The following is a 134,668-nucleotide window of genomic DNA, read 5'->3' on the forward strand; positions in this document are numbered from 1 at the left end:
TTCTACCGTACGTGAGCATGGTCGATTTCTTGTCTTTTTTTTCTTGTTATAAGGAAAACAGTACGGACTCGATTCGATCAGAATGTTGCCCCCCACTTCTCTCCGAAACCAAAGTTACAGAAGGACAACCTCGAGTTGCGGTGCTTAATTTACTTAAAAGAAGAATCTTATCGCGAGCCACCTTGTTTGAAGGGGCTCTTTTTCTCCTGATTGTGTACACAAAGTCGGTACTTATTAAGTACTAAGTCGATCTATATCTTACAATAAGATCATTTTTAACACATACTTTAAAATTTATTTTTTAAAATATTATTATAATATCTTCTTCTTTTTTTTATCTCTAGCAGTTAATATATTTACTATCTTCTATTATTCTTCTTCTTTCTTCATGCCTATAATCATCATCTGTGAACAATATTAAAGGGAGGAGATAAGATGCAACAAATTTAAGGTACTCCAGTGCAGCCAGCCGCAATAATGTAGCACTACAAGTTGCATCTGCTGAAGTGTGTTTGGAGGCAACAGAGATGGCAACGGTCGGCGCTATAGTGATAAAGGAGGCAAATGACACCTCTGTTGGAGCTCACCTAAAGGTATACCTAGCCTGGTTGCATGCCAATTCTTTTGCGGTCGTTGGAATTGATATTCCATTATACACAATAGAATTACGGGCACTATAGAAACTCCATCATTATTCCTGCATATAGCAGCAGCTACTCCACTCTGACCTGACCTGTAAATAAGCCTACCATTAGGGAGGGTTTGGACCACCTATGCCCATACCCATTAAGAAACAAGTTGCCCATGGATCAAAATCTGGTAAAGTCATGGAGGAACAGTGTTTCATGAGGAGGTGAACAGTACTTCGACGACATAGCATCTCCAGCGAGGTCAACATCTGCTTCCTCATCTGAATGATAGCAAGAGTGAGTACAGAAGGTACTAAGCAAATCCTATACAACTTCAATGTGTGGATAGATACATAAGGGATAACTCAAGTATAAGGCTTTACAGTTCAATTTCAAGCGTAAAGCAGATTATGTAGGTATCTAGTTATATTCTTTATTGTTAATTTTGAAAACAATGTAAACAAGGTAACAAGGTATATCGAGGAGTTTTCAGTCCTGGGAGGGGCTATATCACGCTCTGCAGTTCATATTATTATGCCCGGTGTATCTCTAGTACTACACAGCTCCTAGCGGATTGAGTTAGCAACCTCTTCACAGTGACATCTAGTCAACACACTCACTCATCAAACATACGCACACCCCGAGTCTAACTAAGTGAGGTCAATATTTTGTATGTCCATGACTATAGACATGTCTATTCAAATAGATTTACATTTTGCAGAGATTGTATAATGTACTCACGTGATATTCTCAACCTCCAACCATTGCAAGCGGATGAGCGAATCATACCGAGACACTTCATTCCCCTTTGCTTTCCGAACTTTTATACGAGATACCCCAAGTGATCTAGGTCTCATATAGAGTGCACTCCCCCACTAACCATCGATGTGGCTGGGTCGGAAACACTTATGTAGAGCACCTGACAGACGCCTGGTTACCCGTTGCCCCCTATGCCTCCTATTATGATGTACAGCTTGATCAAGAGATAGAAAAGTCAAATCCTGCCTATACATGATGAATGGTTACACTGCGATGGCTTAGCATGATGGCCCATAATTCGGTGCTTATACAGCTGGGGCATACATCTTTAATTGGCAATGAGTACCATAGAGCTAACTCAAGCCCTCAAGAGCATCATTGTTCGGAGGACTACTCTACTTGCCCCCGCCAAATAGTTTTCACCTATTATACACACCACCCGTCATATCTCGCATGACATCAAGGATTCTAAAATCACCAAAGATTCATGATATATGAGTTGAATTGATTAAACATTGAAGCGACATCTCCGAAGAGATGTATTCATAGCGATGTCTCTGAAGAGACGTATTCCAACCTAAGCATGGATGTTAATATAGATAACGACAGGTAAAATTCTAGGGTGATATATATTATGTATAATAACATTTAAGACATGTCAATTGTTTGATATGATTTAACTACTATAAGCAATGAAAATAGAACAATACATAGTACATGCGATGATAAGTCAAGTTTTAGGTTGATCCGTTAAATTATTGAAAACATGGGTTCAAAATGATCAAGGAGATAAGGCTTGCCTTCTCCGATGCCTTCTCCGAAGTCTTCTTCTAAGCCTTGGTCGAATTTAGGATCCTCTGGGTTCTCCGCGAAGTCTTCCGGTTCTTCAAACGCGATTACACATCAGACTATACTAGAAAAGAATCAATAACACCAAATGGAAAACCAAATGAGCCTTAATGGATATCACACTAGGATATAAGGATAGATCTCGAATTTAGATGAATTAGGCGAAAGAATCGTCGGAATCGAAGTCAAAACAGAGAAGTTATGACTCTCGAAAGATTTAATCTAAAATTAAATAGAGAAAATATAAAATAATATTATTCATAAGTGGGGCCCACAGGTGGAACCCACTAGACATTACTATGGCCCACTGCACATTGCATGTGGGTTCCACTGACTCGGGTTAGGCTGGACTTAGGCTCAAACTTGTATGGTCCGAGATGACTGCTGTTTGCGGCATCCACCATCATCACCATTGGCAACGGTGAAAGAATATTCTTTTAATGCTCAGCTTGGCACCATGGTCAATGGTCCCAGGACTTTGCGCCGAACATATATCAAAGATCAATAGCGAAAAGCCAATCCTTAAAGGACGCTATCGAGGACGACTCGTGGATACGAAGCATTGTTGGGAGTAGGTGCGAGCACCTCATGGAATTCGTTTGCTTATGGATTGCAACTCGCCAAGTGGAGTTCAAGGATGGTATTCAGGATGATATTGTTTAGAAATTCATCGAGTATGGGGACTACACTGTGGGTTCTGCTATAGAGCATAGTTCCTGGGTTCGACGGAAACTAACTTCCATTTGCTGCTCTGGAAGGCATTGGCCCCACCCAAATGCAAATTCTTCACATGGCTTGCAACACATGGATAGACTGTGGACATTGGACAATTTGATGCGCAGAGGATTGCCTTGCAGCCAGTGTTATGTTCTATGCAGGCATACCATCAAGAGTGGACACCACCTTCTCGCAGAGTGTAGATTTACAAAGCGCATCTGGCATGACATTGCATAATGGTTGGGTCAACTGGATATTCAGCCCAAACGCTGGCTAGCAACTTCAACGGTGCACCACTGGTGGTCATCCATGGCTTCTATGCCGAACACACCAAAGAAAGGGCTCAAATCGCTCATCATCCTTGTGTGCTAGGACATTTGGAAAGAACGCAACACGAGGACCTTCTAGCATGCGAAAAAAATAGCCGGCGGAGTAGTTCAACGGATCAAGGACGAAGCGGCCCTTTGGGCTTTCACGGGTGCGCGATATCTTGGCCACCTATTCAATCGAGAGTAGCCCCAATTCTACGTACAAGAATGTTTCTTCCTCGGGCCTTTCCGGCCTTGTTTTTTTGGCCTGTAAGGCTCTTCCTATTTAATATAACAAATAGCTCTCATGACATTCGTTTAAAAAAAATACAAGATTTGAGACATTGGGTTGAGAGAAAAATGCCAACAAATGGCACACATTTAAAAGTCTCGTACATGATTGAAATAAACTCAATGACACATCCTATTAGTAATCATCCACCCATGTTTGATGAATATCTTCATAATTGTCATCTCCAAGATAGGATATGCCCACTTGATCCTATCTATTGCAACTGAAGTGTATATAAGAGGGGTTGGAGGGCTCCAGCCCCTTACCTTCTGAAACTCTATTGAAGATTAGAGGTGAGGATGAGGAGGAAAGAGAAAAAGAAAAGAAGGAAGAGGAGGTGGAGATGGAGGTAGAGGAGGAAGAAGATAGAGCCTGTCGGTGAATCAGGAATCAGGGGTCCCCGAATCCCGAGGCCATGCCAGCAATTCGCCACATGGCGCCCTCCCGCAGAGGTCATCTCCTCGAGGTAAAAAGACTAAGTCCCGGGAGAGAGCGCTCGGGGCCACAGTCAGTGGTCCCCGAGTACACGGGTTCCCCGATGATCTGCGAAGACTAGGTGAACGGGAAGAAAGTGCTCGGGGAGGGGAATGGCGACCCCCGAGCACCAAAGTCCCCCGGTGACCAGGAGAACCGAGTATCAGGAGAGGTGTGCCCGGGGCTGCGAGCAGTAGCCCCCCGGGCACCCGAGTGCCCCGAGGATTCAACGAAGGAAGTTCCGGGAGAGAGTGCTCGGGGCTGCGAGCAGTGACCCCCGAGCACTCGGTTCCCCGAGGATCCGTACAGTCAAGACCGGGAGAGAGTGCTCGGGCCGCGAATAGTGGCCCCCCGAGCACTCGGTACCCCGATGACCAAGAAAGAGCGTTCTCGGGAGAGAATGCTTGGGGAGGGGAACAGTGACCCCCCGAGCACTCGGTTCCCCGACGACCCAGGAAGCCCCCTGACAGTGGCCCCCACAGTGGTCTAGCGATGAGGTGTTAGCCAGTGAAAGGCCCGATGCCGCATTTAAGAGCGTGCATGACCTGTTACCTCCAACTGCTCCCGCCACGCTCGGTGTCAGTTCCTGCCATATTCTGGCAGAAGGACGTGGGGACATTAAATGCACGGGTCCTATCCCGCGCTATCCGGCGCGCCTCGGGATAGCGTCACGAGGCCTGAGGTGTTCTGTCTGCCGCGCTGCTGTGGCAGGCAAACAAGACGGGGCGGGCACACCGGGCCGCTCTGCGACCGGGCGCGGGGCGCGTTTTCAACCCCCGTCACTTCGTACAGAGGCTATGATGACGTCCTTTCCATTTATGGTGCCTTAGAACTCGTGCCCTCCCATTCGGGGCACGCTACTGCCGGCGGGTATTTAAAGCGACCGGCAGCACGGACAAAGATAAGCTCAAAAAAGCTTGACATGCTCTGAGAGGTTGAAGAAGTTAAGGAAGTAGAGAAGGTCGAGAAGTCCAAGCGCACCCAGAGCCAACCGGCACACACAAATCGAAGAACACCTTTGTACGAGCATAGGAGCCGAATAACAAGGAGCCCCAGGCTCTAGGATAGACAGACATTCTTGTAACTAGCACATCCCTGAGAGACATTCTCAGGGCATTTATAGTATCCACACAGGAGTAGGGTGTTACGCCACCGTGCGGCCCGAACCTGTCTAAACCCCCAGTGCATTTACTTAATTCCGCACTAGATCATTCCACCCCACCAGCCATCACATTTACATCCATTTATTTCTCCAGCAAACTTATTCAGAATCATCCCCCGGCCGAATCTCTAAAAAGGGGTCTCTCAGGATCCCTACGACAGGAGCTAACCCTCCGATAGAGCCCTACCCACTGGTCTGCGTCTACCACTGTGTATATCATTTCTACTCTTAGGATATCTCAAACAGAGGAGGTTTCCAGTGCTACAGGAACCCAAAAAACACTGTTGCGCTGGAATATTGCCTTCAATAGCTACGGTATCAAGGTGAACAGTATTGCAGAGTGAGAATATGCTACTCCAAATTTGCCGGTACCTTATAGTATGTACGTGGGTCCGAGGGAAGAAGTAGAGTAATAGAAGGTGAAAAATAGAGTAGATGTTGGAGATAAAAAAAATAGAGGATGTTGTAATAGTGTTAAGAGATACTGTAATAGTGTTATAAGGGATGAATTTTTAGAGTATCTGTTGGAGATGACTTTATAGTTGTAAAATTTTAGATTACAAATAGTTGTACATAAAATTTAATATAGTATCACCAATACAAGTTTGCTCAAAAGCTTGACGAGCTGGTAACTCGTAAGGCTATTGGCGAACTAGTTGGTGCATAAATCTCGATATATGTTTTTAGAAGAAAAAAAAGTCCTGAGTTTAAAACTTGGCTAGCGCAAATAACTGTTGCCCATTTATAGTCTGACATATGCTAACCTGTGGGAGCTTACACCTATACAACAATATAATTTTTTGAGGTGAACTCGTTGATGCATGAGCAAAATCCAATTTTCTTCCACTCCACCTCCTTACGTAAAGGGATTACTTTCGCGAAAAATATAATTGCATTACAGTGTCACTCTGCATACTCACTTGTATCATGAAACCTATGCATGATTAATTGATTGTTTATCAAAATTTTGGAAGATTTACTCTAAAAAATGCATCAATCTAGATACATAAGAACACGTCCAAAACCTTCGACCCAAAGTCAGACTCATAGACACAAAAATGAGTCCATGTTATATGAAACAAAGAGATATAACAGAGTAGTGAAGTGCACACAGCTAGCTACTAAATTGAGATTTTTCAGAGAAGCAAATGAAATAAGAAATTAACTAAGCATTGGATATATATATATATATATACATTGCAAATTTGCAACCTAAAATTAGGTTACCAACCCCCCCCCCCCTCCTCCCCCCTTTAAATACTTGCACAATGGCGACTTGAAACCTGAAGACCTGAGTCTCCCACTTCCTCGATCCCTCAATTGTCAGTAGCCACACACACACACATTTCACGTAGGAGACATGGTGAACGAAGTCACCAAAGAGCACGGCGGCCACGATGTGACAGTCACGTCGGCCGCAATGACGGTGGCGCCGGCGCTGCCGGTGCAGGAGCACCGCCTGCCGCTGTCTAACCTGGACCTCCTCCTGCCGCCGCTCGACGTCAGCGTCTTCTTCTGCTACCTCCACCCGGCGCCCACCGCGGCCGCGCTCAAGGAGGGGCTGGCCAAGGCGCTGTTGGCGTACTACCCTCTGGCCGGGGAGGTGGTGGCCAACGGCGACGGCGAGCCGGAGCTTCTGTGCAGCGGCCGCGGCGTAGACTTCACGGAGGCGAGCGCGGGTGGCGCCGCGCTGCGGAAGCTCCGGCTGGGCGTCGTGGATGAGGGCGTTGAGAAGCTGGTACCCGCCAAGAAGGCCGGCGTGATGTCAGTTCAGGTATGATCTTCACCTCTGCGTGTAGTTAAGCTGGTATTCTCTGTCACGTTTCACGTCATATAATGCGTTTGGATGGCGAAACATGAGGTAAATTAAAAAGTCTATGGGAGTTGCTAATTTTTAATCGAGTGAAAATAATAGTACATTTCACTTGATAACAATAATTGTTGGATAAAAATTTAACAATTGATAAAAAACTGATTTACGAGTAAACAATATATTTTTCTATAGTAAAGATTTTTTTATGTATATTAGATAAAAATTCTTAACTCAGTACAGATGAAAAAATAGACGTACGACCGCCTATATAACGTAACGTAAATGAATCATGACCGTGCCACTGTATCGCATGCATGGCACATGCACGCAGGTGACCAAATTTAGGTGCGGCGGCGCCGTCGTCGGCTGCACCTTCGACCACCGTGTCTGCGACGCCTACTCCTTCAACATGTTCCTCATCGCGTGGGCCGCAGCCGCCCGTGGCAGTTCCGCACCACCGATCCCGTCCTTCCGCCGCTCCCTCGCGTCTCACCACGTGACCCACCACCATGCGAGCCATCCACCGACGCCCTCATCGACCGCATGTTCTCCCCTCGCAGCGCTGCGCCACCCCGTCCGGTGGCCGCCGCAGTTTCCGTCAACCGGATTTACCGCATAGACGCCGCGGACATCGCCGCACTGAAGGCTTCGGCGGGGCCGGGGCGCACGAAGCTGGAGGCGTTCACCGCCCACCTGTGGCAGCTAGCTCTGCTCCAGAGCGGCTTCCCGGCCCGCTCCAGCGCTCGTGCTACATGGGCGTGATCGTGGACGGGCGCAGCCGCATGTTCCCCGACGGCGCCATGGGGGCCTATTTTGGCAACGTCCTGAGTCCTGACCATACCGTACAGCGTCATCGGCGCCGAAGACTTCCGCTGCATGTCTCTCGCCGACGTGGCGGACGACGTACACCGGTGGGTGGCTGAGGCCACCACCGGCGAGCACTTCCGGGGCCTCGTCGACTGGGTGGAGGCGCTGCGGCCCAAGCCGACCGCGGCGAGGGTGTATCTGGGAGGCACCGGCGGGAACGAGGCGATGGCGTGCATCGTGTCGTCCGGGATGAGCTTCCCAGTGAGCAAGGCGGACTTCGGAACGGGCCTGCCGGCGTTCGCGTCGTACCACTTCCCGTGGCCCGCGGGCACCGGGTACGTGATGCCGATGCCGAGCGCGCGCGGGGGCGGCGACTGGGTGGTGCACGTGCACATGACGCCGGAGATGGCGAAGGTGATGGAGGAGGAGCCCACCGTGTTCCGAACCCTGGAGAGCAGCTACGGCCTACGTGTTTGGGTGATACTGCAAGTTCGTGCATGCGTATGATGTGGGTGTGTGCCATCCGTGTGCAAGCTTGTGCAGCTAATGGAGTCGAGTAAGGCGTGCAGTGCTATAAGTCATGGATGTATGTCTGGAGTTGATGATGTGCATGGAGTACTCTGTAGTGCCACCAACTAAAGATGTCTAAATGGGCCAATCGAGCCGGCTCGGCACGGGTCCAACTCGGCACGGCCCGATTGGCCCATTTACTGTTACGGGCCATGCCGTGCTAGCCCGCGTGCCGAGCCGTCGGCCCACGGTACGGCTCAACTGTCACCGTGCTGTGCCGGGCCGGCCCACGGCACGGTCGGCACGATGGGCCCGGCCGGCACGATGGGTCCGTTCGGCACGATAGGCCCGTTGGGCACGGTGGAGGCACGACAGGCCCGACCGGCACGGTGGAGGCACGACGGGCCAGGTCGGCACGGGAAGGCACAACGGGCCCGGCCGGCACGGTGGAGGCACGTTGGGCCCGTCAGCACTAAAAAAATAGGAAAAAATAAAAAATAATAGCTAAAAAATCCAAAAAAAACAATAAAAATATAGAAAATAAATACATAACATCTTTATTGATTGGTTGCCTCGTTAAAAACCTTTCTACTAGAAGGAAAAAAGAGTACAACCTATGATTATGCTCCGAAAATTACATGGTTTCATTAGAAACCCCAGAATTTTGCTTGCAATTTTTAATATGCTTCCTCAAGTGTTCCGTTCCATTTGGAGATCTGGCACCTATTTCTATGCTGCATATATTACACTTAGCAAATTTTACCTGTTCTCCGTTAATTTCTCTGAAGACCTTTTCAAAATGTTGCCACACCCATGACCATGCACGCGAGTTCTCGGCGTCTTGATCCATTAATTGAAATATGGAATTGGTTTCTTGATGTGAAGTGACTACTGGCTACTTGGCTAGCAAATAGGAAAAGAGAGATGGGTGGACAGGGTGGGCAATGAGAATACATGGAGTTTGAGATGGAGTAGATGGTATTTATAGGCCACGATGAGAGGAGAGGTAGGTGGGGGTGGGGTCGCGGGGGGTATTTTTAAAAAATAAACAAAAAACATGAATAAAATAAAAAAAAACTTAGAAATAATAGGGGCACATGATTAATTATAAAAATGAGCTTTATTGATAGGTTGCCTCATTAAAAACCTTTCTAGCAAAGGAAAAAAGAGTACAACCTAGCTCAGAAAATTTGAAATTACACGTTCTCATCAGCATCTAGATACAAATTTTGGAATGATTCTTCAAGCTCAGTATTTTCTGCAGTGTGTTGCATTCGTGCTTCAGCTTGTTCCCATTCCTTTACTATGGTGAGTATTTCAACCATTTCACTTGACAGATTTGTTCTTCTCTCTTCGATTATCCTTTCTGTAAGACTGAAGGCAGCCTCAGAAGAAACTGTAGATACAGGAACCGTTAACAAATCTCGCGCTAACAGTGAAAGCACTGGATAATTCGTCTTGTGCTCATGCCACCATTGCAGTATGTTGAAGTTTTCTTATTCGTGGCTGATAACGTCACTGTCGATGAAGTTAGTTAGCTCCCCTCCGGATGTTGGAATTCCGGTGCCCGTAGACGATCGTGACGAAGAGTCTGAACTTCTTGATGAAGAACCTGCACCAAATATTTTCCCCCACATTGTCGTCTTCTTACTTGTTGTGGGTGCTAGTGGAGGTCGTTGCAGGCGAATTCCGCCATACTTTGTTTCATATTTACTATAAACTTCGAATAACTTAGAACGAACATTAGTATAATAATTAGAATAATCATGGCCAAGAGCATCACCTAGAATTACAAGAACTCTACAGAAAGCTGCAATTTTAGCTCTAGGATCTAAAATAAAAGCAAAGGCGTATAACAAAGGAATTTCTTTCCAACACTTTAAGAATTTAGATTTCATAGGAACTACACAATCTCTTAGAAGATTGTCATTTTCATAGTTGTTTAAATGAGTAGCAATTTTAATAATATTATGCACTACTAAACAAGATGTTGGATAATAAACTCCTGATAAACTCACAGTTGAATCATAAAAAAAATCAAGAAACTCCAGTATCCTTTCAGCAACATACCAATACGCTTCTGTGAGTAAAGTTTGACCCCCATACTGATGGTAATGTGTATGAATAAACACACAAAATGTGCTCTTATATGGTATAATATTTTTAAGCATCAAGAAAGTAGAGTTCCATCTTACCGGCATGTTCAGAGCAAACTTACGTGGACGCACACCCATTGCAACACAATACTGTTTATATGCTGCAATTCGTTGGTTAGAGGAGTTCACAAAAGATATTGCAATACGAAAATCTTCTAAGTATCGCGACAACCTCTTGAAACCGGATTATCCTCTCTAGCCCTACCTGCCCATATGTCCGAGGTCAAAGCAATTGAAAATGTACATGTTTGCAACATTTCTTTAAGCTTGCTACGACACGCATTGTAGTATTTTACCATATCCATACTAGTTGTCTGTCTAGAAACATGCGTGAACCTAGGATTATGAGCTTGCTTAATGTAATCTTCAAATACAGCAGACTCACCGATATTGAGTGGTAGATCCGCTCTTGCAATGAAGCGACATAGCTCTTTTCGAGCATTGGCAGAGTCGTACTCCCAATGATGAACAGAGCCGTCGGGGTTGTACTGCAACACCGTCTGCTTCATGGCTGCTCCACTCTTTCGCTTGCAACTTATGGCGTGCCTCTTCAAGTGCTCCGTTCCACCCGAGGGCTTTGCAGATAATTCATTTTTACAAATATAACACCTAGCATACCTGATACTTACCCCATCTTCCTCTTTGTAGATCCTTTCAAAGTCTTGCCAAACTTCGGAAGTACCGGCTCTTGATCTTTTAGACCCGCTGCTTGCTAATGTGTGCGCACTTGTAGAGCCTGACGATGGAACTGCTGCTGCATCATCTGGATCTGGATGTGAACCAACCGGAGGTTCACCGTCGGGTCCATCATCACCTGCATCACTGGTATCAAAGGGGTCGTAGTCCCCTGTGAGTCCTTGGAGAAAAAAATCATGATCTATGGATGTATCATGATCACCGGCATCCATGATCAATGTCGAATGACACTACAAAAATTACAAATATTCAGAGTTAGAAATAATCAAGTAATAAAACTAATAATAAAATAAGACTCAACAACGATGCAAAAAAATCACCAAGATTTCTTCAACTTCAAGATAGCAAGTCAGCAGGATGACGATTTTGGAATTGCTCGGATTTTTTTGTAACAATTCAAACTAATTTTGCCAAATTATCGCTAATTCTCAGGAAATTTGAGACAAGAATGAGAGGAGGAAACAAGAGAGAAAATGGTGTTGCTGGTGTGGAATGGAAGGGCAAGGTGCTCCTCTATTTATAGGTGAAAAATGGTGATTTTTGTAATTTTTTTTGAACTTTTTGGAGCTCAAACGGTCACAAAACGGCTATAAAATTCGAAAATATCGGGTTAACGGGTTAAACGAGCCGTTCCCGGCCCGTTTAACCCGTTAACCCGCGTGCCCCCGCCGGCCCATCGTGCCCCCACGTGCCGGCCGGGTCGTGCCCCCCGCGGTGGGCCGTGCCGTGCCGTGCCGTGGGCCGTCGCGTGCCGAGCCGGCACAGTGGGCCGTGCCGTGCCGGGCCGACCGTGCCGTGATGGGCCGACCGTGCCAGGATGGGCCACCGCGTTCTCGGGCCGTGCCGGGATGGGCCACCGTGTTCTCGGGCCGTGTCGTGCCGGCCCGGCCCGACCGTGCCTCCTGGGCCACTCGTGCCTGAGCCGGGCCGTGCCGTGCCGCGCGCTCGGCCCAGGCACGGCCCGTGGTCTCGTGCCGTGTCGGCCCGGCCCATCTCGACTCGGGTCGGGCCGTGCCTACAGTTCCGTGCCTCGGGCCAGCCCAGTAAACACGACCCATTTGGACATCTTTACCACCAACTATCCCGTTGTTAACTGTGTTACTGCAAATAAATAATAGTGCCCCAAGTCATATAATGATGTAATAAAGCCTACTACTAATGGTGTAAAGTTACTATAAACTGTGAGACATATTTCCATCTCCTAGACTTTGTTATTTTGAGTTAAAATCTATTATATTATTATTTGAGTTAAAAGGGATCACATGTTCATTTTTAAGTTACAAAATTACCACGTTAATCAAAAAAGAAAAAAGATCTAGACAACTCATTGTTACGAATATCTAACGGTCTATTCCATATTGATAAATAGTTAAATTTGGAATAAAAAATTAACAATTCAATTTTCATACATTTTCAGAAGAAAATATCTAAATAAAGAATTCAAATAAAATAAAATAAGTAATAAAATAGATTAATTTTTAATCAAATATTATCATCATAAAATATTAGATGAATCTAGTCACACTATTAACATAAACCACTTGCTAGTTAAATTAACATAGGACTCGATTGGTGAAAAATGATAGGCTAATCAGCTCCATGATAAGCAGTCGAATTTGGGCAAGGAAACCAGGGCCCAGTCAGAAGACCCGATCCGGCAACCGCAGGATTTTTTAAAAATAATAATATTTTTTTTGGAAAATTGTAAATATTATTCAAAATGGGAAATTTACAAAAATATGTGTAAGTAAGCACTCCAATTAACAACTGGCCATCTATCGGTAATCGAAGTGCCGACATCCCATTTAGCACACACGCGGAGGCCTTTCGACAAACTGACAAGTGTTATATCCCGCCGACAATATTCAAAGAAAAATTCATAAATTTTTTCATGTGATCTCGAATGAAGATGATCTTTATATAAAAATTACACCTATCAACAATACTTACAACTTTTCAGTTAAATATTTTTACATTTGAATCCCTTTAGATGCTCAAAAAATAGATAGAAATTCCAGATCTAAAATTTATAACTATTTTTTAGACATTTAAACGAATTCAAATAGAAATATGTTCAACTATAAAGTTATAGATATCGTCGATAGGTATAATTTTTTTATGAAGATTATCCCCATCGAGTTCATATGAAAAAATTATAATTTTTTCTTTAAATATTATCTGCGAGACACATAACTTATCGGTAATTAGAGTGCCGATAAGTCCCTACAAAATTACATGTCGACTATCCAGTTGTTAACCAGAGATCGGCATTCCGATTGCTGATAGATGGCTAGCCAAAATTTAAGTGCCGACTAGTATCTATTTCTATAACTTTCCTATTTTGAATATTATTTTGTTCAATTTTTGAATAAAACAATATTATTTTAAAAAAAGCCTGTGGTCTACAGAGATACCACCCATCATACGGCAGTACGTAAGGAGGTACCAACAGTCCGACAGTGGTACTTTTCTAAGAGTACAAATAAGGACGCATATAATCCACTCATATTATATACATTTACTCCCAACATATATACGTGCGCGTTCGCGACACACATATTACATACGAAAACTCTCTAAACGCGAACACGTATAAGTACTGAAAAGAATAGGCCCCCACCCGGTGAGGTTCAGAGTCAATCTCAGGGATCAAACTCCCGACCAGCCCGTTCCTGCTACTGGAACGAAACCATCCGAGCGATCAAGCTATCGCTCGGTCCTCACCGACGGTGGTATTATGAGGCACCGATAGCAAAACTTTTGATACCACCCAAGGACCGTGAAAAAAACAAAGCCATATTAAACTATGAACTTTTGATACCACCCAGTTCATAGCGAAACTGAACTTCTAATATGTTCCATTGAATTCAGAGGTACCTCCCTATTAAATGTGAGCAACAAAAAAAGAAAAAACAAAGCCAAATTAAATCAAGAAGTTCCCATACACAACCTTGCCACCGTTGGTCCATTACCATCGCAGACACACAAGCACTAAGGTAGTAAGGTCTGCATAGACTGCAAGTCCCAGTCAACTGATGCACAGTTTACGCTGGTGTATATATGCATGACCACCCTGCACACACACTCACCACCCAGCTCTGAAGTCTTCTTCATTGTCCTAATTAGTTCCCAAGTATGTTCAAGTCTGTTCACAACTACGATAGATACAGCAGCCACTACAGGAATTCGGCAGACAGAGATGAGCACAGACAAATGTCACAATCGATATCATGACGCAAAGATCGGAGACTAATGCAGCGCGGAGATGGGATTCAGGTTCAGCAGCGAAAACGGATGACGATGCAAGAGATATCGTCCTTGCTCTTCCTTGCAAGTGCTTCGGTCGTCAGTCTCTTCGCTGCTGCCTGGGGGTCCTTGATTGACTTCACGAGATCAACGGCTTCCTGATTCCTCATTACCTGTATTCAGAAACAGAACTGATCTTAGAAACGGATACACAAACAATTTTTCAAAAATGAACAGCTCAAATACAGAAGAATCACCCAAGAGCTCGTCATGATTTTTTTCACAAGGCTAACGAACAAGAAACTACAAACTATACAACGTTAACCAGATAATAATTACAGTTCCTGGGAGAACACGGTGATTTACTAGTGTTCAACCATTTCCTGCCTGCTTATCACAGGGAGAAAGCAGGATGCTGATTATGCAAGAATTAATCAAAAGCTGCCTAAGTTAAAACATTTCAATATAGGTCCATGGAAGTAAAGGACTACACAGAGATGATGTGAATGTACAGACAACCGATACTTAAAAGCTCTGCAGCATGAAAAAGGAACAAGATTCATGAAGGAAACAGTAAGCAAGCAATTCTGGTACAAACCTTCCATAATCCATCGCTGGCAAGAATGACGAACTCGATACTTGAGTTTATTGGTACATGCCTAATGTCAGGTTCTGAACTCAAGTGGGCCTTGAGGCTTTGGTCACCAAATGCCCTAGCAACAGCAAGTTGGCCATTTACCCGAGGAACATCACCTGTCAACGTACCATAGAACATATTAAGGCAATTGCATCTTCTTACTTGCAGCAACGATGAAACAATAACACAACAAAGTTGTACCAGGAAATGTTGTCACAAAGCCACCCTGCTTTTCAATCCTCTGTCTTTCATTAGTTGTATGGGGCTCATGGTCAACAGTGAGCTGATTAGCAGCACCTCTCTCGCAAACAACAGCCCGTGAGTCACCCACGTTTGCTATCCACATATCCTTACCATCAACTACAATTGCGGTAACTGCTGTTGAACCACCTGGTCCAAGTTGTTTGGTATTTTCTAGAATATATTTGTTTGTAGAGCGGTATGCGTTTTTTATTGCTTCTTCAGGGCTAGCCCAGAAGAGAGGCTGCAGCAATCAGAGAAACAGTAAGAAAAGTATATTCACATGATCAAGCTAAAATGGACTGCATGTTCATACGATAAGAGATGATCCTTTGTTCTTCATTTACAGAATATCCAAAAGTAAACTTACCTCTTTTATTATGTTGCTAAAAAGGTTAGTTTTCAGGTAACTTGGCACCTTATCTCCCAAATGCCCATCAAAAATGGCAAACAGACCAAGCTCATGGTTCTTTTCATACTTGTACTCTGCTACATGGTAGTCTTCCATGTCATGGCCAGACTTGCCTTCCACCAGGTGGAATCCATGTGTGACTTTATTGCTTGACAGTTTACTCCTTCCCTTGCCAGTATCAGTAGATGATGAATTAAGACAGGCTGCACTCTGCATAGCCGTGCAAAGAAGGAAAAGGCAAATATAATGTCAGTGTATAAAACTTACTAAAACATTAGCAGTAACTGTGGATAAACAAAATAAGAGATGGGAGTGTAGATCCGATGAAAATGGTAACATAAATGGCATAAATGGCAGTTTCTGAAAATGGCAGTGTAACATCCACATTTTGGGAGTTCAGAAATTAAAAACTGAATCTGTCAGCAAGTGTTCGGCACACGTTGACACAGAAGCCTCATAGTGCTCTGCACACATTGACACAGATGATGTGGCGCGATAGAAGGGAATAAAGGATTTCGGTTTAGGAGATCAGGTTGGTTTAGGAGATAAATATTCGATTAGATCTGGTCTAGAGATAAGATAGAATTAGTTAAAGATAAGTCTTAGATATAAGATTGTTAGGGAGATAAGATTAGTTAGAGATAAGTCTTAGATATAAGATTGTTAGGGAGATAAGGTTTGTTAGTTTAGATTGTTAGGGCCGTTCCTATATAAAGGAGGGCGTAACACACATTCTACAAAACAGGTCCTGTATGGAGTAAGTGATTCTGTGCGGGAAGTGAATCAGTGAAAGCTGTTTTTTTCAGCCCCTCAGCTTCTAGTTTATTTCAAAGAATCACTTCCATAGATTTCACTCAGTGAGCTAAAAACTGAAAGCTATTATTTAGCAGAAATCCCTATGATTCTAACCGGAAAGCTGTCTTGAGAGCTCTGCCAAACAGATTCATAGCTTATTATAGAGAATCATAATAAAATCACTTTCAAACACAAAATCACTTCCTACAGAGAATCACTCTATGCAAAGAATTTGAATCAGAAAAAGTTCCACCAAACAGACCCTAAACATGTGGTGCAAATGCAACTGTCGAGCGCTGCAAGTTACTGACACTTGCACGCCATTTAATCACCACAACAAAATGAAATCACCAGAATTTAATCCGTATCAAGTGGCAGCTTTACCGAGGCAAGAACACGAGTACTTGTTTCTCCTGGCACTTGCTAGCAAACTACACTAATCGATTTGACTTATGCAGATGCAGCTATTACTGCTCCCGATAATATAAGCTCGATAAGAACTCACGATGTTGTCGTTGTGCATCATCAGACTACTAGGAGACGCAGGCAGACCAAGGCTCCAAAAAGGACAAGTTGCTTAAGGCCGGAGTGTGACATGCCCATGCCGCATGCGCACCCAGTCAAAAAGGAGGCCGTTCCGTTGTTGCAAAAGTCCGACTTTGCTTGGAAGTTGCGGCCCCAAACCTTGAAATCTTGCGATTCCGATTACAAGTTGCGCAGGTTTTAATCAATCAATTAACCGCCTCTGGTAAAAACAATACACGGTAAAAAAAATTGTTTTTTTTACTAATCGTGATAATCTCTTGCACCGCGAACTGCCGTCTCCGCAGCACCTGATCGAGCGTTACCGAATGATTCTGATCCGGAATTTTGGAGGAACTTTTATCCACAAGCGGAGTAACAGATGCTTCGATTGATTGACCAAGCTTTGGAGGATTAAAACTGACGCCAGCAACACCACGACGATAGAAACTATGCGCAACGCATAAAAGAATGATTTTTTTTTTCAAACATAACCAGAACCAAGAACGGGGGCGAGTTAGTATTCAGGCGTACCCGGATCATGTTGAGAATATCAGGTCGCTTCTTGCCCCCGCAGGCCGAGGGGGAGGCGGCGGCGGAGGGGGAGCAGGACGCCGACGATGACGCGGTCTGCCGCTCCATCCGGCTGACCATAACAGGGAGAACTCACCGCCGGCCAAGCAGATCACCCCCGACCCACAGCCAGGTGGAGCCGTGGAGGAGGAGAAAGAAACAGCTTGCTCGCGAATACGGGACAGCACACGGGGAGGGAGAGCGAGATCTTTTGCCTTTTTATGCAGGCCTAAGCTGTGGCCGTGTCTCGTCTCTCGTGTGCGATGGAGGGATCCAGCTTTCTCTCGCCCCAGGTTGCTTGGTTTGATCCGATTCTGAGGCCGGACACTTGTGGTATGGCGTGAGAGAGCGAGGGAGGGAGGGAGAGAAAGAGAGAGAGCGAGGGAGCTGGTCTGATGATTGTGGAGGACTGGGGCCCATAGCGGAGGGAGCGGGGAGGTGAAAATCGGAAGCAAATATTATTGGAACATGTTGTTTTACAAAAGACTTTTTACACATATTTATTCTTTTTACTTAACCATTAGATTACAGAATAAATTGTATGGATAAAATCTCATATCATAAGAGTCTTTCTGAACAGAATCTTATAGAATTTGTTTTCATAAAAATCGGCACAACCAAAGAAACAAAGACGAGTATCCACCAGGCAATACAACCATACGGTTTGCATATGCAAGCGGCTTTTGTTATGCAATCTGGAGAAAAACAGAGTGAAAAATATTTTAGAAAATTTGGGAGTCCTCTTAATTTAAGATTGAGATACAGAGGCTATGTAGAAAGTCGTGCACATACTCCTTTCTAGTATGTCGATAAATTATTCCCAAAAATGTTCAATTGGTAGTATCCTGTAAAAAACCATATATGTATACTCGTTTTAGGATGCCGACGAATTATTCACAAAAAGTGTTCAATTGGTAATATTCGACGTCAATGGCTTAACGGTAGAATTCAATTAGATAGTCCATGTGAAATATCGATAAATATTTTGCCTAAAGTATTCAATTAGTTGTGTCTGGTATTAACAGCTAGATTGAATTAGATACTCCCTATAGAATATCGACAAATGGTTCCCTCTAACGTTTAATTGGTCGTTTCCAGAGCTAACATCTTAACAGTTGGATTCAAATAGATACTCTACACAGGACATCGACAAAATGGTTCCAAAAAAATATCCAATTAGTTGGTTACAACATTGACAGCTTAATGATAGTAGGATTCGAGCATGTTTTGTATGTATTTAATTTTATATACAACTACTTGTTTTATTCCATACTAAAACATACATACAAGAGCTATTGACAAATAGTTACTAAACGTCACCGATAGACAAAATAAATCTATTGTGTTTTGTATATCGAATGTGTACGTGTAGTACATTTTGTATACTATATAAAATACTATGTCCTCTCCTTGGAGTCGACAAAAATATTAGCTTACAAATTCACATTAGATTACAAGGTCTATCATCATTAATTTAATCTCAGAGAAAAGACTAATTTAATAGGTTTTCATGTATGTAAGTAAATACTAGTTTTCATTTCTATTTTTTCTTGTTTTAGGTGATTGAGTATAGTGCACTAGTGCAGGGTAAGATCCAGGTTCCCTATTGTGCAAGTCAGAATCACCTTACTCGTGTTTTGTTTTTGTTTTTGTTGTTGCTTTTGCGAGGTTACTCATGTTTTGCTGTTCTATCTAAAGTATGAAAATGTGCTTTAAGTTAGGTCATTTGACATGACTGCAGAAAGTTCAAAATGCTTAACTTAAAAAAGTTACAAAACAACACTTCAAAATCGTGGATTGCCTTGTGGCTTTAATTTTTCCATTTTGTTTCCGTTATCCTTTTTCTTTTCCGAGCTCGGAGGCTTCCACGAAACTTCCTCCTCCTCCCTCCTTGGTGAATTATGCTAGGTGCACACAGCTGTACACTTAAAGCTGCATGCTGGTATATCTTTTTAATCATTCTAAAATCTTGTAGTACTTAACAATCAAATTGAGGAGCTGTGCATGATTTCCATGTGCCTTTTCGTCAGTTGCTTGGTTGCATCTGAGAACCAGCTCAACAACAATATGGGCATGAGGTAATCTTTTTCAAGAGAAGATAAAAGATGTGGAAAAGTAGTGCTTCACTAGCTAATTCAATATGAAAACCATTGTTTTCACATTAATCCATGCCTTCTCTAACAAATTCAAGCAAGTAACGAATAGCTTTAGCTATAAGCATACACTCTATGGCAGCATAGCAACCATTACACTTATATGCATGCAAAGTTGTGCTGGATTTGGAAGGTATGACACATGCAAGTATGATGACTATTTAAGAACTAAGGCTTACTTAATAGTCAGTAGAGATCATTATACCCTACTCATCAAGATCTAATGTTAGGTTTGTTTGTTGCGTGTCTCACTAAGATAAAAAAAAAATTTCAGTGATAGATGACGTATCATTTTATCAATCTTCAAACTTCGTATTTTCGGTTTTGGTGTAAGTATGTATTTACGTGTATAAATTATATTGGTGTTTAAAAAAGTATGGTGACTATTTTTATTGCAATTATGCATATTACTCCCTTCTGTTTTCATAGAAAAAATTATGCAAAATACACAGAGAGCCCTTCTGTTGCCTAGGAACCCTTGGTGCGTGTAGCGAAATATGTGGTGCGTTAGCGCCGGTTGACCTGCTCAGAGTCGCTGGGATCATTCGTCGGGTTACCGCCCTGTGGACCAAGCTGTGGTGGATGGTAGCCTGCCGGTCAGAGGCTAGTGACCGGCCGGCCCTGCCTGGTCGGCCATCGCCGGGGCCCACATGTCCACGGCCTAGGATCACCGGAACCCAGCGACACGAGGGCCGTGGACCGTGGCGCTGCTGCGGTGGGTCAGGTGGCACGTGCGCGCGTGTCGCACGGTCGCTGGACTGCAGAGCAGTTGTGTAATCGAGTGGACGTATGAGCCGGTCGGCGCGCGGCTCGTAGCTGACCTGTCAGTCGTCACGGCTTCTCACCCTCTCACGAGTCTGGAACCATTCCCGGATCGTCTGTGAAGCGAGCAGGCAACAGCGACATGGTTTCGGGTTCACCAGCCGAGCTGGTGTAGTGAAGCTGAATAGCTGGTACTCCTGTAGCTGTAACGCTTACCAACCAAGCTCCGGTCACTGGTAAGTGAGAAGCAGCAATTATGCTTTGGAAGAGTCAATCGTGCTTGCCCGATCAGTCATCTTCGAGGCTTCGAAGATCATGCATGCCTCCGAGGTACCACACCGAAAAACCTCATGAAATGAAGTCATCATGGACTCATGGTCACGGATCAGCTTAGCCTCGGGGTACAACCGTACAAGTCAGAGACGCTAACCACAGGAAGCAGCCAGAGATCCTGACATCACCGGCCAACCCCAAACCCGAGCAAAAATTACATGCGACAAGTGCGCCCGGCGCACGTCGGCACGGTAATGGCGTCGCCACCGAGGGTGCGTGACCGGATCAGGTTAGCCGGGTAGGTAAGTGCGTTGTATGATTGCCCCGATGTGGTGCCAGTGGCCAACATGTCAAGGTCGTCGCTGACACATCACCTGAGGAATCCAGGTACGGATGATGAAATGATAGCTTCGATTAAGTAAGGCATTAGCCGCTAAGAATCCAGGATCACGACTCAAAACCGTAATTGCTGACTTGCGTCATCGAGTAATCTCAGCCAGGACTTGGTGCAGCTTTCTAACCATTTTCTTGATACATTCACCGAGAAGAATTCAGAAGCTTCTAGTACAAGGTTTTATAAGGTTGTATCATCCAAGCTTCTAGTACAAGGTTTTAGTCAGAATAATGATGAATAGGGTTAACAGGTCAAGAGACCAACAAATCCACAAAGACTTCAGACTTTTGGGTGTCATCTGGAAACTTTACAGACTTCTCGAAAGCATAGCTATTATGCTTTCCCTTCACCTTACAATCAGAAGTACAGTGTAAATCATCATTATTTACTTGAAAACAGTCATTACACTTCTCACAGGAGTCAAGGCCACTGTTCAACCAGTAAATGTATCATGGAAAATAAGCTCAAGTCAAGAGAGCCAAACAAACAAAATTAATGGAGACATCTTGTCACCGGCCATAAGGCTCGGCACTTCACATAATCTGGCTATATTATAGACACATCTCAAAATTTTCTTGTGCTGTTTAGTTAGGCATAAGCAAGAATTACAGAGGAAACACTACACTGGTGAGGTGCGCTTTCCTTTGAGTTTTTTAGTAACGACAATATACAGCATATAAACCAGGTAGAGAACAAAAGAGGAAAACAAAGGAACAACAGCGGTGGCATACCGCATATTTTACATACACAAGTAGTCTGTATATACCTTCCTGATTTCTAAGCTAAGAATTTCATCACATTAGACAAGTTAGCTTACTAGCTGCCTAGAAACAAAATTAAATGTGCAGCGGGCTCTATAGGCTGCTGCATCTAACATCAGAAAAGTGATCAATGACGCCAGTATGAATGTGAGTGAGAAAAAAAAAAGCAATGCCTTTCCATGTCAATCATCAATACCCTGGACCCATTGCAAGCCTGCAAAAGTCAGCATAAGTTCACAACTCTCCTGAATGTTCACAGGATTTTAATTGAGCTTGTACACAAAAAAAGAGGAATGGTGGTGACAGGAATGCATACAGAAATACCAACATCTAACAAAAATACAGTTGAAGAGCCATGGAAAAACATTAGAATATTCTGGTACTGTAGGAAAAATATCGCTAAACATATTTGGTTTCTCTGTTCCTTAAGATTTGTCCACTAATGTTGATTTCCTTTTCTTCGTTTACTTTTATTGCGGAGGTTGAGCATTAGCACACTGTCATAATGTACGGCGTACAAAATAAAAGTCACAGGTAGTTAAAATAGCTAAATTAACAAAATAAACTTTCCAAGCAAACCCCCTGATATAATAGTTAGCTCTAAAATTTCTGTGGTATGGTGATTCTATTGTGTACTTTGATGACAAGAATAATTGATCGTCCCCTTTGGGTTCTGAACACAACAAATACCATATGATAGGAATGCTGGGACATCAGAAACAAACCTGTTAGTACCGACTCCACTGCTGAATTTGGAATGAGCAGTCCGACGATTCGTTGATTGTCATTTGTCGTCACTAGACGGACAACACGTATTCTCTTGTGAATCTGACGAATCTGTTCGATTACAATAGCAAAGCATAAGACCATAAAGCAACAATCAGTGCGGCTAGCCAGCTACAACATAAAATATACACAAACGGGAAATCAATCTGCAACTTCATTTTATTGTGATATATTGATCTTCTAGGATTTACCCTATGTCAACAAGATCTAGCTGAGTTCTGAAGGGCAGGAATGAAATTCATCCACACAGAAAAAAACAATTCTTCTAGGGAAGATAAAAATATCAGTTTAAACACACAGATAAAAATATCAATTTAAACAAATACAAAAGGTATGCACAAACCATATTAAAATCTATAGTATACTAATTAAATATAAATTAATAGTGAGTCACTACGGCCCTCATGACAGTACTTTGTCTCCCGTCCCCGACCCACCCCTACCGTTGTCACCCCTAGCTGCTACCGTGCCATCACAACTGCACTGTACTCCTTATAATGGTGTTCGAATAACAAGGTGACCATAGTGGACCACACTATAAGGAGTACAGTGTTACAAGTAATATGTACGTCTATTTGTAACTAGTTGACCACAGGAGGGCAATACAAGTAAATAGGTTACATGCCGTGTCTTGGAATCAGATAAACCAACTGAATGCAGAGGAACCAACTAGTTGACTCTGCGGAATAACTAGCAACGGTACAACTCGTGAATAATTGCCATAGAAGTGAACCTGCATAGCTAGGGCCTTCTCTATTGTACCCCAAACTGGAAGTATGAGGCCACCCAAAATGTTAACCTCTTGCAACCTTCTTCCCACAGTACAGTAGCTCCCAATTTTGCATTTAGATCCATGCATACACTGAGACAAGGTAAAGAGACACAGGATCAGTAATGCACATAATAGAGGAGAAAGCTACAGAAGAAACTCGTCAGCTATTTGGTTATACTTCAAATAAATTAGGGGCAATTGTAAATGGAATACGGAAAATAAAATTAGCCATGAACTCAATAATAAAAAAACAAAATAGAATGGGCCTACAAACATATAGCTATTCACCATAACCAGCACCTCCAAAGATTTGCATGCTGAGACATTCACAGCTTGAAAATCCTTTGGAGGGTGAACAGCAAAATACCATTTGCATAAAGAATGAAATTAAAAAAAAAAAAACATGCCAAGCACTCCAGCCCTGTGCAATGACAGAATGCTTAAAACTTCCCATTTAGCTAACATCAATACCTGAACATAAATTATGCAAGAAATTCTAAGTACAACACTAATAACAAGAGGACAAGACTCTTGCCAACTTGCATCTCTCTCTGAAGTGTGCAGGCCACATAAGTTACCTATTGAGTAGAAAAACTTGTGTTCCAATAGTTTACAGAAGTATAGAACATCAAATCAAGTTCATAGACCAAGGAAATAGAATTTGCGATATATTACCTGCTTCGATGAAGCATCATACTCTGCCTGCCATCCTTTACTAACTTTGTCTATTGACGACACCTTCCTGTACTTGCTTTTCAGTTCAGTTAAAGGCATCTCCCTGCAAAAGTAAAATGGAGTGGTAACAACCATCCTTTACATTAGATAATAGATACGATACCTGCTAGACCGCTAGCTACTGATGATTAATCATGGAACTGTATGAAGTGTGAAATTCTAACACAAAATTTTGCCAGAAAAATGATGAACTGCAAATACCTTAATGCTTCCCCAATAGCAGGTCGAATAATTTTGTACATTCCTTCAGTTGAGCTGGTTAATAAAAAATTAAGAACAACTCAGCTCATCACATCAGATCAAATATCAAGCACATTACAGCAAAGCTACATTTTTCTATTGTCAGACAAGGAAAATTAGTAACATACTTCACATATAAATCACTTCGTATGAGGTTCCCTTTTTCATTTATTGACTTCCTAGGTTGCCAACAGATAAATTTAACTTTTATTCTCGTTTCTTTTTGAAAAAAAAAAATAGCTCATAGTTCTCATGGAAATGATAAGGTTCTCTTTTTCATTTATTGACTTTTTCTTCCCTTTTGACTTGACAAAATGCCTCCAGCAGAATCATAAAATACAACAAGAGAAGAAAGGCTAACAATCCAATGGTATCTTTTTTGCTGAATTCTACATAAAATTCATTTAATAATGAAATTATAATCTCTCGTGCTCTCTCCATGAATGTAAGAGGCTTTATTTTCAACAATGCTAACATATAGCTCAGGAAAAGAGCCAAAAAATGAATTAATCGTCATAAAAAACATACCCTTCAAAAGCTAGAGTGAAGTGCCTTCTCCCCATCCATTCCCTTTTGGACTCATAAAATCCATCATTTGAAGAACCAGCACCATCTTTCTGCCTTTCATCAAGCATTGCTTTTGCCAACTTTACATGCAGAGGGGGGAAAAACAGATTTACAACAAACTTGGGTTGTACCTATACAACTACAATCATGTCCAAGAGATTCTCAAGGAAAAGTAAATAATGGCTCCTAAACTGTTTGCTTACCTCCCAAGTAACTCCTCGGTCAATAGTGAAAGTAAATAGTACTGTCGAAGCACCAGACAAGCTATCGGTGTGAACGGTCTGCATGGAGAACTTGCATTATGATTAATGAAAATCAAGCTGCCAAAGCAAAAGTTATCACAACAAAACATTACCTTGGGCGATTCTTTCATTTCAACATTCTTAGCTTTGATATCAACGATTCCAGAATCCAGCTGCCCTTCTATTCGTGCATTGTGAACGACAACATCAAGTATACTTGTAAAAAGATCAAACAACCTGTTGCATAGAATGTGTTAGCATGGTCCGAGCACCTTTCTAGAGATGTATGGATCGTGTATGCCAACTCACCTATTCTGGATACTTGGAGCCAATCCCAGAAGGCGGTTAAGAAAACGAGCGACATCATGCATATCTGAGTCTACAATCCGACCAGAAAGCTTCCCTGCATCTTTTCCATTGCCTGAGGAAAATCATTTAATGAGCCATTACATTTTTCCTGAACTATATGTAGAATACACCCCTTTAAGTCGCAAAAGAGTGTCGTTTTGGACATTAACACAGTCACCAATACACTAGTTTGACCACTAATTACTAGTACAAGATATATGTAAAATATAGCAAAGTTGTTATCTTATGAAGCTACTTTTCAAGACAAGTCTAACTATACCATTTTCAAAAATACAATCGAATATTTGAAAAGATATTAATGGTCAAAGTTTAAACGTGTTGACTGCAGGCAGCCCAAAACAGCTTTTTTGTGACTGGATGGAGTAACACATACAAATTGTAAATCATATTTCCCAGATGCAATTCAATTTATTATCAATTTGCATAACAAGTTGTAATATTTGAAGTGCTAGTCATAAGTCCATCAACAAGTCATAAGTCCATCAACAAGTTGTCCTCCCTTGTGTGGCTCTCCCCCTCTCTTCTATTTTTTATCTTTGCATGGTGTGGTTCTCTCTTTCTTCTTTTTGGTTTCCCTGCTCCTGACTTTCTTTGTGGGGGACCTTTGTACAGTGAGAATTTTGGCTCTCTTTCTCCTTTTTCTTATATATAAATACATAGCACAGTAGGGGATTCCCTTACTGTTTTCCCCTCAAAAAAACATAGGAGGTACAGAATAACTTCAAACTCAAATACCAATGAAAAATTAACAAATATTGCAAGCATGCTAAACTAGACCAAAGGAAAACCTTCCATATTAAAATAAATTATGCCAAACAAAATCGACAACAGATAGTTGATATCAAGCTGTCGTTATATGAAAAAATAGGTGGAATATAATCACCTTCAACTTAAAGCAATGCAAGCATAAATAAAAGTTACTATGCTATCAATTTAGCAAAACAAGCATAAACTTAATCTAAAAGATGATAGGTTTTTTTTTATAAACGTACATACTACAGCATCCCTGATAATTCCAACTGATACTAGAGCAGTTTTTGCTTCATTGATGAATTCTTCGATGCTAACTTGATTGTCAGAACACCCCGGAGGAACAACTGGAAAAGAATCCTGGTCACCTTGAAACCAACTCTTAGAATGTTGTATAAGGCACGAAAAAGAAAATAGTTCATAAATTAATTGTAATTGTATAAACCTGCTCCATTATTCCCCTATACATCATGGTTAACGCCTTTTTCCCATAATTACTATCATAGTTAAAAGCACTCAGAGAAGGTCCAGCCCTGCAAAAGTGGAAAATCCAGCCTCAGAAATGTTTTGGCTCATGTTTTATTACAGATTTAATTGAAATCAGCACAAACCTGCGATCTCCTTGTGTTAAAGCTCCAAGAGACTCTAGCCTTTTTGCCACGATCGATGCGAATCGCTTTTCACCACCGAGATTTGTGAAAAGAAGCCTACAGTTGAGTTCCAATTTGTTTTATAGCAAACATGTCAAGAATTGAGGCTAGTGCCATGGACAACCAATATAGATTAGGGAACAATACAGCGTTTTTCCCTACATAAAATATCACTTCGCTTGATTATATAAGCATTTGACATCTCAATAAGACCATGCGTATAAATCTGCAGACGCTATAACAAACCAATCTCAATAAGATTCTTTTTTTCCATTTTTCTCCTCCAGTCCCTTTGGAGGGTTTGTACAGTGTTTTATATATAATAAAGTATCCTACCACAGTAGGAAACCCCTACTGTTTCCCCCTAAAAAAATTCATATGCATTCCAAAACAGGTTATGAAAAACAGAGACAGGAACTCAAATTATAATGCATTGAGAAGTCATTAGTTGTTCCAGGTTGGCTGGTGGCCATCAGCAGTTACCAGCACTAAAAGAAATCCTGCACCTACATTAATACCTTGACAAATCAATAACTGTTCTAACTTCTAGCTATCCTTGGCAGGTGCTTCCTTCAATAACTGGGGAAAAAACTCCTATCTGGCTCGATACTCTTCGTTTGCAAGCAAATAATACCATAAAAACTCTCATCGTAGTCACCACTTTGACTCAATGCTGAAGAATAACTTCAGCAGCAAACAGTACACAATCAAAATTCAGATGTACAAGAAAGCTAGACTGTTCATGTAAATAAACATCACACCTATATTGAGGTGCAGAAGTTTGATTAGAACGATGGGTTCTGCCGAACTGCTGTATCGCACGGTCTGCACTCCAAGGGAGTTCAAGTGTTATGTGCACTCTTCTTCTCTGCAAAATTTATTTAAGCATTTTGAGCAATATTCCAATAGATTTTCCTCTGCATAGTTGCAACGTATGCCCCAAATGGAGCAACAAGAAACCTGATTTTTTGCCCTTCTATCAGCATGTAGGGAAACACCAGCAGACCCTGCTTCAGATATAATTGCAATTAGTTTGTTGCCATCCATAAACTGTTTCTTTTCATGCATATTGATCATCTCCATTGAGACTTCTTTCCTACAAACAATAAACAAATATATATGGGATTTGCTGAACCAGAATATAAACACAATGACATAAGTAAGCTATCTCACGCGTTCCGCGCCTGATAAACAACGCCTTTTCCATCCGAAGCTCTGATTAGCATACCACGACGTCCTGTTATCTCTGCAACATTGTCAGGGCCCCCCAGCTACAAAAATCCAAATATGGAAACTTCTTAATGCATGTAGAGTCTAATGCTAAGAGTCAGACCCAAGAATGAACTGAATTAAGATCTTATATGTGAGTCATCTGGTTTGCCATTACCTTCAAGTTCTATAGCAACAAGCAGTGAAATAACATAACACAAAAGGATATTAGATGATAAACAGAAGTTAGAAAACAAAACAAACTCAATGCACAAGATTTCATCTTCAGCCAAAATGGATGTCAAGAAGCATTAATTTGAGTTGGGGAAAACTAGTTGGTGCCCAGGGGTTCCGGCATCCCCATTAGTGAAAATACCATTAATATAATATGTTGCAATGTTTGAAAAAAATCCATAAAAATTCATGTATCTAGTACACTTAATAGTTAAGTGACCAACAAAAAATCAATTTCAAATTCATCTTTGATACCAAGATTTAAAAAATACAAGTGGTAGTGTTAGCACATGATGAACAATGCGGATTGACTGCTTATCTATTTTGTTTATTGACATCTAAGATGAATTTGACATTGAATTTTTGCAGGTTTACTTCTCTATGTGTAATACATAATATCCTTTTTATTATTATTACTACATACTATCAATCTCATTTTACTATTACTACTACTAATATTTTTTAAATTTATATCCTTTTCGTTGGTTCCTCTTGTTGGGTTTCATCTCTAGCCTACCCCAACTTTCTTGACACTAAACGGCTTTGTTATAGTACTTAACTTTATGTGTACTACATGCATTATTTTTTGACGAATTTTTTAAACATTGCAACATGCTGAATTCGTTAATGGGAACACCGGAACCACTAGATACGAAATCCACACTAGTTGGTTGGCATGTACCGGAGCTCTATACTGAGAAGCTCTAGTTGAGATATATCAACAGTGTTTATGTCATGTGCAGACCATTAGGCCCCATAGGATGGAGCAAGGGAGCAGCACATGTTCCTCCCTAGGGCCGGGCGGTACTATTCGTGTGCGGTAACTGTCATGTGAATAGTACACGCTGCTAATGTTCACACCAGTCCTCATGGCTTTTTGTTATCTTAAATATTATATTAGTTTGAGTTGTTATCTATTTCTTTAAGTTTAGAGATAGGTTCCTGTCCCTAAATTGAGTGCATTCCTGTCCCTTTCATACCATACACTAATAAAATGCCAATTAAAGATCAGAAGTTTGAGAAACAGTATGGATTGTAATGTTCAACATTAGTAGCAAGCATAAACCAAAACTACCTGATCAATAATATCATCAAGAGGATTATTGGGGAGATCCAAGGAACGTATTACATCCAAAATCTTCAGTTTTTTCTCTACTGCAGTGTCGTACCTGACAAAACAAGTCACAAAGCAACTAGTATATAAACTGGGGCCATATGAGAAGTTAGCAAGCATATTGATTCGTCAATACACCTCTTTGAAAAATCAGCTACATGGGCATCTTGCTCTTCTTCCTCGCCTTCTACCATCTTGCATGTGTAGCATGACCAATCATCGGTCATCATCCCAGTCCAAGGTGGTGTTAGACAATTAGGGTGAACATGTCGACAACAACCAGAACAATGAAGCAACAAACTCTTCTCCTGAAAATTTAGATGTTATTATACAAACAGAACTTCACAAGAGGAAGTTAAAATTTAAAATGGCAGTGCAGTTCCAGGGATCTTTTAACCTTTTACAGTTAAGAGATATTACATTCTCCTGTGAGCAATTTTTGGCATTATTATTAGCTCAACCATAGATATTTTGAATACAGCCAAGGTCACAGTAGAAAATATGAAAAGAAAGAATTATGAATACAGCCAAGGCATTATGCATAGTAGTATACAATTTTAAACAGTATGAACACATGTGAAAATAAAGAACTATGAATACAGCCAAGGTCACAATGCACAGTAGCAAAAAGGTATATCACCCTATAGCTTACAATCCAATGGAGGTAAAAGAATGTGGCATTGATTGAATGCGAATAACATTTGCAAATACAGCTCTGTATTTAGCATAATATAAACAAAATACTAAATAGTAAACCAAAAAAATCACCTCCTCTGTGTTGCAGATTTGACACATGTGGAACTCCTCATCAGATTCTGTTGATTCATGGTCTGAATCAGCTGAAACATTTTATAAATTATTAGCAAAATCAACATTGTTGATTGCAAGTATCCATGTAACAATAGTAGTATTTAAAAGTATCATGCTACAGAGGAACATTTGGTCAGGCTCCTCAAAGCGACTGATCAACAAGTATGTGGAGTTGCAGGCTATAGCGCAATAGCAAGCCACAACTGCCACAGTGGAGAGTGCGCAGCAGGCACATAGGGAGAAGTTTCAGCATTCTTGGTAGTCATTTACTGCATATTCAAGTTTTTGAAGACAGCATTGCATGATTATATTTGGCATTCCTCTCATACTAAGTATGACAAGGAACAATCCATATTCCTTCCCTCTGCCTACCAGGGACATTCCCATCTAGTCATCTTTCTTTCCTTCCTTTTTTTCTGGAACTCATTCCCATGCAATCATCTTGATTGTTCCATAATGGGCGTGTGAAGCACTAAACGCCTAAATCAGTGATCAAAAGATACCGCACCTACGTACAGGGCAAGTTCTATGCTTTTTCACCACATAAAGTTGTTACTTTTCGACTTCATTATTTATCTTTTCATTTGTTTTTTCTAGTATTGCATTCATATCATATCTCATACCTGTTAGTTCCTCCACTCATTACTTTCCCTTTTTTGGGATGTTTTCTTCTAGTTACTACATTTTATTTTAATACAGCTGTGCTATCAGCGTAAGTGATACACTATGAAATGATACATAACGGTGTATCCAGGAGTGGAGCTGGGCCTGGAAGCCACTCGGGCCATGGCCTGGGGAAGGCTCACGGGAGTCCTGGTGGCCTTCTGAGATAGAAGGGTACCCCCTGTTACCGGGCCTACGGATCGCCAGAGGCCTATCATCGATGCAAGGTCAACGCCACCAAACTAAAACCATGTCATTACTAGGAAACTTACATGGAGAATAATCATCAGTGTCATCATCGCTCACATCTTCCATTTTTGCTACTTTCCTAACTCGCCCTTTAAATGATATATCGAGTGCAGAATGGCGCTTACGCTGGATCTCTGTGACTTTTTCTTCACCTAGAAGAATTTACATAAATAAAATCACAACAGTGCAGGCAACAAGAAGACCATAAGAATTGAGAAAACAGGATGTGGAAATTAAAAAAAAAAGAATGTAGGGTGAAATATTGAATATCTTTTTCTAAGAGATGCTAAGCCCTATTTCCTAGATGAGAAAGAACCAAACTCCAGAGCATAACTTTGCTTATGCAAGTGGAAATGGATGATAGAATATGAGATGCATAGTTTGGCAAAAGGAAAGACCACTTGATTGTATACTAACTCAAAGGTAACATCATTTCATGCGTAACACAGTATTTTGCACCCAAGTTGGATTGAAGGTATGCTAAAACCTGGATAAGATTAACATGCTGAAACAATTAGTACAAACCTTGCTGAAAAGAATCGGGTTTTGGAGGCAAAGGGTAGTTTTCTTCTACCAGCTTAAGAAGAAGCTCCCGAGGACCAGAAACAAAGTCTTCCATTTCAACACCCTGATTCAAATTTGAAATAATCAAGCACTTGGATTCGGAGCTTAAATTTACTTTGCAAGATCTACAACATGCTACAGAAAAAGGAAAAAAAAAAGAAATTTTCAGTAGCAAATGTGAACGAACATATTTTGTGACAGCTTCCTCGGTTCGAGCTTCTCCAGTGCTCTGAAGACCAATCACAACACATTTGCTCTCTGCCAAGGCCTCCTTAGCTAACCTCACAACAGCAGGTACCTTTGCAGACATGCACATATGCCTGAAGAAACGCTGCAAAACATAGTCCATCAATTATACAAGCATAACAAGTAACAGGTATTTGAGCATGTTAGGCAATTATCTACCAGATTCACTATGCTATATTAGAATTACTTCTCAAGTTTCAGCTATCCCAAATTAGGGGCAGTATAATGTTGGAAAACCATGCACTCATGGAACTCACAAGAGTGAAGTATGCAAAGGCAATAAAATTTCATAAAAACTAGTTTTGGAAATGTAAGGAAATAACACCTGATGGCTGGCCCAATACAGTCGCCATATTTGATTTGAATTTCCTTTCTCTTCTGCAAAGAATTCACATGCTGATAGGAGGTCAAGGCGCAATTCAGCCCAAAATTCAGTGGCCTTTCTGTACATGTTCTGCATTACAAATAAGATGACGAAACTTTATCATGAGCTATATATGGATCCACAGTGTACACAAAGTCAATAAGCTGAAGTTACACGTGAATATCACAAAAATAAACAATGAATAGGGATAGATACATTGTCCTGCATTTGCACAGGATAAAGGAAGACCTTCATTTTTACAATATCATATAAATATTTTTTCCAGCTTTAACTTGCTGTACATAACCTTTTTTTTATAAAAATTTGTTGTGGGGCCCTTCCCAGCAATTTTCGGTAAAAGAAATGAATAGTAATAGTTCAAAAAATGGTTTTTCTTTATGAAAAAACAATCGTACAACAGAAGGGAAAACATCGATATGGTGAAGAAATGAAAGGGCAAAGTGACAACACCACCCAACAAAGTTGGAAGGCAGAGAACAAGATTAAACTAAGTAAAGTTTTGATGCAGAAAGCTTGTCAACATTGTATGGTTTTTACCATCATTCTTTCCTCAAGAGGAGCCTCCACAATATCAAAATCAGCACCCTTATAACTTAGTGTACGGCATACATACATACCCCTGCAACAATTTTAACAAAAGCAGTACTCAATAAACCACACTGATAAATAGCATGCGCCAGCTACTACTTAAGACTGAAAAGGTTGGATGAATACTACTCAGTTTCCCATTTACAGAAAGCACAACTGAGACATTGTATTCATTGCCAATGGGCTCTTCATGTCCATAACAACTGAAATCTGGCGAAAGAAATGCTAACCTAGCTTTCATGTCCATTGCAACAAGTTCAAGAGCTCCTACACCACCTTTCTCAAGAGCACCTGAAAAAGTTCCCATAAAATATGAGCAACTGCACTTGGTAAGTTTCTACTGGCATTCATACAGCATAGAAAAGTGATATAAGGCACGTAATTCTTCAAGTACAAAGACTGGAATCCCAAAGAAATCACGAAGCAATAACTGATTAACAATTTAACATAACCCAACCCAAAACCTACATACTTGATGTCCTAAACAAGTACAGTTAACAACCCAGCACTGGACCCACTTCTCAAATGATAATAATTAAGATTAAATATCAATGCAGCTTGGGTTACCCAGAGCCGCAGTACACCAAAGTTGTCCCCACAGCTCTGCTAGTATAATATATTTTCAGACTTCTTCTGATGCTTAAAAAATATGCTAGTTCCAACTGACTCATCCTTTGCACATCAAACTGACATGATGTTACTGCTGCAATTTCTATACAATTAAAGTCTATCATGGCCATAATTTAAGGTTCAATAGTGGGTCTTAGTACCACCATCATGTTTGCTGCCAGCCAGCACGGACACATCAATTATTTTTAAATTCCAAGTTAATATGATGAAAAGAAATTTAAACAAAAAGAAAGGTTCACTTAAAAAGGATAGGGCAGCGAACCTAAAAATTGCGGAAAATTCTGAAATGATGTTTCGTCACCCCAAAGTCCAAGTCGAACCATATAGCCCAAATTTCGTGGTTCTGATGCACCAGTTGCTGAGCAGTAAACGACCCGAGCCTCATGTAACTTTTCCTGTGATGTTTAGTCATGTTACAATAATAGTCCAAGCAAGGGTGTTGATCTTACATATATCAACCACAAAGTGATCTTTCACAGACTAGTTCAATGAAACCTTTTGATGGCAGGCCAATCGAAGGAGAAGAAATTAAAGAAAACCGTACCATTTCCTATAATATGAGGCGAAGCTAAATTTTTAAACAGCTATGAATTCTATATTACTCCATGAAAAACAAAGTATCAGGCGCAAAACTGAGTACCTAGGTTTTCCTAACTCTCTGATAGGTGATAGGAAAGAGTAGACAGTCCAAACTCAAAGTTGGAATCACCTATTTCATTTTCTGCGCCAACAATTAATTTGTGGCCACTGATCTGTGAAATCCAAAAGCAACAGTTCATAGATGGATCTTTTCCCAAAGAACACCCTTCAAATAAAAGGTGTGCTTCATTGACTATTACCACCACATCCGCATTTATGGTATGTTTTACTAAAATGTTGGCATTCTGCCCACCTAGTGCCATTGTTTTCCATCACATGTTATGGAAAAATGAGGGATCAAACAATGAATTCAGCCAAAGTATTTCAGTGATGGTGTAAAATATATATTCTTCCGTACATGATGTGTTGATATCACCTATTTCAAAACTTTATGCGCAAAGTATTGAAACAATATCATGGTAGGCTTGTGTTAAAAGGTCAAACATTAGAAATAGCACAGGAAGTTGTGTTAGAAGGTCGAACTTCAGATATGTGCAATGCATTGCATGTCTCTTATGATCTTGTTAAGTATAAAATAAGCTCTTAAAAAATACAAGGACAACTGGTAACAAATATTGTCTAGTTCTGAAACATCCTACAAATACAAGCATTTAGTGTTATCTGCGTCGTGTGCATGCACCTACTAGTTGTATCAAAAATTTCTTTTCTGCTCATACTGGGTAAACCCCCGAATTTGACATCAGATTACAGTATTTGTGTGCACGCCTTTTATTACAACAACATGAATTTCTATCGATTACAGTATTAATCTCTGGAACTTGACAAACATCATCAGATTCTGGCAGGAAACAAATAGGAAATCTTCTTCTTGAATGTTTGTTCCCTTCATTTTCTTTGAATTATGCACCAAACACCCTATTTACGAGTACATACATGATTCAATTAGATCAATTCACTCTACATCATCCAAAGATTTTTTTTCCAGTATTAAGCATAATTTCTGTGATATTATATGATAATTCACGAAATTGGAGATATGAAGAACAAAGGATTTCTTCACAGCCAGATTACGATGACCTCATAAGCTACAAAGTACACACCTGGATCTCAAGAACTGCTTTACCGGTGCGAGTGGGCTGGCTCCCCGCATCAGGAATCAGATTTTTGGCCTTGTGGCACTGCAAGTGACATTGTTCCAGCATAGATCGCATATTTAGATATGCAGATCTGGCTATAAAATGAATATTATACCAAAATATGATCATTTTAAATCAGATACATAACCTCATCAAACACCAGGAGACCGTCAAACTCATGCCCACACCATTGAACCAATTGCTGCAAACGGGAACGGCCTCTCTCAGACGATGCTATTAAGCTGCTATATGTTACAAAGATTATCCCATTCTTAATCCCAATGGCCTTCGAGTCTAGCTTCGAATATGGTAACTTATTTAAAGGGTGCACTGCATAACAAATATACAATATCAGTTGGAAATATCAACCATAAATAGGGATATGTAAGTCAATCTTCTTAGCAGCTACAAGATAAGTTCTTCTGATAATTGTATATGCTGTGTACATCCCTCTGATGGTGCGAAGCACAAGACCAGAGTGGAGGATTAAATGTCATTAACACATGTGGCTACTAATATTCCTCAAGGACTTCCCAACTCCCGAAAATAAAAAAAGAGGTGTCTCTCATAGACAGTGCTGCTGATTCAGGCCCTCATTATTCAACAATTTTATTTCCTGAATGTTGTGTTACACTAATTGTGGCATTTCTAGATATATATTATATTGGCACATCCAAATCTTATCATTTCGACATCGCATTCATAAATCGCATGACAAAAGTGAAAATTGCAATTCACTTGAAAGGCATCACACCTTGGACACACATTGCACCAACGTCATCTAAATCTCTTCGAGCATCATACTTCAAGTCAGAACCAACAGACACCCACCTGGAATGCAACCAACAGCTAAAATCAGCAATGGAAAAGGCAAGCACAACTATAAGAATTTGTCAGAAATTCATCACAATCAGCTAGTGAATGTGACTTTTGCCAAAAGTCTTACACTGCCTTATGCCTTCCCTGTTGCCAATTTTCCCAGATTAATCCAGCAATTGTTCGACCCTTACCAACACCAGCCCCATCACCGATGAAAAAACCTGCTCTATCACCAGTAGGGAGATGATGAAGGTGCCGCTGTCATACAACAACACAAATATTTACAATAAGTGGGATATATTAAAATTTCGTATAATAATCATAGGATGGTAACCAACCTGACAAGCATAAACTATTGTTTCAATTTGCAAACTAGACAACGCCCTTGTCTCATCCAATTCATCCATGATAGTCAAGTTGTATGTCGGTTCAGGAGGTTGTACAGCAGATAAAGAAGAAGTTTCTACAACTGGATCTGGATGAGACAGACCAAGAGATAGCTTGGGAGGCCTCTGGAAATAAGTGCACATATAGCAAATTCACAACCAATAGGATAAAAGAACTGCAATATCTATAAGAATTAGAAAGCATCTCTCCAATGTGCACACTCAGCATCAAAGTCCATGGACGAACTATGGAGTACTTACGTAGTCAGTGAAAGTTTCTCCAACAGTACCACCTTCATCTTCTTCGCGCTCAACGTCAATAGCAACCTGCTTGACAAAGGCCCAGTAAGTTCGAGGCCACGAGCCTGGTAATACAACATATGAAGCAATCACCGGCTTATGATATTCTAGTATGATAAAGCATAGAAACAACTGAATGTTTATGATAAAACATCACAGAAATTTTTCATGTACTAATAGCATTTCAAGGAAAATGGAGAATGCTATGCATAAGCAAATATATTGTGCAAACGTGCAATATTATACACATCCTCCAACTAAATGTATAGATAACAACTAAAAAACGTGTGAAGATGCATAGAGAAAATCTGAAACCTGTCACATTGAACCAAGCATATGTGACCCATCAATTCAAAAAATTAGAAGTGATACTGATCAGCCAATTCGATTACCACAAATGAAAGCATATAGCCCAACCAATTGAGCACCATGCATGCTGAAGGAAAGAAGAAATGCATAATTCAGATGTTTGCTGCCTAAGTTGATCACTAGAACCTGACTAAATGTCCAATTTCGAGGAAAAAACATATGAATGGAACTCTACCCATTCTGCCTCCCCAATGAAGCTGTTCTCCTTTACAAAAGAAAAAAAAAAGGCAAACTACAAAACACTCCTCACCGCGACATATTGTTTCAGTGAATAACTATTTCATCTACCAAAAAAATAACATAATGTCACTCCATATACCCACCGATTAGCCTCTTGACTCTCCAAGTCCCACCGATTATACACAAGGAACTGACACAGTGACACGACAACATACCTCATTGATCTCCTCGGGTGGCTCGGCAGCAGGCAGCACCATAGGGATTGTCGCAGCAGGCACCAGCTGCAGCGACTGCGCCACGCCAGGCGGCAACATGGGGAGAAACGGCAGTGGAGGCGCCTGCGTCGTGGGCCCCGAGGCCGGGGCGGGTGCGGCGCTGTTGGATGAGGCGAGGAAGTTCTGGAGCTTGGCGTGGTCCACGGCGAGGTCGACGCCGCACTGCGGGCAGTTGAAGCGAGCGAGGCCGTGGGGCACGTTGAGGACGGCCTGGCAGCGCGCGCAGGGGAGCTGGATCTTCGTGGGGTCCACCCCCTGCGCCGGCGGCGCGCCCCTCCGGGGCTGCGGAAGAGGGGGGAGAGCAGGCTTCGCGGGGGATTTGGGCGGGGGCGGGGAGGACGAAGACGAGGAGGGTTTGGGCATGAGCTGCGGGGGGAGGCGCTGCGCCATGCGGCACTTGGGGCAGATGAACTCGGTCATGCCGGGGCCGACGGCGAGGACACCGCGGCAGCCAGCGCAGCGCACCTGGACGGGCGCGGCAGACGGGGAGGGGGACGAGCCGCCGGCCATCGGCGGCGACCGCACGGCGAGGGTTTCGGGTCTGGTCTCGGTATCCTTCCTCGCTCCGGAAGAGAAGGAAAGAAACCGAAACGGCACAGCCGGAGTGGGTTGGTTGGTCTGGGCCGGTACTCGAAGATTTCGAGGCTAGTTGGGTGCCTAGTGTAATTTGAAATAAAAGGAGGACTTGAATGAGATCTGAAAATCCTCTCAAACTTATTGAGGTTTGCAATTTATTTTTTGTTTTTGTTTTGAGGATATATTAGGATTTTCTATGTTAAATATACTAGCAGGTGATTACATATGACTTAAAGTCGGAGCCATATTTCGGAAATCAAAATATACTAGCAGGTGATTACTGTATTGTGGAGGCACCGTGTGATGATGTGCTGCCAGGATGGCAGTATCCGTGTAACGTCTTAGTTTTTAGTTAAATTTTGAATTTCAAAATCAGTTCAAAACAAATTTAAACCAAATATAGATAAATTGCAATTCTTTTCACTTCCTTCACCTTGGGCTCAATCCTTTTCGGCCAAACCTTCCTCTCCCTCTCATCCCCCCCCCCCCACACACACACCCAATCTCCCTCCCCCTTTCTTTTTCCCAACCGACCCAACTTTCCTGGCCCAGCTCACCCCTTGGCCTTCCCTTCCTTTCCCCCAACCCGCTCCCCCTCCTCTTTGTTCTCCCTCGCGCGCCAGATCGGCCCAACCGCCTCTTTCTTCTTCCTTCCGCCGCGTGCACCGGAGCTCGCTATCGTCGGACCCGTGCGCCTGTGCCACTCACCATCGCCCACCTACCTCTGCCACCGCCACCCTGTACCGCCAACGACGTCGCTGATTCACACCGCCCATGTCGGAGGGTGAACTCCTCAAGCGGGGATCCGGAGGAACCCCCATTGAGATTCGGCCGGGGGGTTGTCGGATGGTTAACTCCTGTCGCAGTGATCCTAAGGGACCTCTTTTTAGAGATTCGACCGGGGGATGATCCTGAATATATTTGCCGGAGAAATAAATGGGTATAAATGCGATGGCTGGCGGGGTGGAATGATCTAGTGCGGGATGAAGTAAATGCACTGGGGTTTAGACAGGTTCGGGTCGCACGGAGGCGTAACACCATACTCTTGTATGGATACTATAAATGCCCTGAGAATGTCCATCAAGGATGTTGCTGGTTACAAGAATATTTGTCTATCCTAGAGCCTGGGATGTTGCTGGTTACAAGAATGTTTGTCTATTCTAGAGCCTCGGGCTCCTTGTTCTTTGGTCTGTGTATATCTGCTGGCTTTGGGTGCTCTTGGGCTTCTCGATCTTCTCTACTTCCTTATCTGCTTCAGCTTTTCCTGAGCCAGAACCCCCTTTGCTATCTCAACTTCCGAGAGATTGTCTTTGTTCGTGCTGCCGGCTGCTTTAAATACCCGCCGGCAGTAGCGTGCCCCGAATAGGAGGGCACGAGCTCCAAGGCACCATAAATGGAAAGGGCGTCATCATAGCCTCTGTGCGAAGTGACCGGGGGTGGAAAATACGCCCAGCGCCCGGTCATCTGTCACCGTAAATGCACTGGCAACGGGCGCCGTGGAGAGGGCCCACCAGGCAGCCGCAGAGCGGCCCGGCGTGCCCACCCTATCTTGTTCTCCTGCCACAGCAGCGCGGCAGACGGAACGCCTCGGTCCTCACGACGTTATCCCGAGACGTACCGGATGGCACGGGATGGGACCCGTGCATTTAATGTCCCCACGCCCTTCTGCCAGAATGTGGCAGAAACTGACACCGAGCGTGGCGGGAGCAGTTGGAGGTGACAGGCCACGCGCACTCTTAAATGCGGCCTCGGGCGTTTGACTGGTTGACACCTCATCAGTGGACCCCTGTGGGGGCCACTGTCAGGGGGCTTCCTGGGTCGTCGGGGAACCGAGTGCTCGGGGGGTCACTATTCACCTCCCCGAGCACTCTCTCCTGAGAGCACACTTCTTCGGTCCTCGGGGAACCGAGTGCTCGGGGGCTATTGTTCAGCTCCCCGAACACTCTCTCCCGGGCATGCTCGTACGGATCCTCGGGGCCGCTGCGCGCAGCCCCGAGCACTCTCTCCCGGAACTTCCTCCAGTGGGTCCTCGGGATACTTGGGTGCCCGAGGGGTCACTGCTCGAGGCCCCGGGCACACTTCTCCCGGTACTTAGCTTTCCTGGTCGTCTGGGAACTCGGGTGCTCGGGGGTCACGGTATACCTTCCCGAGCACTTTCTTCCTGGTACTTAGACTTCGCAGATCATCAGAGAACCTGGGTACTCCGGGACCACTGATTGTGGCCCCGAGCACCCTCTCCCGGGACTTAATCTCTTTTGCCTTGCGGAGGCGATCCCGCGGAATGGCGCCATGTGGCGGATTGCTGGCCTGGCCTCGGGATTCGGGGACCCCCGGTTCTTGATTCACCGATAGCGGCACACCGCCAATCGGACCCGTCGCCTCCCTCGCCTGAACTCTGCTCAAAATCAACTCGTCATCCTCCCCTCTCTCTCGCTCTCGGTGTACTCGTCGTCGTAAATGATGGTCGGGAAGGCCGTTTCGGCCATCCTCCGGTGAGCCCGCCACCGTGAGCCATCGAATGAACAGTGGCGTCGCTTGGTACCGTTCGGCTGGGGTAGTAACACCCCCTGGGTTGCATCGAGCTGCCGCGGCCTAATGGTTTGCAAGGCCCAGCCTAGCATCAGCCAATCCAGTGGCCTAAGGAGCCCAGCCAAAGCCTGTCTCCGCAGAACCGACCCACAAAACATAGTAGCATTTCCATATTTTCGAAAATCCAATTTTCGGAGAATATTATCGGGAATATTCTCCCTTTTTCATTTTCTTAAATTAAATTGCCTACCAACTTCGGAAGCTCATATCTTCTCCGTTTTAGCTCCGATTTTAACGATTCTTCTATCAATATTAATCTAAATTCAAATCCTATCTATTCATACCAGTTTTATATTTTAGAGTTGTCTGTGTGTCGCATTTTAGAGACCGAAGAGTTTGAGCAGGAGGAGGAGGAGCCGGAAATGCAAGACTTCGAGCAGGACCGCTCCGAGGACTTCAACAAAGGCAAGTCTCAATCCGTTTTCCTTTTGACCATATTAAATTCATATTTATCACCACATTCTGTAGCAGCCGTTTTTCACAGATTAATTGTATGAAGTATTATTTAAAGACATAATTTAAATTGTTGACCTAGTTATGACCTACTATAGATTAGTTAGTCTATTTTTTACCATCCTGAATATAATCTTGATGAACTTAGGAGATTCGTCTCGACTACTCTAATTACGCTAAGACAATTACCTTGATAATAGTATGCTTAGGATTATATACTTGCTGTTACTACATGTGTAATCACATCTAGTTTTGCGAAATGGGTGAAACTTAGTGCTTTGGTGTTGCGTGAGTTGTGGGATAGGAAAACTTGTTGGAAATTGATAACAACTGAGAACTAGTTAGAGCTGGGGCAAATCAGGATTCTATTGGGAACGTCTTTGGAGTTGAAGCTCTACCTGTGTGGTAGGCTTCGTGAGGAGAGTTGTCTGTGTAGCAGGCTCCATATGAAGATGTTTTTCTTGGTTTGTTTAAGGATCGAGTTGATGTGATATCATACCTAGTTTTCATAGTACAGTCACTCGATCATGTAAGTGGCAGGGTATAGTCTAAACCTCGTCAGCTAGTCAGCTAATTGTCTGGAGGCAATTGTGCAACGAGATACCATGGAGCAGGTGCAGGCTTGGTGACCTGGTTGGATGCCTCGTTAAAAGTCAGGATTAATTAATCATCAGGAGGATCATTATTCATAATCACAACCTCGACGATTAACCAGAATACCATTCCGGTAGTCCCAGCACGTGTTTTGTGCCCAGGATCGGAACACATGCCTTCCAACTCAAATATCACAACACAGTTTAATAGAGAGCAAATAATTAAACTGGATTACCATTGTTAAACAAGCAACTGTTTCCACAATTTACAACAAAAGAGGAACAACAACAACTACAATGCAGCGGAAGAAAAACCTATACAACAAAAGAGTATGGAGCCGTATGCCCTTAGGCTCCATACCAAAAGCGCCGGAGTTCGGAGTAGAAGGTGCTACTCCTGCCCGCCACCCTGATCGGCAGGCACAAAGTAGCCGAACACTGCCCCTTCTTCGCCGACCTGCGAACCTGAAAGCAACTTAAGGGCAGCACCCTTAGTACGAAGGTACTAGCAAGTCTTACACAGTATGAGTATATATATTCTCGACTCCAAAGATCATGCATTTAAAGCTGTAGCAAGGATTAAGACATGTTTAAGTTCATTAAGCAGTAAGCAACCTAGACTCTAGGTGTAAGCAACTGACTTAACCAACCACCGACTCAAACCCAGCCAACCAACTGATCAGAACAGATATATGAACAACAAGTGTATAAAAGCAAACCATTCCCACCAAACCACCAACCACATACCGACCAAACCACCCCCAATCCAACCATGCCACAACCCACATCGAAACTCTACGACCAAAACATGGTCGCTCGGTGGAGATAAGCGATAGCGATGCTCATGACCGAGAGCGCGGCAGTTCGAACTGATTATACACCCTGCAGGGGATACTCCTGGACCCACACGACACAGGGACCATACGGCTTGTGCCACCCGCTAAGATGCGCACAAGGGGGTACCCGTGACAACCTTTCCCAACCAGGCCCAACCATGTGGATCAACCATAGCTCGGCGAGGCGGTATTAGAACTACTCCCCGAGCAAACTAATACCGCTAAAAGCCCGGACTCAAACCGGACTCACACCGTCTATGACGAGGCCCACATGACCACGTCTGCGAAGGTAATCAGCTCGCCTACCATTATATCAGCATGTGGTGAGTAAGGTATGTGCTAAAGCCGACTACACCGATGATCGGTGCTTAACCGGTGCAAGCGGTCTACGGTGTCCGGGTTCCCTCCCCGAACTGCCTGAGGACTCCTCGTGAGCAGATGACACCCCTAACACCGCCCACACCTCGTCTCAACTCACCACTCACCAAACCGACTCATCATCAACACAACCATAAGTGTGAACAAGTAATAAATCCTAGGCTCGCGACAACGGTGGACGCCGTCGTCGACTTCTACCGGAAAGCTTAAGTACCACTAAGCATAGCGAACTAAAATTAGACCTCGATGACACCACTAGGCTCCTAGGAACAACACATGACATGTGACCGAAATGGGATAATGCATCGGCATAGGTTCTACCCAACTCAGTACCCGACACATGCAATGTATACATAAGCGTAGATAACATATTAAATTTTCAAGTAGACACGGTACAATATGAACGATGCTTGCCTTGCTGCCCTGGATCAGAAAGGTGGGACGCCTCACGATCGCCCACGGCCTCCGGGATCGACGGATCGGCGTTCACTACAGAAAGCAACGCGTGCAATGTAATGAGCATGTATGAAATGCGACCATGTAAGAAAAATATGCTCCACAATACATGACAACATTATTCCAAGATCGTACTGTCCAAACCAGAATTTTCCAAGTGGTCTCAAAAAGTTTGGAGTCCCTACGAATTAACTACGAATTTTACAAGCTATCAGCTATCAGGAAAGCCTGATAAACCGTGCTCGGGGTGCCCGGGATAAACAGTACTCGCGGGTACCCGGGATAAACAGTACCCGGGGGCGCTCGAGGTGAACAGTACCCGGGGTGCTCCGGAGTGCTCGGGGTGAACAGTACAGGGGTGCTCGGATGAACAGTACCCGGGGTGCTCGGGAGTGCTCGGAGTGAACTGTGCTCGTGATCGGGTGAACAGTACCCGGGTGCTCGGTGAACAGTACCAGGTGCTCGGGTGAACAGTACTCGGCGCTACAGTAAAATCAGCCCCGCGCAGCTCCAGAACAGCAGCCATTACAAAGGGAAAAACTGGGCTAAACTAACCTGGGAGTCTCTCTAAATCAAAAGTAAAAATAACTAAAAGGGTGTACAGGGTCTAGACTTTGCTCAACCGCCTAGCAACATGATTCCTAACTCAAATCCACATAAATCCTCATTTGTTCGCAGACTGCAGAACTTTAAGAACTTTGCAACCCTAGTTCCAGATTCAAGATCTATCCAACCAAAAATGAGCATACTTGCCATGGGAGCCTAGCAGACTCACCCAAGGTCCTTTGCTGAGGTTGGTGACCGCCAGTTGAAGGAGGAAACGACGGAAAATGGCTTGGAGAAGAGAGGAAAAACTGCTGCTTCCTTGCTTCTCCCAAAGAACACCAAACAAGTTCAGAACCAGCTCGAATTCTTTCGGGGAAACTGAAAATGAATTGGATGGACGAGTAGTCCTTGAGCTGGTGGTCACGTGAGTACCACATACGTACCTTGATCTTTCTCCCAGAGGTAGGGATCCAAAAGAGGAAAAAGGGAGCCTAATAGAGAGAGTGAGAGACAGCCAACTCCAACTTGCTTCCTCAAAAAGCCTTATCTGGTGGAGTGGGTGAGTAGTACGTATGGGCAAGCTGTTTAGGGGGAGAGAGAGTGTTGTTGCCCACCTATAGAGAGATATTTTCCACCCAAGTGGGCCCCATTCACCTAGAGGAAAGTTCAGACTTGCTTCTAGCTCTTTTATTTCTCTTAGTTTTTCCTTCTCCCACCTCATTGATTCAAAGTGAGGTGCTCCAGTGACCCAAACTGGAACATGAAGCTGAAATTGCATGTTTTTAGGATTAAAACACACAATTACCGATTTTAGGACGTGACAAACCTCCCCCCCTAAAAAAAAAATCTCGTCCCGAGATTCAGTATGAGTCGGGGAGAGAACGATGAGCACATTCATGTGAGAGATTACAAATATGCCATATTACGACATCTTTCACAAGTCCTCAAAGAACTCAGGGTACTCGGAGCGAAGCTTATCTTCCCGCTCCCATGTCGCTTCGGCTTCTGTATGGTGGCTCCATTGGACTTTCAGGAATTTGATAGAATGGCGCCGTGTCTTGCGCTCGGCTTCATCCAAGATACAGATTGGTCGCTCACAATATGTCAAATCCGGTTGCAACTCTTGGGGTGCAACATCAACGACTTCCGTCGGGACTCGGAGACACTTCTTCAATTGTAACACATGGAACACATTGTGTACGGCGGAGAGAGACGGAGGCAAGTCCAACTGGTACGCGACCTCTCCACGCCGAGCAAGAATCTGAAATGGGCCAACATACCGAGGTGCCAATTTGCCTCGGACTTGGAATCGACGAACGCCTTTGAGAGGTGAGACCTTCAGGTACACGTGATCCCCCACCTCAAATGTGAGCTCTCGGCGACGTCGATCCACATAGCTCTTCTGCCTAGACTGGGCCGTGAGAATACTCTTGCGGATATTCCGGACATGGTCTTCTGCCTCCTTGACCAAATCCGGACCCAGAAAAGCCCGCTCACCGGATTCGGACCAATTCAGTGGTGTACGGCACCTCCGACCATAGAGGGCCTCGAATGGCGCCATCTCAATACTAGCCTGGAAACTGTTGTTATACGAAAATTCCGCGAACGGCAGGCATATGTCCCACTTCTTCCCATAAGTGAGCACACAAGCACGGAGCATATCTTCGAGAATCTGATTTACCCTCTCCGTCTGACCATCCGTCTGCGGGTGATACGCCGTGCTGTGGAACAACTCGGTTTCCATAGCCTCCTGGAAACTTCTCCAGAAATGAGAAGTAAACTGTGTACCCCGATCAGAAACGATCTTCTTCGGCACTCCATGGAGACAAACGATTCTAGTGAGGTACAACTCCGCATACTGCTTAGCAGAATAAGTGGTCCTGACAGGAAGGAAATGCGCGGACTTTGTCAACCGGTCCACGATGACCCAAATAGAGTCATACCCACTCGAAGTCTTCGGTAAGCCGGTAATGAAATCCATCCCAACTTCTTCCCACTTCCAAGATGGAATGGGCAAAGGCTGGAGTGTGCCGGCAGGCTTGATGTGTTCAGCCTTCAACCTTCGGCAGACGTCGCACTCAGACACATACCTAGCAATCTCCCGCTTCATGCGAGTCCACCAGAAACGGGGTTTCAAATCCTGATACATCTTCGTACTGCCAGGGTGAATGGATAGCAACGAATCATGAGCCTCATCAAGGATCTTCTTCCTCAGCGCCTCGACCCTCGGAACCACTAGACGGTCCCCAAACCAGATAACGCCTTGATCATCCTCAGTAAAGCACAAAGCCTGCCCGATCTTCCTCTTCTCTCGAATTCGGGCCATACCCTTATCATCCCTTTGTGCAGCCTTAATCTCATCAATGAGCGTGGACTTGATTTCGAGATTGGCAATAAAACCATCCGGCACCATATCAAGCCCAAGACGCCGGAAATCATCACATAACGTGGAATCCATCGGCGAGGCTATAAGACAGTGACAATGAGCCCTTTGACTCAAAGCATCGGCGACCACATTCGCCTTGCCAGGATGGTAGTGAACCTCCAGCTCATAGTCTTTGATCAACTCAAGCCACCTGCGCTGCCTCATGTTCAAATCTGACTGCGTGAAGATGTACTTCAGGCTCTTGTGATCCGTGTAGATACGGCACAAGTTGCCCATCACGTAGTGGCGCCACATCTTCAGAGCGTGCACGACAGCTGCAAGTTCAAGATCATGTGTCGGATAGTTCTCCTCGTGACGCTTCAGCTGTCGGGATGCATATGCAACGACTCGGCCCTCCTGCATCAAAACACAGCCGAGACCGATGCCGGACGCGTCGCAATACACATCAAATCCTCTGGTCACATCAGGTTGAGCAAGCACTGGAGCGGTCGTGAGCAGCTTCTTCAATGTCTGGAAGGCAGACTCACAGGCATCTGACCACTCAAACACGCTGCCTTGCTTCAACAACTGAGTCATCGGCTTCGCAACCTTGGAGAAGTTCTCGATGAACCGACGGTAATAGCCTGCAAGTCCAAGAAAACTCCGGATCTCACTGACATTCTGGGGCTGAACCCAGTCGAGCACATCCTGCACCTTGCTCGGGTCAACTGCCACTCCGTTCTCTGATAGAACATGTCCCAGAAAAGCCACCTCCCTGAGCCAGAACTCACACTTGCTGAACTTGGCATACAGCTGATGCTCCCGGAGCCTGCCCAGAACAATACGGAGGTGCCCAATGTGCTCTTGTTCAGTCTTGGAGTATATCAGAATGTCGTCGATGAAAACAATGACAAACTTGTCCAACTCCTCCATGAATACCGAGTTCATGAGGTACATAAAGAAAGCCGGCGCATTAGTCAAGCCAAACGACATAACGGTGAACTCATACAAGCGGTATCGAGTAGAGAACGTTGTCTTTGGAATATCCTCTGGTCGGACCTTGATCTGGTGATAGCCCAGCCTCAAGTCAATCTTTGAGAAGACTCGGGCTCCAGTCAACTGATCAAACAAGATGTCAATCCTAGGAAGCGGATACACATTCTTCACCGTGACTGCATTCAGCGGACGGTAATCAACACACATCCGGAGAGTGTCGTCCTTCTTCTTCACGAATAGAGCCGAGCATCCCCAAGGTGAGGAACTAGGACGAATGAAACCCTTCGCCAGCAGCTCCTGGATCTGCTTCTTTAGCTCAACTAGCTCAACCGGCGACATCTTGTACATCTTCTTCGAAACCGGGGCCGCACCGGGCACGAGATCAATAGCGAACTCCACTGCCCTACCCGGCGGCATTCCAGGTAACTCATCCGGAAAGATATCCGGAAATTCCCACACCACAGGAATGGTCTCCATATTCCTGGTAGGGACAGCCTTTACGGCGAACAGGCAGGATTTGACATCCTCTAGCTTTAACTGGACCCGAGTACCCGACAGACCATTGAGGGTGACGGTCCGCCGAGCACAGTCCAACACAGCCTTGTTCTTGGAGAGCCAATTCATTCCCAGAATAACATCAATTCCCTTCGAGTTCATCACTAACAGATTGACAAAGAAGGGAACTCCGTTGACAATTACCGCCGCTTTATTCACACACTGGTTAATTAAAACTTTGGCCCCTGGGGCGTCTATAAGGTACGGCGTGTGGGTAGCACTGACTCTCAACCCACTTTCCCAAACATAATCCGAAGATATAAAGGAGTGAGAGGCTCCTGAATCAAACAAAACCACTGCAGAAAAGATGTCAGAGTTGAAACTCATATCCAACGTACCCATTAGGACGGTGTCACCCTCCTGAACCTCGTCGGCGGTAGTGTGGCGAGCTCGACCACGCTTGGGAACGTGAGTCGCCTGCGAAGACTGCGGTGCTGACTGAGCCGGCGGTGGTCGCGGGGCACTCACCGCGGCTCCTGGCCTCGGATACGGGCACTCCCTCGAGAAATGGCCGACGCGGCCGCAGTTGAAGCACGGACCGCCTGAGCCACCGGTCACGCTCACTTGGGAGCCGGCGGGTCGTGCAGCCTGCCCTTGTGGGGCGGAGAACGCAGGACGTGGTACAAACCACATCGGTCGTGGGTAGCCAGCCGACGGCACCTGAAACTGTGGAGGCTGACTCTCAGTGCGGGTGCGCTGCGAGCTCCCACCCACAGAAGACGAGGAACCCCTCTTCCGCCTCTTCTCCTCTTGGTGGCTCTTATACTTGAGCTCCACCGTGATCGACATGCTTACCAACTCGTTGAAGTCGGCGAACCTATGCGCGGACAACCGGTCCTGCATCTTCGAGTTCAGGCCATTCACAAAGCGGCGCTGCTTGCGCGCATCCGTGCTGACCTCCTCGGTAGCATATTGTGCAAGGTGGTTGAACACCTGCACGTACTCCATCACCGCCCGACCTCCTTGCTTGAGGTCCTCAAACTCCCGCCTCTTAGCCTCCATGAGGCCACTCGGTATGTGAAATGAGCGGAAGGCCTCGCGAAACTCCGCCCATGACACGCGGTGATCGGCGGGGTGCATGGCCAGGAAGCCGGACCACCACGCACCCGCCGGGCCCTGAAGCTGATGGGCGGCGAAGAGCGCCTTCTCGTGATCCTCACAGCGAAGAAGGGCGAGCTTCTGCTCGATCGTCCGGAGCCAGTGATCAGCATCCAGGGGATCCTCAGCTCGCGAGAAGACCGGCGGCTGAGTCCGCAAAAAGTCCGAGAAGTCGTCTCGGCGCACGGCCCCACCTCCTCCATGAGGAGCCGCGTTGCGCACGAGAGCCTCCAGGAGCGCTTGGTTCGTCTGGAGGAGAGCGTGATTCGCTTGGCGGTTCTGCTCGATTTGCATGAGCACATCCGCCATGGTCGGCGGTGGAGGAGGGTTGTTCTGACCGGAACCCTCCGGAACCTCCCCACTACGCCGAGTGACAACCATTCTTGAAATGCAAAATAAAAGGGGGAAACGTCAAATTCTGACTCAGCACAAAGCATTCGCCGGATATATTGTTAGAATCCCGTAATACATGTATAAATATGAATGCATGCATGAATGCCATGAAATAATGCATGCTCGAACCTAGCTACCGCTTCTTTCTCAAAATAAGAACCGCACCTGCAAGCATCAAAATCACAGGCAGTTTATAACATCCAAAACGTACCCTTCGCGCTAGAAAGAGTAAGAGCGCGAACGGCCCTTGTACCACATGCCGTACAAGCGACAATCCATACGTCGACAACGACGTATTCACTTCCTGTAGACCCTACGGGACATCTCGTGTAATCGCCACACGAGTAGACGACCATGTCTCCCATCGCATGGTGGATGTTCATACGCTATTGCTAGCGTATTCACTTCCCGTACGGATCACCGTACGGAACATGCCGGGCCCCTGCCTCGCATCCGGCTGAGCCCTCGGTGATTAACCGCCACCGAGCGTCGTACCTTACCTTCCGACGATGCAAAGCCGAAGATGCAATGCTCAACATGAATCAATGCAGGGTCGAAAGCAAAACAATGTGGTATAAGACGTATAAACGTCACTCATAATACGCATTTTAACTTAGGGGCATAAACGATAGCAGTTTAATATATATTAAACATGAAGAGGCATAAACATAAATTATGGGTTGTTTAGGTGAAGTTGTCGACTTACTAAACAACGCACTAATTATGTTTAGGCTACTAAATTAAACCAGGCTCTGATACCAAGCTGTGAGGAACCGTCCAAATAGTATTCTAATTAATCATCAGGAGGATCATTATTCATAATCACAACCTCGACGATTAACCAGAATACCATTCCGGTAGTCCCGGCACGTGTTTTGTGCCCAGGATCGGAACACATGCCTTCCAACTCAAATATCACAACACAGTTTAATAGAGAGCAAATAATTAAACTGGATTACCATTGTTAAACAAGCAACTGTTTCCACAATTTACAACAAAAAAGGAACAACAACAACTACAATGCAGCGGAAGAAAAACCTATACAACAAAAGAGTATGGAGCCGTATGCCCTTAGGCTCCATACCAAAAGCGCCGGAGTTCGGAGTAGAAGGTGCTACTCCTGCCCGCCACCCTGATCGGCAGGCACAAAGTAGCCGAACACTGCCCCTTCTTCGCCGACCTGCGAACCTGAAAGCAACTAAAGGGCAGCACCCTTAGTACGAAGGTACTAGCAAGTCTTACACAGTATGAGTATATATATTCTCGACTCCAAGAATCATGCATTTAAAGCTGTAGCAAGGATTAAGACATGTTTAAGTTCATTAAGCAGTAAGCAACCTAGACTCTAGGTGTAAGCAACTGACTTAACCAACCACCGACTCAAATCCAGCCAACCAACTGATCAGAACAGATATATGAACAACAAGTGTATAAAAGCAAACCATTCCCACCAAACCACCAACCACATACCGACCAAACCACCCCAATCCAACCATGCCACAACCCACATCGAAACTCTACGACCAAAACATGGTCGCTCGGTGGAGATAAGCGATAGCGATGCTCATGACCGAGAGCGCGGCAGTTCGAACTGATTATACACCCTGCAGAGGGATACTCCTGGACCCACACGACACAGGGACCATACGGCTTGTGCCACCCGCTAAGATGCGCACAAGGGGGTACCCGTGACAACCTTTCCCAACCAGGCCCAACCATGTGGATCAACCATAGCTCGGCGAGGCGGTATTAGAACTACTCCCCGAGCAAACTAATATCGCTAAAAGCCCGGACTCAAACCGGACTCACACCGTCTATGACGAGGCCCACATGACCACGTCTGCGAAGGTAATCAGCTCGCCTACCATTATATCAGCATGTGGTGAGTAAGGTATGTGCTAAAGCCGACTACACCGATGATCGGTGCTTAACCGGTGCAAGCGGTCTACGGTGTCCGGGTTCCCTCCCCGAACTGCCTGAGGACTCCTCGTGAGCAGATGACACCCCTAACACCGCCCACACCTCGTCTCAACTCACCACTCACCAAACCGACTCATCATCAACACAACCATAAGTGTGAACAAGTAATAAATCCTAGGCTCGCGACAACGGTGGACGCCGTCGTCGACTTCTACCGGAAAGCTTAAGTACCACTAAGCATAGCGAACTAAAATTAGACCTCGATGACACCACTAGGCTCCTAGGAACAACACATGACATGTGACCGAAATGGGATAATGCATCGGCATAGGTTCTACCCAACTCAGTACCCGACACATGCAATGTATACATAAGCGTAGATAACATATTAAATTTTCAAGTAGACACGGTGCAATATGAACGATGCTTGCCTTGCTGCCCTGGATCAGAAAGGTGGGACGCCTCACGATCGCCCACGGCCTCCGGGATCGACGGATCGGCGTTCACTACAGAAAGCAACGCGTGCAATGTAATGAGCATGTATGAAATGCGACCATGTAAGAAAAATATGCTCCATAATACATGACAACATTATTCCAAGATCGTACTGTCCAAACCAGAATTTTCCAAGTGGTCTCAAAAAGTTTGGAGTCCCTACGAATTAACTACGAATTTTACAAGCTATCAGCTATCAGGAAAGCCTGATAAACCGTGCTCGGGGTGCCCGGGATGAACAGTACTCGCGGGTACCCGGGATAAACAGTACCCGGGGGCGCTCGAGGTGAACAGTACCCGGGGTGCTCCGGAGTGCTCGGGGTGAACAGTACAGGGGTGCTCGGATGAACAGTACCCGGGGTGCTCGGGAGTGCTCGGAGTGAACTGTGCTCGTGATCGGGTGAACAGTACCAGGTGCTCGGGTGAACAGTACTCGGCGCTACAGTAAAATCAGCCCCGCGCAGCTCCAGAACAGCAGCCATTACGAAGGAAAAAACTGGGCTAAACTAACCTGGGAGTCTCTCTAAATCAAAAGTAAAAATAACTAGAAGGGTGTACAGGGTCTAGACTTTGCTCAACCGCCTAGCAACATGATTCCTAACTCAAATCCACATAAATCCTCATTTGTTCGCAGACTGCAGAACTTTAAGAACTTTGCAACCCTAGTTCCAGATTCAAGATCTATCCAACCAAAAATGAGCATACTTGCCATGGGAGCCTAGCAGACTCACCCAAGGTCCTTTGCTGAGGTTGGTGACTGCCAGTTGAAGGAGGAAACGACGGAAAATGGCTTGGAGAAGAGAGGAAAAACTGCTGCTTCCTTGCTTCTCCCAAAGAACACCAAACAAGTTCAGAACCAGCTCGAATTCTTTCGGGGAAACTGAAAATGAATTGGATGGACGAGTAGTCCTTGAGCTGGTGGTCACGTGAGTACCACATACGTACCTTGATCTTGCTCCCAGAGGTAGGGATCTAAAAGGGGAAAAAGGGAGCCTAATAGAGAGAGTGAGAGACAGCCAACTCCAACTTGCTTCCTCAAAAAGCCTTATCTGGTGGAGTGGGTGAGTAGTACGTATGGGCAAGCTTTTTAGGGGGAGAGAGAGTGTTGTTGCCCACCTATAGAGAGATATTTTCCACCCAAGTGGGCCCCATTCACCTAGAGGAAAGTCCAGACTTGCTTCTAGCTCTTTTATTTCTCTTAGTTTTTCCTTCTCCCACCTCATTGATTCAAAGTGAGGTGCTCCAGTGACCCAAACTGGAACATGAAGCTGAAATTGCATGTTTTTAGGATTAAAACACACAATTACCGATTTTAGGACGTGACACAGGATCCCCTTGTTAACTCCCGTAGGTGACTATTGAGATGATGCTGTGGTGGATAATAGCTTTGTTGAGTCGCACTACTACGATGGTGGTATGTACCAAACTTAGCTTGTTGGTAAAACGTACCACTATGAATAGGTTAAACTATTCGAATAGCTGCGTCCACTGTTATGGACGAACTATGGTTCGATCACAGCAACTAGTTTGGGTTGCGTGTGTTTACTTGCTGAGTGTGTGGGCAAGTTGTGTCCGTTTTCGAAAAATAGGTCCGGCAGTGTGCTGTGGATGGGATGTCCGGCAACATTAAAACTTGGACCCTAATGACTTTCCACCACTACCGAACCTCCTTCCTTTAAGAATATTGATATGGCATTTTCACAAAACCGCTTTATGGAAAATACCTCCCTTGCATGTGTAAACTTGGTATTTCTCTCAAAGATTAACCTTACAGCTTATTCCTTATTGATATCATATGCATGTATTTATATCTCTGTCGTAGGGCAAGTGTTGAGACTTGCTGACTACGTTTGTACTCACTCTTACTTATGCTTTTAGAGGGCGATCCGGATTTCATCGAAGCAGACGGTGAAGCTGACACGTAGGTCTCAATCACGTTTGCCCTCGAGTTACCTGTGGAGTGGTGTACCTTCATGTTGTTCCTACTGTGCACTCTAATAACATGGATTCTGTTGATCACATGAATCCTTTATGCATTTTTGGGATGGTGAATCTTTCTCACCACTCCCCGTGTTGTATGATTATGATATCATCTGTTTTAAAACGCTTATTTATTAGTGACTGATCCAGATATTATTATAATAATAATTTTAAGCACTGAAGTAACCCGGAGTACTTTAATCCGAGACCGAGCGATTGCTTGAGTGTGTGACTCGTCAGTCTGTGTTTGAGTGAAGCTTGATGTAGATGCTTGTCTGTGTCTGAGATTAAATCCTAGGCGTATTTCTTACTCGGGTTTGGATCTAAGTAGTTAAGGGTACACATATGTGCATGTATTGTGCCTTTCTACGTAAGGAAAAGTCTTGTAACTTCTAATTTATCCTAACGTGTAACGGAACGTATACGCGTGTGTACGTGCACGTGTGTTAGCGGTGAAGGTGCAGGTGTGCGTGAGTGTGTACGTCTGGATGTACCTCTAAAAAAAAGATGACAGTATCTAAAACATCGAGAAAGCGCAGGGGGGGCGTGCCCCTGAAAAACTGATGGAACAATCCAAAGAAGCTGACATGCTTGTGCTGATGCCAAGTGGTACCGAGTAAGAATTTCCCATGTTTTTCTGTGTTTGTTGATGTTTGAAGAACTTGTACATTCTAATCTTCACTGGTTGACAAATTGGCATGCAACTAGCAGCTGGAATGTGCACCCACCGTGTCCTAAGGTAGCCAATACCCTCTCCCTTCTTATCAAGCAGAACTATTCTGGGACCTATGTGTCCGTTGACGGAGGAAATGGTCAACCCTGTGAACATGTGGTTTACCATTGGCACCATTGCCCTCCAGATATATGGGCTAGTATATCGGATGAATTCCTCGTGAGTAACTTATCAGGACATGTTTCAGACTATGTTTTGCTCATTGTGAGATTTGCAGATGATGACTGCCTGTTATCTGAATACTGCAGAAACGCTACAAGTGGTCCCCTGGCCAGGAAGAGGAGCGTCAAAAGATATTTGACCGCAAAGCAGTTAGACGATTAGTTAACCTCCTTTGCTATGAGAAGCAAAGGGTTAGAGAGGAGTTGGCAGTAAAAAAGGCCAAAAAAATCTTCGGCGGTTCATAGGGCTCGCGGAGACATGGCGCTAGAAGAGGAGGACGATGGTAGCGAAGATTCAGATTTCAGAGGAACAGCAAGGAGATGAGTCAGCGGTGGTACTTGACCATGAAGATCCGCTGAAATGGAAACCATTCGTCCCTGGATGGATGAAGCCAAAATGGTGGGAAATGTTGCGTGACCGTTGGGCCAAAGACGAAGTCATGAAGGTGTCTTACCAAAAAAGAAAGAACCGGAATTCAGGAAAACGCCCCTGTAATACTGCAGGCACACGGAGCATACCAATGCAGCAGCAGCACCTTGTGTTAAGAACTAAGAATGCAGATCCAGTTCTTGACATTTCAGCATGTATTGATGATCCTAGTGTGATTAAATAGGGCATGGATAATGGTGGAAATCTGGTGTATGATATTGATTCACCCGCCAAGATTCCCAGTGGTAAGGGGGAGTCTGTTTTTTTGTTGAAGAAACCGACGCAAGAAAGTACCCGTTTCTATTAATAAAGCAGGAACAAATACAAAAATATAACCTAGAAGGGGGAGTCTGTTGACCAAACTGAGGTACCTACCTCTGTTACATGTTTTGTTTTGATTAACAATTAAAAAGTTGTCAAGTAATATCGGTTCTATATGCCAACCAGATGAACTGTCTTGAATTCTTAAGGAGGCTGGGAGCACTCAGCTAAGCTCCCATCCTGTGCAGGGACAGGTGGGGAGCTGGAAGCGTGGGAGGTACTGTGGTGCCAGGTTGTATGAGCAATCAGGGACAGCAGTCAATGTTCGCAAAAGAGCAGGTGGAAGAGATGATTAATCAAGCCAATCAAGGGTTAAATGAAGTTTGAGAGAAGAATTTTTTGTCCTTGGAGCAAAAGATGCCCAACATGTCCGCATCGTACATCGTTCCTGAGGTAAGCAGACGGCAGCTGACTGTTTAGCTCATTTAGCCAGGCACCGGGGTTGATTATTTTGATTATGACATATTCATTTGCAGTGCTAAGGAGTCGCTGTTGGCTATTGGAAGAAACAAACAGTGCCAACTGGCACGGCAGGTAATAGTGGAATTTGCATCCTACCTATACATACATTTGTAGACCCTAGTATTTGCCAGCAAGAAGCTATTCTGAAACTTGCATCTGTTTATCCTTGCTGGGGCTGGCATTTCATCCATAGAAAAGAAAACATGGTGCTAAATTTATGCTATCAGGATCTCATAAGTTATCACTAGTTGGCAATTGCTAAATTTGTATGGCCAAGTAGTAACAAATAGCATAATATGATGAGGTTAAATTGCTGCTAAGATCAAGTGTGCAAAAGTTGAAATTCTACCTCGCATGATCTCTATCTTCCTTTTCATGTTGTCAATAAAGGACGCATGCGTTTCCTTGCTGAATTTGCAGGATACATTAGATTCCGTGGACGGAGAAAAAGGATCCAGCTGCGAGAGACGATGGCGGAAACCAGGCTTACGGCGTCGAGGAGGAGAATTCGAGTTGAGCCAAGCGTGAACTTGCTGTGGTTCAGATCCTGCATCCTTTGGCACGGGAGCAGAGTGAGTGATACTGCCGGCAGGCCAGGTCCGCGTGTAAATTGTGTGCACATTTCAGCTCCGAAAGCGGTTTCTTACGATTTCCCTGCGCCCTGGTTTCAGAGGTCGCTTCTCCATACGGTTTCAGTTCGCACCTCGTAGCGCGTAGGAGATCGCACAATTTCGCGTGGCCGCAGGGCGTGGAAGCCGTCACGAGCCTGCCCCGCTTTGCGGCCGTCCACGCGGGAGCTGTCGAGGGAAAGCGCGCACGCCACCTGCGCGTGCCCACGCGTTGCCCCCGTGCGCATCTGATTCGCTCGGCCTCGGTTTCCTTGCATCTGCGTCGCCTTCTGTGCCGTTGCCGCTGATGAAACCGTTAGGCGCTATTGTCTGTCAACGTGCTGTGGATTGACTAGCTTTGTAGTACCAAGATTGCTGAGAACTCCTTTAGAAAAAGGTTGCCGCGAACTCGTCCCCGTGTAACAGTAACTAATAGCGTACCTTAGCTAAAAAAACTAATCGTCTATCCTCGTGTGGTGGCGTGGTTGCCTCCTGCTTCATAAAATTACCGTGGTGCAACCTGAGTTCTGATCTGTTTGTATGTACATGTCAAGCTAAATTATTCGTAGGAATTGTTAAGTATGTTTCTATTTTTTAACGATGTAGCTACGTTGTAAGTCAAATTACTAGGTGCCAGGCAAGCAGTTGTAAACCAAATTGCTAGGTGCCAGACAATCAACTGTCGCGACGGTGGACAGTGGCTGAGACAGGTTCAAGACCAAGGGGGCCAAATCTACTGTAGCATGGCGGCATCCTTGGACCGGCAGCAGGAAAATGGATAAGAAGACCCTGTATAGCGACGAATTCGAAAGGAGGAGGAGTCAGAGGTGCGCAATCAAGCTAGTAACTCGTGGATGCGATGAATCGAGAGATGGCTCACCAGGTTCGATAAATTTGAAAACGCAATATAGTACTGTACAGCTATCGGACTTGGAGAAGAAAGCGATGTAGCTTGGATCGATTCGCGGAAAGGAGTGGATTGAAACTTGAAGTCGATGTAGAGAGTCGTGGTGAGCCTCCTCGGACCACCCCTGATTGTTGGGAAAAAGGCTGCTGCTGGAACTAGCAGACTTGACTCCGTAAAGCGCGTAGCGATTGAGAAACCGTCGGTGTAATTCTGGCGACAGGAAAAGAAAAACGAACCCGTCGGCGGTCCTCGAACGTTCGAAGCGGCAGCGAAACAAAAGAATGGCGCGGGCGGCGGGGCCCGCGACGCACCGGCCGCGGATCCGCTATAAACAAAGAGCGTCCACCGCCGTCCGGGCTGTGCGTGTGGAATGGAGAAACCTCGCGGAGGCCCCACGGGGGCTCCGCCGGCCGCTCCCGCGGTCGCGCCCGTCCCCATCTGGCTTGGCTGCCATGTGGACGCCGTAACGGTGGCGGCAGTTGGCGTCCCGCTACCGCTGCGCGCGACACCATCCGGCGTTTCTGCGAGCGCGACGTGCCGGGGCGACGCGGACGGTGTGAAAACCTGCAGGCTGCAGCTGCGGACGTGACACCCACCCGCGCAGCTCGCCCCCGCGTTGGTTCCGTTCGGTGCCCTCGACCCAAAAGCTGGCGTTGGCGGCCGGAATTGTTTATTACGTGGACGCTTGACACTTGCGCATGTACGCGCGCTTCTCTCGCTTGGACGTAAAATATGCTGTATCGTTGATCGTCTGCCGGACGGTTTATTACCAGCTATATCCTGGTGAAAACTATGGTTAAAGGTATCTGTTTTTGCTGACAATGACAAATCGTCGTCTACATGCGGTAGCATGTGTTGACAAGCAGTACGCATCAGCAAAGAATTGTGTAGCGTTAAGCTTGCAAAGGAAAACGCCCTGCTAAACCGTGCAGAAATTTCGAGGGTACACACGTGCCAGCAGGCCGCTCGCACCCGGCAAAGAACAGGGAGTCCGAGAGCGGTGGTTTTCCGTTTTCCACCGTCCAAATCCGGCGCTGGTGTATGGCCGGTCCCTCCGCGCTGCACGTAAACAATATCCAAACACCCATTCTAAATTTCAGTCGTCCGAAAACGAGACCAACATCTTAAATGACAAAGAACGGTAGCCGCTGGTGGGGATTAGGGGAGGTGGTTTGATTCCCGATATGATGCTCCATCGACAGGCTTAGAAATTAAGAGATCATAGGAGGTAGGTTGATCCGACAAAATAGTCGGGCATACGTCGGAGCGGTAGCGACATCGTGGGCTGTGAAGGACAGTCGATGGATGTTGCTCAGGGGTGAGCGGAGATGATTTGGTGATGCTTAGTTAGTGCGGCGACATGCAAGAGGTGGAGGAGCGAGCACAAGAGGCAGGGCTGCAGGTTAAAGTTGGACATGAGCCGTTAGATGTTGGTGTATCTGAAGAAAAATTGAAAAATAGACGTCTCAATGATAGCAACGCACGTATCCAAATCCCCGCGCGGATCCGGTTGCCGGCCCGTGCGCTGCCGCCGCCGTGCCAGGCAAGGAAGACGCGGGGCAGGTGCGGCCGCCCGTCCCCATCGCCTCACCCCCCTGCCGAAAAAACACCAGTTTCCCTGCTCGCTTCATCCCATCACGTCGCACGTTGCGCGGCACCGCACCGCGGGCCACGCGGCTCGCGACGGGACCGGACCACCGCGGGCCACGCGGGACTGCACCCCCCCGGGGCCACGCAGCTCGCTCGTTCGTTCGGTGCTACGGGCGGGCAGGGCAGGCAGGCGGTGGTGGTGTGACGCACGTCTGGAAAGTGGGAACTGCGGTGTTTTTGCATGGTTCGTTCGTTCGGCGCGCCGCACGCGCGGGTGGACGTCGTGGGGGTGGAAAGTGACCGGGTAGGCGGCGGCAGGCACACCGTTGGGTTGGTTCACTAGCGCGCCGCCGTTGCTTCGGCAGCTTCGCTACGCTGAACCGCCAAGTCGCATCTGGACCACCGTTCTCTCCACTGCTAGAAACTTGTGGAGCAGTAATTGATGCGAAAATACGCAGTTGGGTTAACGTCACTAATCTACCTATACTAATTCTAAACCAAACACAGACTTGCACTCTATTTATACGAGAGAAAAAACACTGCACCGTGCATCCAAAATGATCAAGGGATGTTCTTTTTCATCCGTTTTGTGAGTTTTTATCCGTGTCATTGGCTGTGGAGGTTGATGATGTGTATTCGTCGATGTTGGTTTTTTTTACTGATGTTGTGACCAGAGGTGTTCAGTTTGCTTCTTGTCCATTGAGGTAATAGTCGATGGTCATTTTGCGAAGTCTATGCGTTCAAGCAAGACCCGTTTCAGGTAAAAAAAAATTGCACTTCCTCATCATTTGAGGAAACAATTCCCGGCTTCATCTTTAATGTGTTACTTCGTCCACCACCAGCGAATGATGTAAGGTACGAGTGGTTCAACAGAAAGTGAAACAGAGCTACAGACTTTGTAATCCAGATTTATAATTTTCATGTTGTATCAATAAAATCTTAACCCGGTTCCTTAAAAAATGTTCAAGAGGAAAATGGAAGAACAGACGCTACAGAGAAGTACAGTGCCGGCCACACACGCCTAGCCGTGTAACCAAACACAACACGCTGACCGACCGAGCAAGCAGACACGCCATCAATAGAAAGGCAACGAGCGAGCAAACGGCGGAGCCCAACGCGGGGGCGGCGCCAGCACGCAGCTCGTATCCACCGCTGCGCTGAGGGTCAAACGTCCACTCCCGCTGGCTCCTCCTCACCTCCCGCCTCCCCTATTAATACCCCGCCTCCACCTCCCTTTCCTCCCCGCACTCCAACCCAGCGCACCAAACAACAACCACCACCGCCGCCGAGCGCGGCCGAACACTTGGCGCCCGCCCACGCACGCATCACCCGTCGTCGTCAGCCGCTCCTCGCTCCCTCCATGGCGCCCAAGAACGCTCTTCCTCCCGCCGCCGCGGTGGCCGACGGCATGATGGAGCCGAGGTTCCGCGGCGTCCGGAAGCGGCCGTGGGGCCGGTACGCGGCGGAGATCCGCGACCCGGCCAGGAAGGCGCGGGTGTGGCTCGGCACCTTCGACACCGCCGAGGCTGCGGCGCGCGCCTACGACGCCGCCGCGCTCCACTTTCGCGGGCCCAAGGCCAAGACCAACTTCCCCGTCGCCTTCGCGGGCGCGAAGCCGCAGGCGCTCGTTCTGCCGCCCAAGGCGCTGTCCGTGAGCCCGAGTAGCAGCACCGTGGAGTCGTCCTCCCGGGACTCGCCGGCCGCGGCGCCCGCGGCTGCAGCGCCGGTGCCCGCGCCGTCGCTGGACCTGAGCCTGGACATGCCGGCCATGGTGGCCGCCCAGCCGTTCCTGTTCCTGGACCCGAGGCTCGCGGTGACCGTGGCCGTGCCAGCCCCGGTGCCTCGCCGGCCGGCCGTGGTTGCCGGCAGCAAAGCGACATGCCGTGGCAACGAGCAGAGCGACACCGGGTCGTCGTCATCCGTGGTGGACGCCTCGCCGGCGGTCGGCGTGGGGTTCGACCTGAACATGCCGCCGCCGGCCGAGGTGGCGTAGGTGACCTGGTGCAGCGCCCGATGACACGACGACTCCGAGAGCTCGCATAGAAGCTTAGAACATGTATTATTAGCAAGAGGTTGGTTAATCGATCGTTTAATTGCCACGATGGGTTACTAGTAGGTGTACATAGTTCATGTTCATTTTTGCATCGGCAGATAGCTATAAGAAAACTACTACAGATGTTACAAAATATCAAAGCATTTTGCTGTACACTTGCAACATACTAATATCTGATTAATGAAAAATTCACTGTCTTTGTTCCTAAATTGCCTGTGTTGTATGCGTCTCTAGCCGTTGATTTGGCTTAAATACTTGCAGGTTTGTGATGATTCTTGTTTCCGATATCGAGCTTGATCTGCTAGTTCCTTTGCGAGGGAAAAGGACATGATCCTGGTTTGAGATCAAGAAATGGAAACTGTATGCTAACTAGTATTGACTAATCAAATTTTTGATAACTATGAAAATTAACTAGCAGGATCATTCAATCGACTTGCTCTTGTTTTATATTCGAGTCGAAGAATTTGAATAGCCCCTTCCCCAAAAAGAAAGCAGTTCGCTGGACAGAAGTTAAGGTAAATGCCCTCTGGAACCACCGATCTCTTCTCCAGGTTAGCACCAGAACAAAATTCAAGGCTCACGTACGTACACGCCTATTCTCGAATAGCCCCTTCCCCGAAAAGAAAGCAGTTCGCTGGACAGAAGTTAAGGTAAATGCCCTCTGGAACCACCGATTTCTTCTCCAGGTTAGCACCAGAACAAAATTCAAGGCTCACGTACGTACACGCCTATTGCTTACGGTACAAGCACATACGCTGTGTGCATCCTTGAACTCTTCTCCTGATGAAATTCCGTAGCACGCGCGAAGTACAGGTGTTCGTCCTCCCTCGCCGGCGACCGGCTGACAGTCACAGCGAGCAGAGTACGACGACTCGGAGACGACGACGCTGAAAACCACGCAGAAAACCGCGGCTCCGAGCTTGCTTGACGAGCGGGTACTGGGTCGCGCCGCGCGCCGCGAGGGCCCCGGGACGAACGAGTCCACCGCACACACGGCGCGCGGAGCCGAGCAGCGCCTTGCTCCCACGTACGCCGCGACGCAACCACCACCCAGTCACCACCCCGCGTCCCACGCGGCTTTGACGGCTTCCCGTCACTCGCACTTCGCTTCGGACCGCGGCAAGCTCACACCCGAGCAACGCATGAGGCGCGGCCCCGCGGGTCCTCCTCCCCCGCGGCACCGCGTCCTCCTCGTGGAGTCATGTGCCACCAGGCTATCAACGTCGCGCGCCACCGGACTGCACGTCTTTGTTTCAGGCTTCGGCACAGGCAGAATATTTAGTTCAGGACGTAGCTTGGGAGCTCTTGCAAGCAACCATCTATGCTTTACGCCTTTGCCTGGGTTGTTTGGATCTGAGTTACAGTTGGTTAAACAAAACCCCTACAATCCCAAACTGCTGAACACGCATAAAACACATTTTACGCAAAAGCTGATTAAAAGAATTCGTGATCCAAGCGACCAAGCTCACTTTGAAAAATTGACGGTAGTTGTTGGCCGAGAACTAGGGCTCAGGTTTGTCCGAGAATCAAGTGACATGTTGGTGGTTAGCTGCACTTGTTACAAGTGATGATTCACATAAAGTCAAGCCGGAAAAGGTAGGTAATTCAGACGTTTTCTGACCATTCTTAGCTGGAGTTTCTCATCGTACGAAAGTTGAGTCAAACCGGGAAACACCAGTCTACGCTCTCCTGTCTCCACCACCAAGTCATCGACTCAACCCGTTCTTGATCTAAGTCGGGCAGCCATAGGTGAGGCGGCAGTGTGACACTACACCTTTCTGTTCCGATTCCGAGCCGCCTAGCCATAGAAGAGGTAGCACGTACCAGCACGGAACCGCACCTCGGAGGCGTCGGCGACTTTGGATCTTAGGCAGCGGCGGGCAGAATAAAAAACGCGCCTTTGCAGGAGGCCACCGCGACGGACGTGCAGGCCGCAACCCCAACCGTCTCTGGGCCGTGCTCCAGCGGGGACGGCGCCGAACGAGCTCGGTGCTCCATGCTTCCTCAGGGAAAATTAGGTGTCTCTTGGGATCATGTTGGCCATCCGGCCACCAACGCCGCCTGCAAAACAACGCACGCAATGGCAGGTCAACAAAGCACGCCGTCTAGAGATCTACGAGACCGCAACTAGACTCGATGATGCAACGTTCTCCGATCCAACGGTGCAGCTGAGCGGTTAACCAACCGGCCTCACGCCCCCTTTGTACTGGGTCGTGTCGCTGAGCGACGACACGAAGCAAAAGCAGGATCGGGCGCCCGGACGCCCACTTGCCCTACGAGCGCCGAGATCCCATGAGTCACCGACGACGCACCGATGGTTGGCGCTTGAGCCGTGTGCGTGTCAGCCGCCCAATGCCGTGGAGGCGCGAACACGTCGCTTGCGCAACACGATTCAGCGCCATACGCAGCAGCGCGCACAAAGCCACCGGCGGCACAGCTACTCCCACGCAAGGGAAAAATGCACACACTCCGTCTATCTCAACCGTCCATTTAAGTTAAGATTTATACTAGAGAGTTAAAAAAAATTATAAAATATATAAAAAATCAACAGATGGATAAAAAAGATAACAGAAAAATAGACGATATGTACGCACAACTTTGTGAAATTGCATTCCCCTACTCCCACCGTCCACCGAGGCAACGGCTGGTGTTGCTCGTGTGGCGCGGCCGCTGCCCCTACTAGTACTGCGCCGCGCCGCGCCGCACATCCGGCACCCGCCGAGCCACGGCACCACGCGAACCAAACTCTCCAGGCCCGGAAGCCTAGCACCTTCTTTGGCTAAAATTGCCCTTGCAGTTTCGCGTATTTTGTACAGCAAAACAATCGAGTACCGAGCTACAAGAATCTATACGGATGCAGGAACACAGATCAGTGGTAATCTCCCTAGCATTTGGTGAGGATCTCTGCGCCGGTCCTGGTGATCAGTATGGTGTGCTCAAACTGCGCGGCCAAGCTGCCGTCCGTCGTGACGGCCGTCCAGCCGTCGTCCCACAAGTCGCAGTCGATGCTCCTCGTGGATAGGATCGGTTCTGGACCAAAACAGTTAGGCAGCAGTCAGGAACACAGCACAAGTGCATTACGTCGAGAGCTAAAAAATAAAACCTGGCTGGCTTTACTGCGCGCGCAAGTCACAGAATTGAGTTAGGATGCTGCGTACCTATTGTGAATGTCTGCCCTTCAACCATTTGACCCGGTTTGTTGTTACCTGTTGCGAGAACAAAACAGTCAGGTCCAAAAAAATGCAGCCATGTTCAAGCACACATCCAAATTGAATTGGGTTTGGATTAGTAGAGTTGCAGGAACACTGGAACTTTAGCGGCCCCAAAGATTGAAGCACGACAGGGAAGATCAATATAAACCTCCCCCTCAAAAAAAAAAAAAAAAAAGATCAATATAAACCTTGCACCAGGAAGACAGAACTTAAAAAATACCACTAGAAAACTACTGAAATGACGACTTCTGCAATATCTAAAAGATCTTCCAAACTTACCATTGTGAATCTACTGTTACTCTCCTTTGTTTTATTGCAAAGAAAAGCATGTCAACCTATTCTTGGGGGGGGGGGGGGATGACTACTTGGCAGGACGACTGTCATCAAATTTCACAATCATTTTTGTGGCCTAGCAATTTTTTGTCCCAGTTTCCGTATTACCGCTATGATTAACTGACTTAACTGGATGAAATGGCATAAGAACCCAAACAGATAATCTGCAGCCTAGAATTTTTTTTTATTTTTAAGAGAGAGATCAAGTTTCAACAGAAACTGCTCTTCACCTGAGCAGTGCTTATCCATTAAAACGTGGGTTCTCGGGAGAATAGGTGGATTCTACTATCACAGAACAGCCTATCTACATAAATGTTAACGCTATTATGTGGAAAGCCTTTGTAGTTTTCAATACTAGATGCACTGAGTATTGTAGAAAAACAATGACTTACGCTGGTGATATATAATTGGCTCCGAATGAAATACTCTGCCAACTCCATGCCCAACAAAACATTCCACAACGCCAAATCCGTGCCTCTCTGCATGCTCACTGAAATGTCAAAGCAAACCAATGGGTGAAAGCTATTATAGTATCAGACATGAACTAAAATTCAATATAGTTGACGTAAATCATTTTTCATTTTTGCTGTCTGTACACATATGCGAGAGGTTGACTAGATGCATAAACCAAACACAATAGATGAAATGCCATTGGTAGTCTTTGATAGTTAAATGTGTTTTGTTGTTCTGATCCGACTTCTTGCGATGCCAGGGTAACCGATGAAGCAATTAGCAGAGATAAGTTTCGAAGAACAAAGATGACTCTATTTTGTATTTGGCACAAATCACTTGATTCATCAATGTTTTTACAGAATATTGCTTATTTCAACGTTCAAGTTCAAAGATCTGAGAGATTCCATTTTGACATAACTTACCCAGTAACTAAAGTGAGAAATATGGTCAAACACTGTTTTCCACTTGATTAGATTATCATTGCCTTGCTGGCCATGACACAGGCCATGTTTGGCACAGTTGAAACTTATGGGCTTTTACTGAAAAGCGGCTTTTGCTGAAAGCTTCTTATGACTTTTGACTTTTAGCTGCTAGCTTTTACGAGAAATTTTTAGGTTCTCAGCATACAAAAGCCAGAAAAGTCACTCTCAGTCAGTTTATTAGCTTTTAGTTCATTTCATCAAAAGCCAGCTTTTCAAAAGGCAACAATAAGCCAGCATATTTATTTCATGCTGGAACGAACAGGGCCTATAATATGCTGGAACGAACAGGGCCTATAAACCGGCACGAAATATTGTACCTTATTCTTCTGCCAATCTTTTTAAAGCTGGTACCATGTTTACAGGTAGATATGCCCCTGAGCAAGCACTCCTCAGTAACCTGATATTAGCATGGGTAACGGTAAGACATTCTGACAACTGAAGTTTACATTAGGATTCAGGAATCGTCCTGACAGGCACAAAAATGTATATATAAAAATAACAAGTAAGATTAGATTAGATGAACCTCCTTACAATAATCCAGGGAAAAGAAACATATAAATACTGGTAAGATGGCCCATCAATTAAAATTGTGAGGATCCGTCATCAATTTAAGTTCAATTATAATATTGGAGTGAAATAAAAGGGAATAAGTTGATTTACAAACAGAGTTAGGAAATAGTTCTGAATACTAGAGCTGCTAATCATGACTACAAAAATAATAGATTGCCAGAATATGCTCTGCATGTGTTCTAGAGCGAAAGGTAGATACCTTCACAAGTCGTTTACTAGCTTCATCAACTTCTCCACAAAAAAATGTTTTTGATGTGTCCCCATGATAACCCTGAATTGTGGGGTATATTACTTCAGGTGATTGTATCCAAATTCATGTCCATAAACACATCAATAGCTTAGAGTGAAGACAACTATATATGACCAATGGAATAAACACGTACATTCAAGTAGACAGTGACATCAATGTTAATAATGTCTCCATCCTGTAAAATACCCATGGAAAAAAAGTTAGTTACACTGGAGTGGGCAGAAAACACGTTGATGTAAGGCATTCTGAACCTGTAGTTCGCGTGAATCAGGAATTCCATGGCACATGCACTCGTTCACCGATGTGCATACACTTTTTGGAAACCCACCATATCCAAGTGGGGATGGATAGGCTCCAGCATCAATGATCATCTTGTGCACTGCTTTATCAATTTCGTCTGTTGTTACTGAGGGCTGATAGAAAGATGCAAGAGATTTCACTGAAGCTATAATTTATTATTAAGAACACATGAAAAAAGAAGAAGGGATTTTATAAACAAAAGGAACATTCAATTATGAAAAAAAATGACCTCGATAAAGTGTGCTGCAAAAACATGATGACGAATCAGTGATGTAATTAGCTTCAAGAGAGACAAACATCATGAAAATGCTGAACTGCATGCTTACTTTCACTAATGTTCCCGCATATTCAAGGACACAAGAAGCAAGCTCGCAAGCAGCTCTCATGTGGACAATGCTCTCTTTGTCATGCATTTGTATCTCTTTTGCTATCTCTGGCACATCATTTGTGCCGACATAAGGAGGTCGAGGTATGTTTCCTGGTACTGGAAGGGGTGCACTAACAGTCCCTCGTGTCAGGGGTGCACTTTTCTTTGGTTGTCCAGAACTTTGTGTTCCTCGTGACCTTTTGATTTTCAGTAAGATAGTAAGCGTCAGAATGGTGCACAGGAAAGGATGCAGTAGTGGCACTGTCACTTGTGTGTCCTAGTTGATCAGCCATATTTAACTTCTCATTATAGAAATCAAAGGGAAGCAGCTCGGTGGATTATACCTCGTATTTGCTTTCTCCAAACCCCCTGATCTCTTTGCTTGGACAAGGAAAGGCTTCCGAAGGCATGTTTTCCCTTAAAAAGTTAAAAGAAGAAACATAGGTATTTTAGATAATGGAATAAACATCCCGGCCGCTACATCTGTAGATTTACACAGCCTATATATAAAGTGGTGGCAAATAACTCTCATAGAAGTACATAGAGGTGGAATACAACACCCAAAAAAATCAACCATCATAGGAACAGTTACATAACAGTGTGAGTGAAGCCTTTCCATTTCCATAAGAAGTTGCAGCAAGGCGCACATTTCAGAAGCGCAGTTTGTTTTTTTATAGATATGAGCAGATTGTATTATTACGCCACTGTTCCAAAATATTATCCTACTTGTAAGTTGCACCATTGATACCGAGTTACAAGTGACTCGCTTACAAAACAACAATGTCCACCATTCACCAGCTAGCATGGTCGCCTCCGTAGGGCATCAAAGACGAGCATTGATTAATCAACAGAGCACTAAGCGCCGCGCCGTAGTGGGGTACCCTCGTACAAGAGCAGGAGGCTCTAATCACAAGTCACTAGAGGAAAGGAAGATTCTAGAAGCAACCAGAGTTTTCCCGCCCACCCAGGAGCTCTGCGATACCAAAACCCAACGTTTCTGGGGAGGGAACGAGTCTAAGGGATCGAGAAAATACCTCGGCCACCGGGGAGTAAGGGCGCGGAGCGGTGGAGCTCCATGGACGGGACTCTAATCGCCATTAGAGCGGCCAAAATTTGCAGCACGGAGACGGGGAAAATGCCGCTTCCGTGCGGCGAGGGCGAAGAACCGGACGAACAGAGAGCGAAGAGCCGAAGAGGATAATAGTATAATACGAGACAAGTGGAACGAACGAATTTCTGTTCCCCTGCATTTGATGGGCTGGGCCGCTAGCCCTCTCTTTGTGAACTACGTTACAGAAGGACGCTGGTTTGTATCTCCCCAACGGGCGACACGTGTCTATATTTATAATTTTTTAAAACAGACATATATATATATATATATATAACGGTAATTCAGAGAAAAAAATTCGAAGCCCGGGCAGGAATGCTTGAGCAGCCTATTTTCTCCGGAATGAAGCCGCGTGGCCCATTTAATTAACTAGATTTTACTTAGACATAAACTATGCTAGTTGTTTATGACTAGATGTTTAAAAAAAAGTTCCAGTGTTTAAATATAATTAACTACATTGTTAATGATAATATAAGCAACGGTGCTTAAATAAACAGCTTACCTCCGCATAAGCACAAATGCTATTACAGTTGAGAAAAAAACTTAGGTTTTAAGCATCTCATTGTATATGCTCCTGTGACCATGCATTTCTACAATTTAAGCTAGGCGGGAATAATTCTGTCTACGAGCTTATGACTTCTGAAATGTTGTCACAGAAAGTATTCGTCGCACTGTAAAAGGAAAAAAAAAGGGAAAAAGTTCGCAAGTGTGCAACTGCCGTTTAATCTTAATCTTAGTGGTTAAATAAAAACACCCTGAATCCCCACGACTACGACTTGGGTATTGTTGCCAGGAAAGCATCCAAGCGCTTGTTCACGCCTCGAGACAAGAACTTGATGCAGATTGGCGCCTGCGCCCTGAACAGCGTCAGCATCGACAGCAGCAGCGACCCAAACCCGTCCCCGCAGACCAGCCCGGCCGCCACCGCCGGCGACAGCACACGCACGCCGTCGCCGTCGAGCCTCTTCCACAGGTACATCACCATGCTCCCTGTGAACATGCCAATGGGCATCTTGGGCGGCACGAAGAACGCCACGGCCACGGCGATGGTGCTGGGGACGTATCGCCCGACGCGCCACCCCCTCCGCGCGGACACCTCCCGGAGCACGCTGATGGCCAGCGCCAGGGCGAAGAAGGTCTTGCAGAGCATCACGCTGTGCCTGGGCAGCCCGTGCTGGCCGACGCCGAGCATGGCGATGCCGCGGTACACCTTGGCGTACGGGACGGCGCCGTCGCCGTCGTTGTACACCTTGTAGAAGACCCAGAAGACGACCGGGTTGATCAGGCAGCCGAGCACCGTTCCGGCGACCTGGCTGATGAGCACGGTGTGGGGCGAGGTGAGGGTGAGGTAGCCCGTCCTGAAGTCCTGCATGAGGTCGGTCGCGGTGGCGATGGTGGACACGATGACACCGCAGGCGGCGAGCCCGGCGACCACGCCGCCGTTGTCGAACCCCACCCACGAGCCGAAGACGAGTATGGCGATCTTGCCGTAAGTGGTCGCGACGTTCATGTCCGTGATGCCAGTGCCGTACGCGTTGCAGAAGGCGAACACCGGCGCGACGAGGTACGCGCACGCGACGTGGTGATACCTCAGCTGGGGGTAGAGCTGCGGTATGACAACAATGGAGACGGCCGACAGTGCCACGTAGCCAACGACGGCGGCCGGGTCGAATACCGGGTCACGGAGGAACACCTGCGCCCGCCGCCGGTCGTCGAAGTTCCGCGGCGCCGGCCGGTCGTCCACGCCGAGGCACAGGAACGGCTGCGCAGCCTGTCGCTGGGTGTGCCGCCGCTCGTGCATTGTGCACACTGTCCGGAGCAGGATGCAGAGTAGGTGGAAGAGGCCGTCGGCGAGGATCATGGATATCCCAATGAACACCCGGTAGGCGTGGATCCCGCAGAGGCTGTCGTCGTCGAGGCTCCGGGGGTACCAGCTCCCCTCCTTCGTCTCGATGTACTGCCACATGATCCCCCATGAGACCAGAGACCCGACGAGCATCGAGACGGTGATCTTGTACGGGCTGAGCATCCCGACGCCGATGTTGGTCATTGAGAAGTCGAAGTAGAACCTGAAATGGCGCATTTTTTTGGAGATCAATACGAGTCATCAGTATGCAATCTTAGAGAATTCCTTCATGGGGTTCTTGTTTAATTCATGGCTTCTTTGTTCTTACGCACCCGCGTCGATACGCGGTGAGGCCAAATGTCGGGAACGCCTGGAAGCCACAGTCTGCGCCGCCGGCGAAGAACCACTGGAACAGCGACCACGCGATGGTTCCGCCGAAGGTTTTGAAAAGGACAGACACTTGCTTACTGTGACGAGAAATTTTTTAGAGAGATTTGTAAGCTACACTAATTGGGTCAAGAAAAAAAAATTGGTTTCACACGCTTCACTCAATTAAACTGTTAGTACCTTGCTTGTTTGGCACCCTGAGGCGTGTGGATGGTGTTGATGAGGTGCGCCGTGGCCGTGCCGCTCGGGAACGTGAGGTGGTGCCTGATGATGAGGCTGTTCCTGAAGGGCATGATGGCGAACAGGCCGGCGAAGCTGGTGAGGAAGAGGAACGCGACCAGCCGGCCGACATTCGGCTCCTCGACGTTCCGGCCGCCGGTCCCGGCGCCGCCCTCGGCCGCGTTCCTGCTCATCGCCAGGATGTGCTGCCCGAAGCCACCTGCACATTTGCATGCCACGTACAAGCAATTAGGCAAAGAATCGGGAGGGCTAAAGAAACTAGAATTTTAGTAGCATGCATTGCTATGCTCGGCTCAATGAATGCGGGCACGTACCACTGTAGGCGATACTGGAGCAGGCGACGACGAAGGTCTGGATGACGGTGTTCTCCTGGCGGGTGAAGGGGAGCTGCGCCGCCTCGCAGCCGTCGACCAGGCGGGCCCACGCGCGCGAGAGGAAGAAGCCCAGCAGGCCCGCGGGGATGGTGAGCGATGGCAGGAACCCCGAGGTGAGGCTCAGCTTCACGGCCACGATGCTGAGCGTGGCGCCTAAGACAACGCTCACGGCCGCCGACCGCGCCGTGATCGTCTCCGACCGCGACGCCACCGGCTCCCCCTCGAACACCCGCTCCATCGACGGGCCGGCCTCCTCCTCCTCCTCCTCCCGCGCCTCCTGGTCGTCGTAGCCGTAGGGCGGCGGCGCCATTGCGCGCGGCGAACGCTCCCGGCTTTCTTGGTATCTCGCTAGCTGACCTTGCCGCGTTCTTGTGCTCTGTTGCTTGCCGCAATGCGAGGGCGGGAGGCGGGTTTATGGAGGGGAAGGAGAGTGTAATTTGGTTGGGTTGGTTTGAAGTTTGCAGCGCGTGCTGTTGTGTGAAGTTGTGCCGTCGCGTCACAGTTTTGGCAGTTAATTACCGTACTCTGCTGATGCTAAAGATAGCCGTTTGTGCGTGTTGATATTGTGGGAGCGTGGTTAAATTAGTTTTTGTCGCATTTCAATGACTGACTGTTCTTCCTGCGATGAACGGGCCTGTTTAATCTAGGGTATGTCTGACTATACATCGCTCGAGGTTTCGTGGCCTCCCAGCGTTTGATTTTTTCATTTGTTGGATTCAGATCCAATAACCATCCAATTCTTCTTCCTCACGGTCTTTTTTCTCCTCGCGGTTGCCTATCCTCGTCGGCGCCCCCACCCCACCCTCCTACCTCTTCTTTGGCAGCTCTCCGTTGTTAGATCAACCTCCGCCTTTCGCCGTCGTGCTAACTCGGTTTTGCCGGGCTGTCATCGTGACACTATCACCCTAACACCACCCAACCAGTGGTCCTCCGCATCCTGCGGCTGGCAGCATCCCCGCTACCTTACCGCCCTACCCCGGGAGTTAGGCGGCTAGCGGGCAAAGAAAGAGCTGCCTCGGCTGGTCAAAATCGTTTCATTTACTTCTCTTTCATAGTTGGAGTTGTTGTTTCTAGAGAGAAAAATCTAGATTCAACACGCATCAGTACCTCTAACCCTGTCATTTCTTCGGTGATCCTCATCCTCAAACCAACCCAAAACCCTGCTACCAGAGGAAACTTCCAAAATGGACTTAAAACACTCGATTCAAAATGTTTTTGAAAAGGACTCTGAACCAAAGTTTTTGGGCAAGGGATGCAAAAGAAAAGGGTACTCGACTGATTGGCGCACCTACGCCGTGATTATTATTTTATTGCACAGAACATGAAAAAGAAGACTAACAAATTTGAGTTCCTCAATTTTAAACATCTCAATATTTATTTATGAATTTATCGATATTTAACACATTCACTTAATTCTAGGAAAAACCATAGTACTTTTATGCATGCACATAATTTTAACATGTAGACAACAGTAATACAAAACTAACAAAAGTTGTTTTATATTTTTTTTGAGTTTTAGGTTTTTTTACATTTTAGATTATTTCAATTGATTTATCAATATAACTAATATTCCTTTCAATATTTTTAGAATTTCCTGAAAATGAAAATTATACAATATGTGTAAATATGCGCATACGTATGCATATATATATATATATATATATATATATATATATATATGTATGTATGTATGTATGTATCAATATATATTTGTGTACACATGAGCGGGACCCATGTCTACATTAGCTATTACCGCACTTTTTCTTTAGGTTTGATTTTCTTCTATGCCACATCTTAACTTACCGTTACAATATCCTACTGTTCCTTTACAGGAACCAGACTTCTAAGAGGTAACAAATTCTTAACCCTTTAATATATGTTATAGATTTTAGACTAGAACCGACAACTTGTGAAACGGATAAAAGCCAAAGGTAAATTCATGAGCGACCACTCTAGAGCCCCAGGAAAAGGAAGTTCAATGGTGAAAAGGTGTGTAGGTATGCGCTGATGGGATTTGCATAATTTCTTACGAACTAAGATTATCCTATGGACAGAATGAAATACTAATACTCCCTCCTTTTTCTCAAAAAGATATTATTTATAGATCTATACAACTAAATTTTAGAAACTTGAACTACTAATAAAATACATTAATATTAATCACAGCGAAAATTGTATTAGTAGTTTTGTTATGACAAATACTTTAAATGACTATATTTTTAGCAACTTTTAATAACAAATGCTTAAAAAAAAGTAATTATCAAAAGATGTAGGTACATGTTTGGATAGAAGAGATTTAGCAGAACTCAGGGTAAACATGAAAAATTCTTAGAGATCCTTTTCCAGACACCCATAATTAGACACCCATAATTAGAAAGGATGAAGCCGTAGAAATAAGTAACATAAGGTTTGTTCGGCAGAGTTATCAGAGCAGCTCTCCGAGTGGAATTAGAGAGAGCTTTATGAAACAATAATTTTTAGTTTTTAACTATCTAAGCAAAATTCGTGGAAGTAATTTTCTGAAATGAACTAGATGTTAGAAGTTAAAAAAATAATTTCTTCTGATTCACTTCCCATGTATAACCACCTTCTCGTAGAGTTTATATTAGAGAATCAATTTCAAGTATATAATTATTTTTTCAAAAAAAATCACTTCTTTTAAAAAAATTAGATGAGAAAAAACTCTACCAAACATACACTTATTATTTGTTGGTGGCCAAGCACTGATGAACTACCATGCTTTTTTTTTTCCCCAATGTACACGTAGGCATGGCACTTCAACACTCCCTCTAGAGAAAAATGAAATGAAATGTTATGGCACTTCAACAGGAACAGGATAGGCCTTCCTGAACGTTCCGCGCGAGCGCTTGGAGAGCGCGTGACTGCCGGCCGGCCGGCCTGGGAGCCCAGGAGCACAGCAACACGCCCCACAGCGCCGCATGCGTCACCACGTGCCGCCTTCCGGAGCACGCACCGCGACGTGGCTCCGGACGTGTCACATCCCTCCACCTCCTTATGAACAACGCCCGCCCCATCTCCCCCTCTTCCTTCATGCAAGCTCACAAGCCCACACGAAGGCAAAGCCATAATCGCTAGCTCACTGATCCGAGGTTTCCTCACCTCAAGGACCTCGCCGGTCGGTCGTCGACATCGTCTATGTCCAGACTGATGGCCGCCATGCTGCTCGGGGGCGCGCACGTCGCCGGCGCCACCGCCGTTAAGCAGGCTCTTCCCAGGCCGTCCTACTTCCTTCATCCACGACCGCAGCCGGCCAGCTGGAGCCGCCTTTGCTTGCAAACTGCGCCAAGATCGTCTCAGGTACGCATTAATTGGGCCAATGGCACACTAACTTCTGTGATTCTTTTCCGAGATCGACGTTGACATGCATGATCTGTGTTGCTTTTGCTGCGCCAGGCGTACAGCAACGTGCCGGACGACCGGAGGGACATCAGGGGCAAGTACGAGGACGCGACGGAGCAGGCGAAGGATGCCACCGGCGACGCCAAGGAGCACGTGAAGGGGATGGCCGGGGAGGCGAGGGACAGGGCGCAGGAGAAGGGCGGCCGCATGATGGACCAGGCGTCGGACATGGCGGAGAGGGCCAATGACGAGACCAAGGGCATGGCGGAGGACGCGTCCGAGAAGGCGTCCCGGATGACGGACAAGGCGAAGCATGAGACGAGTGACGCGGCGCGCCAGGCCGCGGACAAGGCGGCGCACGTGAAGGAACGGGCCAAGGAGATGGGGCACGAGGCCGCGGACAGGGCGCAGGAGACGGCGAAGGCGGCCAAGGACAGGACGGGCGAGGCGGCGGAGCGGGCCATGGACAGGGCGGGCGAGGCCAAGGACAGGGCCGTGGAGGGGACCATGTCCGCCGGTGAGAAGGTGGTGGAGATGAGCAAGGAGGGCGCGAGCAAGGTGGCCGAGACGGCGAAGGCGATCGGCGAGAAGGCGAACCAGGCGGCGCGGGGCACCCGGGACGCCGCCAAGGAAACCGCGCAGAGCGTCAAGGACACCGTCATCCCCGACGCGGACGACGTGGACGCCGCCATGAAGGAGAGGGACAGGATCGCGCGGGAGATGGACAGGGTATCGCAGGAGGACGACAAAAGGCAGGCCAGGGAGAAGGGTGCAGGCTTGCCTTAGGCGAAAAACTGCTGCTCATTAGCCTACTTCTGAGCCGAATTTTACTTCACTAGTTGAATAATGTTGGCGAACCTGACGTGTCAACGTCGTCGTGTTGAATCAAAACGTCGAAATCGAATGTATACACGCTAGCATCGGATCTTTAATCTTGTTAGCTTTTAACCATGGCTCTTATCATAGCAATTTTTTTTTTGGAGACGTGATCAGAGCCACTTGAATTGCGGATATTCGATCTTATTCTCTTGCATGGCAAGAGAAATCAAGAGCTCAATCAATCGAAAACAATAACAATTTGATAACTCCATTCAATTTCCCTCACTCCATATCTACAACAAGAACTATTGATGTGGTATACCTTAGGCCTAAATACACTAATTATGTCCTGCATAAAATGAAAACAAACGGGGCCCCGGGAAACAAGCTGCGAACACCATCGAAGAAGAAGCATTCACAATCTCAAAACGGAACAGAGCTCCACGGCTCCCAATCGGCACATAGCGGATGGACAAAAGAAACAATGGATGATAAAGTAAGAACACTGCTCCATGAGCAAAAACATACAAGTTACTCCTCCGTTGAACAAGACAAGACGTGTTTTACTGTGTCTCGGTCTTCAAAATTAAACTTTGATTATTATTTTCTTACAAAATATATAATTTATACCTATAAAACTAATATAGTGTAAAAATATTTGAAATATGAATATAAATATATGATTTTAAAACACTAAACATACTTATAATTTAACTAATTATTGATCAAAATATACAAAGTTTAACTTTTCCAAAGAAAAATACACCTTCCATTTTTTTAACAGAGCGAGTACCATTTTTCGCCAGTACCTTGCAATTACAAAAAACTTTAACAAAATTATGTGATGTGCCTGCTCACTCTTTCAGCTACATTTTGACATAACCACCCTTTTGACATAGTACAAAAGCTACAGGAAAGGTCCCTACAACAAGCGAAGCTACCACCTTCTGAGTAAATCCAAGAGTGAAAGTATCGTCTCTTGCCATTTGCCCCTGTTATTCTTTTCTGGTTAGTGTGACCTGAATTAGGACATCCATGAACAAAAAAATAAAAGAAGTGCCGAAACAGGTAGCTTCCGCATTCAGACATAAGAAGTCAAGCGCACTTGCAGCACATTCGATTGTGGGATGCTCATTGCCATGATCGCCCTGCGGCAGTTGTTCCTCAGGAATGCAAAAAAATAGTTTATCATCAACTTCTTGAAGAACCAGGAGTCCTTCCTGGCTTTGATGATTGGGTTGTCAATGAGATAGACGGCACCAGATTGCTTGGCCTGCTTGATGAATGCCAGCTCCAGTTCAAGGTTCTGTTTGTGGTCCATTACGGGATCATGTTGAGGCGTCGAGCAGCTGGCTTCAGGAATAACTTCTGTTGAAGGTGCAAAGTCTGCCAGGAGAGGGACGTCAAGCGAATAGAGGTTCCCGTTTGGTGCTGTGATAATCTTTACAGGGGTTGGAGGCTCTTCATCAGAGTCGATATCGTCTTCACTTTGTAAGGATAACTCTACTGCCTCCCTTTGTATGTATTTTTCGAGGCCTTCTATCAGGAGACGTTCAAATAAGTTATGGTGCTCCTGCTTCTTGTCTTTGTACCCGTATCTGTGCACAACAGAAGTTAATGTTAGGAGAAGTTCTGCAGTCGATTCCATATGCTGAAGCTGAACAACTCCTATAGCAGTTCATAACTGGATGGTGAACGTATCTTCATTGCATTGCAATTAACAACAATCTAGCATGGCATTCTTCTTTAAACGTGAACTTTACATGGACTAGAACTTATCTCCATGTAAAATCAAGCTCACCTGGCTATACAGCGGAACAAGTGATAGCCCCTTGAGCATACACGTTGGAAAAGAAACCTTTCACTCTGGGGAACCACAGGAACTGGCACATTCCTGATACACACAAACACGATTATAGAGTGTATTGCGGGGAGGGAGGTTAGAAAATGACCAAAAATTGCAGGAACTCCTTTCACAATATCACTGCAGACCATGCCTAGTCCAGGAGCTCTGATAGTGCCAAGGTTGGGCCCCAACTTTCTCATCAAATCCTTTGAAAGCTTCTGTTTGACTTCACTGTCATACTTCAATTTGCTCCCGTAGTTCCATATAAACATAATCATGAGGAGGATAGATGCAAACATCAACAATGCCCAACCTCCATCTCCAACACTACTCAGAGATGATGAGAAGAAAATCAGCTCCAAGGAGAGGAATATGATAACAAATGACATCACCTTAATAATATTGGTCTCCCATATTAGAAGCATTATGATTGTAACATAGACCGTCGCCATTATCATCACCCCAAGCTCAGCTATAGCTGTTCAAGATGAAACTGTGTAAGAGCATGCAAAAACTGTACCGTTGAAACATATTGAAAAAACGGAGAAGCAAACATATTTACATCAAAAGTATATCTAATAAATTATTATTATTACCATATGCATTGCCAACATCATATATGCTCCTGAACAGAACGATAAAGCTCAAGCAGGAAACCAATAGAAACCAGTTTACAACCGGAATGTATATCTTAGACATAAATTTTCGTGATGTATGAACAATTTTGAGCCGAGGAAAGCAACCCAGTGCTATAGACTGCTTTAGGCATTGGAATATAGCAGTCGTCATTGTCCTACTGGCAATTAATGCAGCCAAATTTGCTACTAAGAAAACAGGCCAGAAAGCTCCACCTGCAAATAGAAGACAGCGTAACAAGTATTAGTACATAACTTCTCTGGAACACGTGATACAAGCAAAGTGAAAGCACAAAACTAACTGATCTAATCAGCAAACATATAACATATGGAAGAACCATTATTGGAGTTTGTCCATAGATAGGATGGCATAAAATAAATGTTCAGCAACATCCAACTTACTTGGAATAGATGAAAAGAAGATCTGCTCGGATGAGCTTTGGTTTGCAATGAGAAAAGCAGCTTGTCCTAGATATGCCAAGACAAGGCAAGGAAGAACAAGAAGCACAAACATATACTGCAAACAAAAATAATATGTTACATTGAGTACATAGGAAAGACAAAGGTGTTGACAAGAAAAAACAGCTGCGGATAGAAACAAGACACGTAGAAGAGAGTAAACAGAGACTACGCTTTCATAGGCTTGCAGATTTTTTTAGATATGGGGATGAGCCCCCAACTTCGATTAGTGAAGCCACAGCATTTAGAGGTTTACAAACGAGTTTAGCAAAAGGAAATAAAAGGACAGAGCAAAACTAAAAGGTCACGGATAATACCTGAACATATTTTATAGGAAAGTAACAAAGGTTCGAAAAGATGGCCTCGGATCCTGCAATATAGTTTGGACAAGCTTCAGTGAGTTTTTTATAATGAGGAAAAATAAATTATTTTCTCACAAATTTAAGATAAAGTTTTGAACCAATGTACTACTTACAGCGGAGAATTTTAATTCATTTAAAAATGCTTAATAGTAAAGAGATCCAGCAAAGTAAATAAGACAAGTGAAATAAAAAAGTTGCATGTTCCTACTGAAAATAGAAGTGTGTGTAGAAAAAATAAAATGATAACTGATTATAGGTCAACGAGCTACTTTCATTACCTGTTGCACATAAAAGACACCCACCCAGGGACAGCCAAGCCTGAAAAGGATTCCTCCCAAAATAATAAATAATGTAGAGAGGATTAAATGCCTTGAAAGCTGTTGGGCCATATAGAGTGAGATTGTATATGCCAATTCCTCCAAGACAACAAAACCATATAAGTAAAGAAGGGCCAATTGCAAACCCCATTTTGCTAGTGGCATACCTCTGTACACTATACAGGATTACAAGAAGTGCAACTGAAATCATCACCACAACATCTGCAAAGAATGTTTAATGAAATTACAAAGGGCTGTAAGCAATAATTATAAAAAGAAACATCTAGCTTTTGCGCTGTGAGATACAAGAATTTTTAATAAAAGATTCACCTTGTGAGGCATTTGGTATCCCAACTTTCAAGCCAATGACAGCGGATAACACTACATTGAAGGATAAACAATTATTTTTGACGAACAAAACTACTCCTTTGTAGAGGACTAAATCTCAGTAATATAGAAAAGAAAAGGACAAAATATATATTTAATGACTACTGCCTTCTTCTTGATTATTCCCCTAACAAATTGTTTGAAATTGAACTTAAAAATTAAAAATATGAGTAAAATGAAAAGGAAATAAACCTGACATTGCTGGTGTGATAACTCCATTTGATATGAACATGGAAGTCCCAAACAGCACTAAGCCTAAAAGCAACTTCTTCAACAACCATGATGATTCAAGTTTCTCTTTTACTTTTATGGATCTCTCAAGTTCTGGTGTTGGAAGCTTTAGCCGGAAACTTGACATCCTCTTCTCAGCCTGTGCTTGGTTCGGGATAAGACTCACTTTTGCGTTTCTACAAATCAATGAATACAAGGCAAAAATACCACCTGCGGAATCATAGAATCACCGGATGATGTAAGCCTCTGACACATTTTTGTGTAAAAGCTCAACATGATTAACTCAATTCACAACCTCAGATATACCTTCACCATCATCATTGGCCCAAAGGACAATCAAGACATACTTCACCAATGGCAACAAAATCAGAGTATACAGAACTAGTGAGAGTGCTCCAAGAATATCCTCCTCTCCAAGAATAGGATACTTGTTAAACATGACATCAAATGTATACAACGGACCTATTCCAATATCTCCAAACACCACAGCAAGAGTCTGAAGAGCAAGAAACATTGTCTTGCCAAAATCAAACTCCTGCACATGTAAATGAAATAACTAAACCATATGAAAGATAATGAGTGAAACATGATCAACTGTGTTAGCCATTCTTCAGCAAAGCACTGGAGATATATTAAGATCTATGTACACCAATTTCCTTAAGTGTCAATAAAGAATATTACATCTATCTGATGTCCACAGATAATATTATGTTAGTAACATTTTTAAGATCTAGCGGTTCATATCATAATTCAAGCTCTTTTTTATGATAAATCTTAAAAAAAATTGTCTGTTCATAGGTAAAGGCATTCAAAATAAACGATAAAGTGCACAATACCCAGCTGAAACTTTATTGAACAGTCACGGGACCTGGTTACTTTTGTATATTTAACCGCCCTACACCAATTGTAATCAACTTTGTATGAACCAATGATGTCTCTAGAAAGACTAGTTGCAGTTCAACGATTCAGTTCCATGGAAACAATGTGTTTTCTATCTGCAGGTTGGAGAAGTAAATTAATGCACGTGTTGCGTGGATTGTAGAAAATCCAATAATACACGCGGGTCGGGTGAGATCGAGTCTTCAGCTAACTAGCTCGCGAGTGCACATTGTGAACAAGGAAAAAAATCACACATAACACCCTTGGCTCTCTCCAATCTAAGAAATCAGCAGCCAACCCCTACCGTTTCCCTGCCGTTCTACGAGCGCATCAAATACATCTTAATCACGCAATAGAAACAACATCTGTCGAACCCCTCGCCCCCAAATGCGAACGACAAAGGGCAAGGAAGTAATCACCCCTCACCCGTGCCCCCTCACCTCGGAGTCCACGACCTGCTGCGCGACGGAGACCTCGTTTCCCTCGACGTCGAACCAGTCCACAGACGGCCCAGTCCGGATCAGCCTCTGCTTCCCCTCCTCGTCATCGTCATCGTCCTCGGCGTCCTCCTCCTCCGACTCGAAGCTCCCGCCCCTGCCCACGGCCCCGACGGACGCGGCGCCCCCACCCCCACCCCCACAGTCCTCGTCCTCGTCCTCCTCCGTAGACACCCACCGCCACTCTATCGACGGCGCCTTCCGCATGCCGCCAACCGCCGACGACTCCGCCGCCGCCATGGCAAGCTAGGGTTGAGGCCGGACGGGGTCTCGATCGGATCGAGAGGACAGGGCGAGGAAATTGGTAAAAAAAAAATTTGTCTCGTGGTTGCGTGTTGCGGTGTCGGGTGGCGGTGGAGAGAGAAGAGGGAGCGAGAAAACCGGGAGCCGTAGGGCTAGGGAGACGAGTGACGACGGCGAGGCGGACACGAGGGAGCGGTTTTGTTCGCGGGGGAGGGGAGGGGGTGTCGCTGAGGTGGCAGCACGTGCGGCCCACGTGAGGACCCTGCTAATATGCGCGCTGGCAGGTTACTAGTGCCCCTTCGGACAGCTCTCTCTCATTTCTTTTTTGAAACTTTTTTTCTCTTCACGTCTTTTTATTTTTGAAAACTTCTGTAAAAAATATTTTCTGTTAAATTTTTTTAAAAAAATTCATGAAGGCACAAAATTTTAAATAAAAATATTGAGCAAACATTTTGAATAAAACTTTTGAATGAAAAATTACTAAAACATTTTATCGAAAAGTTTTGAACAAAAGAGGCAGAATCAGCAGGCAGCAAATGATGCGCGAGCGAGCCTTGTAGCGCACGCCCGCATAACAGAAATTTCGCCCGCGTGAGCATCTGTTTTTTTAACAAAAAACTCTATTATTTGACTCACTTAAATTGAAGCATCTATTTATGAAAAAGGCAATAAGAGATGTATCGCTCGCTCCAGTGACGGACACAACAAAATTATAAAGTGAGATTGACGACTTATAGAGGAGTAGTAGCCGATGGAGAGGGCTCCCTGGAGATCCGCCGCTGACTCACTCATATTTTCACATAGTCCAGTTCAGCACATCCAACTTTGATGCGCAGTAAGATTTATTCTCTGAGCATAAAATAGTGCGGGAGCAGATGCTTTGCTTGCTACACCTACATCCTTGGGAGGCTACCGTTTGCCGGAATTCAGGGTTCTATGCTTGTCTCGCATTAGCTTTGGCCTAAAACAATCCTATTTCCCGTCTGTTCTTCACTGCTGCTTTTAGTTTTCACTTAAGATTCACCATCCGATACCCACAAAGTCAGAGCACAACTCAAGTAAATACTCTTTTACCGACGCGTGGCGCGTTAGCGCTGTCCTTCCTCTATACATTGGGATTTGACATGGACAGGCAATGCGGCAAACATTGACAAGGTGCAAGCCACGAAAACTCTCTTTTTTTTCCTTTCAAAGGGCACCTTTCTGACTTCTGAGTTCCCTTAACTATAATATCAGAACCAAATAAACGATTGATCCAACGCAGTGCCTTCCCTTTGGTGCACGTCAAGAAAAAAAAACATCTTCCCTGTCTGATTGGTAAGATAATACTCCCCATTCAAAAATACAACACGTATTTTATTTTTAAAAATTATTAAAAATAAACCTTATCTGTTAATTTTTTAATATACTATCAATTGTTATAAAATCAATATTATATTAACATATATTAAAATATAAATCTTTTGAAATAAATTCTATATACTAAACATTTATATAATTGAATTAATTATCGATTAAAATATATAAATTTTGATTTTTAATCAAATATGTTATTTTTTAACGGAGGAGTAAAAATTAAGCAGGCCGTGCGGTGCTGAAACCTAAATCTGTGTGCCACTGATCACGCGCACGGAGATTGGTCGGCTGCTCGTGAGTTCGTGGTTTCCATTGTTTGACCTTAATCAAGATATATCCGCACCTCAACTTGTCTCGTTACAGCTAGCAACCATTGTTTCCATTGCTCGAAAACCGACGGACCTGGTAATTACGAGACCACGAGCAGTTGACTTTTTTTAAAAAAAAGCTGGAGCAGCTTATTAGTTGTCATAGAATCACAGGCGAAACTGTAGTAGCTACTTAAGTGCACCGTCGCTAGAGAAAATAAAATAAAATATCAGTTATTAATAAAAAAAAATTAAAAAATATACAACTATTTTAACATATATTATAAAAAACTATAACTTATAGTGTTTATTTTAAAACATATAACTATTTTGACACATGTTAAAAAACTATAATTTTTTCACTGTAAGTCTACATGTTATCTTTTGGTAATAGATAGATCTACGATTAATCCTCCTATTACATACTATAGATGATGATAGATGAATCTATAGTGATAAAATTAATAATTTTTTAATATATATTAAAATAATGATATTTTTTTAAATAAGTATCAAAAGTAGTAGTTTTTAAAATATATATCGAAATAGTTATAAATTTTTAAAATTTACTCATATTAATAATTTAATTTCGGCTCTTATGCACCGTGTAGTCTTAAATATATACACCACCTAGATCCAGATATGTTAATAAATGCACTTCAATGTTTGAAACTCGAACTTAGCCTGAATTGCTGGAGATTTGGATAAAGTCTTGATACTTATTTTTACCCTGTAAAACTGACCCGATGGTAACAACATGAACCCCAACAAATACACATGTTTGCTAATCAATCATCTTTTTTGAAATTAGAAGGTCAATTTATATGTTTGCATCTCTCACGAAATCTGAAAGTTGAGAACTAAGATCCGTTTATTTCAACTAAAGACAGTAGATTATGATTCATAATCTATAACATGAAATAAATCAACTCTCTAGTTTGTAACAATTTAGCTTCTAGATTATAACAATTCAGTAATTTAGGTTCCATCAGCTTCTGCAGATTGTATCATCTATAATTTATAAGTTGTTTTTTACAATCTTCAGCTAAAATAAATAGACCCTATATCTTAACTTGATAGTCAGTGAAGATAATTGCATCGTATAACCATCATGGATTAAACCTTATGTTTGCATTTTGTGTATCTCATAAAGATGAAATCTAGGCGATAAACACAGCAAGATAGTTGGGAAATCCCGGAAGCCCAAAACATGATCCGTTTCCTTATCCCTTGGAAGCCAGCGGAGCACAAGCAGCATAACCCGGCGCCCTCCCAAGTCCCACCTCACCCTCCCAAGTCTCCCCTCCTTTTGACTCCTCCGAAACCGCGGGCTGCTCCCGCGCCGCCCACCGGCGGCAGCAACCACCCCGACGTCTACATAAACCACCACCCTCCCCGAACCCAACCAGCCCACCCCACCAATGGCGTCCTCTCTCTTCTCCACCCCGTCCCAAACCCTAGCCCCTGCCCCGGCCACCGCGCGCCTCCGCGTGGCGCCGCCGGCGCAGGTGCCATTCCCTCGCCTCCCTCGCCGCGTCGCACGTGGGCTCCGCGTGCGCTCGTCGGTGGCGATCGAGAAGGAGACCCCGGAGAGCGAGCCCCCGCAGACGTTCCTGCGGGAGGACGGGCGCGGGGCGGGCTCCGGGTCGGTGCGGGAGCGGTTCGAGGCCATGATCCGCCGGGTGCAGGGGGAGATCTGCGCGGCGCTCGAGGAGGCCGACGGCAGCGGCGCTCAGTTCGTCGAGGACGTGTGGTCGCGACCAGGCGGTGGGGGCGGCATCAGCAGGGTGCTCCAGGACGGGCGCGTCTTCGAGAAGGCTGGGGTGAACGTGTCCGTCGTGTACGGGGTCATGCCACCCGACGCGTACCGCGCGGCCAAGGGGGAGGCCGGAAAGAACGGGGCGGCTGATGGGCACAAGGCTGGGCCCGTGCCCTTCTTTGCAGCGGGGATTAGCTCGGTAAGTGGCTTCCTGGCGCATTGGCGTGAAGAGCCTAGATCTCTTTCGCATTTCTAGGACGTAATTTATTAGTTGTATCTAGGCTTTGCAGTGCCGTAAGTTAGTTTTTTAGCTTCACTGCTCCAGTATAGGTAGTACATTGCATCCGTACGATTGGCACCAGGGATCAGGATGCGCGTAAACTTGTTAGCATGTAATCAAATTTCGGTTGTTTTAGCTTCACAAGAGTGTTGACACTGTAATGCCATGACAATGTTGATATTTATGGTGTTCATAGTGTACAATTTTCCATTTGCTTTTACTGTTGCTGAGTGCATGCTGTAGTTGAAGGGTCAGCATATCGTTCCTTGCTGCCACCACTAGCTTGAGAAGGGTTTTATCTTGAATTTTACTTGCATGATTTATCCTTTTATTGCTAGAACTTAAAAAACGCATAGCTTTTCATTCACAAATTCAGTGAAGCAAGTGAACAATGAACTTAGATGAATGTGTTGCCCCTCCCCATTGAAGTATGAGTAGATTGTCCACCCTCAGTAAATTCTTTTCCACTCTTTTGCATATACCATGCACTAACCGCCTTGGTCTTTACTGCTTAGTTGATCTGCTACTGTTTTGAGTAGTAAAGGAACCATTTCTTTTGCTAAGCACCATATGTTTCCTCGATTCTTGTGCACAAGTTCATATGAACCTATATTTGGAATCGGAAGGGGTACTTCACGATTCCAGTGTTGACATATCATTCGCTTTTTTGCAGGTGCTTCATCCAAAGAACCCATTTGCCCCGACATTGCATTTTAACTACCGTTATTTTGAGACCGATGCACCAAAAGGTATTTAATCCTCTCCTAGTAATTTAGAAGTATTATCATTGTTTTATCAACATGTGTTTTTGAGGAAATTATTGCTTTAACATGTATGTCTCCTCACATACAAATGCTACTGTATAAACAAGACTTTTTTACATTTCGCACTAACAGATTATAAGCTTTAGAATACATAATACTCCACTCTCCAGAGAACTTTCCAGGTATCTGTAAGAAAACTAGATTCATGATTTAGTTTGACCAAAGACATGATCATCTATATTGGAATCAATTTGGATTTTGTTAGTCACTCAAAGGTCATCCTTATTAGGAAATATGGTTTTTAATACTAAGATTGTAATCTCCAACTGCAGACGCTCCTGGTGCACCAAGACAATGGTGGTTTGGGGGTGGTACTGATTTGACTCCTTCATATATCATTGAAGAGGATGTGAAGCATTTTCATTCTGTATGCCAACATTCCCTACATATTTCAAAGCCATCATATACTCCTACTCTCCTAGAGTGTTTTTTTGTCATGTCTTGGACAATACTAGTATGTGGTCTAGGTAGTACCTTTCTGGCTGAGCTGGCCTGTTTTATTTGAACTAGATCCCGAAAACTCCCAGTGAAATACTCCTCATCCAAAAATTGGAGTTATTATTTCTGATGATCCACCATTTCTATCCATGAAGTAGTCAAAGTTCTTTGATCTCAAGTACTGTGTTACACATGCTTAGAAAATCATTTAGGTTTTTGTTATAGCATATATTTGTCTTTTCCTCACAGAAAAAAGGAGGTGGTTTCCAATCCAACACTTGGGCACTCTACCAAAGTACTAAGTACATAAATAATACAGAATTTAATGCAGTTGCAAGATTATGCGTCATAGTTTTGCTATGGGTAAGGACCTTGTGTAATGTAAACCATGAGAAGAACTAGAATACCAGAAAGAGTTAATGATAACGAATATCAATTGCTGATTGATAAGTACTCTTGTCAGCTAATGCCCTAGTTGCTGCTTAATATGCATGGAAAGTCACTTGCATGTTTATTGTATTATTTCAGGTTCAAAAACAAGCATGTGATAAGTTTGATCTGAGTTTTTACCCAAAATTCAAAAAATGGTGTGATGATTATTTCTGTATCAAGGTATGTTCAATTTCTCCTGTGTTATTTTACAAACTAAGGAAACAATTGTTTAATATAAAACACTCGGTTTAATCTCTTTTTTGCAATGGCATGACTTTAAAACAGTATGTGCTCACTTGGTTTAGTCAAAAACGAATGAAAGAAAAGGAATCCTAACGATTTTTCTATATTGGGTAACTGGCCTTGTGTCTGTGATGGGCTGCAGTAAATTGGCATCCTGAATAAGATGATAATTATCACTCAGTGTTAAATGCTCATGATTTCTCTCAATACAGCACCGCAATGAGCGACGTGGGCTTGGTGGAATATTTTTTGATGACCTTAATGATTATGATCAAGAAATGCTTCTTGGCTTTGCTACTGGTAAAACCCTTGCTAGATCAGACAAACTTCATTATACTCGAGTAGCTTGGTACAGTTGTTCCAGAATCTTTCATGCATGTAAGTTGTAATAAAACCAGTGTTATTTTTGTTCCTATACAGAATGTGCAGACTCTGTACTCCCTGCATACATACCAATCATAGAACGGCGGAAGGACACTCCATTCAACGAGGAGCACAAGGCATGGCAGCAACTGCGGAGAGGTCGCTATGTGGAGTTCAACCTTGTAAGTGGGCGAAAACAGCCAGTATCTTGCTCTGGTACCTTCCTTCTGGTTTAAATTTTTCTTCTTTTGAAGGTCTATGATCGTGGTACCACATTTGGCCTTAAGACTGGAGGAAGGATTGAGAGCATACTGGTGTCTCTTCCACTTACTGCACGGTGGCAGTATGATCATGTAAGCTAAAATGGTGTTTTGGCCGACTAAATAACAGTAAAGTCGCTCATGTGCTAGTCTGGTTTCTGCTTAACAACATCTGAAAAGTTCAAGTTCAAATGAAGGAAATGTGCTTCTAAAGTTGTTGTATTCTTCGTTAGGATCATGTGATTGCTGTGCATTTTTACCAGCAATTTTGGGGGCAATAGTTCTACGAAAAATATTGCCATCTCAGAGTCCGTAAAGTTTGCTAACATGCCAATTTGTTTTCAGAAACCGGAACGAGGGACTGAAGAATGGAAACTTCTAGACGCGTGCATGAACCCAAAGGAGTGGATCTGATTACCCGAAGTTTGTTTGTTCTTCAAATCTTTTGTTAGTATTCCTCACCCTCTGTAGCATTAATAGCTCCGATTATGTGAAGTATTTTGCCATGTGTAGAATCGTGAATAAACATGATGTGATGCGAGTTAGAGTTTTATAGAAACGAGGTTTATTGTGCTTCTGTTGTATCTGTTTCTTTTTCCAAGTGAATGAAAGACGACCATTGCCCGTGGTTTTTCGCATTTAAGAAGGATTTGATTTGGATTTCTGACATTTAGCCGTCCCCTCCACTGAAATACGTTTTCAATTCAAGATCAGTCCCGGGATGGCCTGGGGTCGGCCCGGGCGGTGCACATAGGCGGCCTGCTGCTCATTAGGATGACCTGCTCCGCAGCCCGACCCAGTTGGCTCCCTAAACACGCCTGCATTGCATGGGCCGATGGGCGCACTGCACGACCTCACGCCGTTCACGGGACGCGGGCATCAAATGCGAGCGATCTGCCCACTTCCTGCCGTGCCCATCCTGCGCGGCGCTGCCCGAAAGGTCGCATGCGGATAGCGCCCGCGGCTCACCCACCGGCATGTCTCCCCGTTGGTCATCGCGGCGCCGCTCCCGTCTCAGGGGCAACGCCGGCAATGTCATCCTGCGAGGCTGCGATCCACCCCACGTCGTGTGCCTGCTCGTGCGAGCGGGTCGGCTCTCAAGTCCCAACGGCTTGCCGCCGCTCGCCCAGCCTGCGATCTGCCAATAATATGGAGGCGGGGCCGATTTTGCTATGCTTCGACTGAACTGGTATCGTTCCTCTCCAGAAACAAAAGGGAAAAGAAAAACTGAAGTGTTCTAAGAACGGCCGGAGTAGCTTCCTTCGGTATGTCAAGCTTTCTGCTTAGCGTAAAATTATATGAGAAAGGACTCAAAACTCTGAAGGTAAAGGCAAGGAATAAGAATATTTCAGTCCCATTTTCTGAACTGGTTTGCCAACCACCTTTTCCTCCCTACGGGATATTCTTCAACTTATTGAATTCCAGGAAATTGGAGTGCTAAAGCCCCAGTAATAACATTAAAACTGGAACGGCACATCAGAAATTGTTTTTTTAACATATGTACGCATAAACATACATGATAATGGCCCAAAAGGAGAGATACGCTAATGGCCACCGCCATTTTACGCTTAATAATTGTGCGGCACTCACGTTACTCCTGTGTTGCGAAAAGCATAGGCACTCGAATGATTATTCATCAACATGTCGTCTGCTCACCTCCTGATTGTTTTTTCTTCTTCTTTTTCCTTGAGACCTCCTGATTGTTTATTTCTGATCAAGCACTTATCCTCTCATCACAATGTCCCAGTGGTTGGAGGCAAATATCTAATTTGAGCATTTGCACATAGCCCCACCTACCCTCTTAGGACATTTGGGCCTCAAAGTTTAGCCAAGGGCGGATCAGGAGAGGCCCAACGAGAACATATGTCCCGCTTAAATTCTTATTTTTTTTAGTGAATTTTGGTGAAGTTAAGCTTTTTTTCATGAAATTGCGAATGCCCAGTCATTAGTATACATCCGCTTAATTTTTAGATTAAGTCCGCCCCTGAGCTGAGCTAGTGGACTAGAGGCATATAATACAGTAGACCAATACCATGCTAGATCTTCCCAAATCTTGCTTGTAATTCTTTTTATGGGGTAGCTTAAACTAATGCCTATTCCTTTCTTGTGTTTGGCCCTGAGTACAAAGACGAGGCTAGTCCATTTTGGCTAGGTTAGCTTAGCGCACAAAGTAAAGAGACAAACCGAATGAGAAACTAAGTTAAAATGAGTATTAGTTTATATGTGATGAGTGATTAATATTAATATTTATTTGATTTGATGATCTTCGGTTTTACATGAGTTTTGATGTGCTGATTCTGGTGAACCTAGAACTTCTAGTTGAATATACGGTGTTTAGTATCGACAGCCAATCTGGAACTTCTGGTTCAAAACTGGCACTTTCGGTGTTATGGGGAAACTGAAACTAAGAGCTCCCATCCAGATTGAACCTGGAACTTCCAGGTACCAGAACTTCCGGATACCTAAGTTAAAGTTCAGATGTCCGGTGTTCACAATTCTTTTTGAAGATGTGATTTTAACTGAGAATTTTGATTTTAAACTAATTGGAGATGGAGTTGGAGAAATATGTTTGCTTATTTTATGATGTGTAGGTAATGAATGCAACTTAGCGGTCGTCAGCGGGATGATCGGGACTAAGCAGGGTACTTGGTGCCGGACGATCAAAGAGGTTAGGCAGAGTTAAGGGTGATCCTAACTGTATACGTGGAGGTCAGCAAAGCATGAAAGATGAATAAAGACGACATGTTGATAAAGTTAAGTGAAAGAGATGTCGGTGCAAGTGACAAGTTGGTCCGAGGGATCGAGAGCGAGAGAGACTTTCCAATGGTCAAGATCGCAAGATAAAGTATACGTGTCGACATCGGGATGCTTGCTTGAGGTGAAAGAAAGTGACAATGAGTCACGCTCTGAGAAGCGTACAAGACCGTTTCGCGGTTTGGCCTCAAAATTGTAGAAGGACGGAGTGCATGTGGCATCATCACGAAACTTACGTCGAGGCAAAGCTAAGTCGTGAATGCACCACGATAGTCTGATGGATGAAGGATAAAATAGACCAAAATATCCTCAGTAGTAGAGAAGAGTGTACTGTAAGAGAGAATATTTTGAGAACAATTAAACTTGGCATACAATAAAGCTCTAAAGATCTATAAATAGAGGGGTATGATTGTTGGGAGAGATTGAGCCAGTCACTTGAGTTTGTATGCTAAGATCGTAGAGAAGACGAGAGACGAGAGTTTAGCGTTTATAATATGTGAGAGCTTTTCGTGAGAAAAATCTTTTTAATTCGTTTAAAATAGAGTTGACCTCTGCAAGCAATGAAATTTATATTTCCTTTTGTGATTGTGTTCATCTCATTCTAGTTTTTTTCTCTTGGCTCTCTTATTTTGTTGTAAGTATTCAGTGTTTCGTACGTTTTTTTTGTTGTTGAAAGTTTGATTTTTTTTCACATTGTGAAGTTTTTTTTTATTGCTAGAGGCATAAAATTTATATACAAATATATACAAGTGGGTCTTGAATTCTCTTGCCTCTAGATCATCAATATAGAAAATTTCTTCATCCGGTGTTCTTGATTCCCTTTTATGTTCTTGGCCAAATCCACAAAACTAAGGATGAAATCTTGATCTTCCTGAAAAGATCTTTTGGGCAAAGATTCACCATGGGCGTGCTAAGCTATGGCTAAAATTTCGTTGGATTTGGATCACGTTTGATTGTATTTCGAGTTTGGATTTTGGGTTCTCGTGTTGCTGTTTTTCCTCTGGAACTGCTCAACCCAGAATTTTCAGATCTTCACTGTAACTTCCGAATTATTTTAAAATTCCATCTCGAGGCTTTTCTTTCAATCCCAATCTGGAACTTCCAATAGGCCCGAACTTCCGGATCCAACTCGGAACTTTTGTGTTCATCTGTTTCCGCTGTGTTTTTGTATTTTGCGTTGCGTTGTGTTGTGATCTATGTTTTAGGTGTGTTAGGTGATAAAATAGGAGAAAATAATTTGTTTCAAAAAAAAATATTGAGATGTCTATTTACTACCTTCTAGTTGTCGTTCTTGATCCTACACTCAATCTGCGTTTAGTAATCTTTCAAGAACAAACAACTCCTATGCACATGAGCAATGTTGATGTGCGAAGCTAAAGCCGGTGTAAAAACTAATGATCTAATTGGAACCTACATGCATGAGTGGCATCACTGAAAAAGGTTACTCATTGTGCCCAAGTGCTGAACATGGGTGCACCAAAATACTCGGAATAAAACATCATTTCCTTCCCCCGAAGTGCTCTAATTTATGCAGGAATTCGTTAGCGTGTGAATCTATGGACTGAGTGATGGATCATAGAATGCCGATTTGAATTTGCAAGGTCAGCCAGACATGCCCTGGAAAAGAACAGGAAAAAACGAAGGCTTTTTCCAACGAGGGGGAAGTCTACAGCGCCATGATCAATGCAACCTTTCCCAATCTCGGGCCTCTCCCTTCCCATTTCAAAAAAAAGGTATAGCCTGGAGCTATGTCATTTAGTATTTGTTTTGTGTGACGTGATGGAATAGTGCAGATTTATTTTATTTTTGAGTTGTTTTGGTGGAGAGCAGCAAAATAGAATGGTTTAGATTCAGGGAATATATTTAAAGATTTAACATTTAGTCGTTCTAAAAAAAATAGTGTAACACCGTTTCACTTTGAATGTGACATTGACAGTAAACTCGAGATACTAAAATATACTCGTTTCATCCTAACCACCAAATAAGTATCTATATAAATAAAATCATTTTATCTTTAAATATATAAATTGAATCATTTCATTCCATCTCTCTCTTCAACCAAACTCTACCTTTAAGAAGTACATAGGCACGTGAACCAGTAGTAGAATTCGAACTTGGTGACCGGCGAGTGGGGGAGGTTAAACCGCCTCTCCTCGCTCCACCGCAAGGCCACCGGCATGTTCCCCTCTGTGCTCCCATCTCTGTCTGTTGCGGTATTGAGAAGACTCTTTATCTTACCATGCCCCCTCCATCACTTTACAGAGCTGCGTTCCAATCTGTGTATGATTGTGTGTGCCCAAAAAAGGACTTTGCGAGTTGCATGCCATGGGCAGATTGCAATCGTGGGGAGCATGGCCATCGCGGTTGCAGTTGCACTGCACTGCATGATACGCTTTTGTTCAGTTCACACAGGGAGCAAAAGAACAACGGGTTCCGATCGGCCTCTGCTACTGACAAATGTTTAGGCCTATGTACTGTACCCTTTGTTTCTATATCATTCCTTTTGTCGAGCAAGAAAGGCTGAAAGCGCATGCGAAGCGTGGCCTACATTGGCACACATCGATCATGCGCTGCTCGGCTGGTGGATCAATTGATTTCTTTTGCACAAGTCTGAATTCTTGGATTTCCACATGGTAATGTTGTGCTTGCTATCAGAAACTTCATCCGTGATCGACATGAGCAAGGTGCAGACTGGAATGGAGATGATTCAGGTATGGGAGGATAACGCATTGGAGCATGGGTCCTCTTTGTTTGAATTGGAACCTTTTTTTTTTTTTTTTGCAATTTGGGATCCTTACCCAACCCAACCAAACCAAACCATTTAAGAATTGAATTGATTCAGTTTTGGGGCGCCAAAATATTATGGAGGTCTTGGGCACCCACGAAGGTAAAATTTTTCGGTTGGCTACTTCTTCATGGTAGGCTTTGGACAGTGGAACGGAGGCGATGGCATGGTCTCCAAACTGATGATGTATGTGCACATTGTTCCCAAATGGTCGAGACCACTTACCACCTGCCGCTAAACCGCTACTTTGCTAGGTAGACTTGGTGGAGTGTGTTGCAAGTGCATACTCCTTATGCAGATATTTCAGTCCTTGATTGATGGGCGCAAACTTGGAGGTGGGTGGCCAAAGAGTTTTGAAAAGGACTGGCCCCCCTAACCCTCTTGATCAAAGGGAGGATTTGGCTCTCTTGTAATGATACGATCTTCAATAACCGTCGTGTCTCCTTAGACTCCTCAGTTGCGATGATCTGGGAGGACATTCATTGATGGTGCGGCGCTGATGCTAAGCACCTCTCTATGCTCAAAGACCGGTTTGCGCGTGTTTGGCTCTGTAATATGATCATCAACGTTACCATTTCTTTAGTTTTCATTACTTATACCATGTAATCTCCTATTTAGTTCTCCCACTTCGGACTACGACCTTCTAAAGGTCGCTGTGTAATCTTGGATTCTACCTTTTAATATAAAGATGTGCAACACTCCTGCATATTGTGGAAAAAATGATTCAGTTTTGATTTAGAGCAAATGCTTGATGTCAGGTTTGTCGTTTGAACTGGCGGCTAACCAATGTTTTTGCTATTTTGTTTCATTGAAGTAGCTTTTTAGTAGTACTTTTGAAAACTCTTACACCTTGTTTCACTGTTTTCCAACATTTTGATGGATTTCAAGTTTATGACACCATTTTGACTGTAATAACTCATTTAGAATGCCACTTTCATGGGAATAATCAACGCATGGAGAGCTCTAGTAATCTATATATACACATACAAATTATCTTTGGTTGTGCAGAATAGAAAATTATGTATAACAGATTAATGGGCAAAAAGTAGGTGAACCATAATTTACAAATCAATATTAGTTGGAAACCCAATCAGTGGTAACACCCCCCCCCCCCACTTGCAAGAAGTTTGGTGTCACTTCCCAATATTAAAATCGTTCTGGTCTATTGATAACTGGTTAAAATGGAGGATAAAAAGCAAAAAAAGAATAGAAGGCACTACCCCTAACATTATAATATTCAGAGTTCTTTTATATTTGGATACCTGGAACTCAGGAGTCTGTATATGTTTGACAATTTTAAACTTGACTGAAGTTTCGAGATAGAGATCAATTATTGACTTACGCAAAAGAAAATAGCAAATTTATGTATGTTGAATGCTTGCCCCAGGTAGTACACAAGAGTAACTTTGTCACTGCTTCTCATTAGGTATAGACTCTGTTCAAGTAGAGCTCCAACTCCTAGCTTCACATATGATCTTGTAGTTGTAGGTTAAGACCAAACAATTTTAGTCTCTATTTTTAGATTAAAATAAAAATAAAATAGACCACTTAAATGCCCTCAATGTACCAACAACTCCAGCTCCATGATTTTTTTAGAGCTAGAAATACCCAGCTGATTTTTTTAAGCTAGAAATATCCAACTAAAAAAATTAAAGCTAGAGCTCTACCAAACATACCTACAATATATGTCATCAAAGAAGAAGAATATACGGAAAGGAATAATGTAGGAAAACTAATGCAACTTGCAACATTGCAAAATGATTGGGGGGAGGGGGGTGAATCATTACTCATAATACCCAAACAGATGACCTTTATAATGATAATTGAGATATGGTTTCTAAACAAATGTGATAAGGTTTCAGCCCCGGTTTGCAGCCTTTGCTTGTGTTCCCAACCAGAACTAACATAAAACTCAAGCATGCATCTGTCCTGGGTTTTTGGCTTCCAAGCAAAGCAAATGAACTATGGCTTCCAAGTCTATGCATGCACTAACGTATCAAGCTCCTTCAAATACACTACAAAGTGGTCAAATAGTTATGTTCCTTGGATGATGAGCTAGATGTGGACCTAAAAGTGGAAGAGATCAGCTAGAGATAGATTTTTTCTAACTTTCTATTTCTGTGCATGTTCCAAAAAGATGAGCTTGTCCAAGTCCAACCACATTTCACGTGCCTTCACAGTGGTCTATTCCTCTTCTTCTTGTCTTTTTTAGTAAAGGGTCTGTTCTTGATGGCCTCCATTACCTGCATTATTAAGAATGAGGGGCACTAATGTCAGCCACTAGGAGTCAAGTTGTAGTATTAAAACTTTCTGGTTTGTTGCGTCACCACAAACAAGCTATCTTGGATGCTTGCTGATTGGTGAGAGCATATGCACAATAGGCTCTGAGATGGCTTGCCAATTTTTTTGAGAAGGGCTGTTAGCATCACCTAGGTCATGACAAGTTTGTTGTTTCAAAAAACCCATCTTTTCTCAAGCAAGTCTGCAGTGATGGCTACCGACTACAGACTTTCCCTATAATATTAGCTAATTAGCGCCAGGTCCCTATTTCTCACTAGCATTTTAGCATTTGAGAAGTGCCAATATTTGCAACACGCCATCCATGAGAAGCTATAAAAATCTAGTCATATCAAATACCCTCTTACTTTATTACAGATAAATAAAAGATCTGTCCTGCATCAAACTGTCACGGGAATTAAGACAGCAACTCACTGAAAAAAAAAACTTTGCAAAAAAGGATGACAGAAACTCGAGAAAGGGTTCGGTAGACGAGCATTTACGTGAGGGCATCTCAACATGGATCTTCCCTTGCTACCGCTGTGAAAAGGAAAAGAGAAAAGGCTCACGATCCTCTCCCCGCGGGGTTAGCATTTTACTATTCCTAATCAGTAGTTTTCCCCCCCAAAGTAGTGGTGATCATAGAAGAATTGGATTCCTTCACATTTCATAACAGTATCATGGCATACCTCTCGAGGCATAAAGCTCGACCTTTTTTATTTATACAGTATACAACTACTACTATACATAGTAAGGCTACTTATCCTCGTGAATTTTTATTAGATATTAATCTCCAAAGTGTAACTTTAGTAATCACTTGGATCCAAAGCTAGCTACAAGAAGACATAAGGCGGCCTCCACTGTACCGTGCTTTTGCTTCCTCCTCCCGTGTTGAGTGCTACAGCGACACCGCGTGAATCACTGTAGCAATAGAAGGTAGGTGTCAGAGTGTAAACTCCTATCGCAGGGATCCGGAGGGATCCTTTTTGAAATTCGACCGGGGGATGATTTTGAATATGTTTGCGGGAGAAATAAATGGGTGTAAATGCGATAGCAGGTGGGATGGAAGGATCGAATGCAGAATGCAGTAAATGCACTGAAGGGATTTTTAGACAGGTTCGGGCCGCACTGAGCGTAATACCCTACTCCTGTGTGGATGCTATAAATGCCCTAGGAATGTCTCTCAGGAATGTTGCTGGTTACAAGAATGTTTGTCTATCATAGAGCTTCGAGTTCATTGTTCTTCGGTGGTCTCAGCTTCTGTGCTTGTACTGAGATGTTCTTTTGTCTTCGCTCTGGATTCTTCAGCCTTTGAGAATGTGTATCCGAGCCTTTTAGCCTCTGAGAGTCCTCTAAAATCCCCCCTTTTATCCGTGCCGCCGGCTCTCTTAAATACCCGCCGGCGGTAGTGTGACTCGAAAGGGAGGGCACGAGTTCCAAGGCGCCATAAATAGAAAAGCGGTCATTATGGGCTGCTGCGCGAAGTGACGGGAGGTTGAAAATGTGCCCCCTGTCCTGTCTTCGCCATCATGATGGCGTTGGCAACAGGCGCTGTGGAGAGGGCCCACCGGGAAGCCGCAGAGCAGCCCGGTGTGCCCGCCCGGTCTTGTTCGTTTGACACAGCAGGGCGGCAGGCGGGGCGCCTCGGGCCTTGCGATGCTACTTGAGGTGCGCCGGATGACGCGGGATGAGACCCGTGCATTAAATATCCCCATGCCCTTCTGCCATAATGTGGCAGGGATTGACACCGAGCGTGGCATGAGCAGTTAGAGGTGACAAGCCATGCGCCCTCTTAAATGCGGCATCGGGCCTTTCACTGGCTGACACCTCACCGCTGGACCCCTATGAGGGCCACCAACGAATGACTTCTTGGGCCGTAGGGGAACCGAGTGCTCGGGGGTCACTGTTCATATTTCCGAGCACTCTCTTCCGGAAATGCCCTCTCTTGGCCCTCGGTGAACCGAGTGCTCAGGGGCCACTGTTCACGGCTCCGAGCACTCTTTCCCGGAATTGACTGTTTGGATCCTCGGGGAACCAAGTGCTTGGGGGCCGTTGTTCGCAGCCCCGAGCACTCTCTCCCGGAACTACCTTCCTTGGGTCCTCGGGGTACTCGGGTGCTCGGGGGCCACTGTTTATGACCCCGAGCACTCTCTTCCCGGTCACTTGGTCTTCGCAAATCATCAGGGAACTCGGGTACTCGGGGACCACTGTTCATGACCCCGAGCGCCCTCTCCCGGGACTTAGTCTTTTCGTACCTCGCGGAGATGATCCCCGCGGGAGGGTGCCGCGTGGCGGATTGCTGACCTGGCCTCGGAATTCGGAGACCCATGGTTCCTGATTCACCGACTATAGGAAATATGATAGTTGTTGAAAATAAAAAATAGGAAGTATTGTAATAATATTTAGGAGAAACGAGAAGTAATAGAAGGTAGGAAATATGATAGTTATTTTAGATAAAAAAAATAGAAAGTATTGTAATAGTATTTAGAATGCTATTATAGTATTATAGTAGACGAATTTTTAACTATCTATTAGAGATGATCTAACATACTCTACCTACACATTTCACGACAAGACTACAAGAATAATCAAGCACTTGCTAAGACATGAAAAAAAAGAAGTTAAACAACAATGCTGGCCTATCTTTAACATCGAATATTACACATCGATCTCACTATGCTGACACGAGGTTAACATAGCAGTAAAGCGAGAACCAAATCTGACTTTAATGTTCAATGGAGGTAGTTGTATCTCTATCTATCAAGATTTAACCTTTTTATATATATTTTATGTGTCAATCTCTAAATTCTGTATCTTTGATATTTATAAACGTTGTGTTAGTAAATATGGTGATATAAGTATATCTGTGGAGTTATATTGGTGTTTTAAAAGATAGTAGTAAAACACATTGTTTTCCCTGTTTCCCCTGCCACCAGCACTAAAAATACTACTCTGAAAGAAAGCTCGGACACGCTACTGCTTGTCGACCGGCTGCTCTGCTGGCCGCGGTGCCCTCATCCTCCACCTAGATTTCACCTGTCAAAGCACCACACGCATGTGCCTGCGTGCCGACTGCGGCGTGTTCCGCCCGCCCTCGCCCTTCGGGTCGGGCCTCGGTGACGCACGGTGCGGCAAAAGCACGGGCGCCGACCTGCGCGCCCGCGCCCGTGCCCGTGCTGCCGACTGCTCCCGCGAGCCAGCCAGAAGACGGCGCGCGTCGACGAATCGCGGGGGCGCGCGCGCACGTCCGCGGCACGGCATCCCGCGAGCTGGCTGACTCGACGCCCCGCGCGGCGACGGGTGTCCCCCTCGGCACACGCGGCGGTTCGGGACAGGCCCCACCGCACGTGCACCCGGGAGCCGGGCACGGTAGCGCGCGCGCGCGCTTTCGTAGCCTCGCGGCCGCCGTGGCCCGTGGGTGCGGGATGGGAAGGCGGGAGGCGCAGGCGGCTGCTTTTGCTCGCGTGCCCCCGTGGCGTTGCCGATTTTGGCCCTAGAGTTTTAGCGTGTGCGCCCTTGGATTTGTGGGTTATTATATCGGTAGAAGGCTTAGCCGACGGGGGTTTATGCTGTCGTGAACATGTTGTGTTGAAAGATCGTCAATCACGTGTCCGAAATAGGGTGTGCATATTTGAATTCCCAACAAACATAAAACACATGATAAACATACATATTACTATCCATTTTATCCTGAAGTAATATTATCCATTTTGTATTACCGTAGGATGACAAAATATATTTTTCTATTTTCACTTGCTTGTGACCACTACAAGCTTTTCGCCTCCTAGTCAGCTACCTCTAGCGGTCTTGCCGGTGAGCTGCTTCCACCGATAATTGACCACCGTACTCCTTTGTTATCTCAAAGTGAGCACATCTTTCTTTCCATCGACTCATGTGGCAATCGCCTTTAAATGCCTCTCGTTCTCATTGCCCATCACTCATGAGTATGAGTGCATGACTATATTATCCTATTTGCAGTATGCGACACCCCCCACCTAGTGGCAGACCCAGAGGCCCAGCGAGGGCACAAGCCTTCGTTCAAATTCTTATTCTTTTTATAGATTTTAGTGGACTTAGACATTTTTTCTTAAAAAGATATGTTCTTACTTAATTTTTAAACTAAGTCTATCTCTGCTCCCCACCCATCATCATCGGCTGTTCCTGTCGATTCAAGCACGAACCGAGAATTTCAATGGTAAAGAAAATCGATCGAAAGTTTGTTGATTCAAGTGACCGAAGAATAGCACTTTGAAAGTAGACACTAAAGAATGTAATGCTCCATTGTTCTCCACGGGTACCTGCGTTATTTTAAATGAATCACGAGAAAAGAAAATGACACGCACAATCGAAAGTCAAGAAGCACAACAAAAATAAACACACAAAGGACCAACTTGTAAGTTGCAACTTGCAACCCCACCATGTCCCTCCCCCCTCCAAGGCGAGTTTTTTCCGACTCCTTCACACAGCGCACCCCGCACCAGCCTACCTCTCTCCTCCTCCTCTCGGGCGGCTCCCATCCACACGACCCTAGTTCTTCAGAGCACCACCGCAACCAGCCGCCCACTCTCCATGCATCAGCTCTCCTCCGGCCATGCCGCAGCGCCGCCGAGCCCTTAACCCGACGCTCCCTGCTCCCGTTCCCGTTCCCGTTCCCGCGTCCGCCTTCCAACTCGCCGCCGACGAGGACTCGCGGCTGCCGCTCCTCGCCGACTACGCGCTGTTTCAGCCCATCTCCGTCGACGCGCCCGCGGCCCCGGCGTCGGCCGAGTGGAGCGGCGGCAGCGCCTTCACCGCCACCTCTGACGCCGCCACCACTACCGCCTCGTCCTCCGCCACGGCGCCGGGCTCCTCCCTGGTCGCCGCCGGCCGCGGGAGTGACACGTGGGTCCGCCGCGCCAGGGAGGGGTACTACCTCCAACTCTCCCTCGCCATCCGCCTCACCTCTCAGGCCTTCCTCGCCGGCGCCCCTGCCCCGCCCGAGCTCCTCCTCCGCTGCGCCCCTGGGGATGCCAACCATCACGCCTCCGGTGATCCGGAGGCCGTCTCCTACCGGCTTTGGGTAGGTACATACATCGCTGTGTATGTCGGTGAGTCCTACGGGCATGATCCAACACGCGAGCATATGATGGTGCAATATAATGAGTGTAGAGACACAAACTCCTACAAATTTATGCTTCTCAACTCTTTTGCTCTTCTTGCTTATTTGACACAAGTTTTCAAATTTGGTTGGTTGCTGTTGCTGTCATCGCGTCGTTTGCAAATTTGGGGATGGATTAGTCGTTGCTGAAAAAGTTCTCGGTTGGAAAGAGAAGGTCTGATTTTCTGTGTTTTTGCTGAAAAAGTTTATGCTGTTGGTTTCTTGCATTCACTGCATCTCACTCGGTTAAGCTTCCTGCTGTGTCCCACTAATTGCGTGCAAATGACGCGCAGTCTCTCCTTATTTTGTTGAAATCTGTAACTATTGTCGATGCTCTGCACATTAATCTATTGCAAATCGAAGCAAATTGAGCCGTGCCGCCTTCAGCTTCGCCGCCGTGTAACAGTGATGACCGATGATGATGAGCCAACGCGTGCAATAATTGTGCTTGCTGATTTGTAGTGTACTAGTATGATTAACAAGTAAGGATGCATGTGCAGGTGAACGGGTGCCTGTCGTGGGGCGACACGATCGCGCACGGGTTCTACAACATCATGGGCATCGACGCGCACCTGTGGGCCATGTGCAACGCCGCGGAGGAGGGCCGCCGGCTGCCGACGCTGGCGGCGCTACGGGCGGTGGACGCCAGCCAGTCATCGCTGGAGGTGGTGCTCGTCGACAAGTGCGCCGACTCAGTGCTCCTCGACCTCGAGCGCCGCGCGCTTGACCTCGTCCGCGAGCTCGGCGTCACGACCGACCTCGTCCGCCGTCTCGCCGTCCTCGTCTCCGACCACATGGGGTGAGTGGCATCTTGGTCACCCAGGTAGCGAGCTGCTTATGCATTGCATTGGCATTGCTGCGTGCATGGCCGCGACGGTCGTGTTGCTTCTTCCCTTGACAAAAAGTTGAGCTGACAAATTATCAGCAGCGGCGTACGTGCCACGCTCGTGTGCCTGTACGTGCCGTGCATGCACTAGCCCGTGTAGGCTAGACTTGCAGTTCGTCAAGTTCCGTGAACCTGGCCGGGCACTGACGAACACGTGAACGCAACAGATTGTCATGCATGCACCACCTTCATGTGACCTTCCTTTTTCTTTTGAAGGGGCGCGTTGAGATCGGAGGACGGGGACCTGTACATGCGGTGGAAGGCGGTGAGCAAGCAGCTGAGGAAGCGACAGAATTGCGTCGTCGTCCCCATTGGCGGCCTGTCTATCGGCTTCTGCCGGCACCGCGCCATTCTTTTCAAGGTACGTACCATCGATCGGACGCAGCACCGGCTGTGATGCGACTTGATATGGTTCATGTTAAGCTTAGCCTATCATATGCTTCTCCCAAAAAAAATCAGGAACTGGCAGATTTCATCGGCCTGCCATGCCGGATCGCTCAAGGTTGCAAGTACTGCTCTGCACCTCATCGATCCTCTTGCCTTGTCAAGATCGACAGCGAGGGAAGATATGTAAGGTCTGTATGTATTCGTTCCTTTTCTTTTTCCTGTCGTTTTGGAGATATATTGTGGCATAGCTGAGAACCCAGTGATAGCTTGGTTGGTAGAGTCTCCAATTGAGAGACCGTCCACCCAGGTGCTTGCAAGCGGTGTGAATACCTCCCTGAAGGGTTTGGTATTCCCTCCCTTAAGACAAAGCTAGAGGACATCTCCTTCCTGTGGTTGAGTTTTTTTTTTTTTAATCGTGGCATAGCTGAACTTAGACAGTTGACACAGAAGACGTCAGATGGTGTAATTCTGCAAATGCACTTTTATAGCTTCTCTTTTTCTGAATATATCCATGCATTCAAAGAATCTGATGGTGCTGTATATCAATGAGCTATTGAACTTGCAGTTGGGAAACATTCATGTTAATCTATGCTTATGCATTCGGCTCAATCTGTTCTGCAATTTTTTTGGTGGCTCCAGGGAATATGTCGTGGACCTCGTAGTTGAGCCGGGAACCATAAGCAACCCAGACTCATCCATCAACGGGCAGCTGCTCTCCTCCGTGCCTTCACCTTTCAAGACTTTGTGTACAGCAGGCTCAGCAAACTATGCAACACCAATTGCTGCTTGGAATCAAGCGACAGCCAACGACCGACGCACCAGGGTACTATCAAACTCCCAGTGTTCAGGTAAGCATCTTACCATCACATACTACCCGAAACATTCAGTCAATCCTGCTGTACATGCTGGTCAATACTTTACTACATGTAGTTGCTAGGTGCTCCGTTGTGGAGGAGAAAAACTCTGTTCAGGCAGCCAACAAAGAAGGCTTGCTGCCGAAATGCGGTCAGATCACGCAGAATGGTCACTGTAACGGCATATCAACGCTGGAAGTGTCGGCGCAATTGAAGGTGATGGGCATCGGTGCTGAGAACGGCAATAAGGAGAACGTTCCGGGTGCTACGCTTCCGAAACGCCTGAGCATTGAGCCATCTTTCGCCGTGGATTGGCTCGAGATTCCGTGGGAGGAGCTCGAGCTCAAGGAACGCGTAGGCGCCGGTACTTCTTTGACTCCAGGATTTTACTGATTTTCTGTGTGCTCTGAAGTTGATCACTGTTGGGGTACAATGCAGGTTCTTTTGGTACCGTTTATCGCGCTGACTGGCACGGTTCTGTAAGTACCTTAAATTTTCATTGTAAAAGCCTTTTTTTCTTATTTTTGCAGTGAGTTAAGCGTCCTCTGGAGATCATAAATTTGAGATTGTAGATTTGGATGTGTAGGATGTTGCGGTAAAGGTTCTTACAGACCAGGATGTCGGCGAAACGCAGCTGAAGGAATTCCTCAGAGAGGTCATTACACCATTCCGATTTTTGCATAAAAGTTTCAGCTTATTTTTGCATCAAAGTTTCAGCTTATCATACGTCTGAATCACGATCATAGCCTATCCATATCAATATGCCTTCCAGATTGCTATCATGAAACGAGTCCGCCATCCGAATGTGGTATTGTTCATGGGCGCGGTGACAAAATGTTCGCATTTGTCAATAGTTACAGAGTATCTGCCCAGGTAAACCTTCCGTCAGTTTCAGTTGTCAGATATGTCACATATACTTTGGATTACTATCCTAGAGTAAAACAAATCCTGTTGGTGTAAACAGAGGGAGCCTCTTCCGTCTCATTAACAAGGCATCTACCGGAGAAATGCTGGATCTAAAGCGCCGTTTGCGCATGGCGCTAGATGTTGTATGTATCACATTGTCTTCCTTTTACGTACGACAAGCGCCTGAAATGTCACTCGTATGTCTGAATGTAATGTGACACATGTTGTATGTGCAATGCAGGCAAAAGGCATCAACTATCTCCACTGCCTGAATCCTCCTATTGTGCATTGGGATCTGAAGACTCCAAACATGCTGGTCGACAGGAACTGGTCCGTGAAGGTTAGAGTCCACCTTCCCAGATAGCATAGCAAGATCAAAGCCATTGTTCTACTTTTGTTTCTTTACTTTCCTTGATACGGCTTCAGGTAGGTGACTTTGGCTTGTCCAGATTTAAGGCGAACACCTTCATATCGTCCAAATCAGTCGCGGGAACAGTAAGTTTCTTATTTCAGTCCGAGCTCAAGCGATAATCTGCCTTTAAATTTGACGGTTTCTGATCATCCGAGCGTTCTTGCGCTGCAGCCAGAATGGATGGCACCAGAGTTTCTCCGTGGTGAGCCATCCAACGAGAAGTGTGATGTGTATAGCTTCGGTGTGATCTTGTGGGAGCTCCTGACGATGCAGCAACCATGGAGTGGCCTAGGCCCTGCGCAGGTAATCTTCCATATCTTGTTTCTGTTCTCCTACTGGTACAGAAAATAGATCTGGTTTGTGATTCAGTAAGGTAACATTTGCAGGTAGTAGGAGCTGTTGCATTTCAGAACAGAAGGCTTCCGATTCCAAAAGATACCAATCCAGAACTTGCTGCTCTTGTAGAATCCTGCTGGGATGAGTAAGCCTTTCCTTATAGCCAGAAGCTATTTTGATCAAATCTTTTAAACGTGAAAACCAAATCTGTGCTTGATAGTATGCTTTGTTCAGAACAAGATGATGTCAGTGATGCCATGTTTTTTTTTTCTTCAGTGATCCAAGGCAGCGGCCTTCGTTTTCGAGCATTGTGGATACGCTGAAGAAGTTGCTCAAGGCGATGCTTGTAGGTTCATGAGGACTCTGGCAAACTGTCCTGGCTGCGTTGTCCCCCCTTTTTTCTCTTTTGGCTGTTCCTTTTCTGTCTTTGTTAACGCTAAGCTACAGAAATGAATAAGGCTGTTGCCTAAAGGCATCCGAGTTCTCTACAGAAAGAAGAGGATAGTTGAAGCAGCACAAGTGCAATGCTGCCTCGAGTTCGATAGGTCACTTCCCCCTCATGCAAAACCAATAAAAGCCATTGCTTTTGGTCCCATGTTGCCCTGGGGTATCCTTTGTACATGATTTCTAGCACTAATCGAAATTCCTTACTGTGGCTGAGCAGTCTGAATTTCTAGCATCCCTGAATGTTTCAAATGATTCTATTGGTTATGCAGTAGGAATGTAGTCTGTGCTTCAGGAGAAAGAAATAAACAATTTTGATACCAAACAGAATAGCTCACAGGATGAATATGCTGAGTTTCCAAACGTGTATAACAGAACTTTCGGGAAGACATCAGACTGGAACTTTAGGGTACATTTTTGTCTGGCCAGTGTCATTTGCCAAACTGACATGAACATAACACATTCTTCTCAGATTATGAAGCAGTTATCTGGGGCGTTTAAAGCAGAAATTCCAACAAATCGTCGCCTCAAACAAAAGATCCACCTAACCAAGAAACATTGTAGCAGCTAAGTCGATCGTTGCATTTCCGCTGCCTACATCTGGAGTCTACTTTGCGTTGCAAACTAGACAACCTGCTCCAGCTCCCGCGCGTAGCTAAGAGTTTGATTGATCAGCTTAAACGACGGAAAGTTCAGATGAGGTGTGGATTCCGCCATGTGAAAATGGACTGAAACATTCTTGATTTCCCATTCATGTTGTCCCTGCCATCAAAATGAGGTGTTGATAGATACTCAGAACCAATTATCAGTAGCATTCTTACAATCTATATGGTTCAAGAGCGCTGGTTGGAACTTTGGCCTTGACTCATGCATCAAATGAAACATGTCTGGTATCCTTTACTAAGACACCGGTATTCATATCGCTGATATGGAAATATAAAGATGAAAAAAGACTGAAGATAAATAACATATACCTCTGATATGTAGTTGAAAAGTTCTTGGTCTGAGGTCAACATTAGCATTTTCTTTGCGTCACTTATCGGCCAGTAATCATATGCCTAACCGCTGCAATCAGCTATTTCAAAAGAGCACGAAGAAAACACAATAAGGGACTTCAGAAAAAAAAAATTAGGAAGACTGATTGTGCAAATCGACTCACCTAACAGTTTCAGCGAGGTGGTCCGTAAAGTAGACATGTCTCGTGTGGCACAGCTTGTCGAGCATTGAACAGTTGGTTATAGGTACCTTCCATAAAGGATAGCTCAAGCTCATCTGCATATTTGATGCAAGGATGGTTTAGAACTTCCGCGGGCAGAAGTTCCAGCTCAGTATGGAATTCAGCAAAATTTTGTTCTTGGCCAACATGCTCACAAGATTAAGGCCCAAAAAATGGGTATTCATCTGGTTAGGGAGGAATCATGCCGCTGGATGAACAACAACGAAATAAGTGCAATGTCACATCCCGCGCTGCAGACCACCTGACACAGCAGCAGAATCTCAGAAAATGAGAAATCCCTAAAACGCCATTGGAATCCTCTCCATTACAGCAGAATCTCGTCTTCGCCGGATAAACGAACCGCTATGCTCGAGGATTCCATCAAAACCCCCGGTGAAAATAAAAAGATCGATAGGCAAGTCGAACCGAAATGCACCTTGGGCTCGGACAGCAGGGTGACGCAGGAGTTGACATCGTCCCTCGCGCACGCGAAGTCGGGCCACGCGAGCTTGCGGGTCATCTCTTCCAGCTCCGAATCCATCGATGACACCGCGGCAGCTTCTGGGTTTTTTTTTTTCTTGCCCCTAGCTCCACATCTCCCAGTTGTTTTGGGGTTGGGTTGGTTCTGTCTTGCGGGAGGAGCCGATGCCGCACTTCGCTGTAGCTTGGACCGTCTGATGGAGGGTAAACAATCTTTTTGTATAGGAGGATAAGGATCGAGTTTCTCTGATTTTATTATTGATTTTTTTATTATTGATCTTACATATCAATAATAAAGTCATAGTGATGTTAAGGTTGAACTCGACGTGAAGGATAAATAGTCGGGATGAGGGTGAAAGGATTCGAACTGCGGAAGAGATGGACCAGTCCTATCCTATCATTAGAGGGGTGGTACGGTATTTTACAGCCGAACACCGTAGAGATTTTACTGTTTAAAAGTACTATAGCAATTTTATAGTTAACACCGATCTTTATCTATTTGTTTACGATCGAACAGGTGACTTCAATTTCTCTACAGTCAAAAAGATCGCGATGCCGACCCGACACGCCTCAGAGCATCTCCAGCCGTATGCAGCGCTACAGTACCTCGCAAGTATTATAGCACTGAAAATCAGTCTCCAGCAAATCTTTATCCGATGCTGCTACAGTACCGTACATCACTAATTGTTACCGGGTACTGTAGCAGCACGCAACACTGTAGCGTGCACTGTAGTAATGCGGCAGTACTGTTTACAAAGCCTGACAGTGGATCCGTAGGGGGAAAAGAATGGTAGAAAGTAGGAAATAGGGTAATTGTTAGAGATGAAAAAAATAAAGAATACTATAATAGTATTTTTAAGAATGAAAATTTAAGTTAGCGGCTAGAGATAACATCACAATGCGATTTCACACGCCACGCGGTACGACAGAACTAAGAATTGCATTTTGAATGTAATAAAAAAAATATGCAAAACTAATTACGTAACATTATTTTTGAACCGTTTTGCGGACATATGATTCATACTCTGCAAAATGCAGTATTTGTTCTCACATCTTTTAGGCAATTTAATATGTACCATCTCTTCCAATTTTCATGACATATGCATAACATAGACTATATATACAATGGACTGTTTGCAAGTAGTAAAAAAAAGGGCGTTCAACTAAATGCGCCGGAATTGAATGGGGTCCGCCCCTGCACGCGGGTATCACTGTATCGGCGATGAACACAAGTTCGTTTTCTCATCCTGAAGGCGCATTTTCCCGTGCCTTCTGGATGAGAAAAAAACAACGTGGAGGTGCGGGGAATCGAACCCCGTGCCTCTCGCATGCGAAGCGAGCGCTCTACCATATGAGCTACACCCCCTACGGTGCCCCCCTGGACTCCTTAAATCTAATTATCAATAAACTTGCCTTGTTTTACCCCGTAACGCAGACGACCACTGCAAGCACGCGCATGTAACGAACCTATCAACGCCGTGATCTGCGACTAGAATACGACAACTCCTCGGCCGTTCTGCAACTGTCCCTAGCTACACACTCTCGATTACTCTGTAGGCGTTTTAGATTTGTATACAGGATTAAGAAAGTAAATTAAGTTATTTTATTACCTTTTATTTATTTTATATTGGAAAAAATAATTTATTTATTTATAAGAGTAGTAGTATTTACTAAAAAGGACAAGAATAATTTATATTTAAAGAATAGGTGAAAAGGCTAAAACAATATATATTTGCAATAAGAGGAACTACTTGTCATTGCACTGCTGCCTTCCCATTCGCACTTACCGTTATGCAGCATTCGGACACGATAAAGACAGGTCTCGTCTTCTCTTCTTGTAGTTCTCGCCACCAGAATCGCCATGGTAAAATTCAGGAGTGCTCACTCGTAGCCAGTCCCAGACTGAGCTTAATTTTCAGTCGTTTTAATTTGGTCCGAGCTAACCTGAACCGTCGAACGGGTACAGCTGAACCATACGTCCGGAAAGCACACCTAATTCTTGTTGCCGATTCCATGAGTTCAATGCAATCAGCCAGTCACAGTCCGGCCAGGGTGGAGCCACTAACTGTCCATTAAGAATGCACACGATGACACGAAGAATACTGCTCCTATGTTCCTATTATCCTACTCCTATATCACACCATCTTGTAATTCTTTCATCATTTGGCTGCATGCTAGCCAGAAATCAGAAAAAATATATACCCATGTCGATCGTAGGAGCCACTAAAAACGTGATCTGATATATGTAACATAATCTGGAGTCTCATCACTATCTGCAGATTGGTTGACCCCTACTGGTAGATGGCAATGGCATGCGTATGCATGGGCCCGAACTCTGAACTCTGAAGGGAGACGAGGGACAGTTACAACTTCGTCCCAACCAGCCGAACGCGACGTCGTCCGGCTCCGATCGATCCGTCATTGTTCGAGTCCTGCAAATTGAAGCTGGCCGCCACTGTCATGGCGTTCGCGATTGTTGTATGTTTGTGTCGAGTAAAGAGGGTTTGACGATCAGTGGCCAGATCCCCAACTCCCAACCCCCCTGCTACTACTCGCGCTCGTTCTTCGAGCTTTGTGCGTGGTTCATGCGCCTCTGATGGTCACACCAACCTCGGCTCCACCCGCTCTGTGTACGATTGATCGTTGTCTGACGGCCTGATGCCGATGCGAATTGAATTGTTTTGCGGCGTCTTTCGGAGCCAGTAGCGACTGGCTAGATGGACCCGGATCACTAGTGCATGGATGTGGCATGAGGTGATGCAATAGTACTGATGCTCGAACTCGAAGTGTCTAAACGGAGTAACTGTACTAGATTCTGACTTTTAGCTGAGCGCTTTTGTGGAATTATCGCTTCATGTACCTTATTGCCGAACATTTGGCTTCTCCTGGAGACTGAAATCTAGCAAAACCATTTCTTGTTTTCCCCTCAGGCAGTCAGGCTTGCACCAGAACCTCGTGTTCTTGAGTCGCTCTGGTAGGTCGACCAGGCTCGTTGTCAGAGACCACGGCAAATCCAACAGCGAAAAACGATTGCCTCACCGATGAAGCATGCATAGATCCAAATTCTCGTTACCATATATGGCGTTAACGTCGCCTCGTCGTACTTGTCCATTCGCCCGTGCTCCAGCTACCAAATTAACGGCCAGAGCGCGTGGCTTCGTTCTAACTTCACAGCGATCGCAATGCGTGCTTGCATGCAGTAGATGCAGAGATCCAGCGCCCAAGCCTCTCGATCTTTAGCTTTGTTCGCGACAGGCAGCAAAGCAAAGTGAATTAAGGCGTGCTTACATGCAGTAGAGTAAAAGGCAAGTCAGATCGATCCATCGATCGATCGGACAGGAACACTCGTTGAAGAGCGTGCCCCGGGGATCGGAGCACCATTTTTTCTTGCCTAATTAAGGCGTCCGGCCTCCCCGTTATTCCCTCGCGCGATCCTCTTTATTTTTGGGCGCTTTGGTCCAGACCACCAGCTGCCCGACGCTGCTTGCTACAGTAATAGATCTGATCGTACAGTCCCGGCACGGCCCTGCCTCCCAGCCGCCGTGGAGGGGCCGAAACGCGGCGCAGAAGTGCAGAACTGCTGTTTCGGCGCGCGCGGGCGTGCTGATTCGCCCGAAACCCGGCGAAAAGAGCGTGCATCTCGTCAGGTCCCCGCACAACAGCGGCAGCGGGGTCAAGCCGAGCGGTCGCGTCGCGTCACGACACCCATGAGCATGACCCTCCATCCGTCGCTGGCTCGCTGCGCGCTGTTCGGTGTAGAGCGCCCAACCAACTCCCCCGCGAATTTAAACACTCCAACCTGTGCGTAGCCGTGCCTGCCCCACCGCAGCTAGCTCGCTCGCTTGCCACTATATATCCGCGTCCGCCGAGGCCGTGCACCGCCGCTTGCCCTCAACCAAGGCCCGTCACTCCTGCCACGTCTAGCAGCTAGCTAGCTAGCTAGCACGCACCCCGGGTGGGCGACGACATGGTGTTCGAGGAGGAGAAGGCGCCGGCGGGGGCGGTGCACGGGCACCGCCTGTCGACGGTGGTGCCGGGCTCGGTGACGGGGGAGGTGGACTATGAGCTGGCGGACGCTGACCTCGCCTTCAAGCTGCACTACCTGCGCGGGGTGTACTACTACGCGGCCGGGGGCGCGGCCCGCGCGGTCACCACCAAGGTGCTCAAGGACCCCATGTTCCCCTGGCTCGACGCCTACTTCCCCGTCGCCGGCCGCGTCCGCCGCGCCGAGGAGGCCGACGGCCCCGGGCGCCGCCGCCCGTACATCAAGTGCAACGACTGCGGCGTGCGCATCGTGGAGGCCAAGTGCGACCGCGCGATGGACGAGTGGCTCCAGGACGACGCGCCCGACCGGCTCAGGCAGCTCTGCTACGACAAGGTGCTCGGCCCGGAGCTCGTCTTCTCACCGCTACTCTACGTCCAGGTAACTTGCTGTTCTTGTTCCATCATCACCCCCCCCCCCCCCTCGAACATACTGGCAAATACTACTGCTAATCGTTTCTACAACTCGGATTAAATTAAGAAGGCGACCCATGGGGATCTTTGCAAGGTTAACTACCTGATTAGTAGTTGTACTGCCATAGTTTATATATTTTAGAAAAACGAACTGTCATACTATAGGATTGTGAAAAGGTGTAAGCACCTATTTATTTCACGTTTAAATTTGTTACGTCTAAAACTAGCTATATCATATATTTTTAAGTAATTATTTAGTTAATTATTATAACTATGATAAATCATATTTTTTATCTTCTAATCTATACGTTATACACTTAATTTTTTGAGTACCTTTGCCTTATGAAAAAATTATTAACTATATTTTTTAATGATAAATTACACTTAATTAACTTTAAATATAATAAAAGTTAGACGCGAACCAAACCGACCAAAATTTGAGCAGTTAGTGCGGTCTCTGTCGGAGCCGGAGGTTTGGTTGGTTTTGGGTACACGACTGGTTCTGGCGAGAGCTATAACTATCCGTAGATGCCGATGTAGTAGCAGTAGCTTTCAGTATGGTTCTGAGCAAAGTTTGGGTAGCTTTTAATTCTGTGCGGCCGTAACCATCAAACATTTGTAGCCCACCTAGCTGGTCAGCTGACTGCAACCCCCCATGCTTACTACTGTGTCGGAGGGATGATCGACTCAGCCTGCTATGAAACGAGATCACAAAATCACAAGGCTGTTTCTCTGAATCTGTACAAATCTCTAGCTATGGATATAATGATATGGTAGCTAAAAGGTAAAAGGAAAAGAAATAAGACTGTTGCTATCCTTCAGCGATTGAAAATGATCATTTTCTCACGTGACAAAGCTCGGCCATCGATTTACATCGGACGGCTCTCATCTTATTATTTTTTTAATCGTTTGTGCAATCACTATCTCTATTGTAGCGCTCCCCTGCTCCTCTTGCCTCCAACCGTTTCCGGCAGCATCCTGATTGTCGGATCTGCCCCGCTGCCCTCATCGCACTGACCCGAGGTTGCCGAGCCGCATCCTTGCCTCCCGCCCACTAGCCATCTTTGCCACCTGCTACTGACAGCTTCCCCGCCGCCTCATGGTCCTGTGCTCGTGTCTGCCACCACCTATTTCTTTAGGCATATCTCTAAGCTAAAAAACACATCGGCGACCTCTGAAATCGTCATTGCTAACCTCTCTGAAGTTACCATCAAGCTCGTTTTCAGACGCTAGGTAATTATAGAGTGTGAAGAAATAAAACTTTTGTGTAGCAGTAGTAGGCACGTGAAAGATGCGGCCAGCTCTTCATGCATTTATGGTGGGCACCCCTTTATGGTCCTTCGTGTCAATTGGCAAGACGGAACCTTTTCGTCCGGTCGATCGGCAGGTGTGGTGTCGTGAGGTTGCCGGAGACGAGTAACTGCGGCACGGGCGGACCACCGTGCCGTTCATCTACCGCTCACGCGAAGCAAACGCTGAGATTTTAAGGGCGCCAACTCATAAGTAATACTCCCTTCAATTATAAATATAAATTATTTTAAATTTATATATAAGGATTAAGAAAATAGATTGAATGATCTTGTTGCTCCTTACTCCCTCCGTTTCGCAATGTTTGTCCATAGCCTCAGAAGTATCTGTCTCAAATTGTTTGTCCATTGCGGTAACCAATGATGCTTTATGTTTCATTTTTTTGCTATGCTCTTGAGTGCATGTATGCATTTACTCGAACGTTGGTGAGTTATTTGCTCTTATACTTGTATTGATTAGGGGTAGCATGGTCATCTCTATGTATTTTTTTACTCGATTTTAGTATTTCTTGGTTTGTATGTAATGGTGAGCGTGGATAAACATTGCGAAACGGAGGTAGTATTTATTCTGCATTGAAAAAGATAACTCATTCATTTGTGAGAGTGATCGCATTTATTAAACAAAAGCAAGAAGGAAACAAAAGATAAAAAAAAGTGCATAAAAGTTTGAGAATAACTTATATTTAGAGAATAGTTGAGGAGATTAAAACGACTTACGTTTATAATCAGAGGGAGTATTAGAAAGAAGGGAACGAGATTTTTCTGATTTTACGGTGAAGGAAAGTCATCTGAATTCACTCTATCATGAGACGTGAGCAAAAGCCAATAGCAAAAAACTATCAATCATCAGTCAGAAGCTAGCTTTTCAACCTAAAAACCAAAAGCATCAGCCCAACCAAACACAGCCGTAGTCTACTCTGCTGAAGCAAGGACCAGTAGCGTGTCAACCTCAACCTTTTCTCCAGTACCAATACTATGTTGCAATTAATTTCAGTCTTTAGCTCAGTAGTTGATATGCACATATTTTCAATAAAAATAGACATTACAGTCATACATCGTTGAAAGTTGATATTAAGGTACAATACATAGTTCATTACAATAAACGCTCGTAGATATAAATAAATACAGTCTCACAACACGATAGAAACAATGCAAAAGCGATATAAACCCTACAAATAGAATGAGTGTGGACAAAATCCAACTTTTCTATTCTTCATCTCCACCTTCAATGAAATCAGCCTCTAGATCATCTGAATCCACATATAGCAAAAATAGGTACATAAGGTCCTCAGCAAGTCCTACTTTAAGAGAAGACATTAGATGCATAAAGGTAGATAGAGATAAGGCTGTAAAGCCTTTAGTTTTTGTAGAAAACTAGTTTTTGATGTAAGGTTCAATTTTCAAAGATTATCTTAAAACGTTTTCGAGGGACACACATAGTTAAGCTTATGGAGTTGTTGGCCTAGAGGAGATATTTCTATCTCGCCAGTTCACACTTCTTTTGTCGGTGGACACATAGTCCGGGATACTCCAGACATATAGTCAACATTTCTTTAAAATATGGGCACACTGCTCACCCACACGTCAAGGAGATATACACGTTAAAAAGCTAATCATTATGATCGAATCATGGTATGCCCTTGACCGATTATACAACTATCCGAATAGTTTTAACACTCTACAGAAGTTGTGCACTTTACCTACAAGATATGCACAGACTCTAACCTTAACAATTGGTGAACGAGATGCAATGTTCTCACAACATAGTCACAATATTCACCCATGAGGTACTAAGATATCAGGGGCTTTAGAATATTTACGGGAATGATCACTTAGCAATCATAAGGCGCTGACATAGCCTTAATAGTATCACCAGTCGGCCCTTGGGTTACGTACTGCTCAAATTTTCTCTTTGTCCCCGTTGCCACTACCGGTCTCCGAGTGTTATCGAACTAAGTTGGAGGGGTTGTGTAAAACCCTACCTATTCAAGTCATGTGGTTGTATGATTAACTATTAGATAGGATGTCACAGCGAACTGGTCCTTATACGATCGATATAAGTGTCTCTCAACAAGAAAACCACAAAGACCTTTGTGGGTACCTTACTCACCCCCGTCAACGCACTAGAATTTCCACGAACATATCTTACACACATACTAAGCACACAACACTTTATACTGTTTGAAAATGCATGATTAACACATGTAATTATCCTGTTTCTTTTATTTGAGAAAATAAATCATAAACATGTTAGTAAATAAGTATTCATCCAAATAATTATTATAGTTGATGTGAAAAATGCTGTCGAATACCGACGAAATCTTACGATTAATCGGTGAAATCGTCTGGTTACTAAATACACAATTTGATCTATCTTTACTGTAGTCAAACCAGTTTGATCAAGTGAATTCGTTCAAATTCTTACCAAATTTTAATCAATTTTTTTAATATCGGAAATTTGGTGATCTCCCCATTTCGGGTTCAAACGAATTTTTAACCTTCGTTCAGTGTGCCTGTACGGCAGCAGTGAAAGTTCTTCACTATACTCAACAGCAAACCCAATGCGTCCCGAACCGATTGATTTGAAAGCAGCAGCTCCAAGCGTACATGAATGGCCCAGCACTAAACACACTGTATAATGACCATTTGCGAAGAGGATAAGATTTTATGGATCGCCGTCCTGGCCAGTGGTGCGTTTTATTATTTGCTTTACCAATCGTGTAGAACCGCTGTGTCATAATTCTGGCCTGATCGTCTCACTTGCTTAGCCAATTACACCTTTTAACCGTTTCCTGAACCAATATATCTTAATTGCAGATACAAATACAAAGGTGCAAACTGCAAACAATTTGTTCCGAAATATTTTCTGTAAATTTCAGGAACTTACTGACGATGTCGCCGCTCTACTTGACCTTGTTTGTGAATTTCGACGTTCGCAAAGTTATTTCTTGAACCAAGATATCTTAGTTCAGATGCAAATGCAAAGGTGCAAACTGCGAAGTATTTGCAAACGATAGTTATAGTGGTCTGTTCTTTGTTCCGAAATCTTTTCTGCAAAATTTCATGAAATTATTATTGATGATGTCGCTGCTCTACTTAACCTTGTTTGTGAATTTTGGCGTTCTCTCGCAGTGTTGCTGCCTTGCAAAGTGGCAACCTTATCAGCTCCAGATCAAGCTGTAAATGTAGTAACATGCATTGCTTGGCTCGCAGGTCACAAACTTCAAATGCGGCGGGCTGGCTCTAGGGTTCAGCTGGGCGCACCTCATCGGCGACGTGGCGTCGGCCGCCACCTGCTTCAACACGTGGGCGCAGATCCTGAGCGACAAGAAGCCGGACGCCACCGTCCTGACCCCGGCGAACAAGACGCAGGGGCACTCCCCCGTCGGCGCCGGCGCGCCGCGCTCCGTCAAGCAGGTCGGGCCCATCGAGGACCACTGGCTGGTCCCCGCTGGCCGCCAGATGGCGTGCTACTCCTTCCACGTCACTGAACCGATGCTGAAGAAGCTCCAGCAGCAGGAGCGCCATGTGGCTGGCACCTTCGAGCTCGTCTCCGCGCTGCTATGGCAGACGGTGGCGAGGATCAGGGCCACCAAGGAAGTGAAGACCGTGACCGTGGTCAAGACCGACACGGCCGCCCGGAGCGGCAAGTCCCTGGCCAACGAGCAGAAGGTCGGGTACGTGGAGGCGGAGGGCTCGTCGCCGGCGAAGATCGACGTCGTCGATCTGGCGGCGCTGCTGGCCAAGAACGTGGTCGACGAGACCGCCGCGGTGGCGGCGTTCCCGGGGGACGTCCTCGTTTACGGCGGCGCCAACCTGACGCTCGTGGACATGGAGCAGGTGGACGTGTACGGGCTGGAGATCAAGGGGCAGCGGCCGGCCCACGTGGAGTACGGCATGGACGGCGTCGGCGAGGAGGGCGCGGTGCTGGTGCAGCCAGACGCCGACGGGCGCGGCCGGCTCGTCACCGCGGTGCTGCCCATGGACGAGGTCAAGAGCCTCCGCGCCGCGCTCGGGAGCGCGCTGCAGGTCGCGTGAGCGCGCCGCCGTGTCGCTCGTCTGAAAGTTTAGTATGGGTGATTCCAGATACTGCAACGTAGTGAGTGCAGTTGGATAATTTGGCGCCTGTTTTTTTTTTTTATTGGGGTTGTGATCTTCGATGACGCTCCTGTACTGTGATCCGTCTGCGAAGTGTGTATTGGACGATGTTTTCGTAATAAGTTGCTCGAATAACTTGTCCAGAATCTGACAAAAATAATAGTTTCAGATATATGATCTCTGGGTATTCCATACCTCCGTGTCACAAAATTTGCTTCCTTGAACTCGAACAATGTAGGCTACCTCAGGTTTCAGAAGCATTTGCTCTTGCTTCGGCGAATTGTCTGTCAGAAACAACGTTTGCTTACTGTTTAGTACCAGCAAGTCTGATGGTTTAGTATTTCTTACAATATTAATCTCCATATTGATATTACCAGTCCAAGAGTGCAACGTCCTCGATTTCCACCGATGAATGACACGTGGGTTTATGTGATTGCGACATCATCTCGACTCAGTGGCATGCCCATCATTTTCAAATTGAGTGTGCATTGCTAAAAAAATTTGTTTGATAACCATAAATATTAAACAATGACAAAATCCAAAGTACAAATTATTTTTTTCAATACCAAAGTCAACTATTTAGTAATTGCAAGAACTAGACTGTCGTGTTGGCACTGGAGAGCGTTAATAATCCTCCACATACATCTTGACATCAGAATAAATAAAATATCAAACACATGGTTTTGCAACAAAAAAGACTAAATGCCATGCTTAGGTCTCAGGCTTCAACTTATAAATATTAGCTAGGTGTTCAATTTAAAATCAAGAAGCATACCGTTCTTCCTTCATAATAGAATTCCAAATTTGTAACACCAGAAAGGCTCCTGAGAAACTGACAGATATCATCAACCTGAGTATCAGCAGTACCAACTGAAATTGATGCTGTCACTAGCGATTCCACGTTCTTCAGTAAAGGTACACTTCCGGGGGCAGAGAACTCAAGATCAATGAGGCTTGGAATAGAAATAGAGGCCCGTCCCTCGTATGTGCAGTGACATTCACCATCAATGGTCAAAACCTTCAGTGTCTGGGAGGAAATCTCAGGGTCATAAATGGTGCAGCAGCGTAAGATGAGATGCTTCAATACTGTGCAACCCATTTGGAGGTTCCTGAAGAACCCAGGGATCAGAAAAACACAGGAAAGCAGAAGGCTTGTCAAGAGGCACTTTGAAGCAAACACCGTATTATCGAGATGCAATTCATTGACCCAATCGATAACCTCGACAGAACGAGCATTGCACAGTAAAGCATGGCGGATCCATAGGTTAGCATCTTCCGAGTCGGCGTGCAAGTCCACTGATTCGTCAGGTATGTGGTACCAGAGGCGGAACTCATCCAATGCAAGGGGGTTACGGAGCATGATGAAACGGCTGACAAACTTCTTGAACAACACGTCGCACTCCTCGTCGGTGTCAGCCACGCCGTCGAACTCGTGACGCGAGGCGTTGATGCGGTGCACGGAGCGCCAGAGGTCGCGCCAGCGCCGTGACAGCAGGCACGTCTGCCCGACCTAGCGAGCGCTCAGGTGGGAGATGGCGCGGAGAAGGAGGGCGTTGATCCTGCACACCGCGCCGGGAAGGCGCGCCGCGGCCATGCTCTGGTTGCCAGACGCCTCTGCCATGGGGTCGGGGTGACTGGGTGCTCAGGCAACGTGCGCAGTGTTAAAGCAAATAATTATGGAGCCATGAATCCGCGGATCGGGACAGGCTTGGAGATGGTGACAGGAATCTGTAATCGAGCAGAGATTTTCGGGTAGAAAAGGAAGCGATCAAAACGAAAGGAAGAGAAGCAAGAAGATGAGGTGGAAGGGAGCAAACCGTGCGTGCCCAGAGCCCCAGAGACAGTGGCCACGAGTAGGATAAAACTGCTTGTCAGTGCTTTTAATCAGTAGTAACTCAGGAATTCAGCATTTGACAGCGAACGATACCACGTACAGTTCCCATCCGGTTAAAAAACTACGTCTATCACGGCCTCATGATTCTGAGATAGAGTACATTAAAAATGCATACACTCCACACATATGACAATCACGTCACTCTACACGTGCACATATGTAAGCGTTTCTTATAAAGAAGGATTAAAATTACTCGTTATAGTATTTAAAACACTAAACACATAACCGACATAATCCTTTCTCTGATCGCTACAGCACTAAAATCTTAGATCATACTCAACGAATTCTTTTCGTAATTTAGAATCTTTTTGCGAAGGGATTTTTTTGTTACTTTCAGCGTTTCAACGGTTTTTCTTCACGTTTCACTTCACAAAAAGATTCTCAAGATTATTATCTCAAAGATGGGATTCTATCTCTTCTACTTTTAGGATTTATTTTTAAATGAAACTATTGAAGATAAGAAAAAATAAAGAAAATGAGAATGACAAAGAGAATTAGTAAGAAAATGAAATAAAAGAAAAATAGTTAGAGATGGTGCCAGTGACAATAGAGCCCACTACCCTCAAACTCGTTTTTGAAACTTGATTCACCGATATCGATTAGGTCATCGGTATTCCTCACCTTCTGTGTGGTAGTGCAGATTATTCTTTACTATTTTTAGATATCACACTCTATTGCCCACGCACCTGAGTTCCCAATCTGAATTGCTCCAACGCTGCTTTCGGCGACGGGTAAACGTCACTACGATGTGCCGTCGGCGCCGTTGAGACCGTTGTGTTCGTCAAGGATGGATTCGTGCTTCACGGTCGTTCTTGATCCCCTTTGCACCGTCGGCCCGAGTTCTTGATTCAAATGTCTGGATCAAAAACAGCATTCGGTGCTGTCTTATTAACTTCTGAACTGGCAGACTGTAATCTCTATCATGGAAAACGATTTTTTTAAAGCACACGGCACGAGGGCTGCTGCAGATATATTAAAGGAAGGAGGAAAAAGATAAATAAAATATTAACAAGAACGTGGCACGCGTAGGAGGGGAGGGGGCGCAAAGGCAACACAACCTAGGAAGCACAAACCAATTTAACGCAAACCCCCCTCCTCCAGCAACAACCTCCTGGGAGACAAAAACAGGCAACAAAACAATGCCTCAAAGAGGGGATACTATGAAAAGAAAAACAACTACGCCCACGCACGGTTTCTCCGATCAATGTCTTCTTTAATCAACCTTACTGCCGACTCTGGATCAATGACTTTTCCTTCGAAAATCCGACGATTTCGTTCTTTTCACACATGCCACCAAAGATAGATCACCCCTCCATTGAAATCTCTTCGGTTTTCCTTGCTAACTTTGCGTCGAGCTTCTTTCCACCATTTCGTTACCATAACTCACTGTGAAATGTCTGGCAAGTGGTTCCACCCTAACCAAGACGATATATGCTGCCAAACCTATCTAGTAAATGTGCAGTCCTTTGCCAAATGCACTCAATTCTTCCTCTGCCACATTACATAGCTTGCAAACTTTATCATGAGGCTAATTTCTCTTTGCAAGGTTTTCCGCCGTAAGAATTTTCCTTTGAATTAGGAGCCAAACAAAAGTTTTGCACTTAGGCTCAATCTTCGGCATCCAAATTGGTGACATGTTGTATCTTTTTGAAGCCCCAACAAACTGAAAGTTGTATGCACTCTTTATTGTGTAGTTCCGGTGTCCACCTTCATCTTATTGAATCTTTCATGTCAGGTTGTAGGTGGATCCCCCGAAGCGCATTCCATAGGTGTACAAAGTGGTGAAGCTCTTCTGTTGTGATCAATGACAGTAGGTTTTGAATCCAGTTCCCTGTAGACAGATCTTCTCTTTCGCCTCGCCAGTTTGTATAGGTCAGGTGCAATCACCTTTGGTGCCATTCCATTCAACCAACTGTCGTTCTAAAAACGATGAGACGCTGTTTTAACCTGAACGCTGTGAAAATGTCATGTGCCAACTGCAAAACACTAATGCCGACGATTGCCGCACACCAAAGTCCAAATTCAATGCTTACGTGTACCTTGATTTTTCATTTTCATTTTTTAAATTAAACAGTTGCAAATAAATACATCTATTTTGAAAAACTATATATCTAGCCTCCTGTCATCGAACTTTCTGTACCTGATTTTTTATTTTTTAGTTTTAAAATTAAAAAGTTGAAAATATATACATCTGTTTTAAAAAATTGTAGATGACTCGTCGGTTGGGAGGGCAACGGGGAATTTATGTTGTCAACCTGCCATGGCCTTGCACCACTGTGAGGCCAGAAGCCTGTTCACGCACATGGGCCGAGCCTTTATAGAACTAGATGGGCCGGACGAACTCTAAGCCCAGCCCAAGTTAAGACGCGAACCCCTTCGTACAAAACCCAAGCAAGGCAAGACGAGGCAAAGGCAAACTCCTCCGCCGCCTCCCTCGCTTCGCCGACTGCCCAAACCCTTGCCTCGCTTGTTGCGGCGGCGGAGAGAGATGGCGAAGTCGCTGCGATCGAAGCGGGAGAAGCGGCTGCGGACGCTGCGGCGGGAGATCGCGGAGCCCTTCTACGACAAGAAGGAGGCCGCCAAGCTCGCCGCGCAGGCCGCCGCCCTTGCCGCTCCCCCGCTCCCGGTCCGCGCCCCCCCGCAGCCCCAGGATTCCGGTAGCTCCCGCGCCGCCGCCGCCGCCGCCGCCGCCACCTCCAGCTTGGCTTCGGCCATGGGTGAGCCCTATATAACCTTTCTGGTTTACTAGTCTTGGATTACCTCGTGTTATTTCACGAGAAAAGCGGAATTTCTCTACGCCTTGTCTGCTAGAACCCGCGTGCTTGTTGTTGATTCGTGGTTTACTTTGTCATCTGTTAAAATACTGTATTTATACTAGTCGCACGGAGGTGTCCACTGCGTTTTTATAGAAATTATCAGTAAGGTGTGGTAACTCTGCAGATTGCCTATTCGGAGTTGCAGATACTGTTGATTTGATCCCAGCGACAATTAGTTCGTTGTTAAATGTGGCTTTTTTTTTTTTTTTTTTTTTTTGCGGGGGAGGGGGAAAGGGTGTTTGAGGGCTGTTAAGGCTGCCTGGGTCTAAGCATGGAGTACCAATCTGAATACATTTAACTGGGAAAGAAATGTGTTGATAATTGCTGATTGGGTTCAAAATATATACTACCTTTGGCGATTTGTTTGCCAATATGCTTATATCTTGTGTTTGGGTAGGCTTTGAAATTCTGTTAGTGGTGACCTGCTTATTGTTTATCTCTTTGAGTAGCTTCCTCTGGGTTTGGATTGGGGTGGAGTTGGCCTAATTGTGAAGAACTGTGGCTACACTGTCATATTGTTCATGGATATCAGAAAGCTGGTGATCTTTGTGCCATTATAATGCCTGGTTACTTGGATTGGATGGTGAGGTTATTAAATCGGTAGTGAAGGAGCATACTTTTTTCTATTTGAAAAGCTGGGGATTATTAAACTGATATTTGATCAACCTCATTTAGAAATTTATGACTGCAGCATTACGTACTGAATGATTGATGACAGAGTTACTGTAATCTTGTAGCAGTTCAAACTTGGGGCATAAAATTAATCAATAGAATACGTCAAATGTTTGATTACAAATCCATCTGAAAATGTTTCTTAAAATCCTTGGCTCTTGATTATGAATGCTTGTCAGTTTCCTGGGTCACTTAGGTGCCTAATACAGGAAGCTTGTAGCAAATTTACCCTTTGTGCAACCTGTTTTTTCTTCTGCAATTTCACTTGCAATTCATTTTGGTTTCCCCTTATAGCTGATCGTTCTATCTTCTCATGAATACAGATGTGGAGATGTCTGATGAAGGAAACAACAGGCCTAAATCCTTCTTGAAGCCAATTGGCAGCATTAGCAAGAAGAAGGTACAGCTTCATTTGAAGATCAAGAAAGACAAGAGAAAAGCTAGAAAGAAGGGAAGGTTTTCTTTTTCGAAGAAGTAGAGATGTGAAAGCTTTTATTGGACGAGTGATGCAGTTTTGTTTGAAGTTTGAACAATGCATGTAATGGTAATCTTGTGCACAAAGTGCCAACCATCCATTCTTGGGTGGCTACTAATATGTTAGAATGAGCTATGAAAAAGGGCACTACCTATTCAGTAGTTTCTGTCTTGTGGGTATGAATTTCACTTCAAGTAATCAAATTGCCCAAATTGTGTTTAGTTTCGCATGCCTCTGGTGAACTGTTTTTCCAAAAACTGGTAGGATCGATGATAGTTGAACATCTTGGCTTGACATATTGGGAAAATAAGACTATAATGTCTACTGTTAGCCTTTCATATTTTTTGAACAGTTCATTTTCTTGATCTTGCATCTCATGTTACTCTCAGAAGCTTCTCGCTGTCCAGTACTCGCATGCCTATGATGTGAAATGTTAAAGAATATCAGGTTCCCATCTGCCCATGTTCCGATATTTGGAACCAATGTCCAGCAGTTAGGGAAGCATATGAACTGTCTTGTGCTATCTTGCACATGAAGCAACAGGAGCAGGTCAACATGTAAATCCACCAGTGCTCACGTACTCATTTGCACATCATCTTGTTCGTGAAACTAAATCACAAAAGTTTGACTTCCCCGACGAGCCGCTGCTGACGACGGACTCCCCCGAGGAGGAGACCCCCGACATGGCGTTCCTGGCCAACATCACCGTCCCCTCGGCGCTCGTCTCCAAGCGCTTCGGCGACGCCCTCCGCCGCGCAGCCTCCGACAGCGCCCAAGAGGAGGTGGTGGTGCGGTTGGACTGGCGCGAGTCGATGCCGCACCCGGACGAGCGCGTGGAGTACGAGTTCTGGACCAACAGCAACGACGAGTGCGGACCGCGGTGCGACGAGCAGGCGACGTTCGTGCGCGCGTTCCGCGGGCACGCGCAGCTGCTGGAGAAGGGCGGGTACGCGCTCTTTACCCCGCACTACATCACCTGGTTCTGCCCCGACGCGTTCCTCCAGACCAAGCAGTGCAAGGCGCAGTGCATCAACCACGGCCGGTACTGCGCGCCGGACCCGGAGGGGGATCTGGATGCCCGGTACGAGGGGCGGGACGTGGACACGTGGTGGTGGAGAACCTGCGGCAGCTGTGCGTGCACCGCGTCGCCAACGCGAGCAACCGGTCGTGGGTTTGGTGGCACTACGTCGCCGACTACCACCTCCGGTGCTCCATGAAGGAGAACAAGTACACCCGCCGCTGCGCCGAGTACGTCGTCCGCTCGCTCGGTGCGTGCCTTGCTCAGCTTGCTTGACGCGCCGCGCGCGCAGCTGCCACACTGGACGGCGCCTGTGCTGATCTGAATGCATTCGGCGTTGCGGGTTTGCCGATGGACATGATCGACAGGTGCATGGGGGATCCCGAGGCCGACGCCGAAAACGACGTACTCAAGACGGAGCAGATTGTTCAGGTTGTCTGACATGCTGACGCTGACTGACAAGCGTCCATTTTGGCAATGGCGTGTTCTTGGTTAGCGATTTGCTCACATATTTTGAACAAGGCAATCCAATTTGCTTAGACCTCACTTCTTGTAGGTCGGGCATGGGACTCGAGGCGACGTGACGATCTTGCCGACGCTGGTGATCAACAATGTGCAGTACCGGGGTATGGATCTTTTCCAAATTCATCGCAACATCGTACAGTGCTGTCAATATTGTGAAACTAGCCGTCAGCGGAAGTAACGGATTGATCTATCGAGATGATACACACGATCACAGATGACATCAAAGGCACAATACTTGTTAATAAGGTTCAGCCAAAGACTACATCCCGGTGCATGACTACAGACGCTCCTCTCTAACTAGCAACACTGCCCGCTTCTGGAGTCCCGGCAGAATCACTGCCGACCACTGCGAACCAGTCGCTATGTTATTATGGTATAAACATCACTTCTTCTCTTATATTTATGAAGATGTATAGTTACATGAATCATACTAGTATTTCACTTAGAGTCATACTCTTACTTCACCATATACCGCTAATACAACTTCAAATTCTATACGTAATTAACTTCGTATAATTATTGGACACGTATTCAACAGCCTGAAATTTCAAGAAAGGGTGTTGCTTTTCTCTTAAGCGAATTGTTTTGGTTTGTTTTTCTCTTTGCAGGCAAATTGGAGAGCACTGCGGTTCTTAAAGCGATTTGTGCCGGTTTCAAGGAGTCCACTGAGCCTCATGTCTGCCTGACACCAGGTTTGTAACCTCGGTAGATGAAGTCGTACCTGATCCATTACTTCAGTGATCACGAAATTCACCTCTGCTATTACAGACATGGAAACTGACGAGTGCCTTGACAACAATGGCGGCTGCTGGCGTGACGAGAAGACTAACATCACTGCCTGCAAGGTACCCATCTCCAAGATCCTTTCAAGAGTAGAACACTTAACCGTGATAACTGCCTAGCGTTGGACGAAATGACGATCCTACTGACCCCATTGTGCATTGGCAAGACACTTACAGGGGGAGAATACGCCAATGCCCTCTCGCGGATGGTGTTCAGTACCAGGGAGATGGGTACACCGATTGTAAAGGTGCCACCACTTCTGAAATCTCATGCTTCCTCTCACATCAGTGTTCGTCATACATCATTTCACTCTGCCACCGAACTTGAATGAATCTACATGGACTTCACTGCATCCTCAGCTGTCGGACCGGGCCGGTGCGCCATGAATAACAGCGGGTGCTGGATGGAGACGAGAGACGGCAAAACTTTCTCTGCTTGCTCGGTACTTCGACGAAAGCATAAATAACACAATGTTTTTTGCACTACCTGGGGTGTAATCTTCAGGCTATGGTCAGGTGCTAGTTGCTGACCTGACGCTTTGCCGGCGTGTGCAGGATTCAGACTTGAGCGGGTGCAAGTGCCCGCCCGGGTTCAAGGGCGATGGCTTCCACTGACAAGGTATCTCGGTTTTTTCCCTGCGTATTGGAGAGAATCGCATCGAGCTTAGCCTGCCTTCTTGATTCCTTTTGCGATTTCAGACGTTGACGAGCGAAAGACTGATACGAGCGCGCGCGACTTGGGAAGTCACGGTGTGCTCGTCCATATCCGAGTTGGTCACGGACGGTGGCCGGCGGCCGGCGAGGGAGATCCAGGTTAGGGTTAGGGTTCGGAGTCCCGACGGATCTAGAGGGAGGTCCGGGGCAGCGGCCGGTGAGGCGGAGGAGGCGGGGGGGGGGGGGGGGGAGGGGGTGAGGTTGGGCAGAGAGGGCGCCGCCGTCTGGGCGGTGGAGGACCTCCGGTGGGCGGTGTCGGCAATTGGGGCGGCAAAGTAACTATCCGGCAATGCTGGGTTAGCGGGCGGTGGTGGCGGGTTCGACGACGGGGAGTCACAGAGACGATAGAGGAGAGCAGGGTGGGGGCGAGTATGTCGAAGAAGGAGGAGGAGCATGAGCAAGCCGAGAAAGGCGGGGTGGGGGTGAGCCGCCGGAGGCGAGGAAGAAGCAGGCCTGCGATTGTCGTTTTGCTGTTCAAAATCGCACGCAAGCAGGTCTGCTAACGCGCGTGCGAATTAGACACCCCACGAGTGCAGCGAGAAGCTGGCGTGCTCCGGCCCTCACTGCTCGTGATGCATGGGGCGGATTCGATTGCAAGTGCAAGAGCGGCATGATCTACATCAAGGGCGAAGACACCTGCATTGGTGAGCCCTCGAGTACCTTTCTGCTCTTGTTGTTGCTTCTGCTGCTCCTCGTGGTGTCCTGATTAAGATTCAGCTCTTCGCTGTTGAATTTGCAGCTAAGAACATGTCGGCGTTGGGGTGGCTCGTCACCGCCCTGGTTCTGTCGTGCCTCGCCGGCGCGGGCGTCGCTGGATACGTGTTCTACAAGTACAGACTCAGGGTATGGACTAGGCAATCTCTTCTCAGATCAGGCAGAACCACATTCTTTCCTTGGCAATGGCTAATCTTGGTTCCTGACTGTGGATGCACTCTGTCTCTGCTGCAGCGCTACATGGATTCGGAGATCATGGCGCAGTACATGCCCCTGGACAGTCAGCACAACGAGAACCACCCGCTGAGAGAGGAGCCCGGGCAAGCATAGTGTTAGGCAAGTGGTAAGATTTTTAGCCTCACATTGGCTGTTGTGATCTCCTAGGAAGAAAACGCAGCATTTTTTTCTTTGATTAAAAGTTCTAGTAAAGAAGCCCCGGGCAGATTTCAGCATGCTTCTGTGAGCTCGATCAACAAACTTCTTTCCATTCTTGCAGTTGCACAAGTTGATCCCAGCAATCTCCACACGACCACCAGTAGATTTGAAGATGTGACTGGGGATTTCATTTTGTTTTATAATTTTTTCGTTCACCGGCAAAAAGTCCGAAATTCGTGAAATTTCATAAAAAATTTGCTTCTTTTTTCCCCTTTGCCTAGTGGGTCTCATATATCAGTGAAAGAAAAATCTAAAATTAAATATTTCATTCTCCTCCGAAATTTTCAAAATCTATGAAATTTTACCGAATTTTAATCCTTGAATGTGACCCGGTGATGAATACCACAATGTACATGACAGCGGTTTACACAGCTCCTGCAGAGTCTGCTTTTGTTTCAGAGAACGATACAGAGATAGAGATAGAAACATAGATTAGAGGACATGTGACGAATCTGTTCAGTGATGTATAAATTTTGAGATCGTGCTGCATATGCCGTTGTAAACCGGAGATCAGACAAGCAGTACAAGTATGCTGGGTTTTTTTTATTAATAAAGTTTTATTAACTCTCATCGTCACAAATATGTAGGTGATGCGTATGAAATGTTAGTATATCAGCAAATTTCTAATTCAATTGAGTTAGAATGCCCTTTTATCTCTGGTTTATGGGCATTCTTTAAATTTGTTCTAGAATGTGATTTTGAGAGTCAGCCATTTTACCAACGAGGACGCGGAAGAGGTGATCACGGTGAAGAGAAGAACTACGAGGAAGCTCTATGACCCATGGAGCATGCGTCGGCCGGCTACCCTCTGCTCCAGTCATCGACCACTGAGCATCGCCCCTACGCCAATCCAAGCCAGACCACCGCTTCGTCTTCCTCTCCCAGGAAGCAAGATGAGATGAGATCACCACTTCTCAATACGATAGTAATGGAGGACGAGGCCGCCTGTGCGCAAGGATGATGAGGCCAGGCAGGGGGAGAGCTAAGGAGGAGGGCCGTAACAACGATGGGGATGTGGAGTAGGAGGGGGGGGGGGAAGGGAGATCCGGCTTAGAAATAGGAGGGGAGATCCGGATGAGGAGCGGAAGCCCCTAAAATGGATCGCCGAGTGGGAAGGGGGAGGCGTGGGGTCGTGGGGAAGAGAGCGTGAAGGGGCTATTGGATCGAGATTAATAATCATGATCCATTTTAAGGTTGTTTTGGCAAATAGTTGAATCATGATTAATAATTGCGATAGTGATTAATAATTGAGAACCGTTTTAGAGGGTTTTATGAAAAATGAATGAGGGTAGTACCTGAGACATGTTGATCCGTTGTATCACCCTTAGATGAGGGATTAGTTGCAATCTTAGAATCATTTGAGAGGACAAGATTTGGAATCTAGTTGCATATACGTTGTGAGCTGACAGCCGACAGGTAAGGATGTAAGTTTTGTACGTTTTAATCATTAGGTTAACCCAAAATTCAAAAAATAAACTAAAGATTTAGTCACATCTAACTAAGCTAAGAAATAAATAAACTAAGTGATACTTTAGAACTACTTATTGAATACCCACTTTCATCTCTATTGATAGAACAAAAACCGTAAAAGTATAGCTGCTGGTGATGTTTAAGTCTCAGGTGAATGATATATCATCTAGATTTTCAAATTGGTAAGTTAGAATGCCCTTGTATTTCTGGTTTGCAGGCATCTTTTTTGCCGTAAGATGCATTGTTTTAATTTCTTTTAGAATGGAACTTTGAGTGATTTCAGGTTGCAGGGTTTTTTCTGTAAGATGTCGATACGTGTAATTCGTCTTTCGATCATTATTATCGGTAAGTTTCTTCTCCTTTTAATTTCTCGGACCGTCTTGTCACTTGCATCGGTATCACTTTCATTTGACTTTGTCAACGCGTCGTCTTCATACTCTGTTTTATGCTTTGTTTTGACCTCCACGTATACAGCTAGGATCACCCTTGACTCCGTTTGGCCTCTTTAATGGTCCGGTACCAAGCTCCCACTTAGCTCCGATCATTCATTGTCGGCCGTCAAGTTACATCCGTCACCTACACACAATAAGACAAATAAACACATTTCTACAACTCTAATTCTAGTTAATCTATAATCAAAATGCTCAAATCAAGCTCAACTAATCGAAAAATCGAGAAACCAAATTAACAACATTATTAATCACTCATCATATATAAATCAAAACATGTTTCAACTTGATTTCTCAGTTTCAACTATTGATTCCAAGACGCCCGCACGTTTTCCTCATCAAAAAATACAAGACATGGCATGGCATGGCCATGTGTCGAGCAGAGGTGGATCCACCAGAGGAGGGTTTGTCCTCTCCCCTGGCCACATATAGGAGTCTTCGAAGCCCTCTTCAAATTTTAGGTATAAAAAAAAAGAAGAGAAGAAAAAAACAAGAAAGAAATGAAAGGAGAGTCCTTTGTTGGTGACCCTGATCCGTCACTGGTGGCTGAGTGCTCGCTCAATCGTCGGGCGAAAAGTCAGGCTGACGTCTAAATTTCGCAGCTGTCACCTCACGGCCGGGATCGCTTTGGGAACACGTGGTGTCCATCGGTCTGAAAGACAGCGCAGAAGACAAAGGAAACATAGAAAAAACCCGAAAACCGATGATACTATTACTCAGATTTGTGACAAGAACATGCAGCCGCAACGCACGGATGAGCCATGCTCTGCATATTTGTGTGGATCGAACGGACTCGCCGTTTGAGGCCTCTCGATAGATGGATTGCGTCGTCTGCGGTGCCCGTCGGCTCCCCGGCGGGCGACTAGTCCTAATGTCCTAGGTTGACGTTGAAGCGCCGCACGAGTGCATCAGACCGTCGGGCCGGTCACTTCACGGGCCGCCGGGGATGGAGGACGGGACGCGAGAGGCTCGTGTAAAACGTGAAATTCTCACGAAAAATTCTAAAATTAGACGATATATATGAGTGTATTTATCAAAATAGATAATATATAGTCGTATTTATTAATTTAACATCCATATTTGATACACTGTGTACCGAATACACTGTATATTGAAAATATATTTTCGGTACACCGTATACCGAAAAAGCTATTTTCAACATACGGTGTGCCGAATACGGGTAACAGTGTAATATTCGGCACACCGTGTGCCCAAAAATACTTTTTGGGTACACAATCATGTCGTGTCTGTTTTTTGATACACGATCAGTGTTTTTGGCACACGGTGTGCCGAATACGGCACTGTTGTCCGTATTCGGCACACGGTGTACTGAATACGAATACTAAATTAATATATATAACTATATATTATTATTTTAATAAATACGCTCAAATATATTATCTAATTTTATATCTTAGCCGAAATTCTCGTGCTGCCTACTGCTAGCTCCGCGACACATGGCGCGAACCCTCCCACCAGCCAGCGCGCGCCCATCACTTCAAATAAGCCCGTGGACTGCAGCACTTGCTACCTCCTACCTGCTACCGGGCCTTCTGCTGATCCAAGCACACAGATACGTGAAAACAGAGTTTTTTTTATTTTTATATTTTTTCGAGTTTAAATTTAAATAAATAGAATCCCGACGAAAAGATTTGCAAAAGTAGGCGCCTACCGCCCTCTCAGAGGGCTGCAGCCCTCTCAGAGGGCGGGTACGGGTGCTAACCGCCCCCTGAGAGGGCGGTAGGCCTAACCGCCCCCTCAGAGGGCGGCAAGAGGGGGTAACCGCCCTCTCAGGGGGCGGTTAGGCCCTGGAAGGGCGGTTAGGCCCTAGCCGCCCTCTCCGCCCTCTGAGAGGGCGGTTAGGGGCTTTTTTCATGTAAAATTAATTTTTTTCCATTTTATCCTATAAAAATGTATTATTTTTTAATTGAATGAAAAAAAAGAAAGGGTGTAAGGAAATTAAGAAATTGAATTTGGAGTAGGTTATGTAATAACGGGAGGAAAAAAATCAGTAATTAGTAGTTGCAGCATTTTACGTGGGTATGGGATGCGAACGAGGACAAACATAGTATTGAACACATGGTGAAAACATTACAATACACTGTAACCGCGATGACACGATGAGGAAACAAAGGTGGCATGTACGGTTCGCACTAAGACCTTATTAGTGCGCCGATCCTAATCATAACATGCCTTAGGGAAGGACAGTATGTCAGGTTACATTAGGTACTCTCTACTGCGTGCATCTAGGATACTTTCCCTTTCGGAGGGCATCGGGACCTGCCGCCTTAGCACGGCGGGCTCTCTCCCGCTTCCTTTCCCTCTCAGCCTCTCGATCCTGAGCCACGGTACGGTCGTGCGCCGCCTTCCTCATGCACTCTTCTTCCTCCCGCTTGAGACGAAGCTCCTCTTGCTGTTGCTCGTACTCCCGACGTGCGTACGCTTCCCTTCTCCACCTCATGTTCATGTCGACCCACAGCTTCTGTGAGTCATTTTGCTCATTGTCGAGCCACTGAATAAAATCACAGAGCGGTGGAGGGGACTGAACAAATGAAACAAGATGAGCGGTTAGTAAAAGAGGGTGCGTAATCGGAAGAGATGAGGCGAACATCTGTTACCGTACCGGTCGATAACCAGTTGTTGCATTGCGAGGCTTGTCATACTCGTAGTTGGCACACATGAAGAAGCGTAGTCCATAGGTGTATGAGATGTCCTGCGACTCGCAGAGCTTACAAAGGTCACCACAGAAGCACATTGGTGGTTCGAGACCTTGAGGTACGGTAGTCCCCCAATGTTTCTTTGGTGGGTTTGATGGAGCTGAGGAAGACATTGCACTTGAGATATTTGAGAAATGAGCGATGCTTCTCCGTAAGGAGGTTTGGCTACTTATAGTTGGGGGAGGCAGGAGCATTGGATTCGCTCTTAAAGAAAGGAATTAGGGCATGTGCATAGCTGGCGGGAGGAGCATCGGATTCCATATTGAAGAATAGGACAGTTTTGTCGTTGCCCATGGTCAGAGATTCCACGTTTATTGGTACCCGTGTTGTCATTTACTGATTTGAAAAAGCTGGGTAGTGTTGTCACATCTTGTTTAAAGCCTGCGGCAGGAGGTAAGTGTTGTCAAGTCATGGTTAAAGTTTAGTGGTGTGGTCACTTGTTCATTGAACGTGTCTGAATATGAAATGCATTTACGAAATGGTAAGTCGACCATACAAAGTGAACGTGTCTTAATACATATGAGCACATCACGAAGCGAATACGCATATGTTAGTTACAAAAAATGTAAAATGCTACTCATGCCTCCCTCGTTGCCGTCGTCCGTGCGCCCCATCGTGGTCCCGATGCCGCTGGTTAACCCTCACGTGACCCCTGGAGTAGGTGAGGGGGTCAGGTGGGCCGACGTGTCTGCTAGGCCTAGTAGGGACCACCGGTGTCGAGGGCTCGTCATGCGTGGGCTGGGTCCGAAGCGGTGCGCTGGAAACCTGGGACCGCTGAAGGACGTCGTAGTCAGGTGTGCCCCCGAAGAAGTCACGGACGATGTCGTATGCGGTGTCGGGGCCAGCCTCATCCTCCTGACTAGGGTAGGAGGACTGTGAAGGCTCGGCAGGCGTCCATGTGTACTGGCTGGAGGGGCATGTGAACAAATAATCACGTTAGATACGAACAATATGGTATTGAAAGTAGTAGTAAAAAATGTATAATTATACCTGCGTGGTACGACGGTGCAGCAGAAGAAGGCCACGCTGACGTGCCGTAGTACGTTGCGGGGGGGGGGGGGGGGTAGGGTGTGGGGCCGCCGAAGACGGGCCGGCCTCGTCACCGAAGTAATCTGAGCACAGTTGTAACTTATTTTGCTGAAAGAACTAGAAATTAGAAAGAAGGGTTCCCGGAGTACCTGACTGTGGACGTACAGGGCTCAATCTGCGAGGCTGCGTCGGGACTTGTGCAGACGGACCTAATGAATGTTTAATAACAATAAATAAAGGATATTGATCAATAATTTTCAAAAGTATAATTCGTACCATGTTGCTCGGACCCTCCAAGACGTGATACAAGGGGTCGTGTGGGTGCCGACACTGAAGATCGGCGGTGCACGTCTGACGGCCGAGACGACTCGGCGTGTGCACCACTCGTCCTGGGAGGCGGCCCTGCTACATCTGTGGTAGATCGGCAGGAGGTGAGTTTCAGGGCGCGCGTCATCTTGTCGAAAACCCGTCTAATGAAGCTCGCAACATCCGACGCACTTAGGTGATGCCCTTGCCGGACGCGGTCTATGGCAGCAGCTGTATCCCTATTTACATCATAAATGATATCTGTCTGCGGATACGAACAATAGTGAACAATTAAAGTATACGTTTATGTTCATTCAATATGTAGTACGGACTTCAAAAAATGACTTACTGCTGAAGTGGCGTCCTCGTCCCAATGCACTGGGTATGTCTCCGTTGTCGATGCGACGTGGCCCCGGACATCATCAGGTGTGTAGGTGACACGAGTCCGCGTACGAGGTACGTACCACCGTAGGTACTCCCTAAAGTTTCCCTCGGTGTGGGGACGCACCTCCTCTACGACGTCCTGTAGCGCTTGGGCCCATGTTGCCACGTAAGGGGCCAAGCGGTCCGCCCAGAGGTGGCCAGCTGGCTGGCCTTTCCGCGTGTACCTGCTTTGAAACCACGGTAAATGTAAGGCAAACTGAAACGAAGGTTGCTCAAACTAAAATTTATCAAATGTACCTGTGGACGTGCAAGGGGATTGTACGGATGGGGACGAGCGGGAATGTCTGGTGACGTGCAAGGGGATTGTGGAGTAATTGTGGCTTCTGACAACTACATATGCATGTCCCACTCCTTAGCACACACTCTTGAACATGCCGCTCACGTCTACCCCCCTCCGACCCTTATCCCGACACAGGACACTGAACCTGTGCTCTGCTGTGCCCTCTTGATTTGCGCGATGCATGTGGGCCTTCCTATTTGCCTTCTCCATATACTCACATAGCATCCGGTCATAAAGCATACGATTGTCCTCCATTACAACCTTAGCAGCTGCAAACCGATCAATGAAGTACTTACAGGTGCCATGCAAAATGCCTTCTACAATTCCAACTAGTGGTAGGAACCTCATTCCTCGCATGACCCAGTTATAAACCTCTGCAAGGTTTGTAGTTATTACTCCATACCTGGCACCACCACTGTCGTACAGCAGAGCCCATTTTTCATTGGGCTCATTGCGTATCCACTGTGAAAAGCTCCTAATAGATGCGCCAGATCTCCGTACAATCTGCGGAGTATCGGTTGTGAGCCGACCGAGAGCTATTGGTTCCTCACGGTTAGGTGCGGCCTCCGCAGTTTGTTTAAGAGTCAGTTCATCAAGTCTTGCCCATAATGCATTGAACTTACGTTGTTGGTTCTGACTGCACAACTTCTTAAAGAGCTTCATTAACTTTTTGTTTTTAAACTGTCTGTAGAAGTTCGCACCCATATGCCGCATGCACCACCTGCTTTTGAGATATGGCCACTGTACTGGTACACCCCGTCGCACGCTACCGTGTTGCATATCCAGCAAAGCCTGCAACAATCCTGCATGTCTATCATGAATGAGACACACAGCTGGTCGGTCAAGAACAATTGCATGCTTCACCCGCTTTAGGAACCAAAACCAGCTGTCCCATTCTCACTCTCCACGAACGCAAACCCTAGTGGCAGCACTTGGTTGTTACCGTCGACCCCTATTACAGACAATATCTGCCCTTTGTACTTCCCAGTTAGGAATGTTCCATCTAGGCATATGATGGGTCGACAATATCTAAATGCTTTGATAGTTGCACCGAATGCAAAGAAAGCACGCTGCAACACTCTTTTTCCGTTGTACTCCACATCAGTAGAGGGGTAATACTTGATATCATAGTAGCTGCCTGGATTTCTTGCACAAATTGTGGCTAATTGACGAGGTAGATTGTGATACGAATCTTCATATGTACCGAACCTAATCTCAATAGCCTTTTGTTTCGCCCTCCATACCTTCGCATAATTTATTGTGTACTGGAACCTTTGCTCAATAGCACGGATTATTGATCGTGGCTCATACCTTAGGTTGTCCACAATCTCTCCGTACATAACATTTGCAATGAAAGCAGAAGACAGGTTCCGATGGGCGAACTCTATTTCCTCAATATGACAATTATGTTCCTTAACTATTGAGCATTGCCAGTAGTCTGCCCATTTCCCTCTAAATGCGTGCACCCGCCAAGGGCACTCAGGAACCAAGCACTTCACATCGTACTCTCTTTTACTTGATTTAACAACCTTGAATTGCCTACGGAGAGACAACGACCAGAATTTCACAGCATCAATAACTGCCTCTTTTGTAGGATACATAGCACCCTGTGACACCTCATTCTCATGGTATGGCCACGGTGTCTGGTCAGCCTCGCTAACCACCAACTTCG

The 134,668-nt window shown here is 45.4% G+C and overlaps 13 protein-coding genes, 1 long non-coding RNA gene, 1 other non-coding gene and 2 pseudogenes across 24 annotated transcripts; 8 read left to right on the top strand and 9 right to left on the bottom strand.

Annotated features, from left to right (window-relative positions):
• Window positions 1–6,550: 6,550 nt before the first annotated feature.
• LOC133925606 (coniferyl alcohol acyltransferase-like) lies at window positions 6,551–8,317 on the top strand (annotated as a pseudogene).
• A 1,221-nt stretch (window positions 8,318–9,538) lies between these two features.
• LOC133923651 (uncharacterized) lies at window positions 9,539–11,555 on the bottom strand. The gene is made up of 3 exons (XM_062368938.1): window positions 11,493–11,555; window positions 10,862–11,402; window positions 9,539–9,932 (listed from the first exon to the last, which is right to left on the bottom strand). The coding sequence occupies exons 2-3, from the start codon at window positions 11,382–11,384 to the stop codon at window positions 9,817–9,819; spliced, it is 639 nt and encodes a 212-aa protein (XP_062224922.1). The 5' UTR covers window positions 11,385–11,402; window positions 11,493–11,555; the 3' UTR covers window positions 9,539–9,816.
• A 2,522-nt stretch (window positions 11,556–14,077) lies between these two features.
• LOC133924941 (probable protein phosphatase 2C 44) lies at window positions 14,078–18,014 on the bottom strand. The gene is made up of 5 exons (XM_062370693.1): window positions 17,559–18,014; window positions 15,666–15,917; window positions 15,257–15,539; window positions 15,017–15,171; window positions 14,078–14,591 (listed from the first exon to the last, which is right to left on the bottom strand). The coding sequence occupies exons 1-5, from the start codon at window positions 17,676–17,678 to the stop codon at window positions 14,451–14,453; spliced, it is 951 nt and encodes a 316-aa protein (XP_062226677.1). The 5' UTR covers window positions 17,679–18,014; the 3' UTR covers window positions 14,078–14,450.
• Window positions 18,015–21,711: 3,697 nt separating this feature from the next.
• On the bottom strand, window positions 21,712–38,452 carry LOC133924942 (protein FORGETTER 1-like). Of its 4 annotated transcripts, none has more exons than XM_062370694.1 (32): window positions 37,749–38,451; window positions 36,946–37,011; window positions 36,637–36,810; window positions 36,426–36,556; window positions 36,234–36,310; window positions 35,628–35,809; window positions 35,444–35,521; window positions 34,006–34,138; window positions 33,344–33,404; window positions 33,063–33,144; window positions 32,466–32,594; window positions 32,082–32,225; window positions 31,856–31,958; window positions 31,354–31,482; window positions 30,377–30,447; window positions 29,747–29,916; window positions 29,570–29,663; window positions 28,225–28,322; window positions 28,012–28,147; window positions 27,813–27,919; window positions 27,013–27,108; window positions 26,847–26,934; window positions 26,644–26,761; window positions 25,592–25,703; window positions 25,396–25,519; window positions 25,244–25,321; window positions 25,002–25,171; window positions 24,435–24,488; window positions 24,174–24,276; window positions 23,460–23,588; window positions 22,666–22,777; window positions 21,712–22,154 (listed from the first exon to the last, which is right to left on the bottom strand). In XM_062370694.1, the coding sequence occupies exons 1-32, from the start codon at window positions 38,316–38,318 to the stop codon at window positions 22,123–22,125; spliced, it is 3,951 nt and encodes a 1,316-aa protein (XP_062226678.1). In that variant the 5' UTR covers window positions 38,319–38,451; the 3' UTR covers window positions 21,712–22,122. The 4 variants fall into 4 exon arrangements, with proteins under 4 accessions (XP_062226678.1, XP_062226679.1, XP_062226682.1 ...); XM_062370695.1 differs by having other exon boundaries at window positions 25,002–25,120; window positions 37,749–38,450; XM_062370698.1 differs by lacking the exon at window positions 36,637–36,810 and having other exon boundaries at window positions 37,749–38,452.
• Window positions 38,453–60,404: 21,952 nt separating this feature from the next.
• LOC133924945 (ethylene-responsive transcription factor 4-like) lies at window positions 60,405–61,511 on the top strand. Its single transcript, XM_062370701.1, has one exon. It carries the CDS (start codon window positions 60,610–60,612, stop codon window positions 61,240–61,242), a length of 633 nt encoding a protein of 210 aa, XP_062226685.1. The 5' UTR covers window positions 60,405–60,609; the 3' UTR covers window positions 61,243–61,511.
• Window positions 61,512–63,889: 2,378 nt separating this feature from the next.
• On the bottom strand, window positions 63,890–68,522 carry LOC133924943 (methionine aminopeptidase 1B, chloroplastic-like). Its single transcript, XM_062370699.1, has 10 exons — window positions 68,304–68,522; window positions 67,614–67,686; window positions 67,229–67,466; window positions 66,854–67,015; window positions 66,736–66,777; window positions 66,552–66,623; window positions 66,100–66,179; window positions 65,240–65,337; window positions 64,461–64,508; window positions 63,890–64,332 (listed from the first exon to the last, which is right to left on the bottom strand). The coding sequence occupies exons 1-10, from the start codon at window positions 68,365–68,367 to the stop codon at window positions 64,187–64,189; spliced, it is 1,023 nt and encodes a 340-aa protein (XP_062226683.1). The 5' UTR covers window positions 68,368–68,522; the 3' UTR covers window positions 63,890–64,186.
• A 624-nt stretch (window positions 68,523–69,146) lies between these two features.
• LOC133925607 (probable metal-nicotianamine transporter YSL17) lies at window positions 69,147–71,534 on the bottom strand. The gene is made up of 4 exons (XM_062371475.1): window positions 71,165–71,534; window positions 70,791–71,049; window positions 70,556–70,690; window positions 69,147–70,446 (listed from the first exon to the last, which is right to left on the bottom strand). The coding sequence occupies exons 1-4, from the start codon at window positions 71,532–71,534 to the stop codon at window positions 69,147–69,149; spliced, it is 2,064 nt and encodes a 687-aa protein (XP_062227459.1).
• A 2,771-nt stretch (window positions 71,535–74,305) lies between these two features.
• On the top strand, window positions 74,306–75,370 carry LOC133924944 (late embryogenesis abundant protein 76-like). Its single transcript, XM_062370700.1, has 2 exons — window positions 74,306–74,542; window positions 74,639–75,370. Exons 1-2 carry the CDS (start codon window positions 74,381–74,383, stop codon window positions 75,368–75,370), a joined length of 894 nt encoding a protein of 297 aa, XP_062226684.1. The 5' UTR covers window positions 74,306–74,380.
• Window positions 75,371–76,103: 733 nt separating this feature from the next.
• On the bottom strand, window positions 76,104–81,514 carry LOC133924947 (probable potassium transporter 15). 4 transcript variants are annotated; one of them, XR_009910862.1, is made up of 11 exons: window positions 80,960–81,514; window positions 79,947–80,175; window positions 79,602–79,850; window positions 79,353–79,403; window positions 78,984–79,244; window positions 78,661–78,713; window positions 78,287–78,401; window positions 77,846–78,100; window positions 77,396–77,727; window positions 77,205–77,297; window positions 76,860–77,001 (listed from the first exon to the last, which is right to left on the bottom strand). XR_009910862.1 is itself a non-coding variant. In XM_062370702.1 (10 exons), the coding sequence occupies exons 1-10, from the start codon at window positions 81,254–81,256 to the stop codon at window positions 76,485–76,487; spliced, it is 2,550 nt and encodes an 849-aa protein (XP_062226686.1). In that variant the 5' UTR covers window positions 81,257–81,512; the 3' UTR covers window positions 76,104–76,484. The 4 variants fall into 4 exon arrangements, 3 of the variants coding, with proteins under 3 accessions (XP_062226686.1, XP_062226688.1, XP_062226687.1); XM_062370702.1 differs by having other exon boundaries at window positions 76,104–77,001; window positions 77,205–77,727; window positions 80,960–81,512; XM_062370704.1 differs by lacking the exon at window positions 79,947–80,175 and having other exon boundaries at window positions 76,104–77,001; window positions 77,205–77,727; window positions 80,960–81,098.
• A 2,665-nt stretch (window positions 81,515–84,179) lies between these two features.
• On the top strand, window positions 84,180–88,160 carry LOC133924948 (oxygen-dependent coproporphyrinogen-III oxidase, chloroplastic). Its single transcript, XM_062370706.1, has 8 exons — window positions 84,180–84,881; window positions 85,636–85,711; window positions 86,059–86,153; window positions 86,753–86,836; window positions 87,112–87,199; window positions 87,320–87,444; window positions 87,517–87,615; window positions 87,868–88,160. The coding sequence occupies exons 1-8, from the start codon at window positions 84,345–84,347 to the stop codon at window positions 87,934–87,936; spliced, it is 1,173 nt and encodes a 390-aa protein (XP_062226690.1). The 5' UTR covers window positions 84,180–84,344; the 3' UTR covers window positions 87,937–88,160.
• An 11,551-nt stretch (window positions 88,161–99,711) lies between these two features.
• Window positions 99,712–104,913, top strand: LOC133924949 (serine/threonine-protein kinase CTR1-like). 2 transcript variants are annotated; one of them, XM_062370707.1, is made up of 15 exons: window positions 99,720–100,397; window positions 100,976–101,274; window positions 101,578–101,722; window positions 101,821–101,936; window positions 102,388–102,596; window positions 102,679–102,966; window positions 103,041–103,081; window positions 103,189–103,257; window positions 103,375–103,475; window positions 103,567–103,651; window positions 103,750–103,848; window positions 103,935–104,003; window positions 104,092–104,223; window positions 104,307–104,401; window positions 104,533–104,913. In XM_062370707.1, exons 1-15 carry the CDS (start codon window positions 99,930–99,932, stop codon window positions 104,612–104,614), a joined length of 2,298 nt encoding a protein of 765 aa, XP_062226691.1. In that variant the 5' UTR covers window positions 99,720–99,929; the 3' UTR covers window positions 104,615–104,913. The 2 variants fall into 2 exon arrangements, with proteins under 2 accessions (XP_062226692.1, XP_062226691.1); XM_062370708.1 differs by lacking the exons at window positions 104,307–104,401; window positions 104,533–104,913 and having other exon boundaries at window positions 99,712–100,397; window positions 103,958–104,003; window positions 104,092–104,184.
• An 81-nt stretch (window positions 104,914–104,994) lies between these two features.
• LOC133924950 (uncharacterized) lies at window positions 104,995–106,638 on the bottom strand. Of its 3 annotated transcripts, none has more exons than XR_009910864.1 (4): window positions 106,353–106,638; window positions 105,860–105,972; window positions 105,675–105,775; window positions 104,995–105,462 (listed from the first exon to the last, which is right to left on the bottom strand). It is a non-coding gene; the product is annotated as an uncharacterized LOC133924950 (long non-coding RNA). The 3 variants fall into 3 exon arrangements; XR_009910865.1 differs by having other exon boundaries at window positions 106,072–106,638; XR_009910863.1 differs by having other exon boundaries at window positions 105,860–106,638.
• Window positions 106,639–107,689: 1,051 nt separating this feature from the next.
• TRNAA-CGC (transfer RNA alanine (anticodon CGC)) lies at window positions 107,690–107,762 on the bottom strand. The gene has a single exon. It is a non-coding gene; the product is annotated as a tRNA-Ala (tRNA).
• Window positions 107,763–110,210: 2,448 nt separating this feature from the next.
• Window positions 110,211–116,448, top strand: LOC133924951 (protein ECERIFERUM 26-like). The gene is made up of 2 exons (XM_062370709.1): window positions 110,211–110,819; window positions 115,372–116,448. The coding sequence occupies exons 1-2, from the start codon at window positions 110,364–110,366 to the stop codon at window positions 116,194–116,196; spliced, it is 1,281 nt and encodes a 426-aa protein (XP_062226693.1). The 5' UTR covers window positions 110,211–110,363; the 3' UTR covers window positions 116,197–116,448.
• A 509-nt stretch (window positions 116,449–116,957) lies between these two features.
• On the bottom strand, window positions 116,958–117,806 carry LOC133923652 (uncharacterized). The gene has a single exon (XM_062368939.1). The coding sequence runs from the start codon at window positions 117,614–117,616 to the stop codon at window positions 117,008–117,010; it is 609 nt and encodes a 202-aa protein (XP_062224923.1). The 5' UTR covers window positions 117,617–117,806; the 3' UTR covers window positions 116,958–117,007.
• A 2,745-nt stretch (window positions 117,807–120,551) lies between these two features.
• On the top strand, window positions 120,552–122,334 carry LOC133924953 (uncharacterized). The gene is made up of 2 exons (XM_062370716.1): window positions 120,552–120,867; window positions 121,962–122,334. Exons 1-2 carry the CDS (start codon window positions 120,639–120,641, stop codon window positions 122,114–122,116), a joined length of 384 nt encoding a protein of 127 aa, XP_062226700.1. The 5' UTR covers window positions 120,552–120,638; the 3' UTR covers window positions 122,117–122,334.
• A 261-nt stretch (window positions 122,335–122,595) lies between these two features.
• Window positions 122,596–126,880, top strand: LOC133925608 (vacuolar-sorting receptor 6-like; annotated as a pseudogene).
• Window positions 126,881–134,668: the final 7,788 nt, after the last annotated feature.

The sequence above is a fragment of the Phragmites australis genome, chromosome 7, assembly GCF_958298935.1.
Source record: "Phragmites australis chromosome 7, lpPhrAust1.1, whole genome shotgun sequence".
NCBI lineage: Eukaryota > Viridiplantae > Streptophyta > Magnoliopsida > Poales > Poaceae > Phragmites > Phragmites australis.

Coding starts and splice junctions, on each gene's coding strand:
- LOC133923651 (XM_062368938.1), bottom strand. CDS start 11,384: ATGGATGCCGGTGATCATGATACATCCATAGATCATGATTTTTTTCTC. Junction 9,933..10,861: donor GGATCTACCACTCAATATCG/GTGAGTCTGCTG, acceptor TATTTGGTGCAG/GTTCTTCATCAAGAAGTTCA.
- LOC133924953 (XM_062370716.1), top strand. CDS start 120,639: ATGGCGAAGTCGCTGCGATCGAAGCGGGAGAAGCGGCTGCGGACGCTG. Junction 120,868..121,961: donor CAGCTTGGCTTCGGCCATGG/GTGAGCCCTATA, acceptor TCATGAATACAG/ATGTGGAGATGTCTGATGAA.
- LOC133925607 (XM_062371475.1), bottom strand. CDS start 71,534: ATGGCGCCGCCGCCCTACGGCTACGACGACCAGGAGGCGCGGGAGGAG. Junction 71,050..71,164: donor CTCCAGTATCGCCTACAGTG/GTACGTGCCCGC, acceptor GCAAATGTGCAG/GTGGCTTCGGGCAGCACATC. Junction 70,691..70,790: donor CAGGGTGCCAAACAAGCAAG/GTACTAACAGTT, acceptor TTCTCGTCACAG/TAAGCAAGTGTCTGTCCTTT.
- LOC133924945 (XM_062370701.1), top strand. CDS start 60,610: ATGGCGCCCAAGAACGCTCTTCCTCCCGCCGCCGCGGTGGCCGACGGC.
- LOC133924949 (XM_062370707.1), top strand. CDS start 99,930: ATGCCGCAGCGCCGCCGAGCCCTTAACCCGACGCTCCCTGCTCCCGTT. Junction 101,937..102,387: donor AGCGAGGGAAGATATGTAAG/GTCTGTATGTAT, acceptor TGGTGGCTCCAG/GGAATATGTCGTGGACCTCG. Junction 103,258..103,374: donor TGAAGGAATTCCTCAGAGAG/GTCATTACACCA, acceptor TATGCCTTCCAG/ATTGCTATCATGAAACGAGT.
- LOC133924941 (XM_062370693.1), bottom strand. CDS start 17,678: ATGGTCAGCCGGATGGAGCGGCAGACCGCGTCATCGTCGGCGTCCTGC. Junction 15,540..15,665: donor TTAGCAACATAATAAAAGAG/GTAAGTTTACTT, acceptor TGATTGCTGCAG/CCTCTCTTCTGGGCTAGCCC. Junction 15,172..15,256: donor CTTTGTGACAACATTTCCTG/GTACAACTTTGT, acceptor GTACGTTGACAG/GTGATGTTCCTCGGGTAAAT.
- LOC133924943 (XM_062370699.1), bottom strand. CDS start 68,367: ATGGCGATTAGAGTCCCGTCCATGGAGCTCCACCGCTCCGCGCCCTTA. Junction 67,467..67,613: donor TTGGAGAAAGCAAATACGAG/GTATAATCCACC, acceptor GAAAATCAAAAG/GTCACGAGGAACACAAAGTT. Junction 66,778..66,853: donor CTGATTCACGCGAACTACAG/GTTCAGAATGCC, acceptor GGTATTTTACAG/GATGGAGACATTATTAACAT.
- LOC133923652 (XM_062368939.1), bottom strand. CDS start 117,616: ATGCTCCGTAACCCCCTTGCATTGGATGAGTTCCGCCTCTGGTACCAC.
- LOC133924944 (XM_062370700.1), top strand. CDS start 74,381: ATGTCCAGACTGATGGCCGCCATGCTGCTCGGGGGCGCGCACGTCGCC. Junction 74,543..74,638: donor CTGCGCCAAGATCGTCTCAG/GTACGCATTAAT, acceptor TTGCTGCGCCAG/GCGTACAGCAACGTGCCGGA.
- LOC133924948 (XM_062370706.1), top strand. CDS start 84,345: ATGGCGTCCTCTCTCTTCTCCACCCCGTCCCAAACCCTAGCCCCTGCC. Junction 85,712..86,058: donor TGAGACCGATGCACCAAAAG/GTATTTAATCCT, acceptor CTCCAACTGCAG/ACGCTCCTGGTGCACCAAGA. Junction 87,200..87,319: donor GCTTCTTGGCTTTGCTACTG/GTAAAACCCTTG, acceptor GTTCCTATACAG/AATGTGCAGACTCTGTACTC.
- LOC133924942 (XM_062370694.1), bottom strand. CDS start 38,318: ATGGCCGGCGGCTCGTCCCCCTCCCCGTCTGCCGCGCCCGTCCAGGTG. Junction 34,139..35,443: donor AAGCAGTTCTTGAGATCCAG/GTGTGTACTTTG, acceptor TAAACATCACAG/GAAAAGTTACATGAGGCTCG. Junction 27,920..28,011: donor ATAGAAGGGCAAAAAATCAG/GTTTCTTGTTGC, acceptor TAAATTTTGCAG/AGAAGAAGAGTGCACATAAC.
- LOC133924947 (XM_062370702.1), bottom strand. CDS start 81,256: ATGGCGGCGGCGGAGTCGTCGGCGGTTGGCGGCATGCGGAAGGCGCCG. Junction 79,851..79,946: donor GGCCAATGATGATGGTGAAG/GTATATCTGAGG, acceptor ATGATTCCGCAG/GTGGTATTTTTGCCTTGTAT. Junction 78,101..78,286: donor CTTCTTTTCATCTATTCCAA/GTAAGTTGGATG, acceptor TTCTATTTGCAG/GTGGAGCTTTCTGGCCTGTT.
- LOC133924951 (XM_062370709.1), top strand. CDS start 110,364: ATGGTGTTCGAGGAGGAGAAGGCGCCGGCGGGGGCGGTGCACGGGCAC. Junction 110,820..115,371: donor CACCGCTACTCTACGTCCAG/GTAACTTGCTGT, acceptor CTTGGCTCGCAG/GTCACAAACTTCAAATGCGG.